We start from the raw sequence: 139251 nt of genomic DNA, 5'->3' as shown, positions 1-139251 counted from the left end.
GATGGGGGATAATATTCTGAGGATGTTTTTGGTTCACGTGAAATATATTGCCTATGCTCTAGCTTTTTTCCTGGCTTAGGCAAAAGAGAAAATGTTGCACCTACATACATACAGGATCTTGAAGGCAATTGCTATACATTTAATTGCAGATTGGAGAGCAGTGGGGTGTAATAATCCACTTTAAAGTTTTGTGTTTGTCATGAATGACATATCAAAGATCGTGACTGGAGGGGATGCCCCTTAATGGGTTTGACTCAGTCGTTTCCTCGAGATAGGAGTTGGGGTGATTGCCATCATTGGCCCCTCTGCACGCTCACTGAACGTTCTGATGATCCACTGCTGGTACAGTAATGAATGCCACCCTCCACAAACTTCCTTGCCCTAGACAACTGCCTAGTTTGCCTATATTGTATAGTTGACCCTGGCTACATTATATTGGCCAAAAGTTTTGATAATGATATAAGTATTGGTTTTCACAACGTTTGCTGCTTCAGTGTTTTTAGATCTTTTTGTCACATGTTTCTGTGGTATACTGAAATATAATTACAAGCATTTCATAAATTTCAAAGGCTTTTATTGACAATTACTTTAAGTTTATGCAAAGAGTCAATATTTGCAGTGCTGGCCCTTCATTTTCAAGACCTCTGCAATTCACCACGGCAATGCTGTCAATCAACTCCTGGGCCAAATCCTGACTGATGGGAGCCCATTTTTGCATAATCAATGCTTGGAGTTTGTCAGAATTTGTAGGTTTTAGTTTGTCCACCCACATCTTGTGGATTGTCCACAAGTTCTCAATGGGATTAAAATCTGGGGAGTTTCCTGGCCATGGACTCAAAATGTTGATGTTTTGTTCCCCGAGCCACTTAGTTATCACATTTGCCTTATGGCATGGTGCTCCATTATCCTGGAAAAGGCATTGTTCGTCACCAAACTGCTCTTGGATGGTTGAGAGAAGTTGCTCTTGGATGATTTTTTGGTATCACTCTTTATTCATGGCTGTGTTCTTAGGCAAAACTGTGAGTGAGTCCACTCCCTTGGCTGAGAACACAGGACTGATAGTAGCGCTCACCTTTTCTTCTGCAGACAATCTTTTTTACCGGTTGCCCCAAACAATCGGAAAGGGGATTCTTCAGAGAAAATTACTTTACCCCAGTCCTCAGCAGTCCACTCCCTGTACCCTTTGCAGAATATCAGTCTGTCTCTGATGTTTTTCTTGGAGAGAAGTGGCTTCTTTGCTGTCCGTCTTGACACCAGACCATCCACAAATTTTTGGTCATATGGTATATATGGTGTAAATCAGGGGTATCCAACTCCGATCCTGCAGGGCCTTAGTGGATGCAAGCTTTCATGCTGACCATTTTCTTAATTAGTGAATAGTTTCTGCTGCTAATTAACTTCTTTTGCCTTATTTGTAATTGAATTACTATTTAAGATGCAGACACCCCTGTTTCTTTTTTCCTTAATTAGCAGTCAAACAATAGTGAGACACAAAGTAAGCCAATACATGACCTGTGTCCATCATTCAATAACTGAAAGTAAAGACAGATGAAGGTCTCAGTAATGCTGATCTGCTCAGGTTCATAAAACATTTTGATGGTTCTCTTAGAAAAAAGAAAATCGTCTATTTTGGAAATGTCTACTGTGGCATATGAGAGCACCAGCAAGTGATGGAGGTAAATAATGGGGTTTAGTTAATAACAAGAATTGTCTTCTTATTAAGTAACTGGTTGTAGAGAAATAGGTTGGAGTTAGCTGGTCATCTGTTGGCTCACATCAAATCTCATTTTTGATTTGTTGCCATTTAAGGAAAAAAAATCAATTCAGAGGACAAAGTCTTTAAACACTCAGCAATTAAAACAAAATGGATATAAGTATATTAACTGCAGAAACTGCTCCCTGATGAAGAAAGTGCCAGGAAGGAAAACCACCAGCCACTGTGGCCTTCTGGATTTGCATTTGGACACCCCGGGTGTAAATTATATGCATGGAGGGTACAGTTGTAAGAACTTATTTTTTCTGTTATAATTTTTATTCTATTGTGTAGTGGGTCATGTTATTTTGTGATTTGTATTTAATGTCAGTGTTGAAGTGTTTGAAGTTTTGTAAAAGCATCATTTACTGTAGGTCAGCCCTGGGGAGCTGCATCGGACTGCAGGTTTTGTTCCAACCCATTTGCTTAATTAGGAAGCCAATCCTTGTTTGTAAAAGAACTTATTTAATTGTATGGCTTGTTAGTGTTTTCATTCTACCACGCTAGGTGAGTCTAGTATTACAGATTTTCCCTTTCCAAGGATATCATACAAATGATGTGTGGCCTGAAAGTGATTAATACTTCTCGGTCCTTCATGTTTTTCTCTTCCACTACTTTACAAATATTTTATTATTACTGATACTTCACAATGAGCACATTCAGATGTCAATGGGAATAAGTTATGAGAGAGTGAAGTGATGGTTTCTAGCTGATTAAAAAAACAAGAAGCAATTAAAACGGTGAATGCAGCTATTCTACACTGGAAGAAGCAATTAAGGGTTAGAAATCTTAATAAGCAGGTTTACTAAAGTGAAGCTCCAAAATATTGCTTGTGCAATAATTGGTTTGAGTGGCAATATGTGATATTTATATATTATATATTGTATATAATATATTTATATTTTTTAATATATTTTTGAAACAAAAACTTGTAGCCACTGCTGCCTCTCTAGGACTGAACATGAGCACCCCTGGTACAGTGCATAAAACAATGTGCATCAGAAGTATTTAAATTCAGTCAACATACGGCTGCATTTTGCATGCAATATATTTGCAGGACAGTTGAGAGTTATGTTTATATATAGAGAGAAATTATTTATTTATACAACAATTTCCTTTTTCGTATCAAGAAATTTTCACAATCTGTTGTACATTTAATTTAATGAGTCAATATTCCCCCCTGTAGCTAGTCCTGTGGTGAGAATATTTTCAGCCTAGAAATGAACTGTAATTCACTGACTTTTCAACAGCTCAGTCACACAGCAGGAGTGTGGCATAAGTAACTTTCTAACTTCTTGAAAAATATTTTCTTTCTTTTTTTCTTATGTCCATTAAGTGTTTCATGATTTTTATTTAATGTTATTTTATTGCTTTGATGGAGCATTCCCTCGTTCAGGACTATTTCTTGACTTGTATGAGTAAAGTTCATAGTGGGTGAATAATTTGCTCTTACAGATTCTTTTACAGTCAGCCATGTTTTAATCTAAATAATAATTAGATTTGAGTAGTGTTGCTATCCAACTGTATATTTATAGCAGCTATCTTCATTATTTGTATGGGTTTTCTTTTCTTCACCTTTCTATTTGTTATCAGCAACTGGATATGCAGGTTGGTTTTACACTGCATCAGAAATAATAATGGTGTTAATGCCTCTTTGGGATGGAGCAATTGTTAATTCAACAGTAAATTACAATATTAATTTAGGGAATGTTGTGTAATGATGTTAAGCATTAGCTGCACTGAGAATTTAACGTAATAAGGTTCAAATATGTAGAGTAGAGTTTCATATACCAACGTTAAGACTGAGAAGTGGAACCTAAGCAAGTCAGATGCTCTCAGTAATGACATGTCTGAGGAAGTGGATCCAGAGTGTAGCATGTAAATTAAGATTAAGCATGTCGTGGATGTAAACACTGAGGCAGGACTACAACAAGTGAAGAAATACTGCAGGAAAAGACTATGACACAAAGATTAGGAAAGTGGAATAAAGAGAAAATGAAGTTAAGTAAACTTTTCAAAAGACAAAGAGCAAGTGAAATGGCTAACTTTTTAATTAGGCTGTAGGTTTGTTTAGGTAAAAAGAATAACAGTATAGTGTTACAGTGGCCAACATTTTTTGTCAATAGGACAAAAGAGTTGTTAACTGAGGCAATAAACAGTTAGAAACATGAAAATAAATTGGGAGGGAATAGAAAGAGGCAGCTTAGAAGCATTTATAAATTTTTGGTGGAGGGAATACATTTTTGGCGGCATGATGGCGCAGTGGTAGCACTGCTGCCTCGCAGTTAAGATACCCAGGTTCGCTTCCTGGGTCCTCCCTGCGTGGAGTTTGCATGTTCTCCCCATGTCTGCGTGAGTTTCCTCCGGGTGCTCCAGTTTCCTCTCACAGTCCAAAGACATGCAGGTTAGGTGCATTGGCGATCCTAAATTGTCCCTAGTGTGTGCTTGGTGTGTGTGTGTGCCCTGCGGTGGGCTGGCGCCCTGCCCGGGGTTTGTTTCCAGCCTTGCGCCCTGTTTTGGCTGGGATTGGCTCCAGCAGACCCCCGTGACCCTGTAGTTAGGATATAGCAGGTTGGATGATGGATGGATGGATGGAATACATTTTTAGGTCACAAGACAAATGAATATATTCTGCAAAAAACAGACAGGGCTAAAACATGTCTGAAGGTTATTGTACAAAATGATTTGGACAAATTAGGGCAAAATGATTAGGACCAAACAGAGGTAGGTCTGTTGAAAACTTCAGGATAACCATGACACTTTACAGTGCTTTGCCAGCAGTTTCATTCCAGGCTGGCTGTATAGAGTACGTAAGTTCCTATGGTCATATCTTAGGAGTGTTGTTTCCTCACACAGATATAGAGAAGCTAATTTATTGACTTCATTACACTGACTGCTGTGTGCATGGAACATAGCTTTTCATCTAGGTATGGTTCCTGGCTTGCACCTACTGCAAAAATGGATCAGAACGTTGAAGCATAATATATTTTAAAATCACTTGTATTGCACAGTTTTTGTTCAACAGTTTCATGTAAAATGTGAAATTAAACCAAGTGAGAAACACTTGCAGAGCCTAATGGCACATTATTAAACTTTGTGAGTGTGAAGAAAATTGACAATTAACTTGTCTTCTTTAACAGTTTCTTTTTGTATGTGTTCTAAAAGATCTCATTTGTTTGTTTGTAATGGTGAAAATTTTACCTTTGCCTTGTTTAATATCAGTCTGTTCATTTTTTTTATTTTAAAACGGAAGACTTCCTGTCCACATTAACCTGTTCATATTAAATCTTTTTTTTTCTTAATTTTTGAACTATCATTTTACATTTCCTAATTTTCTTAATTGTGTATTGTGCAGATGACTGGAACAATATTGTTCCTCCATATTTACTTTTTCATGATTTTTTTTTCATTTTTTAGATACTATGTGGCAGAGAGTTTTTTTTCAAGCTGGGGACATTAGTGTAAAAACTATCTTCTGTAACCCAATCATGATAAAACGGTACCTTGTAACTAAGTGTCCGTGTTCATGTCAGTTCATGTGGATTTTTCACATTTTGTCTACACGAGGCACCTGGTGATTACACTTCACATACACAATCTAACATTACATGGAAAGGGTGTTATTTGATACCTTTTATTATGTTATTGCACCACTGATTTTTGAGCTCTTTCAGTGATGTGGTACTGTACTTAAAAGATGGACTTACTCTTCTCTTTCCCATACCATGATTGCCTTTGTACTGATAATGATTTAAAGGCTTTCTAGTATTTATAAGAGCAGTGACATTGGGTCTTTTTCAAGTGCTTTTCTTAGAAGCTGTAAACAGTTTTTCTTTACTTAGTGAAACCTCACATTTAAGAATTCCTTTTTTTGAATGGTTCTAAAGTCCTACTTTGAGCTGCCAGTCTACGCTGTACTTATGACAAGATAAATAACTCTTAAAACTATCTTCCACATGAAGCACAATTATATCATCCATAGCATTTTTTCATGGGCAATAGCAACTAGGTTTCATGTATTCATTTAATTAGTGTGCAGTAATTTGAAGAGACTGTTCATTGTATAACTGTATATGGCTTAAAAAATCTACAATACTGTATAAATTTATATAGTATAAACATATATATAATAACCTTATTGCACTGTACTATATGCATACTGTGTATATATAATATATATCTGTTTTTATATCTATATCTATATCTATATCTATATATATATATATATATATATATAATATACACATTCTGTGTCGTGCAAAATTAATCATTCCCTTTGAAAGTCATTATAATTGTCTTCATGACAAAAGGAAGAAGAAAAACTCAAAAGTTAGTGTATGCTTAAGTATTTAAACCTCTGTGCTTTGGATGCTCCCGGTTTACACAAATGACAAGTTAATCACAAACGACACGAAGGTGACAGTCTTTTGACCATAATTAAACATAATTAGGTACTACTTGTGAGTGCTTTATGTCTCTCTGGACATAAAAAGCACCTTTTGTAAGGGCCATAGTCTTTGTTGAACAGTAACTGCAAAAATGAAGGCAAAGGAGCATTCTACTGACTTGAGAAGCAAAGTCATTGAAATACAGTAGGCAGGAAATGGCTACAAAAATATTAAAGAGTTTGAATGTCCCATTAAGCACTGTTGGGTACATCATAAGAAAGTAATCACAGCACCCAGACTCTTACTAGAACAGGCCATCCCACAAAACTTAACATCATAGAAAGATGTTGACTGGTGAGAGAGGCTGCTAAAAATATAGCCATCACTCTCAGAAGTCTGCAGTGCTCTTTGGATGAAACTGAAGTGAAGGTGCATCGGTCTACAATTTCACAAGCTCTCCATAAAACATACCTCAATGGAAAGGTGGCAAGAAAGAAGCCATTCCACACAAAGGCAAATGTATTCAATTTGCTACAATGTATGAGGAAGTCCCAGTTAAGATGTGGGAGAAGTTTTTATGGTCAGATGAAACCAAAATTGAATTTTTTGGCAAGGCTTCAAAGATGTATGTTTGGAGTATATAACTAACACTGCCCATGCATCAAGTAACACCATACCTATGGTGAAATATGGTGGTGGAAGCATCATGATATAGAGAAGCATCATGCTATGCACATTCTTTTCTTGTGCTCTGACTGGGAATCCTATAAGAGTTGAAGAGACAATGAATGGACACATATACTGTACAATATTGCAGATTCATCTTTCAGCATAACTATGACCTTAAGCATAAGGCCATTGTGACACTGGAATGGCTCAGAAACAGAAAGGTGAATGTTTTGGACACAGTTGCACACACCTTTCCCCATTTCCCACCTGTACAGCACAGTTTACAGCACACCAAACACAATCCAGCACAAAACCCTTTTTTTCTTCTTTCTTTCTCTGTCTGCCTCCATTCCTTCTGCCAAGCTTCGTCCTCTTCCATCCGACTCTGGCTGTCGAAGTAATGGTGGTTGGCTCCTTTTATAGGACATCCGGAAGTGCTCCAGGTGTCCAATGACCTTCTTCTGGCAACACTTCCGGGAGTGGCAGAAGTGCTGCCAAACAGGGCTCAGCAGTTCCTGCAGCACCCCCTGGCGGCGACTACAGAACCCAGCAGGCCTACTCCAAGGTCCAATTCCCAAGGAGGCCTATGGGAGTTCGAGGCACCGCTGCAACTCAAGTGGGACTGCCACCTAGTGCTCTGGGGGTGGTAATGCCCTGAATAAGCTTTCTCCTCCAGTCCTTCCATTGTCGAGGCGTCCCAGCTGGGTAAAGGCTCCGGCCGTCCACCACTATATATATCATGGTTGGACAGGCAACCTGACCTAGGATGGTGAATGTAAACTTTCCCAGCCAGGATTCCGATGCAATGGCCGGTGGAAGACTGCCTGTTGGAGATTAATGCTCATCTCCTATGCTGGGTGGCAGCAGTCCTCTGTTGCTTCTCCAGCCTGGATTCCTGCAGGGCTGCATGGGAATTTTAGTTGAAGCATGCAGGATCAATGGGGGAACTCCAACACCCCACAGAATATGTTAGGGTAATGCAGAGAACTTTGAGATGAAGCACAACACATAAAAAACATTCACACAGGCAATTCCTTACACTAGTTGCACATAGTAATGTCATTTGTATGTGTTTATTTTTCCTTTTCTGCTAGAAATGGTACTTTAAATACTACATTATAATACAATTTTGGGATTGTGCATTCTCTGTATTCTTCATTTGGCTCTGAATGTGTAAGAGTGTGTGTTTTCCAGCTTATATTTTTTCCCTGTCCGTATGGCAGGATACCAGACATGACAAAAATGCTTATACAGTGATCCCTCGCTATATCGCGCTTCACTCCATCGCGGATTTTATATGTAAGCATATTTAAATATATATCGCGGATTTTTCGCTGCTTCGCGGGTTTCTGCGGACAATGGGTCTTTTAATTTCTGGTACATGCTTCCTCAGTTGGTTTGCCCAGTTGATTTCATACAAGGGACGCTATTGGCAGATGGCTGAGAAGCTACCCGGCTTACTTTCTCTCTCTCTCTCTCTCTCTCTCTTGCGCTGACGTAGGGGGGTGTGAGCAGGGGGGCTGTGTGCAGCTGCTTCCTGAAGGACATGCTGTACGGTGCTTCGCATACTTAAAAGCTCAAAGGGCACGTATTGATTTTTGACTTTGTTTTTCTGTGGCTCTCTCTCTCTCTCTCTTCCTGCTCCTGACAGAGGGGGTGTGAGCTGCCGCCTTCAACAGCTTTGTACCGGCGGTGCTTCGCATACTTAAAAGCCAAAAAGTCCTATTGATTTTTTTTGACTTCTTGCTTTGTTCTCTCTCTCCTGACGCGCACTCCTTTGAAAAGGAAGATATGTTTGCATTCTTTTAATTGTGAGACAGAACTGTCATCTCTGTCTTGTCATGGAGCACAGTTTAAACTTTTGAAAAAGAGACAAATGTTTGTTTGCAGTGTTTGAATAACGTTCCTGTCTCTCTACAACCTCCTGTGTTTCTGCGCAAATCTGTGACCCAAGCATGACATTCTAAAAATAACCATATAAACATATGGTTTCTACTTCGCGGATTTTCTTATTTCGCGGGTGGCTCTGGAACGCAACCCCCGCGATGGAGGAGGGATTACTGTACAAGGAATATTTTGGAAATTGAGAAGCACAATTGTTATCCCTGCTGCCTCACAGATCCAGCATCTATAGTTTAAATCAACACTCCGGGTCATTTTCCTTGTACAGTCTTGCACAATTTCCACATGTGTGCAAAGGTTTTCCTCCTACATTTTCAAAGACTTGCCCCTGTGTAACTGTGAGTTTGGGCATGAGAGTGGACCCCTGTGGTGGACTGAGTCCGTGTTCAGGACTGTTTTCTGACATGTGTCCAATGTGGCCAGGATAGGCTCTTGTCCTTAGATGAGTTAGAATAATAGGTTTTGCAAAAGTCATGTGGTATATACCAAGTAAGAAGCATTCCCCATAGTGCTATTTTTGATTTTTAAATTTTAACTCTGACTCTTAGAGCTTAATTGTAGATTCAGTTAAAGTAGAACTGTGTCAGTGACTGTTGGCATTAGTGTGTTAGCATACAAGTGGTAAATATGCCCAGAAATCTAACAGAGCTTTTGATCATTGTAACGTGGCACTTGACTTAAGAGGGTTCAGAAAGCAGACAATTGAGAAAAAACTCATTTGCAGTGTTGTTAAAATTATTCCTAATTGTTACAACAGCATCTCAATTAAGTACAGAAAAATAAAATGGTGTGTTTGTCCATGATATCAATAGCATAGGGCACAAAGTAAGAAACATCCCCAAATAGAGCTTAAATCTACCATAGGATAATGTAGTTAGCTGAAACCTGCATTCTCATGGTTTCTTTGAAACAATGGAAATTCAAAGGCATATTCTCCTTTCAAGGGATTATGGGGTGAGCAGGAGTGAGAGAGAGAACAGGCATTTGGAAGAAGTGGACTGATAAGTGTGTGTGACTGGCTTGTGAATAACAGCTAAAGGGTATTTGAAAGTTTGATTTATTTTAAGTTAGCATGTATGCCTATCTTCATTTCTTTGATGTTTGATATAGGTTCTGTAGTTGCTAGTCATAAAAGTGTGTTAAGTTATTTTTACCTACATCTGAATTGAATACAACCCACCTAGGAGTACTCCCACACATTCTAGATATATTCATCCATTCATCCATTTTCTTAACCTGCTTATCCAGGGGTGGGTCGCATGGTAGCGGGAGCATATTCAATCAGTCATCGGGTACAAGACATAAACAACACCTAGAGAGGGTACTGGTCCATCACAAGGTGAACACACACACACACACACACACACACACACCCACCCACACACACCCTCAGGCCAAAATAACCACCAATTCCGCTAACCATGCCTCTTGATTGTGAGTATAAACTGTAGCATCCTGAGGAAACTCATATGGATACAGACAGAGACAACATGCAAACTCCATGGAGGGAGCACTTGGGACACACACTCTGGTCTCCTTATTGCAAGGTAGTGGGGATTCCTGTGCACCACCTTCTAGTCATATTTATAGGCCTATTATGCATTTTTCTTACATAGCACATACTGGGCCATCTTGTGATTTAAATACATTAAAACATAGCTATTACATACCTTTCTGCACTCATTTCTACTGTCACCTCCTCACACATCAGCAGTGACTGCACAATCATAGAAGACACTTTTTCCAATGGAGGATTAACCAATGACATCGTAGTAATGAAGGAATCCTTTCACTCTTGGAATCTCTTCAACAAGTAAAATGTTGAATTCCACCTTGTCACCACTTTCTTTAATTGTATTTCAGGCAGACCCATCTGTTTCTTAGTGGTTTGGAGACGATCAGCAGCTATGATGCTTCTGTGTAAAAACTCTACAATTGCCTTCACTTTTTAGACTGTTGGCTTTATGGATTTCAAGCTTTCCCTGACCGCGATATTTATTGTGTGAGCAAAACATGGATGATGGTTCCAACCATTACGCCTTACAGCAGCTGTGATATTTGCAATATTATAACTAAAGAATGCAAAAGCTTTGTTTTGAAGGCCCCCACTCTTTTAGCAGTTTCTTAGTTTTTTAGCACCTCTGCCAGGATGTCAGCATATGTCTTTCTGTAAATTCAAAGCAATCCAGGACATTTGAAGTGAGCTTGCAATCAATTATGAAGAAACATGTAACAGTCATGTAACTTCTTGTTGTGGTAGGGGCCCAGCGGTCTGTAATAATACTGGATAGCGTTCATGTCTCGCAACCATATAGCAAGACAGGAAGCATCAGGACTCTAAAGACTTGGACCTTCGTCCTTTTGCATAAATATTGGGAGCTCCACACACCCCTTTTCAACGACCTCATGACCCCCCATGCTTTCCCAATCCTTATATTGACTTCATAGGAAGAGTCACCAGAAACATGAATGTCACTACCAAGGTAAGTAACCCTCTCGACAAGGTCGACACTCTCTCCGCAGACAGATACACTGCTGATGGCTGTGCCCAAGAGGTCATTAAAGGCCTGGATCTTGGTTTTTATCCAGGACACTCGTAAGCCCAGACACTCAGACTCCTCGCTCAGTCTCTTGAGCGCCCTGATCAGAGCCTCAATTGACTCCGCGAAGATCACAGTATCATCAGCAAAGTCAAGATCTGTGAATCTTTCTTCACCAACAGATGCCCCACAACCGCTGGACCCCATGACTTTGCCCAACACCCAGTCCATACAAGCATTGAACAGAGCAGGAGCATGAACACACCCTTGATGAACCCCAGAATCAACTGGGAAAAACACAGAGGTTCTGCCACCACTCTGCACAACACTCACAGTATCAGTGCATAGGCCGGCCATGATATCCAGCAACCTCGAGGGGATCCCACGAGACCTCAGGATGTCCCACAGGGTAGCTTGATCAATTGAGTCGAAAGCTTTACGAAAATCGACAAAGGCTGCATTGAAACTCTGCCAATATTCGCGTTTGCGATCCATGAGAACCCTCAGTGCTAGGATGTGGTCGATGGTAAACTTCTTAGGTGTAAAACCAGACTGTTCCTGTCACTGGTAGGTGAGCAAGTGATCACGGATCCTATTAAGGGCGACCCTAGCAAGGACCTTACCCGGCACTGAGAGCAGTGTTATCCCCCTGTAGTTGCTGCAATCCAGGCAATCACCCTTCCCTTTCTAGATAGGGACAACAAGTCCTGTTTTCCAGTCAGTTGGGATGATGCCAGTCTCCCAAATGGAACCAAAGATTGCTTGCAATGCCACGAGGACAGCCTTACCACCAGCCTGGAGAAGTTCACCCCGGATACCACAGATCCCTGCAGCCTTTCCTCCCCTCGGCTGGTTCACCACCTGTGCAATCTCAGTGAGATTGGGTTGCTCACAGCTAATTGGAGGGTCAGCCCCAAGAACCGTGGACCCCGAAATATCCAACGTCCTAGCCGGAGGCTCAGCTTTGAACAACTGCTCAAAGTAGCCAGCCCAGCGGGTCACAACTGCAGTGTCATCCGTAAGGACTGCTCCATCAGTCACCCTGACTGCGATTCTCTGAGGTACAGATTCAGATGTGCAGAATGCTTCGATTCCTCTGTAAGCAGGACGTGGGTCTCTAGACCACAGATGGTGTGTCACTTCACAGATTCCTCTAACAAACGCCTCTTTATCTACCTCAGAACCCTCGCAGTCGTCCTTCTCAGTTCCTGGTACAGACAAGAGTTACCACTGAGCTGTGCGCTGCGACTCCTCTCGATGATGTCCAGGGTGTCCTGCGAGATGAAACACCTCCTTCTGGGAACACCGGTAACAGTGTCCAGTGTGCCTCACGGTAAAACTAACAATGTGCTTCTGTCTATAAACGTCTTACTACATGTACCGGATCATCAGAGGTTTCTGTTTCTGATGTGGTAGGTCCAGAGTTTTTAGCTACATTTGCATCTGTAATACTTGCCTCCATTTGCTGCTCTGGTCTTCTCACATTATGCTGCTGGAGATGTTTCGTTTTAGGTGCCTGCGCAAATTAGCTGTGGAGCCATCCTTAACAGATAGCACATTTGGCAGACTCAAGTGAAATTTTTGAAAAAGTAATCCAAATTGAATTCCGTCATCAGTCACCCATCTTGTTCTCAAAAACTGAACGGATTAGACTCTTGCTGTTTTAGCGACACAGAGGATCCAGTCCACACCACCCCCCCCCCCCCCCCCCAAGCACACACACCAACAATCGAAATCGTTGTTTGCGAGTGTGAACTTACCACTGCAAAGTATCAAATTTTGCTAATAGCACATTTGCAAAAATAAAGACAAAATATAGCAAGTAACAAGTATACAAGTAAAGCTTTAATAAATGTATTAAAATTAAGTTTTTGCACATTTTCTATGCACAAGGGAGAAGTGTCTTGTGTTGAATTTTAATCTGGTTATTGTAGCCTACTAGCCTATAGCCTAATCAAATAAGCAAATATTTTTATATATATTTTATAGCCTAGATGTTGGAAGAAACACAAGGTGTGAGTGCTTGCATCTTTTATGACAAAATAAAATAGATTTCAGTTTTGGATTAAGCTAGCCTATAACCTACATAAATAGAATAGGATAGGTACCTGTAGTATACTGTTAGCGTATGCTGCAGGTAAAATACAGGCTAACAAAGTTGTATTGTACATATTGTAATTGTATATCTATAAAGTAGCTCTGTAAAAATATTAGCAGTTTCTAGTAGATGGCCCTCTAATGCGACCTCTAGTTAGTCAGTGAACTGAAATTCAATGTACTGTGTAACATGTGTCTGCAGTTTGTTCCAGTGTTCGATACACAAACTGAATCAGTGCTGAACTAAAGTGAGCACAAGTCTTTTGTCTGCAGTTCGTGAACAAACTTGCAATGGTATTCCAGATCAGTAGGGACATGCTGGTTCATTCAGTCAGTCAGTGTACTGAGACAGTAATAGTCACTCAGTCAGAGTGAACTTTACAATGGAAGGTGCTTGGTGTCATCCACCAAGTCAGTCATTGGCTAGTTGTCATCACTATTTTGCTGAAACAGTTTACTGATAGGCTGTTTCCCAAAGACACCATTTAAGTGAAGTTAAGGTGATAGCTCTGGACTGTAATATAAAATGCAGCGTGCACTGTTCATGCCTCGAAAAGATTTGTTTATTAATGTCATTGTACCAGTAAGTTTGTTCAGAGACCAAGCCATGTACAAACGAACTTGTTTGTTTGTTCATTGCACATCAATACCTGTTATACAGTACATTGTTATAGGTTTTGTTATTATCTGATGCTGATGAAGTCATAATAGCAAATATTTCTCTCATCCTTTCATTGATCCTTTCTTCTGTTTTTCCAGAACTCTTAATGCTTCCTTTAGAAACCGTTAAATACAATCTGAACTGGGTTAAAAGAATAGAAAATAAATAGATGTAATGTGTATAATATAAGTGTACTATAGTTACACTAATATATTTTTCAACATCTGCTTAATATCATATCATTCAATCAAGCATGATTCACAAGCAAGGGAATGGTAGTGCTAATGGTACTGGAGGGCATTGCACCTAAAACATATAATTAGTATTGTTAAAAAATGCTACTAAAGCGCTAAGATTACTGATATCCACCTTGCTCACAGTTTCCCCCACTGCGAGGGATGAACCTCTGAACACCTTAGCAAAGTCCAAGAGCCTGTCCCTGCCAGTATCACGAAAACAGAACAAGTACGGCAAGTTCATATTATTGATCCTTTTAACTTTTAAGACCTAGGTTACATTGGCAGTTTCAGAACACAACAAGTCAGTTTCAGTGAGCTGATACCCAAACATTATTTAGATCTAAACTTGAATTGATTTTCAGACAAACCATGTATATGCCTAAATGTTAAATAAAATGACAGATCAAAAAATACAACCTGAATAATTCAAATCAGAGTTACACGGCTGGCTTTGCATCAGGTGGCTAATTAACTTTGGGTTTCTACAGTATTTGTCTGCTTGCCCTCCTCCTCTTGTGATGAGTCTCGCAATGCTAGTTGTGATATCTCATGATAATACGTTTTAATTGTTTTACTCAATAGGCCCATAGATAGGCTTGTTGGCTGATAGCAATAGTTTCATTAATCGAAATCGAACAACTAATATTGCGGAAAAAATCTTCCTCCATCTTTAAAGAAGGCAGTCAAGGAGTCCAGATGAGAATGCAGAATGTTTACTTATTTACCAAGCATAAATGTCACAGTCCATGGAGTGAGCAATCAATTAAACAATTTTCTTTTATACTTTTCTCTTATCATTACCTCAACCAATGCATCACGTCACATAACTCTTAATATGCATGATATACAGAACTTTATTATTCCATCCAATCAACTAGTGCCACCAGTATTTTCTGACTTATTGTGACTCCCCCATTTACCTGAACACTGCCTCACTAATAGGGAAGTTTTGTGGATTGTCCTATTGATCTTACCTCTGCTTCAAAGAAGGGGTGTTTGGGCTTCCCCATTAGTTTATCTTCACTTTCTAGACCAGTGTTTGCTATTCATTTACCTCATTCTAACCTTGGAAATTCAAGTTGCTGGTTTCTCTAAGGTGAGGCAGACCTCAAAAGCACAAGCTTTAAGTTAGGTTTAGTTAACCCTTAAGTTATCTTCAATCATCTTCCTTGTGTTTTAATAATTTATTGTTAAGTATATACTGTAATAATTTGTGAATGATTATATTGCCTCCCTTTGGGACTTCTTAAATTGCTGTTGGGAGCATGTGTTGTTGAATCCGCCACACGACAAACCACTTGGATTGGGACCCAAGTGCAGCAGGTGACACCTCAGCACTACACTGGAACAGTGCAAGTTTTTGTATGGTGGCTGGGGTGCCAATCCTGCCACCAACCCCAAGTTTTTCCTGTAAGTTGCTTGCATGGCTGGATGAACATTAATGTCATACCCAGAATGGAGCAATTGCAGGTTAAGGACCTTGGTTAAGTGCCCAGTAGAGTGGAGTCACTTCTAGCGTTTATGGGATTTGAACCAGCAGCCCTCCAATTGCTGGCACAAATCCCTAGCCTCAGAGCCACTGCTCCCCCCATAAAGTCCCACTTAAACTGTAGGGTCTAGTTTCCTGCTTTAACTCTTTTTCTAATCTGTATAAAACGTGTGTATTCTAAATACCATTTGAGGCTAAGAAGAAGTTAAAGATCCCCAGTTAGCTGAATTTGGGGAATAACAGAATCAGTGTAAATCATTAATATCTAAGATAATCACATAAATCAATAAAATATAATAAAATCAATTAAAGTGAACATGTAAAATCAAAGTCAAAGAATAACATATATCCTTTTTATCTGACTATATTGACATTACATGCTTTCTTGTATAAATCTCAGATTTGTGTCCCATAACCTCATAACTTCTAAGTATGATGATAAAACATTGTCAGCAACTACTTGACCAAAGTCATATTTTCCTGTGTGTTAAATAACAATTGGACATGGACTGCACAAGTATTTACTTCAAAAACTCCAGAGTTACTAGTTTATGGTGCCAATGATATATACAACAATGAACAGAGATAGAGTCCTTAATACACACCTTGCTCACATTTCCATTCTCAACATCCACAAAGTCACCCTGTTCTGCATCCAGCTGTGGTCTATACTAAGCTGTTCCACTAAAAGCAATCGGTTAACTTGCTGAAAGTAGGTGTCATTCCTCCCTTCGGAAGACGTCTGCACTATTCTCATTAGTCCAAGCCACTGGCCCATTTGTTTAAATTGCAAGAGCTGCACCCAGGCTTCTTTACCGATGTTAAAATCTTCCGCAACCAACTGGGATCTTCAACTTGTATCTTGGCTTTTCAATTCAATTATTATTCCATTTGGCTATCTTCTGTATTACTTTAGGCCCAAGAAGCCACAATATTATTTGTCCTGTATTGCCACCAACTATTTCTGTTTCTATGGCACTAAGTATCCCAGTTCCTAAAAACACTGTTAGCACTATCCTGCAAACTTCATTTCTTTTATACCTTATTCTACAAACTTTAAAACGTTTGTACTATAGTTGTATCTAGTCCTAATGCAAAAATACTAATACATTAATTTTAACGTTTGTTCCATCTTTTTGTATCAACTACTGTTACACACATAAAATTCACACCCACATCCATTATGAAAACAATAATTATCAAACAAATTGTACATTTTGGCTTGTGTCAAGAGTTTTCAGTTTAGACTATATTTTAAGCTTATACTAATGGCATTTAGACATTTTTGTCCTGAGTGTCCCTATTCCTAAACAACTTGTTATTAATATAAACCATCCCATAAACTATACTATTATTCCTCTCAATTAACAAATTTCCCTTATGGTTAAGTTTTAATATCAGTAACCCATGATTGCTTAAATTGGACTGGCTTTAACTGGTAATATTATGACGGCTAGTCATGTATTAGATTCTGATTAACTCGAAATTATATACAGTGGTGCCTCGCATAAAGAACGCCTCGCACAGCGAACGCTGCACACAACGAACTTCATTTCATGATTCATACAACGAACTTCGTTTCACACAACGAAGTCGCCCGAGCTTCCACGACCGCTTTGCCCGAGCTTCCACGACTGCTTCGCCCGAGCTTGCACGATCGCTGCCGATGTATTGCATCCTTCCGCGCAGGCAGTCGTTAGTCACTGCGCTTAACTTAAGCACGTATCGCGGCAATCTTTCTTCATTACGAATTAAATCACGCACGTATCACGGCAGTCGTCCTTTTAAGTTAAACTCAATATTTTTTTTATATCATGGCTTCTAAAAAAAGCAGGAAGGTGATTTCTGTTGAAATGAAACAGGAAATAATTAGAAGGAGTGAATGTGGGGTAAAACAGTGTGACCTCGTCAAAGAGTTTGGCCTCAGCAAGACCACCATTTTCACCATTTTGACAAATAAGGATGCAATCAAATCAGCCAAAGTAGCCAAAGGAGTATCAAAACTATTTCATGAAAAACATAGGTCTTCAATCCACGAGGAAATGGAGAGGCTATTAGCGATTTGGATTAAGGACAGGCAGGTGAAAGGTGACATAACAACCCAAGATATTATCTGTCACAAAGCCAAGAGAATTTATGATGATCTAAAGAAAAACGTCCCTGGAAGTAGCAGCAATCAAGATAATGAAGAAGAATTCAAAGCCAGCAGGGGGTGGTTTTTTAGATTTAAGAAAAGGTGTGGAATCCACAGCGTTACTATGCATGGTGAGGCTGGCAGTGCTGACAAGAAAGAAGCAGAAAAGTTCTCTATTAACTTTCAAAAATGTATTAAGGATGAAGGATACTGCCCACAACAAGTGTTCAATGCCGATGAAACGGGTCTTTTCTGGAAAAGAATGCCGAGCAGAACCTTCATTACAAAAGAGGAGAAGAAATTGCCAGGACACAAAGCCATGAAGGACAGACTTTCCCTTATGTTTTCGTCTAATGCCAGCGGAGACCTCAAGATCAAACCTCTATTGGTTTATCACTCTGAAAATCCCAGAATTTTCAAGAAAAATAACGTTATTAAGTCCAAACTGCCCGTCCATTGGAAGTCCAATCAAAAAGCCTGGGTGACCCAAGTTATCTTCAACGAATGGATTCTGGAAACCTTTGCTCCTGCCGTGAAGAAATTCTTGCTGGAAAAAGAACTGCCGCTCAAAGCCCTTCTGATACTTGACAATGCCCCTTCTCACTCAAAAGACCTAGAGGAAATATTGCAGGAAAATTATCCTTTTATCAAGGTGCAGTATTTGCCACCAAACACCACATCCATTCTTCAGCCAATGGATCAGCAAGTTATTGCGAACTTTAAAAAACTCTACACTAGAGCCCTCTTTAATAAGGTGTTTGAAGAATGCGAGTTTGGTGGAGACAATATGACTGTCCGAAAGTTTTGGAAGGAGAAATTTGATGTCCTTATGGCAATACAACTTATACAGAAGGCCTGGGAAGAAGTGTCACAAAGGACCCTCATTTCTGCTTGGAAGATGCTTGTGCCTTTGTGGACCCAGGAAGAAGCAGTAGTTGATGACACAGAAGTGGTGAAGGACATCATCACAGTGGCCCAAAGGTTGGAATTAGAGGTAGAGGAAGAGGATGTAGAGGAGCTTATTGAGGAACACGAAGAAGAGCTGACAACTGAAGAGCTCCAAGCACTTCTGGTCCAGCAACAGGACAATGCTCAAAGGGAAGCGTCATCTGATAACGAGGAGCAACAATCAAACAATCAACCAATCCCAACTGCTGACATCAAGAACATCCTGGTCAAATGGAAAGCAGTTCAGGAGTTTACCAATGCCCACTATCCGGATTCAGCTGAAGCAAACAGGATCAACGATCTTTACTCCGATACTCTTGTCCGTTATTTCCGGCAGATGTTGAAGAAAAGAGAAAAACAAACGACTTTGGACAGGTTTTTCATGAAACCATCGGCCAAAAAGCAGAAAATGGATGAAGATGTGCAAGATTCGGTAGACTCTACTTAGTCTGTCTTAAAATTAAAAAAATGTGTGTTTTTTTAAAAAAAAATTATGTTTTTAGATGTATCTAAATAAAAATAATAACAAAAAATTTATCTTTTTTTATGTCATCTTAGCATATTTTATGCTACAGAACGAATTATTTTTTTTAACATGTATTGTTATGGGAAAACGCGTTTCACATAACGAACTTTTCGCATAACAAACTTGCTCCTGGAATGAATTAAGTTCGTTGTGTGAGGCACCACTGTACCAACATTTATCACTAAAGACAACTTGTCTTGTCTCACCAAGTATCAATAGATTAAAAAAAAAATCCAAAATATTTACTGTTACATATTGCTTTTATATAATGCTAATCACATTTTATAAAATGTTCAAATATATTATTTCAGTTGCTATATAGGTTAAACCCAAAATTATTTAAATTCATAATAATCTTGCAGTATTTCCATTAGTAAAACATTAGTTACAAATATTCAGTAAATACATGTTGCTTGTGAAAAGAGTTCATTTGCCTCTTCATGTATCAGCGATCACTCCACGGTTCAAATCCTCTTTTAAAAATGTTGCTGCAGAAAGCAGATATTAGCTTGTGACAAAATTCCTTTTATAATGGGAATATATATCATCTATATGCTACACCGATCCCTCTCCCACTTGGAAAGAGGCAGTGGTGCTGTAAGAATTATGTTTCTAGACTTCTCTAGTGCCTTCAACACAATCCAACCTCTGCTCCTTAGGGACAAGCTGACAGAGATGGGGGTAGATTCATACCTGGTGGCATGGATCGTGGACTATCTTAAAGACAGACCTCAGTATGTGTGTCTTGGGAACTGCACGTCTGACATTGTGGTCAGCAACACAGGAGCGCCACAGGGGACTGTACTTTCTCCGGTCCTGTTCAGCCTATATACATCGGACTTCCAATACAACTCAGAGTCCTGCCACGTGCAAAAAGTTCGCTGACGACACTGCTATCGTCGGCTGCATCAGGAGTGGGCAGGAGGAGTATAGGGACCTAATCAATGACTTTGTTAAATGATGCAACTCAAACCACCTACACCTGAACACCAGCAAAACCAAGGAGCTGGTGGTGGATTTTAGGAGGCCCAGACCCCTCATGGACCCTGCGATCAGCAGAGGTGACTGTGTGCAGAGGGTACAGACCTATAAATACCTGGGAGTGCAGCTGGATGATAAATTAGACTGGACTGCCAATACTGATGCTCTGTGTAAGAAAGGACAGAGCCGGTTATACTTCCTTAGAAGGCTCGCGTCCTTCAACATCTGCAATAAGATGCTGCAGATGTTCTATCAGACGGTTGTGGCGAGTGCCCTCTTCTACGCGGTGGTGTGCTGGGGAGGCAGCATTAAGAAGAAAGACGCCTCACGCCTGGACAAACTGGTGAGGAAGGCAGGCTGTATTGTTGGCATGGAGCTGGACAGTTTAACATCTGTGGCAGAGCAAGGGGCGCTAAGCAGGCTCCTATCAATTATGGAGAATCCACTGCATCCACTAAACAGTGTCATCTCCAGACAGAAGAGCAGCTTCAGCGACAGACTGCTGTCACTGTCCTGCTCCACTGACAGACTGAGAAGATCGTTCCTCCCCCAAACTATGCGACTCTTCAATTCCACCCAGGGGGGTAAACGTTAACATTATGAAGAGTTATTCTCTGTTTTTACCTGTATTATTATCAATCTTTATTTTAATATTGTTTTTTTGTATCAGTATGCTGCTGCTGGAGAATGTGAATTTCCCCTTGGGATTAATAAAGTATCTATCTATCTATCTATCTATCTATCTATCTATCTATCTATCTATCTATCTATCTATCTATCTATCTATCTATCTATCTATCTATCTATCTATCTATCTATCTATCTATCTATCTATCTATCTATCTATCTATCTATCTATCTATCTATCTATCTATCTATCTATCTATTAAATTGTGAATTTTCCCTTGGGATTAAAAAAGTTCATGTAATCTAACCTTATCAGGTTTTAAGGTCCAATACCCCAAAGCAAAGGATATTAATATCTGGAAGTCTGTCTATGATTCAGAAGCCACAATGATCTTTCGGTGTCAACAGTTACCTGCACAGCTGAGTTGTTGGCAGCATGGACCCATGATCCTTTTAACCAGAATTTGAGTATGTTGTCCAGTAGTTAATTGGTCAATGGTCAGGTCAATCCCCCTTGATCCCCTCTCTGGTATGGTTTGCTTCTCCTTGGAGTCAGATGATTCGTTTGTCTGCAGACCTTCATCACAGCCCAGTCTCCAGGTTCAAATTCAAGTGCTGTTATTTCTGATGTGCCACGAAAAGCACCTTTTACCTTTAGATGTAAAGAGTTTTGCCCAATGTTAGTCAGTGTTGCAATACTTCATCTGTAATTACTAAAAGTTAGTTATGGATCCCAAAAATAATGTCTCATGAGGTGTTAGGCTGGGTGTACCCCTTATCAACAATAATGCTAGCAGTAAAACAGATGGTCATCCTTAAATGAAAAATTTTCCTTTATAGTTGTATCCAGTTTGGCTGTTGTTGTAAATTCCAAAATCAAGTCAATCTTAATATACCAAGGGAAAAAAACATTCAGTTATCTCACAATATTCAAACTATTGGGACATACCCTTTGTTGCTATGAAAATAGCTTCAAAAACTAAAATGAATTTGCTGTAATCACAAATTCAACCCCCCCTTAATTGACACCTGCGTCAGTTTTGCTATATACAGTATGTACATTTTAGAGGGACTGTTGTGCGAGAGGATATCGGTCTGTGAAAAATACTGAGACCACTGGAAACAACAACAAAAGAGAAGAGAAGGCATGATTGTGTGGGGGTTATTAGTTAAACAGCCATATTCTATGGTGGTTCCTGTAGAAAAAATAAGAACATTCCAGTTGATTATTCTAAACTACACATTTATTTGTCTCTATTTTCATCTGTACCATTCCCCTAAATGGATGGCAATATAACACCAGTGTCCTCCATTGAACATCTCTCAGTCAACATAGCAGGCAAAAATCAAGAAAGAATTCCACACTCTGGACTGGTAAATTCATTATTATTTTAGAAATGAGTTCAAAATAAATTAGAACAGTTAGGCTCCACATTCCCTGACCAGGGTTGGTTCCTACTTACATCCAGTGCTGCTGGCATAGGCTCTAGTTCCCCTGAATTAAAGTAAACAGATGTGTGTTATATTTAACAGAATGAAAACACCTGTCAAAAGTGAACATGTTCCAGTTCACACATTTTCAGTTGAGATAATTTATAAAAAAAAAAAGTTTAAATGATTAATTGTCAAACAAAACAATTCATTTTAAGTGTAGTGTGGTACACAGCACTGCATATACTGTGCTGTAGCTTGTAAATACATGACATTTTTAGATAAAATTTTGCAGCAAACAAACTGACAAACAATACTTTTGTATCCTTTGCATTTATTTTGACAGATGCAGTTTTCTTCATTTGCCTAGGGATGTTATTCTTATGTAAATTTAAGTAATTTTTCGTTTTCCATTCACCTCGAAGCAGGGGAAAATAAGATGATCATAAATACATTTAATATTCATGCCTTAATAAATTAATAACACATTGATCATAAAAATATGCTGGGGTGAGAACATTTCTAATGTATTTTTTTGTGCTTTTAGCAAACAGAAACACTATACTGTACCTTGAATGTAATGTAAACTTTTAATTTTTATAAGTAACTTTTTTCAGTTCCAACCAAGATTGCTGATTGTTTCTTCTATATTCTATCAGTGCAAGTGTGAAGTAAGCTTTATTTATATAGCATTTTTCAGAGTATAACATATTGCATCACTTACTTTATGCTCTCAAGATGATTGAAAGGTGTCTTTGTATCTTTATCATTAGTTATTAAAAAAACTTTGACAACTTGAATGTTTTGCATTTCCAACCGTGTAAGAAAAGTACATTTCAGATTTTGAACATATTTTACAGAGATTTGAAAGAATTTAACTGGCACGCTAAGGCTACTTTATAAGAATAGAGATCCTTGCTGCCAGTCACACTTGACAAGCTTTGATGTGAAAGGATATGTAGTTATACCCCATGCAGTTTCCACCGAGTCTGAAATGCAGACACATGGATGGAAGAATTAAATTCAAGCTGTGAACAGACATACAGTCAGTAAAGGTGCTGTATCACATGATCATAATCCATTGTTTACTTCTTTCAAGTACACATTTTGTTTTAATTATTTTGAGAGCAACTCAAAAATGTAAAAAGGACAACTGAATATAAATCATTAAAACTCCAATTTATCACAATGTTCCATTTTTCTAGTGATTGTGATCTTTCAAGGACGTGTGGATATTTAATACGTGTGAAGCAGCTTTGAAAAATACATTTTGACAGCAATAAGGAAGCATAAGGGGGCCAGATTCAATGTTCAGTTGACTAAATTGGTTATGCAATGAATTAGTGACGATTTCATTGGTGTTTCAAGGCCAAAAATGCAGAATATGGGAATTTCTTTCTGTACAGCAAAATAAAACATTTTCCTGTTCTAAGCAGTTCCCACTTTTATTTATTATTTCTATTCATATGCAGCATACTAATATAAAATGATGAATGTGCAATCGGGCATTGCCAATGAAGCTGTATTGCATGTTTTATTTAAAAGACAAACAAATGCAAATACTAATACCTTAATACTGTCAATATTCATTTAATAACAAGAGCAATGAGATCATCCATTATCAACCTTTTTTTTTTAATTGTGATAACAAAATTAATTTTGCATGTTACTTATATAGGTTTTTCAGAAAATTACATATTTTTGGCCATTCTGATCATTTTGTAATTAATATACAATTCAAGTTACCACTTCACCTAAGGTCTTTTGCTTCTAGTGATTATGATGGTGGTAGCAACCAGAGACATGCATGATGGATTGTTGTGGGAACTCCTGTACACTGCTGATCTTGTATTGTTGGTAAAAAGTGAAGTGGAAATGAAGGAAAAGAAACTGAAATGGAAAACTAGTTTGTAAGCAAAACACCAAGATGTATATGTAGGAAAATTGATGCAAAAGTAAATATATTAGGGGGAAGCAGGTGCAACCATGTTTTGTAGAAAGTGTGTAAGAAAAGGGTTGAATACTGATAGTAAGTGTATATTAAGTTATTGGTAATGGAGTTCTTCTGGAGAATGTACAAAAGTTCTACTACTTAGGTGACCTGCTGAGTTCAGATGGAAGTGTGGCCATAGCAGTGAGAGCCAGGGTGAGAGGTGCATAGAAGAAACCTTGTGAGTGGTCATCTGTTCCAGCTTCTAAAGGAATGGGTCTAGCATTTAGGATAAAGTTTATGAAAGCTACATGAGGAGAAGAATTCTCTATGTGAGTGAGACATGGTAGAAAAAATCATAACATGAATCAAAGCTTTAATGAACAGAGAGGAGAATGATCAGATGGATTTGTGGATTTTTACAGAGTGAGAGGAAGGTGAAGGCTGAGTTATGAGAAGTGCTTGGTATGAAGGTGTTGTACTAAGGGAAAACAGACCATGGTTGCCTGGATATTGGCATGAAAGTCAGTGGATGATTTGGTGCACTAAGATGGAGGTGACTGTTAAATGTGATGATGATGATGATAAGGAGTTAAAGCTTTTGAAACTCTGAAGATGGGAAGGCTGACTGGTAGATACAAGTACACACACACTTCAACAATTTGGGCAACAATATAATTAATGAGCTGGTTAGGGTTTGCAGATGATTCCAATCTAGGTGGTTAGGGCAGACAATGTAGAAGCATGTAAATTGTTACAGAGAGACTTGGGAAGAGTACAGATTTGGTCAGATTATGGATGATGAAATTGAATGTAATTAAATGTAAGGTATTATATGCAGGAAAAGCAAATGTTTGGTTTGTATACACAATGGGTGGTGTGAAACTTGAAAGTACACTGTAAGGACTTCAGAGTCATAGTGGACTCATCACTATCTATATCCAGACAGTGTACAGAAGCGATCCTAGCTGGATGTTAGGTTATATAGCACAATGTGTGAAGTACAAGTCAATGGAAGTTATGCTTAAGCTATATAACACATTAGTGAGGCCTCATCTGGAGTACTCTGTACAGTTTTGGTCTCCATTTACAAAAAAGACATAGTGACACCCAAGAAAGTCCAGAGGAGAGCAACTAGACTGATTCCGGAACTAAGAGGTATGCACTATGAGGAGAAATTGAAGGAGTTGAACCTTTTAAGTTTAAGCAAACAGACTTTAAGAGGTAGTTTTGAAAATTATGAAAGAAATTATTACCGTGGGTCCCAGCTATTACCTAAAAAACAATTCTGTGAAAAAGGACACATTTAGAAACTTGTTTAGGGCAGATTTTGCAGAAATGTTAGAAAGTTTTCTTCAAGCAAAGAACCCATAGACACATGGAGTAAATTACCAAGTAGTGTGGTGGAGATGTTAAGTGTCCTTTTTTGGACAACCTTGTTGAATATGATGAATTAGTTTATTGGGCTCAATGGCCCGTTCTCATCACAATTGTTCTAATGTTCTCATTTTTAAATGCACTGTGAATAGAGAGTTCATATTCTCAAAAATGGTCTGAAAAATATTTTCATTAGATTATCAAAATTTACTGTACTAAAATAGTGCAAATCTATACGATTTAAAGCCTTTTTTTGAGTCTCTTTCTTAGTATAATTTCCTGGACATTCAGTAGTACTAGGGTGTTGTACCGTGTTAGCCATTATGAATGTAGAGAAAAGCCAAGCAAAATGACACCTTTTATTGGCTAACTAGAAAGATTACAATATGCAAACTTTCGAGGCAACTCAGGCCCCTTCTTCAGGCAAGATGTTGCCTGAGTTGCCTCGAAAGCTTGCATATTGTAATCTTTCTAGTTAGCCAATAAAAGGTGTCATTTTGCTTGGCTTTTCTCTGGACATTCAGTAAATATTGTGTTGTATGGCCCTTGGTTCATGCAATTAAAAAAAGCACTCTGTGTATATTTTATCAGTTATATAGGATTTAGGAGAGCATCTGCATTCCAAGGTTCATTAAAAATAATTCAAGCACAGTGGTTAGGCAGAGATTGACCTAGTTAAGAAACTGTTCTGGACAACATAATTTACAGGTTTAAAACAACATCCTGACACACTTTGTGTCTTTAATTAAGTGACCTTACTTGACAGATGTTATATTATAAAAATATCCATTGGTCGATTTGTAAACTCACTTCAGTCAGTATCAAAGTATCACAGGGACCAAAGCATGTGCCAATAGCATAGGGCACAAGAAAGGACCCAGTCTTAAACAGGGCACTACGATTACATAAACATGTACTTAAAAATGTAATATTTTCTGGACGCTAAGTCCTCTGAGGTGGTCATTATTTTATTTTAAAATGTTTTTTCTACCCTCCACTTATTGCTACCATGACCCCACAAAAGTAAAGAAAAGGATGATTTAAGGTTTACTTTCAAAACAAACTCTTACTTATCACACCAGTGTTTTTATTACTTATTTTTTTATTATGACTGATTAGGAGTAGGCTTTAATAAGGCTTAGGTAATGATATGGGGTTATCATATTTAGTATCTCCAGGCTATTATGCATCATTAGTGATAATAAAGTTTAATCCACAATGAAGTAAGTCTAAAAATGTAATACTTTGTCTCTTTCTCTTATACTAGACTTGTTGAACTGGTTGAACAGATCAATGTCTTAAGAATTTTCAGGTGAATCACACAAAAACTAACTAGTTAGTATTTTGATATGAAGGCAAGTGGTACAATCACGCATAAGCTTTGCATTTTTAGTTATTCATTTTATTTGTTAAACCGGCAGATATTTATAATTCACTGTTTAGTTTGCAATTAAGTGAACCATTTTTTGCATTTTGTTTCTGTTAGCTACATTTAATTTTTTGACGGTTATTGATAGTGTATATATATTGTCTAACTACAAAAATAGTCCAAGAAACATGTTAATAAGTCAGATGCCAGGCCCACTGGCATATTCATAAAGCAAATTCAAATAGAAACTTGACAGATGCCTACTTTGCCATTTACTGAATGCTGTCCTTGGGTATATTTTGGCACTAAATGTAGACACTGAACAATTATGAGTAGGAAAATGAAAACAAAGTGACATTTCATTACAAAAGAAATCACATGCCAATCACGTTAGCCCACTTTCACTTCACGTAATGTATGCAAATAAATCAAGCTGCTGCATAATGAGTCTCGTTGTTTCCAATTAATATTCCATTGTATCTGTGTACGTTAACCACAAAATACACTGACAAAACGGTACTTTTAGAAAAAAGTAACACTACTGTGTAAATAGCATATAAGTCTAATGTGTCAAGTCTTTATCTCTTTTGGGTTTGACACAGAACTCTGTATATCACTTTAAGTTGTATTGTGTTAAGTAAGTAGCCTTGAATGCTTTTAATCTCATACATGTCTTTAATTTTTAAAGTTAATTTTAAAAATAAGTTGGAATATCATTCCTTTGACATACACCATCACCCAGTAGCATAACAATTTAGTGTTATTCATTTTTAATGACCTTACTCACTCACTTACCAAATGTGAATCCAATTGAGCTTTTCTGTTGATTCTTGACGAAATCCATAACAACTCATGACTATTCTTTGGAAGAATGGCTTTGCATCCCTCTTACATAATTCCACATGATGTTTCATTATATTTCACCACAGCACATACTGTATAAGCTGTTCAAGTCACATGTAATACTATTTTGCTGAATTAACTGTACTTATGGAGACTGTCTCTGTATGGATGTGTGTATTTCTAAGCATATATGCATACACAGGCACATTTATGTACGGTGCAGAAGTATTCATATCCATTTAAATTAGTGGTAGAACTACATAGGTAATTACACTTGTTGTTCCAGTCAACCAATTATTGGAAATTGCTATGGATAAGAAGAAACCTTTAAAAGACAGCAAATATCTTAAAGGCAAAAACAAAAAACCCAATAACTTAATATTTAGTTAAGTTATCTTTTGGAGTAATAACAGCTTTAAATGTTTGGAAAGGATATCTGCCATTAGTTAAAAGTGATACTGCCCATTCTCTAGCTTGCTCAAGTTTCTAACATAGCCATTTTCAAATTATGACACATACAGTATTCTTAGTGATCTTTAGTCAGGTCTTTGAGTGGACTTTCACTGTCAAGCTATCAGAATGTTGCTTGACTCTTCTGCACGGTATCATTTCTTTCTGAATGTTGAATCTATTGTATATCCAAGCTTCAGTTTTTTTTTTCAGAGTGAGATTGACTCCTCGCTACATTTTCAGATATTATACCAATATGCTACATCCATGTCAACACTGGTAGTATAGAAAAAATATTTTGTGAATTATTGTATTTGCTAAAAGTTGCCTTGTTCTAATCATTTTCCCAAGTACATCTTTCATTTTGGCTACTTTATACTGCTGTTCTCTGGATTAACTTTCTTCTGTTTCTATACTGTGAATTCTTTCCCTCTTCTCGGATTTCATAACATTCTCACTTTCTTGCTTTAACTCTCACTAGTTAAACCTTCTTTGATTCATTCTTTGATTACAAGTATAAGTCCAACTGTTGTCAACTAGTGCAAAAACTTGAACAAATCATAATTGCATTGCTAAGGTGTAGGCGTTTACCACAAAATGAAAACACTAAAAGCAAAACAGAAGTAGTTTGAAGAACAGCTCTCTAGTCTCATTTCAGACTTTTGTGACTTGCTGTTTGACCAAATAATAGAATTAGTTGTAGATATTTGGGAGCTTGAGAAAAAGAATTATAATAAGAAAATATCTCAGAAATGAGTCACTAAGGGGTTTACGTTTGTTGGACCAGATATACAGTATATCAGTCAGATTATTTGACTATGGCAAAGGTGGCGTTCAACATAGAAGCTCACTCCAAAATTTCAATGACAGTTCCAATGATTGTGATTTGTTGTTTATTATTGGCATTAATTGACTCAGAACTAACTGACAACATTGTGAGTACTGCTGAATGCTTTAGAAATCCGCCTACCCAATTAAACATAATGTCTTGTGCATTGTAGATTGATGGTAATCAAATCGGTGATGCAGTTTTGGAATTTATTACTTAGTCGTTAGATGTATAGAGTGGGGCATTACATTAAGAAAACGTGTTTTTTGTAATTACTTCACCCATTCAATGGAAATTTTAGGGTTCCCCTGGCTGCAACATGCAAATGTCACAGTGGAGCCCATATTATATCCAATATTGTTTAAAAATCAAACCACCAATATTACAATGCACCAGCATTCCCATGATTATCATATTTTCCAGGATGTTTTTAGCAAACAGAAATATTTAATACTGCCTCCTCACAGAAAATAAGATTTTCCTATTGATTTATTACCTGGTGATTCCGAAAGGCAAGGTTTATACCTTATTTAGACCTGAGAGTGAGGTAATGGACGAGTTAGAAAATGGGATTATAGTTCCCTCTAATATGTGATTATTTTTTGTCATGAAGAAAGAAAAGGGTCCACATCTTTGTGTTGATTACAGAGAATTAAATAAAATAATAATAAAGAATAACTGTCAAATTCCCCTTATTCCTGCATTACTCCATCAGGTTATGATATCAAATACATTTACAAACTTGAATTTGCAGTTTGCTCTGCATTGCAGAGGGGGATGAATGGAAAATTCCAATAAAACATATTTTTTTGAGTATCTTTAAGGGCGACAACCAAGGTTGCTCGAGTTTCCTTCGCTTATATCTTCAGTACCGAGTGTATCAGAATATTCACAAAGTTTAAAAATGACCTGGGAGCTAATACTAGAGAAATTTAAGATGGTGGATATATTGTACTTTGGCAAGATTTAGAAAAGAGTTGGCCCAGTGATACAATTATGCTCTTATGGCCCATTTTAGAATTCAACCCAAATTTCATGTATCCTGGTTGAAACCAGTTTATAGTAGTACTTATTAAAGACCTTGACATGCTCCTTCTCCAGTTCAAGTGGAGCAGAGTAAAGAGTCTAAACTTCAAAAGATAGTTGATTCTCAATGATTTGGTACCCATGTGGAATATTTAATACATAGAAGAGGTTATGGTCCCAAGGTCTGGGTTGGAGTGTGGGTTCTGTCATGATCTGGCTTTTGTTTTTATATTTTATGGTTCTTTTTTGACCTCTACAAATAACAAACTTCGTTTTTTGGGTCTTGGAATCAAGAAATCCAGTTGTCACATTTTTTGTTAAATTAGATGTGCTTTTGGCAATGTTGAAAACAAATTGCCTTCACCGGTGGCACCATTTTGTTTTTGCTATGGGTTGCTACCATTTTGTGTCCTGTGTTAGCTTGGTTGCCATGCACTTGTTAAGCAGGGTGACACAGAGTGTTGGATGTGTGACATCGTTACTGCAACAGTACAAAAGTTAGTGTCATGAACTTCCTACTTGTTCAAGTTTGTAGACACAGCCTAAAAAAAAAGTGAATTATTGCGTGGGATAAAAGTCTTCTTGTTATGACCCTTTTCTGTCCCTGATCCCAAATTATTTTTTCTTGTTTGCTCCTGTATACTGTTCTTTTCTGTCTTGACCATACTCCATTTCTGTATTACAAATCCTGTCTCGCTTCTCTGATTTAATAATGTGAGCGCTGAAGTCGGAAAACGACGAGATAAACACCAATTTAAAATTAAAAGCAATTTCTTTATTCATTATTCTTGGTGAGACCAGTCCCAAAGCCCCCCTAACTCGGCTAACTGATTTGAGTTCTGGGCAGACTGGAAAAAGAAAAAACTGTTCACCCTTTTATCACCTAGCTTGTTCATTAGCCAAAGAGAGAACAGAAAAAAACATAACAGTTCATTTTGAGGTCATACATAGATTAGGGTTACATCTTAATTTATGACATAGGAGTACAGAAAAACAAAGCAGTACCAGGCGCCTACATTATCTAAAGACTGACCTTCTCAGTACACACACAAACCCATTTTAAGCAGTTTTCTTAAAGTCCATTGCATTAGTTATAAAGAGATTACATTCATATAACTTTAATATCTTCATTAGATTATATTTGTTTGATTAGATTAATAATCCTTATTTATTAATTCATAAATGACAATTTTGTCTTCTATTTTTAAGCAAGAGTGAAGAAAATAATCACATTGATTTATAATATCACAGGGTGTTCTGTCAATATCAAGAGCTTAGCACTTTCACATAGAAGAATTAAATCAGTCTCATATTCTGTGCATAAACATAATTCCTTTCCTACCTAAATGCAGATCAAATCATATAGAAGTATACAATCATATAGTTCTCTGCAGCATGATTAATACAAAATACAGGCATTGGTATTTTCTGAGTTAAATACTTATACTCATCTGCGGTGGGCTAGCCCCTGCCTAGGGTCTGCTTCCTGCCTTGCGCCCTGTGTTGGCTGGGATTGGCTCCAGCAGACCCCCGCAACCCTGCAGTTAGGATATAGCAGGTTGGATAATGGATGGATAGAATGATACTTATAATCATTACAGTTAATAATGTTTTTTTTCTGCTTTTTCAATAACAATCTCACTGTCTAGTTTTGACTTTTTCTAGCTAACCCTTTCTTCACTCTCTTAGGATTTCAAGTACAGTATAATTTCAAACTGTAATCACCTAGTGCCGTCATTACATCTATAAGCTATAAGTGTTTCTTTGGTCCTAGGCAGTATTAGATCCAGACCAGATTCAGTTTGCTTTAATCTTTTATAAAAAGTGCAGTCTTGGTCTTATCTGAACGCAAGGACCTTCCCCAAAAGTTCACTGATTTTCTCATCATTTATAGCAAGTTTCTAGGTGATGTTTAAGGTGATTTCTTTAGTAACATTTTTTTGCAAGTCTCCTAACAAACCAGTGTTATTCAAGGTTCTTTATTCCTAGTCACTGACTTCTTTAGGTCTTTCAAAGTAATTATTGCCAATGGATTTACACACAAGTTTACCATGAGGTAAAGCTCCCTCTTCTCACTTTATTCAGTGTATTTTTCAATAGCCCTTATTATTAAAATTATACTGTTTCTTTTTTTTTTTGTAACAGATGGAGGTCCAGACTTCTGTCACTACACTAAATGTTGTTAACGAGTTTAAAAAGCAAATTTATCCTGAACTGTCATCTGAGAGAAATAAACATAAGAATGAAGCTGTTAACAAAGGGCCACCAATAAAAAATATTTCTACACAGTTGATGAATAGAAAAGCAGAGGTAAATGACTCCATTATTATCTTACAGATTTATCTTATTTACTGTATGTGTTATTTTAGTTTTTTGCATGTTACATTCAAGAATTCTAAAATATGTTGATGGTATATTTTGTGCTGTGGTTTTATAATTTTTAATCACTATAAATTATCATTATTGATGTAGTTCATCCAACTCATAAATACTTATTTATAGTGTCTTAAATGGCCCTGTTAAAATGTAGAATTAATATAGATATACAGGTGCTGGTCATAAAATTAGAATATCATGACAAAGTTGATTTATTTCAGTAATTCCATTCAAAAAGTGAAACTTGTATATTAGATTCATTCATTACACACAGACTGATGTTTAATCAAATGTTTATTTCTTTTAATTTTGATGATTATAACTGACAACTAATGAAAGTCCCAAATTCAGTATCTCGGAAAATTAGAATATCAATTAAGACCAATGCAAAAAAAGGATTTTTAGAAATGTTGGCCAACTGAAAGGTATGAACATGAAAAGTATGAGCATGTACAGCACTCAATATTTAGTGCTCAAAAAATTAAAGGAACACTTTGAAAACATATCAGATCTCAATGGGAAAGAAAATCATGCTGGATATCTATACTGATATAGATAGATAGATAGATAGATAGATAGATAGATAGATAGATAGATAGATAGATAGATAGATAGATAGATAGATAGATAGATAGATAGATAGATAGATAGATAGATAGATAGATAGATAGATAGATAGATAGATAGATAGATAGATAGATAGATAGATAGATAGATACTTTATTAATCCCAATGGGAAATTCACAATGGACTGGGTAATGTGTTAGGAACGAGAGGATGCCACATCGTTTGATGGAAATGAAAATTATCGACCTACAGAGGGCTGAATTCAAAGACACTCCGAAAATCAAAGTGAAAAAATGATGCGGTGAGCTAGTCCATTTTACCGAAATTTCATTGCAGCAACTCAAAATTGTACTCCATAGTTTGTATTGCCCCCACATGCTTGTATGCATGCCTGATAATGTTGGGGCATGCTCCTAATGAGACGATGGATGGTGTCATGGGAGGATCTCCTCTCAGATCTGGACCAGGGCATCACTGAGCTCCTAGACAGTCTGAGGTGCAACCTGGTGGTGTCGGATGGACCGAAACAATGTCGCAGAGGTGTTCTATTGGATTTAGGTCAGGCGAGAGTGAGAGACAGTCAATGGAACTGCCAGGCAATGGCAGTCAGGAACTGCCTGCATACTCTCGCACATTGTCGAGCACCAGGAGGAACCCAGGACCCACTGCACCAGCATAGGGTCTGCCAGTGGGTCCAAGGATTTCATCCCAATACCTAATGGCAGTCAAGGTGCCGTTGTCTAGCCTGTAGAAGTCTGTGCGTCCCTGTATGGATATGCCTCCCCTGACCATCACTGACCCACAACCAAACCGGTCACGCTGAACAGTGTTACAGGCAGCTTAACATTCTCCACAGCTTCTCCAGACCCTTTCTCATCTGTCACATATAATCAGGGTGAACCTGCTCTCATCTGTGAAAAGCACAGGGCACCAGTGGTGGACCTGACAAATCTGGTATTCTATGGCAAATGCCAGTCAAGCTCCACGGTGCCGGGTAGTGAGCACAGGGACCACTAGAGGATGTCTGGCCCTCAGGCCACCCTCATGAAGTCTGTTTCTGATTGTTTGGTCAGAGACATTCACACCAGTGGCCTGCTGGAGGTCATTTTGTAGGGCTCTGGCAGTGCTCATCCTGTTCCTCCTTGCCCAAAGGAACAGATACACTGGTCCTGCTGATGGGTTAAGGACCTTCTATGGCTCTGTCCAACTCTCCTAGTGTAACTGCCTGTCTCCTGGAATCTCCTCCATGCCCTTCAGACTGTGCTGGGGAAACACAGCAAGCCTTCTGGCAATGACACGTATTTATGTGCCTTCCTGGAGAAGTTGGACTACCTGTGCAACCTCTGTAGGGTCCAGGTATCGCCTCATGCTACTAGTAGTGACACTGATTAACAACCCCTCTGCTACTTAACTGACCAGATCAATATCCCAGAAGTTTCATTGACTTGATGCTATACTCTGATTACATTGTGTTCCTTTAATTTTCAGTATATTTTTTTGATTCATAACTGGTAAAATTATACAGACGAATTTGTAAGATACTTACTTAAAAATCATAACAGACTAAAAGTTGCTTGTATCAGTGCAAAGACTCCAAGGCCAGGAACCTTGGTCACCTGCATCAGGGGCAAAACAAGAACCAGCACTGGGCAAGACAGCAGTCCATTACAGGACCCACTTATGCACATACTCATACCCCCACTGGGCCATTTTGGAATCATTCAGCCTACACCTGATGTTTTTTAGATTTGGAATCACAGCAACATGCCTGGATCATATTTTGTATTTGTGCTTTTAGAAATATGCATGTTTCTGACTATCAGCTGATTACACTAGGAAATGTAGCAAAACCTGCACTGCTCTGCAGTTTCAATAGTGAGAAGTACTTTTAAATGAGGAGTGACAGAAAAGATGTAATGGCATTCATGAGAGCTGAAGTCAGATAGGCAATAAAAAAGGTAGCAGCTGGTGTAAATGCCAGTACACTGTTATTGTAAAAGCACCTGGCCAAAGTCATCTGACGACCAGTCACATAATTATTTAATTTGTAATTTCCACAAGAAAGACTTTTTTTGATCCACAAATAGGCTGTTACTGATGGGGCATATATTATTTTATTTAAATTAAGTATGCAGAAAAGCTAAACAAAGATATCAAATCATTTCTGAATATTATTATTGTCACTTCAACATTGGAATTTTATTAAATTTGACAAGGGTTGAATTACCTTAGTCAAAAATGGCAATAGATTTCTTGACTGCCTTGACAGGATGGTTTTGCACTGATTACAGTTACTGACTCACAGGTTTAATTTCTGCCCTGATTACAATCCATATGAGGTTTGCATGTTCTCCACATTTATGTAAGGGTATTTTACTGGGTAGTCATCATGATTGTGTGTGAGAGAGAGAGAAAGAGTGTGGCCTAGAATGTGCTAGTATCTTTTCCCATGTTGACTTCTCCCGGACTGACTCCAGCTCACTGTGAACGTCTTCACAATTGGATTACGTGCATTCAATAAATTACCATTTTTTACCTGATTATCGTGGTCTTTCAGTATTGTCTCATAGTATGTCGGTTTGATTTCTGGCCTAAATGCTGCAGATGGATTTTCTTGTGGTATTCCTGTTGTCATCTATCTCTAAATTTGCTTAGCGTAAATAAGTTTGAATTACCCTGTGTTGAAGTGACACCCTATCCAGAGTCTTTTTAAAGCCTTTGTTCATCAACTCTGTAGTCTCTGCCTACTCTTGAAATTTGTAATGGAGAAGGTAGTTTCTGAAGGTGGATGGATTTTATTTTAGCCCTGGAATGAAATACCTCATTATTTTTACACTGATCAAATGAGGCTACATCTTTTATACACAAGTAAAAGTCGATAACTGGTAAAAAAGGCAGATTTTAATAGTAACATTTGTATTAAATTGTAGCCATGTGCCTTACATGGAATTGTGTTTTTCATATGCTATCTATGCTAATTTGAAAATAAAAGTAAACATATAAATATGAAAATAGAAAGGAAAATTGAATGTAACAGGATACATTACTCAAAGAAACTTGTATGGAATGAAAAAAATAGTAGGTAAGTAAGTGTGCTTGTTACAGGATATAAAATGTTTTACTTAAAAATGTATATTTTTTCTTATGCCTTATTTTGATTTATAACACCACAGAAGTTCAGATTTTATTTTTTAAAAATCTGCCCTTACTTTTAAATGAAAAACAATAGTGTAAAGGTCCCAAGTGTCCACAAACTGAAAAAAGAATGAATAAATACACATCTGCCAGAATACAGATGTATAGCAGAATACTGCATACTTGTAAAATTTTATCTTAAGCCTATACTGTACCTTTAGTGGAATTACAAATTTTTGGACTCTTGTATCTGAAAATAATGTGTTGCCTTCTTCTAGCAGCACAACTAAAACTGTGTGTTAGGTGAAGTTAAAGCACATGGTTGAGTCCTGTAGTCAAAGTAAATGTTCATTTGGCACATGTGACTTATGCCCTGTTCTTTCTGGTCCTCTGAATTTTGTCAGTCACAGTTTCTAAAAATGTATGCCTTAGCTGGACCTAAGCTATCATCAAATTTTAAGCCTATCAGGTTGCAGGCCTGTAATCAATGGGTATGTAGAGTTGAAGTCACATACACTTATGGTGTTCTTTAAAACTCAATTTATAACTCCTCCACAGATTTTATACTAACAAACTCTAAATTTGGCGTATCATTTTTAAGACATCTGCTTTGTGCGGGGCAAAAGTATTCTTTTACCAACAATGTTCACAGACAGATTCTTTCACTTTTTATTGACTATATCATAATTCCAGTGGGATACACGTTTACGTGCATTATGTTAACTATGCATTTAAACAGCATGGAAAATTATATATATGAAGTGTATGTAAACTAACTAATGCCATTGATTTTCACTTTTTTAAATAATTCTTGACACACTATAACCTTTACCATGATATGCAATGATTTGGAAATAACCTGCTGAAGAGTCCAGATGTAAACCTTAGTTTTAAATTTCTTACCCATCTGTGTATCCTTTACTGTATAACATAATTTTCTTATTCACACACCCACACTCTAATTTACACCAAGCCATTTAGAAGCTTACATTTTCCTAATACTGTGTTTTTGGAGGAAACACAAACAAATACACTGAGCAGTTATACTCAACACAATTGTTATTTTTTATACCGCTTTTCCAGTCTTTACAGATATAAAGCACATAATAGGGTAATAAGAACCTGTGTACTGCCTGCACATGGTGGTAATTGTAGACCTGAAAATCCAATAATACAGTCCAGCCAAGAAACAGATATAGTTAGTGAGAAAATTTCACAGTTTCAGAGCTTTGTAAGTGACATTTGGCAAAGCATAACCTGGAGTTTATTCATCAAGTTAAAAGATCTTTAGCCGTTGCGTTTAGACTAGTCCTGAAATATATTTATCGTTTTTTATTTTGACCTGTTACTTCTAATTTTCAGTATTTATTTTCACCTATTATTTTACATGTTACATATACAGAGTATCCACTTGCTCATGTACTCACCTTTTTATTTTAGGTTTTAATTTTGGACCAAGAAAATATTGTAGGAGATGCACCAGTTAGTAATGCAAATGAGCAAAATCAAAGTTTGTTGTTAAATGGTAAATTTGATGAAGATGCGTCTGCCAAGTCTTTTCAGGAAGTTCTCATGGAGTGGAGAAATGGAAAAGAAACAAATGAGCCTGAATCTGAATGGAAGCCCCATGAAGCTCTTCCAGGTATTTCATATAATTAGGTGTCCTATTATAAACCTAAACTGTAGGTACTTGCCTTGATTTTTTTAAACCAAAATTAGACAGAAGCAGGGGAAATGTAACCATCATATAAGTACTGTTTGTTAGTTTGTTTGTTTTTGTTCTTCACCTGAAATCACTGGCTTTGTCACTTGACTAAATGTTAAATATCTTGACTAAATTAACGGAGAATGTTGCTTTTTCAAGGGTATACCTATACAACAACTAATTATGTGTTCAGTGTCTATCTTCATTTTATAGCCCTAGTGTTTAAAAACCAAATAGATTAATTTAAGACATGTACATAACAAAAAAAAATCAAATAAATAAGGTTCACATATGAAAACATGTGTTCTATAACTGAGCTTGCCCTTTTAATTAGCTTGTTGATTCATGGGGCCTCTCTTAAAGTGATGTTATCAGCCCAGCATGCCACAGCGTAGAACATCACGCTGGCCATCACAGAGTTTTAAAAGATGTGAAAGGTTGTTGTGTCCCAAATTAAAGGAACACATTCTTCTAAGGAAAAGAGCCTGCTCTGCCCTTTCTTATATAGTTCCTGTGTGTTCTTTGACCAGTCCAACCTGTCATTAATGTGGATCCCCAAGTACTTGTAGGAGTGGACCACCTGTACATCCACTCCTTGAATCTGACATAGAAGCTCTTTGGTATGGTGAAAGTCAATAAACAGTTTCTTGGTTTTGGTGATGTTAAGATGCAGACAGTTCTCTTTGCACCACTTTCCCTTCTGACTTCTATGATCTGTTTCATCCCCCTTATCAATAAGACATGACCTGGTGTTATATTTATAGTCTGAGGTGTACAGAGTAAAGAGAATAAAGGACAGGACTGTTCCCTGTGTTGCTCCAGTTCTGCTCACAAACTGTGGTTTGCCCGACACATAGTTCATTATCCAGGACACCACAGGCTCATCCTCCTGCATATACCTCTTAACAGGGATCACTAAATGGTATTGAAGGCACAGGAGGAATCAAAAAACATAATCCTTATAGTGCTGCCAGCTTTGTCCAGATGAGAATAAGCCCTGTGGAGCAGATAGATAGTTGCATCCTCCAGTCCAGTCTTTGTCTGATAGGCAAATTCCAGTGGGTCCAGGTTTGTCTACCTCAGGAGGGCTCATATAGTTCAGTACCAGTCACTCAAAGGATGTGAGACATAAGTGGCATTGGTCTGTAATCATTGAAAGTGTCATTGATCTGAAGTCATTATGTGAAGAGGCACCTGTCTTGTGCTGACCAGAAACAGTGCAGGGTGTTTTCCACAGCAGTGGCAATTTCTGAAGCCTTTGGGACAGACTGAAACAGGTGACAGAGGACATGAAAAAGTTGGTCAGCACAGGTCTTAGGAATTCAAGGACTGACTCCATCTGGTCCACAGTTGTCTCCTTACTTCTTTTTCAGTTATGGACAGCCCACACTTATGGTCAATGGTGGACTTGTCACTGGCTATTCCAGTTGATGTGGTAGGCACCTTTGATGTAGTAGGGATGGTGTGAGGAGACTGGTCATTGAAAGAAGGTGGCAGTGAAAGGGAAAATCAATGAAAAAATTTGTTCAAGGTGTTAACTTTGTCCATATCCTCTTTTAGCACCTGAGCCTTGGATTGCTTGAGACAGGTATATGCAAATAGGAGAAAGCACTGACATGAGATCAAAATTCTCACTTCAAGTCTTCATCTCATTTGCTCATTTTAGGAATTACTCAACACAGTCTGACAATTTTTAGAATGATATCTGTATTTGTGTGTGTGTTTGTGTATGTGTGTATGTGTTGGTATGTTTGTACAGAGTTTAGTAGCAGGGTGCGGAACAGTGTTAGCCATTATGGATGCAATGAGAAGTCCAGAAAAATGATACATTTTCTTGGCTAAATGAACAGATTACAATGTGCAAGCTTTTGAGGCAACTCTGACCCCTTATTTAGGCAGTTTGTAGTACAGAAACTGAAGTTCCCTGTGTTTACATAGTTACTAGGACAGAGACAGCATTGAAGAACCTTTAAGTGGGTCATCTTCAATGTAAAAAATTAACAGACATCACCAGCCTAAAGTTCATTAAGCTGCTAAGAGAGGAGAACAATGTATAGTCAAGATCTTTTAGTAAGATAATTGAAGATAACTTCAAGACACACAAGAGAGAAAGGATTGGGAAGTTAAACTGATGCTAAAATCTAACAAATTACAACACAGTTTAAATAGAGACAAGAGTTTCATGACCAGATGTGAGGAATGTTTACATCTCTCTGACTGACCCAGACAATTTATCAACATCTCCACATTATATGGAAAACTCATCGAAAACTTGAAAAGACTTTGTTAGACAGTTACTTTGCTCTCATTACACAGTATAGTGAAATTCATACTTGTGTCATACTTGTGTGTCTGCCCAACATAGCGGACTCTTCTGTAGACCGATCAGCAGGTGAGGCTGTGGACACTATAACTCAAAAATGAATCAGTTATTTGAATGAAATTTGGCATAATTATTACCATTGTAAAACACCGAAGGACTCTTGATAATGAACATAGTTATTTGAGTAGATTTTACTTTAAAAAGATGCTTTTTTTTTCTTATATTAGTGCCCAAACTACTACAACTCATCAATGGAGATACACATTTTTACAATAAGATACAGTATGTTCCGTTTCATTCCACAAAACAAAATGTTTGTGTGCAATATTTTACTGCTAAAGTGCAACTTTATATATGGAAAGCCATCTACAGCACACATTAGAATTTTTAACATTGGACTGCAGGCAGTAGGTTTAGGTTTCAGGTTTAGGTTTATTTGTCATACCGTATATAGGTTAACACAGGGTCAACATACAATGAAATGTGTATGACGAGAAAAACAAGTCACTCAGCCTAGATCCAATAAAGCTAAAAAAATTTAATTTAAAAAAATTACAAGTTAAAAATAGACAAGCCATATAAAATAAAATATGTATGTTTTAAAAGAAGTTATAGAGCAATATGAGTTGAATGAGCAGCAAGTACAAATGACAGTTATTGCGCAGATAATGTTTTATGAGTACAGATGCATATTCCATAAAGTGCAGATGCATGTTCTAGTCAGTATTCAGAGTGTGTGCAGGTACAGTTTGTGTGTGAGTATTGCAATGTAGATGTAATGCAATGTAGGTGTAATGTAAGTGTATGTAAGTGTTCAGGTGTTGCTGTTGAGGAGTCGAATGGCCTGGTGGTAAAAACTGTTCTTAAGTCTTGTAGTCCGAGCAGCCAGACTCCTGTATCGTCTGCCAGACGGTAACAAGGAGAACAGCTGGCGTGCTGGATGGCTGTGGTCCTTTATGATGCTGCTTGTCTTACGCAAGCACCGATGGAGGTAAATGTCTTCAATGGCAGGAAGACTCTTGCCCGTGATGTGCTCTGCTGCCTTCACCACTCTCTGTAGTGATTTCTGGCTGCTGGCAGAGCAGCTCCCATACCAGACGGTAATGCAGCCCGTCAGCAGACTCTTGACCACACTCCTGTAAAAGTTTGAGGTGATGTTGGCATTCATGCCAAACTTCCTCAGCCTCCTCAGGAAGTAGAGCCGCTGGCGAGCTTTCTTAACCACAGTGTCTATGTGAAGGGTCCAGGAGAGATCCTTGGTGATGTTTACTCCGAGGAACTTGAAGCTGTTAACCCTTTCAACTTCTACGCCGCTGATGTAGATGGCCTGGTGTTCTCTGCCTTGCTGTTTCCAATAGTCCACGATCATCTCCTTGGTTTTGCTGATGTTAAGAGACAAGTTGTTATCCAGGCACCAATTACTCAATGCCAGCACCTCCTCTCTGTAGGCCGTCTCATCGTTGTCAGTGATAAGGCCTATGATGGTTGTGTCGTCTGCAAACTTGATGATGGTGTTTGTGCCGTGTTTTGCAACACAGTCGTGGGTGAACAAGGAATACAAGAGGGGGCTAAGCACACAGCCCTGCGGCGCTCCTGTGTTTAAAATGAGTGATGAGGACGTGTGTTTGCCGACTCTCACCACCTGTGCCTGTTTGTGAGGAAAGAGAAAATCCATCTGCGGATGGTTGTCCCCAACCCAAGGTCGTCAAGCTTCAAGATGAGTTTTGTGGGGATGATGGTGTTGAATGCCGAGCTGTCATCTATGAACAGCATTCTTACATATGTATTTCCTCTTTCCAGGTGGGTGAGGGCAGTGTTTATTGTTAGCGCAATGGCATCCTCTGTAGATCTGTTTGCTCAGTAAGCAAATTGGAGAGGATCCAGCGTGTCGGGGAGGGAGGAGCAGATGTAACCTTTGACCAGTTGCTCGAAGCACTTCATAATGACCGATGTCAGTGCAACCGGGCGATAGTCATTCAAACAGGAGACCACCGGTTTCTTTGGGACAGGAATGATGGTGGATGCCTTGAAGAAAGTGGGGACCACTGACTGCCTCAGGGAGAGATTGAAGATGTTGGTGAACACACCTGCTAGCTGGTCAGCACATGCCCTGAGGGCACGGCCTGGGATGCCATCTGGTCCCGGAGCTTTGCGAGGATTGACCTTTTTGAAGGACCTTCTCACGTCAGACGTTTCAAGGATCAGAGTGACAGACTCACTGCCCCCTTGAGGATATAGCACCTGTTCTTTGTTGGCTGCATCAAAACGAGCATAGAAAGTGTTGAGCTCGTCTGCAAGACATGCAGTGGGCTGAACACTGACTGTGTTTTTCTTTTCATAGTCAGTGATGCAGCACAGTCCATTCCACAGGCGCTTGGTGTCAGAGCTGTGGTAGCTTGACTCCACTTTGTCCCTGTAGTCCCGTTTGGCCTTCTTGATGGACCTCCGGAGGTCATATCTGGCTGCTTTGTATGCACCAGAGTCCCCTGAGCCAAAGGTAGAGGTCCGCGCCTTGAGCTTAGCCCGAATCTCCCTATTTACCCAGGGTTTCTGGTTAGGATATGTGCAAATGGAGGTTTTAGTGACAACATTGTCAATGCACTTGCTGATATAACCTGTGACAGAGTCTGTGAATTAATTGATGTTGCCATCAGCTGCATCCTCAAACATCTGCCAATCAGTTGTTTCAAAGCAGTCCTGTAAGACCCCCTCAGCTTCACTGTCCCATTTGTAGATGTCCCTGTAAACCGGTTTTTCCTTTTTAAGTCTTTGTTTATATGCAGGCAGCAGCAATATAGAGCAATGGTCTGCTTTTCGAAAAGCTGGTCGAGGGAGGGATTTGTAGGAGTCCTTGAATAAGGTGTAACAATGATCCAGTGTTTGACCACCTCTTGTGGGGGAAGAGATGTGCTGATAGTATTAAGGTAGAACTTTCTTCATGTTTGCTCTGTTAAAGTCTCCCAACACAATAAATGCTGCTTCTGAGTTAGCGTTCTCTAGTCCACTGATAACATCATACAGTTCATCCATAGCCGAAGCTTTATCAGCTTGTGGGGGGATGTAAACAACTGAAAGGAGAACTGAACTGAACTCCCTCGGGAGGTAAAAGGTTCTAACTTTAATGGTCAGCAGCTCGAGAACCAGTGAGCAGTGCGTTTTTAAGACACACACATCCGTAGCTGTTTTGTCTTGGTAGAGTAATATATATTGCTCTACTTTCCCCTATTGTATTATTAATATGTAGCCTTAGAATGCCTAATCTCACAGACTTACCACTGTTTATAAGGTATTATTGTATATAACTTATCCCCACCTTCCCTTCTATATCTATTACCTTAGGCAATTAGATGTAGTAAAAAGACGAGCAGAAGTTAAGTTACACATAAAATAATGTATTATTGAGAATATTCATAAATAATAACAAAATGCAAAGTATATTTGAATATTGGCAACCATACAACCTGATTAAATGGTGATATGTAGTTCAGGTGGCACAGTCTTGTAGTTACTTAAATGTCTCTAGTTAAGGCATCATTGGTGCTCAGCTTTCAGCCACATGTCTGTTCAAAATGGCTGCTGAGCTGTGCTCTTCATTGTGTGGTCTCTTTCACAGGTTAGCAAGAGAGATGCTTCTTTCAGATGTTGGTTAGTAAGAGAGAGAGTGTGAGGTTAAACAAGTAAATATATAGATTTTCTGTCCAACTCCTACAGCCAATAGGGCGTCGTAGTACTTAAAGGCTTCTGAACCAAGCCAATTCCAAACAGCCATACTTCAGACCAATGGGGGAAATAGAACATCTTAACACCTGCCCCCAAACCATATTTTAAAGTACATCTTAGCCCATTTGCGGGGGTAGAAATGACTTTAGCAAAGAAACACTTGCCAAACTGGTTTAAAACACACATCCCCCAAATCCTGTTGTAAAATTCAAACAGACCCATTCCTAAGGGGGGGGGGAGGTATGGTAAACACTAAATTACACTGCTTTGCCCAAATTAGAAATAAAAGACATACAAAACATTTATCAAATTATATGTAAAATCTCACATCACAACACTCCGATGAATGTTTTGTACAATGTCGTTATAAACAGTCTTAATTGTTTAAAGAGTCTGTTGCATAACTTGTGCTTTGATTTGCAGTATTTGCTCTCCCAGTGTTAAAAGTTGTCCGTGACCATTTGTCCATTACATATCTTCTTTGTTTCAAAGGCAATCTGAAGAACTTGGATGCGCTTCTGATGACTTGTATCTGCTCCGGCTTGCTTCAACTGTTCCTTTAGCTTTCTGCAGTCTTCATATGTCATCAGATCTGGTGGTTCAAAATGAGACAAGTCCACACCTTCCACTAAACTAGCCCACTGCAATTTAGTCTGTTGTGTGAATTCCTAAAAGTGACCTTTGTTCTTTACTGGTTTTGTGTCTAACTGCTAATTAGACCCCTGTCCCAAACTATTCATTTAAGCATATGCAGCTGTGCAATTAACTTCAAAATTTCAAAGGTAACATGCCACAGGTGCCAGTACAACCAGTTATGCCCAAGTGAGAGCACATGTGCCACTGCATAAACTGTTCACAAACCAACCTCTGTGGCCCCTCTTTACACATTTGGGGTTGATTTAGTTGCCTCTTGTGCTTTCCTACCCATGGTGCAACTCTTGACTGCCATCAGCCTTTACCAGTATAGGCTGGCATCACCACCATGAGACATCACAGCTATGCAACTCATCATTCCCCCTTTAGGCCACCCCTAGAGTTGTTTGCTCACCATATGCGTACTCGTTGTGCTAAACACCTCAGTTCAGAATTGGCCCACTGGTCCTCTGCTTGCACCACAGCTGACAACCTCAGCAGGGCTTCCGTATTTTCCCAATTAGACTATACCTAAACATCGGAGCCCATATGACTTGCAAATGTACCAGCTGCACCTGCTTTCCTGAAAAGTTCACTAATTTTCTTAGTATACATTTTCCTTAATAATAGTATTAATTATATTAATTATCCCACTTAATTAATTAATACCCAGAATGTATACTGTATGAACCCAAAATTAATCCCTTTATTTTGGCATTCCTAACTGATTTGTTCAGTTTCCACCCCTTGGAATATAAATTTGCTGCAGTAATGAACAAACCTTTCCTTTTAAACTATAGCTATTCTGACTAGACTTATTATTGCATGGCTTGTGGACTTGTTACTCACTTAACACTAGAATTACCAGAGCCTACGAAAAAACTCGTATATCCGGCCCACCTTAAATCGCTTCTTAAATCCGTTCACACCTCTCCGCCAGCATCCTTTGTCCTCTAAATGTGCTGATAAAAGACAAGCTGCCAGCAGCCGGCTATTCCATCCCCCCACCGACTTAGAACGTGAGCGAAGTTTTCCCAGCTCACGCCTTGATTGATTTTGTGGGAGTGAAGTGGAGTTTTACAGTGGAAATAAGAGATCATTATTCTAAAGTAATCTGTGTAAACACATTGTTAAAACAGAAACTTTTTCATATTTTAGTAATAAATGTTACAAAATGTAGTAGGCATAAACTATAGAATATATAAAGCCCGAGTTCCAAAGATCAAATAAACACTTTCACAAAAGCTTCAAGAGTGATTCAACAACTTCTGTGGTGTAGCGTGTTAAGATTTGCCTCTTAGCATAGAGCAGCTTTTCCTTGCCTCACAGACCTGAGTTTGATTCCCCGCTGGGGATGAAGTGTTGCTTTTTTTTTTTTTTCTTTTCTTTTAAACCTCAAACGGACATAAAATTTATACATTGGTATGCACTGTCAGTTACTGAGATCGTTATATTTTCATGTGGGATGCTCCTTTTCAAATATTTTTTTAACAATTGAGACTGCAATTAACAGGAACAACTGTCCTTATAACTTATTTTTAAGATCCATAACACACAGACAGACAGAGCACTGCGTAATAGAGAGACAGACAGGCAGAGAAGTCACTAGATATAGAAATAAACAGGGAAGCCACGTGTACTGAAAGAAAAAAAGAACAACATGTGCGTTGTCCCTGACTCTCTAAGTAAGATCGGGGGAGGGGTGATGTTAGAGCGCCTGCGCTTATTCAGTGCAGCTGGGACAACGCACATGTTGTTCTTTTTTTCTTTCAGTACACGTGGCTTCCCTGTTTATTTCTATATCTAGTGACTTCTCTGCCTGTCTGTCTCTCTATTACGCAGTGCTCTGTCTGTCTGTGTGTTATGGATCTTAAAAATAAGTTATAAGGACAGTTGTTCCTGTTAATTGCAGTCTCAATTGTTAAAAAAATATTTGAAAAGGAGCATCCCACATGAAAATATAACGATCTCAGTAACTGACAGTGCATACCAATGTATAAATTTTATGTCCGTTTGAGGTTTAAAAGAAAAGAAAAAAAAAAGCAACACTTCATCCCCAGCGGGGAATCGAATGCAGGTCTGTAAGGCAAGGAAAAGCTGCTCAGCACAAAGAGGCAAATCTTAACACGCTACGCCACAGAAGCTGTTGAATCTTTCTTGAAGCTTTTGTGAAAGTGTTTATTTGATCTTTGGAACTCGGGCTTTATATATTCTATAGTTTATGCCTACTACATTTTGTAACATTTATTACTAAAATATGAAAAAGTTTCTGTTTTAACAATGTGTTTACACAGATTACTTTAGAATAATGATCTCTTATTTCCACTGTAAAACTCCACTTCACTCCCACATAATTAATCAAGGCGTGAGCTGGGAAAACTTCGCTCACGTTCTAAGTCGGTGGGGGGATGGAATAGCCGGCTGCTGGCAGCTTGTCTTTTATCAGCACATTTAGAGGACAAAGGATGCTGGCGGAGAGGTGTGAACGGATTTAAGAAGCGATTTAAGGTGGGCCGGATATACGAGTTTTTTCGTAGGCTCTGGTAATTCTAGTGTTAAACCCCAGTAAGTGTCTTTTTCTTGCTGTCTGTTCGGTTGTTCTTCATGTCTTTGTCTTTGTCTTTAGTCTTTGCTTGTTGTCTTTTCCTCTTTCTTTTTTTTATTCCGCTATGTAGGCAGGTCTGCAAAATGGAAGGTGACAAAGCAGTTTCTGTCCATCTCATCTTCTTGGTTGTTAACCTGGTGCCAACACTCAAACTTTGCTTCCTGGCATTCATTGGAACAGCTTCTCCACTAGTGCCACTCTGCTACAATGTGCTAATGGTAACCCAATCTCCTGCATGGATTTTACTCTGCTAATTGCCTTCACTATTTATTACCTGCACAAACCCAAGTCTGTAAAACCTCAAATAATAGAAGTTGCACTATTACAAAAGGCCAGAAAATTGAAACAGAAATAACTATTTCCCTTTCCTGTCTTCCTGCGCTACCCTTCTATTTTTTTTTCATTGCCTGTGTGTCCTTTTTTTATTTTATTGTATGGTAACTGCTACGTGAAAGTGTGGGCTATAACCTTTCCAAAATCCCAGTGCCAGATCCAGCATCTCTCCTAAAACTGACCTGTGTTCTTTACTAAAGACCAGCTCACTTTTCTCCATTTCATTACAGGGAGATTCATAGGCTGTCTTTTTAAACAACTGGTCAGTCAGGTTTCGAATTACTGAACCGAAGTGTGTGTGCTTTTTAATTACTGCTGGGCCTAGCAGAACTTTTAGGACTTTCACACCCCTGTGCATTCCTGACTTGCTGCCTGAGCTTGGAAACCTTCCTGCTGCACCATCCCTCATCCTTTGTTCTTTGGCTTGTCTTGGTTCATTCAAACCAACTCCTAAACTGGTGCACTTTTTTTCCAACTCAGCCATTCTTGCACTAGTACATACAGACCTTTCTCACACAAGCACTTGAATTTCTTTTATTTCCACTGTTCCTTGTTTAAATTCCACACTTTCTTTACTCAGTATCCTTATGCCATTATCCATTTCATGCCCTCTAGTCAACAATTGCCATTCACACTCACCAGCTTCACTGCCTTCTATCTGATTTCTTTGTCCTAAATCAAATTTCAGTGCAGCACTGGTTACCTTTCCTAACAGTGGTGAAATATCTATCGGTGTAGCATGTTCTTTAACTACTGGACAGACCTCAGAATCACCTGGGGCCTCATGTATAAACGGTGCGTACGCACAGAAATGTTGCGTACGAACGTTTCCACGCTCAAATCGCGATGTATAAAACCTAAACTTGGCGTAAAGCCACGCACATTTCCACGGTAACTCATTCCTTGGCGTACGCAATTTATCCGCCCGGTTTTGCAGACTGGCGGCACCCAGTGTCAAAGCAGTGCTACTGTTCCTGTGTGATCACTCTTTCTTTCTTAAATCCACATTCCTGGCGCGGCTTTATAAATACACTGAAATTAACTGCATATTGTTTATTAGTGTAATGCATCTGATTGTAATTAACCTGTAGCAATATAATGGTCCAGGGAATAGCCATAGTATTCCAAATACCATAACTGCTTTAGCGTTGTAACTCTCACTGCATGTTCTTTCAGCTGATCCCGTTAAGGGCTGCCACAGCAGATCATCTTTTTCCACATTACTCTCACTGCACCACTCGGAGTATTTATATTACTGTATCTGGGTGGGAAATCACAGCAGCAGCTGATTGGAAAGAGAATTATCGGTACACAGCATGAAGCAGATGCTGCCTGAGCCACAGCAAACGCTTTAGTCCCTGTACGGACTTCGCGGTTTAGAAACAGTTTCATCCCAAGAACTCTAAACACACTAAATCAGTCCATCAAGTGCTCCTTGTAGAAATATTTGGACTTATAAGTACAATTACCCCACTGTAAACTTGCACTACAGTTATAATATTGCACAACCTGCGCCACTTTATAAAGCGCGTATTTACATGTAATGACGGTATTCATTTCTAAGACGAAATGCAGCAAAACATGTTGATTATATTATACAGATAAAACTTTAACTTCATTTAAATAATCTGTATTGTTAATAATTAAACATGTGAGGACACGGTGCCGCAGCGCTAGCTAGTTCAGTAATTGTTCCTGCCTTGTGCTGTATTCTTGCTGGTGCTGACGCGACACTGGAAAGATAGACGGACAGAATAATTAAACACGTACTACTAAGATATTTCAATGTTCCTTAAAAGTTTTGAAGAATCGAAGTTCTAAGCTTACAGATGGCTTCACGTCTATTACATAGCTTATTGTGTGGCGATTGAGTTTTTGGAGAAAGAAAAGTAAGGACAGTAATTGGAGGTTAGTACGTTTGAAAGAGACAGTACTGCTGTGATAAATTATTTAACTGAAGGTTGCGCATGGCGCAGCAAGCCTCTTGCCTGAGACATGAACAAGCACTGCGCCACCGTGTTCCCATGTTTAATAACATGCTTTCATTCCTATCATCATGAAAAAGATATCACGTATACATCTCAGTATTTTAATTATTCAGAGAGCTGTAATATCAAGAATGTAATGGAGTATGTGTCCCGTCGGAGAAAGAGAAAGCCCGTTTAAAAAGCAGATAGTGATTCATACACATAGAGCACATAGAAGATCAAATACAGAACAAAGCATTTAACATGCCACTTTAGTTACAATAGGATTTGAGAAACTAGTAAATTAAACGATTTTAAGATGAAGTTTAAGATGTTCTACTTTAATGGCAAAATAAACTACGTGATTAAAGTGGAAATTTCGAGATTAAAGTTGACATTTCGTGCTTTTTTCCCCACTGTGTGCCTTTTTTTTGTCTGTACCCTAATAAGCTTTCATATGACACTCAGACGGTGGGCTACGACTCGCTTTTTCACGGTGACTTTGATATGTGATTTCTTTTTTATTTCGGGCACTGTGCGACTTTGTGAAGTTGAGCCTTCGAGTTTCTCCGACACTCTGTCACTCGATCAGCTTCCTTTTGTTGATTATCCCACTGTTTAAACCAACAAATAGTACGTTTTTTCTTTGCCTCCACTTGGTATTCGCTGAAATTCTTATATTTTCTCCCGTGCTTTTCCCATCGTCTTTTCACAGAAGGCTATTTATATTGATTTGCATATTCAAAGAGGCGTAATTCTGGGAGGAGTTGGGGCGGGACAGAAGGCGCGTGCACGTGCGTTACTTTTCACGCAAATCGGGATTTATGTAGTAGAAGAACGTGAAAGTATGCGTGCGCACAGATTCCTGCATCTGGATTTTTCTGTGCGTACGCACAATCCCGCTTTTGTGCTTACGCCATGTTATAGTGTGAGTTCTACGCACGGCGTTATACATGAGGCCCCTGGAGATTGTGGTGCAATGGAGAATAATGGAAGGTAACACCCTTGCTGTGTTCCCTTCCTTTCATCTCTCTCCTTTTCCTCACATTCACATTCCCACTCTTTATCTGACCACTCATCTGTCTCATGTAAGTCACCCACCCATGTTTTAGGGTTCCAGTCAGATCCCGTTACTATTGCCCTAACTTTCACCATGGGTGGTTTTCCCTCCTTGTTTCCCCTGCTTTCTGTGCTTTCCACTTCAGCAGTGGGTGTTCTACATGCTGGCATTTCACAATTTTCACACCAATTGTTTCGTCTTTCAAAACTTTCACACAACATTCCATTTTCACTTTCATTCACTTTGCTATTTTCTTCCTTATACTGATCTTCCTTATTACCAATAATGCAAGATAGTAAACCTCTTATAACAGCTGCTGTCTTCTTTATACCTGATTTCTGTTTTCCTGCTTTTAATCCTTCCAGCCCCCTTCCATTTTGTGGCATGCTCAGCTCAGCTTCTGCTTTCTCTACCTGCACTACAGGTTTCCTAGCTTTAGCCTGCTTGCTTCTGCCACTCCACTGGAAGATGGCTGACTTTAATTTAAATTTAGGCATTTATGAGTCTACAATTTTACTCAAATACAATTTTCCACCTTCGTTATGAGTTGGCCTACTTTTGCCCCTGTAAGCAAACATACACATACATACACAAAGATCCTAAACGAATAAGTGCTGTATGAATGATGCATGCATGTCCCATCACTCCCTAGCACTTTAACCACTTAAATGCCGTATGAATGACGCATGCAATGTTCCACCACTCTCTAGCACTTTAATTAGGGACTCACTACGACCAGCACTAACAAACATGCGGGTGTCCTCGTGACACACATGAAGTCTCTACACTTTGTTGGTTATATTCCATTCAGCAACCAAACAATGTTTTACTTACACTGCATTTGTACACTGGATGCCCTAAAATTCACATACATACACACACATATACATCAACAGTATTTGCAAACAGGTTGCAAAACACGGTTACCCCAAAATCCTGCCCGACTACGCCAATTGTTTTGTCTTGGTAGAGTAATATATATTGCTCTACTTTCCCCTATTGTATTATTAATATGTAGCCTTAGAATGCCTAATCTCACAGACTTACCACTGTTTATAAGGTACTATTGTATATAACTTATCCCCACCTTCCCTTCTGTATCTATTACCTTAGGCAATTAGATGTAGTAAAAAGACGAGCAGAAGTTAAGTTACACATAAAATGTAAGCTTGGTTCTTGTCCTGACATGTAGTGTGAATTCTGGGACCCTGTATACACATGAGTGTGCCTTTTGAAACTACTGTAAGTCCAATCAATCAAGTTTACCAGAGGTTCATGCAAACCAAGCTGTAGACACATCTCAACGATAATTAAAGTAAACAGGATCTACCTCATCACAACTGGGAGTGTCAAAACAAAAGGTCTGAAAGCTTACGTGAGAGGTGTCAGTGTTTTTTAATAATTTTGTCAAATCATTCTGAAAATATGTTTTCAGTTTGTCATTATGCGTATTTGAGTGTAGATTGTTAGGCAAAATGACAAATGAATACATTTAAAATGAAATATCCAGAACAGTAAAGTATGCGTGTATATGTGTATGTATATTTTGTGAACCCTGTTGGCTTTCAGTTAACCAAGAGACGATATTGTGCAGCAGATTTGTCTTTCCAGTGGTCAGCATTTATAATATTCCAATATAAATAACATAGTAATTTTCATGCTTCAGTTATAGCCTTGAAGAATAAAGGAAGGTTCCCTGATGTAAGCTTTAATTAATGAATGGGTTGTACTATTCTGATATCGAAACATTTATTTTCTGTTATATCTTTACAGCAAAAATACTGCAAATAAAACCAGCAATTTGTATTTTATTGCTTGCAAAACTATTGTATCAGGAGGCAATAATGTTAGGAACAGCATAAATGTGGCAACTATTAACAATGAATTACACTGACATTAATGTGCTATTCCTTTTGCTCAGAGAATTTATAATTCTCAATACATGAAAACCAGTTATCGGTAAAACAATGTAATCACTATAAAAATAAATTGTGGTCATTTTATTGCCTGCACCAAATTCCCTTTGTGTATACATTGTCCAAATGGGCACAATCTGGCTAACTCAGGAACATCTATATGTTTTGACAAGTCTGAAAACAGAAGCTTTTTCTTAATGTACTTCTGAAATGATTGTAAATGACATTTTTCATTCTTTATTACCATATTTTTTATTATTTCTAGCCAGCGTGTTTTGAATACATTTTATTAATTGCTAATGACCATTGGTTGATGAAATATGATTAGTTATCAGTACCTTATTGTAGTATACAATATTTCAGCAGTAGTCTGTAGAGTGACATATAGAAAATCTGTCTTTCCATCCATTTCCATCCCCCCATTTCCTGATCATACTTAGGTAAGCTTTGACAATTTGATATTCAGTGATATGTCATTACTGGCAATTAGAATCTGCATTATATTCTCTGTTCACACAAACACTGGCACATGCTCACCATTTCATCTTAGGAAATACCTTACAAAATATAAAATATTCACAAAATAATACTTACATGAATAACATTATTTACACCTTATTAATTAAATTATAACATATTAAATTATATATGTGTAGAAACAGTATATATTGGGCTATGTCTGTTTAGAGTCTTGTATTGTTTTTGTGTTAATATGGGCTTCCCTCAGAAGTACTAATATCCTGTAACATCTCAAAGACATGCATGTGTCAATGAAGGTGCCCTGTAATGGTCTGGTCACTATGCTAATAAAATATATAAAGTGATTTTCCAGTCACTCACAGGCTCTTTCTATTTGTTTCTCTTTTCAGTCTCTACAGGTGTTTTTAGTGCCCAGGCTGACCTTCTAAGCTCAAAAAAAACCTATTCAGATCATTTTCAGTGAAAATAGCTTAAGCTACATGGAGAAACTTTTACTGAAAAAGCACAGAAGGTATGAAAAGCAATTGTAAAAAAAAAAGTGCAGTATTTGGTACACTGTATTAATCCATTGTACAGCTGCCTTGGAACAATTTTCAGGTTAAGAGCCTTGCTCAAGTAGCACCATATTTGCCAAACAACATACTGCAGTTTGGTAGCCTGTTTTAAAATCTATTTGGAATTTAAATATTTTAACCATGTTTTTGCAAAAATAACAAAATCATATGTGCATAGATATAATATGTATATGTATTAAATGTATTGTTTTTACTGTTATAAACCTGGAGCAGCAGGGTGGTGCTATGGTTCGGTTAGTGCTACTTCCTCAACATATACAACATCCTACATTTGAATCCCATACTTAATCGAGGTGTGCGTGGAGTTTGCATGTTCTTTCCATGTCTGCTTCAGCTTTTCATTAGGTAATCCAGTTTTTGTACTGCATCCTAACTGGTATCCTATTAAAGGCTGTTTCCCCTTGCACCAGGTAGTTGGAAGTATTCTCTTTAGGCCTTGGTATCTTTGATATCAACAGCTTTGGCTTCCTGCACTTTTCAACCTTATAAATGTGTAATGAAGTATGCTTGCCACTATATGCTAATAGCATATATTTTGATACTTTTATTTCCCTCCCCATTTTTTTTAATTAAAGGTATAACTTTAAGTTACTTGTGAATGTATACTTTCTTAACCGCACATCATTCTTTGCGTAGCCTTACATTTTGGATGATTTTTAAGTTAAAAGTCATTGGGCAAATCCATCATTGTCTTTTCCTTCCATTTCAGTAAGTGTACAAAGCCAAGAGGATACACAAATGTGTTAATATTTCTGAATAATGTACTAAAAATCTGTTTTAGCATGCCTCTTATATTTGAAAGAGTGAACCCTATTCTTGGATGATGTGTACTGAACAGCATACGTTGTATCTAAGAGCATACCTTATGCCTAAATGGTTTACAATATATTTACAGACACCCTATAAGTATATAGGCATAAGAAATTTCCTTTTATTTTAAATATACTTTGTATTATGCTTTTAGGACTCCAGTGGAGCAAATTGGGCCAGCATCTCTTGTCACTTCACCTCAGCTCTCATTAATAGATTCAAGCAACTTGATGGATGAAGAAGAGTTATGTCTGACAGGTTAAAATAATTTTCTTACTTTATAAATAATACCATATAGTCAAATGATGCCTTGCCATTTTTGCACCCTGCATTAAAAGTCTCATGGGGCACACCACCATGGTGAATCTTTTATGATATGATTGAGCTTTAGTAGATGAGGCAATTTGCTTTTTTCTAGCGTTGCAAAGAATTATATAATGCCATATTTTCATTGCAGGCCTCATTTGAGATCATTTTGCTTCTTTCTAATATTTTAAGGTTCTATTTTTTAGCAGTACCTTTTTTTATTACATTAGTTAATGTTATTGTACAGGTTAAGACTAATATTTTATATTTACTGTATATAAATACAAGATGAAGAGATTTATGCAGTTTATGTAATATATGAGGCACACAAAAAGATGAACTGAACTGTGTGTTTTCTAAAATAAAGATGAATACTTTGACAATGCAAATGGTTGCAGGATTTTAGTATGAATTTTTAAATGAGTTGAATAACACTCAATTTAGCAGGTTTTTTTTTTTTTTTTTTACAAATAATACACCCTACTTCATTCAGAAGAAGGCTTTTAGTTTCAGTGTGAATCGTGCAGATTTTGCATAGTAAGTAGCATTAAAAAATGCCTAGAATCTTACCTGATGTCTTGCCATATTCAGATGATAACCTGTTCATTTTTCCCAATAGAACTTTAAAGCACATGTTCCTCCAGTACATTTTCATTTCTCCATTATATAGGCTGTATAAGGTTCAAAATGGTAACCAGTCCTGAACAAGATACCCTCACACACTTATCAGACTCACTCATGATGTGTCAATTTAAAGTGGGCAATTAAGCAATTATGTTATATTTGTGTATAAAAACTGGATTTAGCTTTTTTCAAAAAACCTAAGAAAAAAAAATGTATACATAGATAAAACATGCATAGTTTACAAACATGGAGGATCTCTACGGCTGTGAGGGTGCTGCCAATCATATACACTTGAATTCACAAAATGTTTTATTAGCATATGCAAAAAATTATAATAGTCATTGTGTTTATAGTATATACTGATTGTGATTTATGATTCACATTGGCATTGACAATCTTCTTCTAATTTATGAATTACAGTATTCTTTGCATTTTCATTGAGATCCATGGGCAGACACTGACAGGCCTCTTCTGTGTCATCTCATCTCATGCCATCTTCCAAAACTGCTTTTCCTGGTGAGGGTCACAGTGTCAGTAGGCCAAACAGGTCAGCCTAGAGTTTCCTGTCCCCAGCTACAGATTCCCAAGTCAGCTGAGAGATTTAATCCTTCCAGCTTGTCCTGGGTCTACTACAAGGTCTCTTTCTGGTGGAATGTGCCCTGATGACATGACCAAACCACCTCTACTGACTCCGCTCTCCCAAATCACAGAGCTTCTCACCCTTGTACTCATGATCTCATTTATTCCATCATTAATCACAGCTCATGACCTTATGTGAACACAGGGATGTAAAACGACTGGTAAACTGACAACTTTGTCTTTACACTCGGCAACCCCTTCAGCACCACAGATCAGTGCAGCACGTACAGACTGCTGTTGCTTCTCCAGTCTTCTTATTAATCTCACATTCCCTTCTTCCATCACTTGTGAACAAGATCCTAAGATACTTGAACTTCTCCGTGAGGGGCAGTTGCTACCTCCTCACCTGAGAGAGAACCATGACCTTAGTTTTAGATTCTTCAGATTTTGCAACAAATTGCATACTGAAGGTCACAGTCAGATGAGGCAAAATGGACAACATTATCTGTATAACGCAACAATGCTTTTCCTAGCCTTCCCAACAGGACACCCTCACATCTTCAGCTGTCCATGAAAACCACAAACAGGAGTGATGACAAGACAGCCTTGATGGACTCCAACACCAACTGTGAATGAATTTGACTTAACAGCAAGTATTTGGATACAGCTTTCACTGTGTTCATATAGGGAGCAAAAAACATGTAAGAGCGACCCTGTTACCCCATATTCCAGCTGCACCTCCCACAACACATGCTGAGGGTTATGGTGCCATCCTTTATGCAAATCTACAATGCACATGCAGACTGGATTATCATTCTCCCATGTACCCTCCAGCAAATGCACCAGGAAAAAGAGCTGGTCTACTGTTCCACAGCCAGGACAGAATCCACATTGTTTCTCCTGTTTCTTAGACTCAACAATCAGAGGGAGTCTCCCTTCCTGCACCCTCTCATACACCTTGCTTGTATTTGTAAGACACCCTCTGGTCACCTTTCTTCAACACTACATCCTGATAGGAGGATATGAACACTAGGTTTAGGAGTTCCTCAAATTGTTTCTTCCACTGCTCAACAATTTTCCCAGCACCTCTTCAAAACACTGCTTAACATAGTTTGGGCAAGATCATGCCTTTGTCTTCTGAGGTGTCAAAACAGTTTGCCAGAACAGCATCAAGGCCATCTTGTACTTTTTCTCCATGGCCTCATCAAACTCTTTCTATGCTTGAGGTTTTGCTTCCACAAACACTTTTGTAGCAGTCCTCTTCGCCTGTCAATACCTCTCAATTAAGTCAGAGGATCCCCACAGGCACGATTTCCCTGAAGGCTGCCTTCTTCAGTCTGACAGCTGTGTGTCATATAAGTTATTCATAACAGGCTCATTAAACAGTCATTAAAGACATGATTATGATGTTTTCTGGTGACATCTTGCTACCATTTAAGCAGAGATGGGTGTGTTGGCTGCAAGGTACAGATATTTGAAATTAATAATTATCCTTTTTTTTACATAAATTAATGATGTTGCAGCTGATGAAGTGGAAGAACATGAATACTGCAGTTCTCTCTTTGATGATGAACAGCCACATGCACAGCTTCATTACAATGAAACAGTCCTGAGCATTTCAGAAATTGATGATGTAAGTTGAAATGGTCATGTCTTGAGACATTATTTTCAATAGAATTAGTTGATTTCTAGATGCACCTCTTAGTATAGTAGCGTCAAGTTTGTAAGTGTTTAGATTGGACAATGGGAGACAGCTGCATCACTTGAAGAGACTGTTCTGGGTTACATCAACAAGTACATATACTGTATATACTTTAACTAATGCAGAAAATTAACAGGTTCTGCCAGGGTTTAATATGTTCTGTGTCAAATGTATTAAGTTGGTTTACCCTTTTCTGTCTTTTTTCAGACTAACTGTACATGTGTTTGTTTTATTATCTTACTCATTCTTACTGAACTTCTGCTCACTGGGTTGTACTTCAAGTGTTGCTGTCTGTCATCACCTGTTTATTGTCAGTAAATCTTTGCTTATATTGCTAGATTATCAAAACAAAGTACCTACGTTGTTGCTTTGAATTACTCCGTGCTCCTTGTATGTTGTCTGTTTTGTGTCAGTTGTTATTTTCATTAAATGATAGGATAAATTCACAAATATTAAATGTTTTATGCATTGTTTGACCTATGAAAGATTGATATATTTGAGGGACTGTATAGAGTTACCTGGATGTAAATTGTTAGATCTTGCTTCATTGACTAAAAATGTTTGTTTTATTTGGACAATATGCCTCTTACTTGTATTTTATTACTATAAACATTGATCTAAAGTTATGGTGTGTAAATTTAAAATGATGACAGTAGTAAATCACAACTAAAGTGAGGCACTTTCACCAAATTTAGATAGATAGATAGATAGATAGATAGATAGATAGATAGATAGATAGATAGATAGATAGATAGATAGATAGATAGATAGATAGATAGATAGATAGATAGATAGATAGATAGATAGATAGATAGATAGATAGATAGATAGATAGATAGATAGATAGATTTAGCTTTTTAATAACTAAATGAATATGTTTTATATTATGACAAACAACAAACCCCTCTCAAATATACACCAGAACAAAAAATAAAAAAAAGGTTCAAGAATAAAACCTGTCCTTGCACTCAAACCAAACAGGCAATCATACTACAACAGGTTTAACTTGGCTGTTACTCTGTGTAATGAAATCCGTATTTTAAAAAGGAGTTCACAGAGGGAAATGAAACATTTGCTTACAAACAATTTTGGGAAAAACAGAATAAAATTAATGGATGGGGATATGGGTTTATGCTAATTATTAGAGGAAATGAATATGTGTAAATATTTGATAATGCTGTTTGTGCTTTAAGAACTCTATCTGTATGTTAGCCTAATTATTACAATGAATCTTAACTGTATAAGCAAATTACATTAGTGTGAACATAAATAATATTCATGATAGAGCCTACTCTAAATTAATGTCATCAAAAGGTTATAACAGTTCAAATAATTTAAGTGCTTTGTTTATTTTACAGTAATTGGCTTCCTTTCTTCCCAATAAAACATGTCTTCTTTGTTTTATTTTATCCCAAAGCACATATTGTAAAGCCTTATCTGGTAAAAGACAGCTCAAGCCACCATTTCCTCATATATTCATTTTGTTTTGTTTTTTTTTTGATATAGTCTATTCCATCTTTAAAATAATCTATACAATGTTTGTTTTGGTCTGTCACAATTTTTTTGGTTCCTGAGAAGACCATCATTTAGTGTCTGTGCTGTGATGGACTTTTCACTTTTGTGCATCTAAGTTTAAAGTCTATGTGTCAATTAGTTCATTTAGGCATCATGTCACTTCTTTATTTTTCCTTTAGCTCTAAATAAAGACTAATTTGCTTGATTATAATTAATTTAATGTTACTTAAAAAAATAACTTTTTTATATTTGTATAGTTTAGAGATGTTGAATGCAAACTTGATGGAAAGAAAGTTCTGCCACATTTAGTTTAGCAAAAACCCTTTTGACTGTGATCTAAGGACTGACTGAAGGCCGTGCTTGTCAGACCCCTGACAATGCTCTCAGTATGTAAATAGCTGCTTTACACACAGGTAATGATGAATTTGAGAGAGAAATCACAAGAAATAATGAATGCATGTGGAGAGGGTTTTGCTAGGTTTAAATATTTATACTGTAGCTTTTCTGATTGACAGTGGGTTGTCTGTCCTCTTGAAAATCTCACTATGGAAACTCTATTTATAAAAATATATTGTACCCTGCTTCTTTTATTATCTCTTTTTTCTTCAGGATATTAAGCAACAGATTGAGGAGACTGACTGCTATGAAGTGGAGGAGGCAACCGAAATGTAAGGAATAAATACTGTGATGATTCTTTAATGAAATAAGTGTCTTATAATTTTGTAATCACTTAGAAAAAGACTTAAGTACAATACAACAATAATAAATTAATCTGAATTATAAAATCTTTACTTACAGTTTTTTAAATGTATGTACTGTACATTTGGTGGTCCCCACAGTGTCCTTATTTTATATTTGCTGTATTTGTAAACACTTTAGGTAATGCGTATTACAGCTTTAACAATTAATAATTATTTATAGCATTAATAACTTCTTTGTCTTCACTATTGCACGCAAGTTAAAAAAGTATCCATAATATCTCTCCATTTTCAGAGCCTAACCAGCAGTATCATGCACTAGGCGAAATCCAGTCTTGAGCTAAATGCGAGTCCAACGGCAGTTACACTAATAAACACATTGACACTTGTTCAATTTACAGTCATCAATCGAGTTTAATATTTGGAGAAGAGACTGTAATAGCATACAAAGTGATCCCTTTGGAATCACTTGGTAGAGTGAGACAGTACTAATCATTGTACCACAGTGCTGCTCAGATACTCAATAAATTAAACATAATTTAAAACAACATTCCCAAAAACTCACAAACACTTCTCTTTTCAATACAGTCTTACTGTTTTTGAAAAATATCATTCAAAATTGTGCAAAGTGTTGCATATTTGCAGAAGAAAAGTATTTTTGTTGGGTGTAAAACCACATATGCAGCTTTTGCTTCAGCTGTTTCCTTACCCAGTATTAACAAGACCAATACAGGGCAATGCTGATCTAGGTCACAACTTTTCTGTGTATGCTGGGCATACGCTGTGCAATTTTTTAAATCGTGATTATGCGACTACTTGCCCTACACAATCGAGTCACCAGTCGTGTGTGTGGTCAAATTGTACGAACACATTCAGTCCAATTGACATGCCACAACATGGGCGCTCAGTCTATATGTGTACATGGCTCCAATGGACAGTTTTACCCATTCAAAAAACATTATGGCCACAAGCTTCTCAAAATGTCAAAAAGAAAAGATCTGTGCTTCTGACTTTTGCCTTTCCGTGCTCTGAAAGTACAAATAATAGAAAAAAGTGTAATTGGACACATGGATGGTTGAGGGTGTGGACAATACAGTCTATTTTAAAAGGAGAATCTGAGTTACATAGTCTATGTAATTTATTGTTGTGTGTATTTATTTTGAGCTCTTCCAATAAAGGTTTCCTAAGATGCTTTTGTTATTGACCATTTAGTTATATGTGTTTTGCAATATGATATTTACATTTGTGAAATCAAAAATGTGAAAATGAACATGACAATGACAATACTCAATGTATAATATACTGCAGAACTTGCAATCGATACACAGTGAAGTTTGACAACGAGTTCAGAAAATCGGGTCATGAGACTGTTCACACTGTAAGACATCCGTTTGAAATTTCTTGACACGACAGAAAATTTTCCAATCATAAAACAGCCCAATTGTAAGATAAAATTGGCCATCACAAGCCCTCTCACACCGCACATGAAGGAATGGCCAATGAAGATGAAATTCCGTCCGTCTCAGAAAATCAGTCAGCAACTGCAAATTGAGCTTAACATTGTGCTAAATCTGCATAATGTGTGCCCAGCGTAAGAGACAGAGGTTTTTAAACTTTTGAGCAACAGTGAACAAAACATGGTTACATTTGAAATCATCTTTGAAAACAAATAAAATGTACATCAGAAAAATTACTCATAATTCTGAGATAGTAGACATTTTGGGAAATAGGAAATTGCCCTTGAAGTTAGGACAAATGCAAATATTTTTTCACTTTTACTCCTTTACAAAATTTACAAAGTGTAAATTTTAGGAAGTCTCATGGAAACTTGAGGTTAAATTATAACATGAGCAGAAAACTGCAAATAAATGAAATGTATACTTTATCCAAGTGTTTATAAAATAAAAAGTTAAATGAATTTCTCTTTGAAGTAAAAGCACTGATTAGTTCACCAATCAATTCATATTTTTAAAGATAATTACAACCCCCTAAGCTTGAAGAATTTTTCTAGTAATGTTAAAAAAAATATTTTTATACCTTTACCTCTTATATTATGGTACTTACTTCAGACTGAAGATATACAGTTAGGTCCATAAATATTTGGACAGAGGCAACTTTTTTCTAATTTTGGTACTGTACATTACCACAATAAATTTTAAATGAAACAACTCAGATGCAGTTGAAGTGTCGACTTTCAGCTTTAATTCAGTGGGTGAACAAAACGATTGCATAAAAATGTGAGGCAACTAAAGCATCTTTTTTAACACAATCCCTTCATTTCAGGGGCTCAAAAGTAATTGGACAATTGACTCAAAGGCTATTTCATGGGCAGGTGTGGGCAAGTCAGTCTTTATGTCATTATCAATTAAGCAGATAAAAGGCCTGGAGTTGATTTGAGGTGTGGTGCTTGCACGTGGAAGATTTTGCTGTGAACAGACAACATGCAGTCAAAGGAGCTCTCCATGCAGGTGAAAGAAGCCATCCTTAAGCTGCGAAAACAGAAAAAACCCATCCGAGAAATTGCTACAATATTACGAGTGGCAAAATCTACAGTTTGGTACATCCTGAGAAAGAAAGCAAGCACTGGTGAACTCAGCGACGCAAAAAGACCTGGACGTCCACGGAAGACAACAGTGGTGGATGATCGCAGAATCAATTCCATGGTGAAGAGAAACCCCTTCACAACAGCCAACCAAGTGAACAACACTCTCCAGGGGGTAGACGTATTGATATCCAAGTCTACCATAAAGAGAAGACTGCATAAAAGTAAATACAGAGGGTGCACTGCAAGGTGCAAGCCACTCATAAGCCTCAAGAATAGAAAGGCTAGATTGGACTTTGCTAAAGAACATCTAAAAAAGCCAGCACAGTTCTGGAAAAACATTCTTTGGACAGATGAAACCAAGATCAACCTCTACCAGAGTGATGGCAAGAAAAAAGTATGGAGAAGGCGTGGAGCAGCTCATTATCCAAAGCATACCACATCATCTGTAAAGCACAGTGGAGGCAGTGTGATGGCTTGGACGTGCATGGCTGCCAGTGGCACTGGGACACTAATGTTTATTGATGATGTGACACAGGACAGAAGCAGCCGAATGAATTCTGAGGTGTTCAGAGACATACTGTCTGCTCAAATCCAGCTAAATGCAGTCAAATTGATTGGATGGTGTTTCATGATACAGATGGTCAATGACCCAAAACATGCAGCCAAAGCAACCCAGGAGTTTATTAAAGCAAAGAAGTGGAAAATTCTTGAATGGCCAAGTCAGTCACCTGATCTTAACCCAATTGAGCATGCATTTCACTTGTTGAAGACTAAACTTCGAACAGAAAGGCCCACAAACAAACGGCAGCGGAAAGCCGCTGCAGTAAAAGGCCTGGCAGAGCATTAAAAAGGAGGAAACACAGCATCTGGTGATGTCCATGAGTTCAAGACTTCAGGCTGTCATTGCCAGAAAAGGGTTTTCAACCAAGTATTAGAAATTAACATTTTATTTCAAGTTATTTAATTTGTCCAGTTACTTTTGAGCCCCTGAAATGAAGGGATTGTGTTAAAAAAATGCTTTAGTTGCCTCACATTTTTATGCAATTGTTTTGTTCACCCCACTGAATTAAAGCTGAAAGTCTGCACTTCAACTGCATCTGAGTTATTTCATTTAAAATTCATTGTGGTAATGTACAGAACCAAAATTAGAAAAAAGTTGTCTCTATCCAAATATTTATGTATCTTATGACTGGAAAGTTGTCAATCCACATAGTGGGAACCTAAATGGATCTTAGTAAATATAGACCATGTAAAATCAATGAAACTATAATCAGAAATAAGTTAGAAGGCTACTAAATGATATGCTAAATTAGATTTTAAAAAACAGATTTTATAAAACATATAATATACTTTAATTTTCGAGAAACCTTTTGTATATCTTAGTGTTGAAAATTCAAAAATCATTAACATCAAAGGTTGCTTACAAAACTGGATGTTTAATTTGCTAACTGTTGCTAGACAGAGTACAAATACAGAAACATTTTCCTCATGGGTTACAGTCATTAGTTTAGTGACTCACTTATCTGTGCTTAAAACCATTGGCTCTTTCTAATTCACATTAATGTCACACACTCAGAGATACATAGGAATCTTGTGGAATTCCCAGATTCCCACCAAATTCCGAAGGATACAAAATTCTGATGAAGACTGCAAAAACGATTTAGAAGGAGTGGACAATCTTTCAAACAGGGTGAACAATTCTCAAGTACAATTTAATGTTAACAACCGCAAAGTATAGTAGCAGCTGATTATTGGTATCTGCTGTGTGTGTATATGTATGTGCTCATAAGGCTTTTGGGATATCTTATAGGTGGAAATTAATTACCCTCTTTATCCTGATGGCTATGATGCACATGTTGAAAAAGCTTGTGTTGTTAAATTTCTGTAGTGTGAATGTGTTTGTTATTTATGATGGTCTGTCATTTTATTTAATGCTTTTTCTGACTTGCTCCTCTTGCTGCTCGATTCCCCTGATTATTAAACACATTCTGAAAACTAACTAATCAACCAGCTAGCTAATAAATCATACAATTAAATTAAAATAATATGTGAAATGTAGTATTTAGGCATACATCTCTGAAGAATAAGGATAAATCTGTCCAAATGCTTTATAATTTTGCTAATAATTCTTTTTAAGAGTAAAAGATGAAACATCAGCATACGTGAATTCCACCTGTTCCAGCAGCCCATCTGTTGAGATATCAACGAGTCTGACAGAAGGAAGCCCAGAAGTGTCTTATGTTATACCAGAATTACATTATACAGAAGGAGTTCCATCACACAGTTTAACAACAACCAATGTCAAGAATTCTGAGGAAACACTTTCAGGTACATTTAAAAAGCTAAAGGTATCTTTTTTTTAAATTAAGTAAGATAGTAAATAAATGTTATCCTACTGGATAATATTTGCAGATATCTTATATTGCTCAGTCATTTAGTATTTCATTTGAAATATTACTTGAAAATAGCAAATGACATCTTGCTCTTGTCAGTAGTGGAACACACAAACATCCACTTTTTCTTAACTTCCTGGAACCACCAATAGTTACATCTGTATTTTACAATGAATGTTGGATTCACTATTCTTTACAATCTGTTGTCTTAAGAAGAAGACTGGAGTTGAAATATTTGTCTTTATACTTATAGATGACAATGGGTGTTTTTCTTCCCTAGGTCTAAGGTAATTAATATGACTAACTGTTGTTTATTTTCTAGAGATCTTAGTCCTTCAGGTGAACAAAGAGTAAAAAATAACTGCAAATGTAAACAAAGATTTATGACACAGGAATGGATTGGGTTATTTCAATTACCTTATCACAATGAACATCTCATTATTATAAATAAATTACCTGTATTATTTTTAGTGCATGTGTCCTTTAAAGTTAGATTATTGTTTATTTGTCCCCTAGGGGAAATAAAAATTTACAGGAATTGTATTAAGCCTTACATAATTTGCACATGCTGCCTCCCTAAGCCAGATAGTAGGAGAGGGAACAGAAGCCTTTGTCTTCAATATACTAATTATACAATGACAAACTGTATTATTCATCATCCATTTTAAAATAATCCCTGGAGACTGGCTGGAGTGCTTATTGGATTCTTTATTGTATCTGGTAGAGCCCATGATACAGACTTCCCAAACTTAAACTCATCTGAAGGATCTGTGCCTCTACTGGGGTTAGTTAGGATGGAATTCCTCCAAATACAACAATGTGAAAGGAACTCTACTGATAATAATGAGGGTGCAAGAAAAACAAGACACATATTCTATTGTTAATCTTCTAACTCTAAAATACTAATAAATAACATAATTAAGCAGATTAAATAGATGATGACATGGGGGCAGCTTAGATGTGCAGTGGTAGAACTGCTGTCTTGTAGTAAGTGGACCAGGGTTCAAGTCTGAAGTCCACCCTGCATGGAGTTTTCATGTTGTCCCCATGTCTGTGAAGGTTTCCTCCAAATGCTCCAGTTTCTTCCCACGATCCAAAGATATGCAGGTTAGGTGAATTTGGGATGCTAAATTGGTGTGTGTTTGGTGTTGCCATGCAATAGACTGGCGCCCAATCCAGGGTTTGTTCCTAGCTTGCAGTGTATGCAAGCCAGGGTAGGCTGTAGCACCACCTGTGACCCTGGCCAGGATTAAGCAGGTTAGAAAATTACATGACATAGTAACATGAAAAATTAGATGTTGAAATAATCTAGGGAAAATATACTGTACAACACAAATTTAATATAAGCAGATATAATCTTAAAATATAATTTAGGATGTCTTGTAATCTTCAATTAAAAAAAACAGACCACTCAAATCTTTTGTGTATGCGTGTGTCTGTAAGTAGTACAAATACAGAAAAATAACTGCATGTATGATATACCAGTATTTAAAATGAGTTACTTTTTTCCCAAATGAAAGCTTAGAAATGCTGATAATGACAACTTTTCTGTGTATGCTTCCAAGCTATGCAATTTACCCATAATTACTACAGTATGTGAGAAGGAGACAATCTCTTTAATATTTTAGAACTTAATATATTGCTTAATTTTTAATGAAAGCTCTGAACAGAAACTCTGAAAAAATTAAATAAAATTAAATTCTGACTTATACGTACAATGTAATAACTCATGTATTAAAAATTATTTTGGATGTACAAGATAGTTTCATGTACATATGGGGCAGAAGCTTTCTCGTACTTTTTGTCACCATGTGGATCACAGCTTCTATAATTTTTCAGGGTTCCTTTTTGTAGAAGAAGAGAATCAGACCTTATGCACAGTGAACTATTTCAAAGTTAAATAAAAAAGTTACAATGTCTGTTATGTTTTTTTAATATATGCAATAATTTCATTTTCTACATGTAGTTCTAGGTGGAAAAACATCAGGTACAAATGCTGACCTATCTTCATCTCAGAATGGTTCTACTAAAACAGAAAGAAGAACTCGAATAAGTCCTCGAGGTCCAAAACAAAGGAATAAGACTGAAAGGAAATGCAGTGCAAAATCTGAGAATACCCGTAGTGCACTTGATAATATATCATTATTGATAAGTGGTGTAAATAATTTGCCAGAAGACAAATCTTTATCTTCAGAAGATGGTGTGGAAAACAATCATCCAATTAGCACAGGCAACAATAACAACTGCATGGACATTGGTTTTACTACAAAGCCATCTATGGTAAATGAAATAATATTTTATGACCAAAGATCATATCTATAAATTTCTACAAGTTGATTAACAAACTTGCTACATGGTGTATGATGTTTGTATTTCATATAATATCATTTGGAGTAATTATGTGCCATTTGCTTAGCTTGTTAATGCAAGTGCATACCCGTAAACATTTTACATAAATGTATAATTGGCTGAATGTAAGAATTTATTCAAAACAAGTGAATCTTGTAACATTCAAAACATCAAATACTATTGTACTTTTTGCCAAATTTTACAACATATACAAATGACTAAATTGATCAAATGTATAAGTTATTTACATTTTTGTTTATTTTCTATTGTGATTTTTACTTAATGCAGATTTTTACTTAATCAATATATGAAATTGCAAGTCATAGTTCATTTTCCAAACCCAGTTATAACCTCATTATTCCAATAAAAGGTCTGTGAGAGCCTGTCATAGCAGCAAGGTAGAACTGAGTCTTGCAGAGAGTGCAGGCAGAGTGCCTGTCCATTGCAAGGCACAGTACAATAAATTAGTGATTTTACCCTTTGAACTGTTTATAGCTTAGATGGTTTCAAAGTTGATATTCTTTCTCCATGTTTTTATCTCTTTGCACTTGTATAGTCAAAAGTTTAATTGATGCATTGTTCTACTGCTCCAATATGTGTATGAGTTCTGGAGTTGTGTAGTGTGCCAATAGGAACACCTATTCTTGCCTCTCTGTCTTTGTTTGTGTTATAAACTCTGGCTCTGTGAGACCATAAGTTGGACAGGGAGGTAAATAGGTAGGTGGCATTTTATTTAAATAGGACTTTGTGCTGATATTCCATCTAAAGCAAATTTTAATATTTGCCTGTTTTTGTTTTTGCTGTTCATTGGATTTAATAGATTGGAATGTAGATAGGTCTTTTTAACATAAATTACAAACCGTCACGGATTGCTTTTTGAAGCTAAGTTTATAATGGAAAATTACTAAGTATTCCACGTCCCAAGAGCCAGGTTCTGTAGCCGAGGATCAGACCGCCAAGGTCCCCGCCTTCGGCCACCACCCAACTCACACTGCACCTGACCTCCTTGGCCCCTCCCATAGGTGGTGAGCCCATGGGAAGGGGGACCCACGTTGCCTCTTCAGGCTGTGCCCGGCCGAGCCCCATGGGTGCAAGCCCGGCCACCAGGCACTCGCCATCGAGCCCCACCTCCAGGCCTGGCTCCAGAGGGGGGCCCCGGTGACCCACGTCTGGGTGAAGGAAAACGCAGTCCAAATTTTTTATTCATCATAGAAGGTCTTTTGAACCGCACTTTGTCTCATTCCTCACCTAGGACCAGTTTGCCTTGGGTGACCCTACCAGGGGCATAAAGCTACAGACAACAGAGCTCCTAGGATCATTGGGACACGCAAACCCCTCCACCACGATAAGGTGGCGGTTCGAGGAGGGGATAAAGATAAAATAGATAGGGTAAAAGATAGGGTGAGAAGCTCAGTCATCCGGGAGGGGCTCAGAGTAGAGCCGTTGTAACTCCGTATTGAGAGGAGTCAGATGAGGTGGCTCGGGCATCTGATCAGGATGCCTCCTGGACGCCTCCCTGGTGAGGTGTTCTTGGTACGTCCAACCGGGAGGAGGCCCCAGGGAAGACCCAGGACACGCTGGAGGGACTATGTCTCACGGCTGGCCTGGGAACGCCTTGGGATTCTCCCGGAAGAGCTAGAAGAAGTAGCTGGAGAGAGGGAAGTCTGGGCATCTCTGCTCAAGCTGCTGCCCCTGCAACCCGACCTCGGATAAGCGGAAGAGGATGGATGGATGGATGGAAATTACTAAGTATATATTTTATTTTGGCCTGCTAGGCATTACAGGAGATTGCTCACATGAAAAACCCAGATGTAAAACACTATTGTGGACTTGATGGATTTTTTACAATGGGACTCGATCCAGCACAGTTGGACCCAGACACCTTCACACCATGTACAACTTACAGAGCCAAGGACACAACACTGAATTATTCAACAGGTAAGAATCCATTATTGCCATTATTGCTAAGCAACTTCTATAGTTTCTCTCTGTAGCATGTTTTGCACTTTAACCACTTGCAACCAGGGTTAAAGAAGTTTATTGTTAATTAAGCAATTTGTGACAAAATATGGACTAAATAAAACACATTATACAGATATTCCCTCTTTACAAGCTAATATTGAATAAGCTGAATAGTTTTAACTTCATTGTTTGTATACCCAAGGGCACCAGTAGGGCAACACTTTTTGTATGTGAACTAAAATTTCAATTAGTGTAAATAAAGTAAAAATAACACAGATACAGTTTTATAAGCTTTCCCTTGCTAGATCTTACAGATGACTATAACAAAATCATTTACTGCATGAGAGTACTCGCTGAACTAAATACAGCATTTCTCCTACAAGGATGTTGTGATTTTTATACTAGAGACCTGAAAGATAGAGTGCAGAAAATATCATAACAGACACATCATTTAGCAGAACTAATCTAATGCAGATAAGATAGCAAAAAACATGGAAAACAACATGTGATGGCAAGAAAGAAAAGCAAGATAAAAAATCACTAGACACCAGATTGAGACTCAGGAAGGAAGTCAACATCTTCCCATTGCAGTTTGCAAAGTTGTATTGTTTAAAGTATGATGGATTATATGGTTAGAAAGGCATGCTGGTCAAGATGTTTGGTACTTCTGTATACAGCTAACAAGCCGATACAATGGTTGTGAGACAAACTCCTGGGGCAGTGTGTTCTCTCAGGATGCTGATTGGCAACATCCCTCTGATATAACTCCCATTAGACCTGCAAGGTTGCATGGGAGTTGTAATTTCAAAGAGCATCCCTGTCGTAGCCCTTTTGTGTTACTTGAGGTGGCTGCCAGGAGTAGGCTCTCCAATTATGTGGAGGTTATGCCTGACCCAGATGTATTTCCGAAGTGCAATATTGTTGTACCAGAAGTACTGCAGAGTACAGTTTGTAAAGGAACCTCTCCACTTCACCCAAGTGAGTTGGAGTTAGGAGTGGAGGAGGACAACACTCCTCTGAAAGGAGGAGATGGAAAATTGAAGAAGTCAATCAGGGCTTCACTTGTGTAGCAAACAGCATTGGGAAGTACGTGTCTGTGGAAGAAGATAGTGTACTTAATAAACAGTCTTTTTGGGAGTAGAAACTATGTCTTGATGAGTTGTGTATTGGGTTTAGGGTGTAGGATGTCTCTTATAGGTTCTGTTGTTTTATAGCCCTGTGGTTCTGACATTGTCCATCTCTAATACAAGGACTTCACAAGCATACAAGTATTGTATGTAATTGTTTAACTTTAATACAATTTTATAAAAAAGGAATAAAAAAAAGATAATCTTGCCAAAATAAACTGGAGCACTAAATGATTATATAAACCAGTGTTTCCCAGCCTCGGTCCTGTGGCCCCCCTGCGACTGCAGGGGTTTGTTCCAACCAGCTTCTGTTTTCAATTGGACTCCTGGGCTAATTAAGTGATGTGTTATTTCCCAAGTTCTGTGTTTTGGGAACAATATAGAAATTAGAAAACTAAGTTTGGTAAAAAACATATATATATATTAAAATGTACCAAGCAGTTATATGGGAATAATGTATTTTTTTCCTTTTAACAATATTTTCATCTTGATTTTCATTCTACTTTTCTAGTTGTTTTAATTGTTTAATTAATCCATTATTTACTAATTAGTGGGTCTGATGCTAAAGTAGTTGCAGCCTTTGCTTATTCAGTGTTGTTTGCCTGGGTGTCTGCTCTGCTTATTTTTAATTGTCATTAATAAGAATAGGGGGCTTCGCCCCCTGCTCGCTTCGCTCGCCAACCCCCGTGTTTGGTTTTCCGGATACACACTTTTAAGATTTCTTTTTCTTTGAATTGTTGCTATTACATTAGTTTCACTTTTATTTCAGAACTTATGTAAAAACAATATTTGTAATCTTGCGAGTCCCAATATGCTGAATCTTTTTAATGAGGTCAGGACAGGTTTCTCTGTTTGGAATTTCAGCACAGACAAAACGATCTACATCATCAGCAGTTAATCATTTTTTTTTACAAAGTAAAAAAGTAAGTAGAGTTCTGCATTGGACTCCTGTCTGTACAGTCATGCTATTTTCCTCTCACAGTTCCAAAGGTACATGGGGTTACCAAGGTGATACCCCAGCTTTTGTCTAGGTTTTTGTACAAGGGCTAGACAGAACATTTTTGACTCCTGGGGTAAATGTAGCTTTTTAAATAAGCAGACAGATAAATATGTATACACTAACAAAGTAACCAATAAATGCATGTGCCGTAAACTCCGTTTTTGAAATTCTCAAGATTCTTTATTTGTCACATGCATAGTTATACAGGACAACACGCAGTGAAATGCATCCTGATCTGCTTATCAAAAACTGTGCAAAGTTAGAAGAATATCAGTTAAATTAACAAAAAGTCATAGATTGAAAGATAACAGTATAGTAGAACATAATAAATAAGAAACATTATGTGAATAAAGTAGAATTAAGTGTTAAGGTGCAATAGTGTAGTAATTATTGTGCAAAACCAAAGTTAGACTGGTGCATAGTTAACTGAGGCAGTTTGTTTGTTTGCGCTACTGCGATCTTTACTTTTTTTTTTTATATTATGTAATTTTCCTACTTTCATATCCTTTAACTTTCTCCACATGTGTATAGCGCTGTTTTTTTTTTTGAGCCTTTCTAATTTCACTGGTTTCATAGTCTCTAACCTGCTCTGCATGTGTTTAGCGTCAATGTTTGTAAACGTCTTTATGAAGTTCTAGTTTGTCATTTTACTCATTGTCTTTTAATTCTGAGCTGTACAGTACAATACATAGAACAGAATAAATTCTCAATATAATATAAAAATAAAAATTCTAGAAGTACGGAGTAGAATTTCACATTAGATTATATCACATAATATGATTTGGATTTGTTTTAAGACCTGGAGACCTCATTCATCAAGCTGCCTCCCCATTTTGCCATTCCACATCTGAAATAGTGTTAATCCGATGAAAGGACCCCTCATTCCCACGTCTCCATTCATCAGGGATGACTTTACCTTAGGCAGGCAATCTACAATTTAAAGAGATTGTTATTTTCTTGTGAATTGTTACATATGCATTATTTTCACTTTTACTTTAAAACCTTTTGTAAAAACAATACTTGTTTCTTTATTTCCTGCCCCACGCATGTTTACATCTCTTTCTTCCCAGACGTATAATACTGCTCGTGTTTTGAAGGGTGTTGCGGCTGAACGTACGCTAAGGATATGCCTTTGGATCATTTGCTGTCTTTTTGCTGCTTGCTAGCTGCCTCTTCTGCCTGTCGCATGTCGTTGTTTTAAGAGCTCCGAGCACATGATGCTTGCCTGCCAAAAGCAATCCAACAACTGCTAGATTAGAGGTCTGTTGACTTGTTTTAAATGATGGCTCACTGCCTGGTCTCGCGTGACTTTGTAAAAGCAACACCTGTCTTTTATTTCTGGCCCCGGGCGTGTTTGAATTCTTTCTTGCAGGATGTATAATGCTGCTCACGTTTGTTTGGGGTAGCTGCTGTCACACTACCCTTCGATCTTTTTAAAGCCTGTACAGCCGCTGTCCTTTTTGCTACGGCCCTGGGACAATCTCTTGGCACCAAGTCTCATGTTTACAGTCCCCGCGAGACGCACCGTGGCAAGTCTCCTTGGTCTCGCGGGTCTGTTAAATGTCTTTTGAGATTATCACGTATCGTAGCCTTGCATTTGCTTTCCATTCCAGGATTTCCTTTTATATATAGAGAGATACAACGAAGGGGAAAAACTGCACAGAGAAAGGGCAAAATATAATGAAATCAACAAAAGAGAGTTAAGTATTTAAATCTATAGCAAAAGCAGAAATATTTCTATATATCTTATAAATGTAAAAATCATGCTGCTGTGCTTTTCTGAATGTAGAATAAAAGAAAAATAATACCAGCTAATTAAATGAGATCAGTGCTGTCAGGTGTTGTCACTGATTAGGAATCTGGTTGGAACAAAAATCTGCAGCCACAGTGTGCCCCAGGACCGAAGTTGGGAAACACTGATATAAAGCATAGGGTACAGTCTTATAATGTTGGAAAGACTAGCATACTACAGGCATACAGCCCACTGACTGTTTTCTGGAGACTTGTAGTAATATTTTATTGCAAAAGTGCAATTTTGTTGGTTTCCAGAGACTCTAATGACTGGGAAAAAATAAAGTTCAAGTGACAAACCCTTTGTCCTGTTCTTAGCCAACGGACAAGCACATGCATGACACATGCAAGTGTGGCTACAAACCAGAATACTTGTTTCCCTCAGCAATCATTTCCAATGGTTCCCTTATGGTACAGTATGTGTGCATTTTCCTGGTATAAAGTATGTTAATTATCTGATATAGCAAGGTGAATAATCAGTCAGTCAGTCATTGTCCCACCCACTATATCCGAACACAGGGTCACGGGGGTCTGCTGGAGCCAATCCCAGCCAACACAGTGTGCAAGGCAGGAACAAATCCCAGACAGGGCGCCAGCCCACGGCAGGGCACACACACACACCAAGCACACACTAGGGACAATTTAGGATCGCCAAACCTGCATGTCTTTGGACTGTGGGAGGAAACCCGGCGCACCTGGAGGAAACCCACACAGACACAGGGAGAACATGCAAACTCCACGCATGTAGGACCCGGGAAGTGAACCCAGGTCTCCTTACTGCTAGGCAGCAGCACTACCACTGCGCCACCATGCCGCCCCAGATGAATAGTGAACACCAATAAATATAAATTAATACTAACAAAGTATTTTTGTTACGATATATTGAGTCTGTGAATATTGCAATCGAGCTCTAGCCTCACTGGGCCACATGTTTTGGGCCTGCACCAAATTAACATCATTCTGGACAAAAATCTTTGAATGCCTGTCAGACAGTTTTGGTGTCACAATCACTCCTAATCCATTAACAGCTGTGTTTGGTGTACTCCCAGATGGGCTTAAAATGGAGAAGGATAAATAGATTGTAATTATCTATACTACACTACTAGCACGTATACTTATCTTGCTCAACTGGAAGAATACTGGCCCACCTGTTATAAGTCATTGGGTAACTGATGTTTTATACTATTTGAAATTAGAAAAAAAAAAAACAAATTCTCACTTGGAGGATCTTTTCAAAACTTTTTTAAAATATGGGAAGATCTAATTAATAAAATTTTGTTGTTTTTTTTAAAGATTCGCTCTTGATGTTGGCTCGCCTCTCTTTCTCTCAGATGTCAGTTGAATTCTGGTTTGTTATGTTTGATTTGATTGTATGTAATGTTATTTTCTTAGTTATATACATTAGACGTGGTCATGTGGAAGGTTATTTTCTTCAAATAAAATCAATAAAAAAATAAAAAGCCCCAAAACAATAAAAACCATGTATCATGGGCATTTCTATGGAGGCTTATTTCTGCCACTTAACAAAAAAAATCATTGCATGATTTCACAATAGTTATTGCATTACTTAGCAAAAGTATTGCATTATTTTGTAAAGAACTTTCCTGCTGGGGTCAATAATAACATGGACGGTCCTGTTCCAGCTGCCTAGTACCAGCTGTTAAGGAAAGGGTTAAGCATGTCTGTAGCGTGCAATCAAGGGACAAGAACTGAATGAGAATTATAATCATATATTTAGTTTTAAATAGGTTAACATTCAGTAAGTTCTTTCTGTAATGCCTCTGTCAATACACTCTTAAACATAAAGGTGCTAAACTGGTTCTTAAGAGCAGTGCCAGAGGGGAACCGGTTTTTGGTTCCCAAAAGAATCATTTACATGATGGTTTCAAAAAGGACCTTCATTTATTTAGACCTGTAACAGGTTGCATAAATACTGTAACAATGAATAGATAGTAACAGATTTGCTACTGTCTGTTCTTACAAAGGGTTCTTGCTGTATACAGCAACATAGGGCTAAGTTTAAGTTTTCTTTATCTGTTAGCACCCTGCTATGCAGCTTACTAAACGTTAAAGATTTCTGTTTTATTCACATATTAGGAACCTTTTTAAAACCCAACAATCCATTTTCATATACAAAGTACCCTTTCCAGAATAAAAATGTTTTCTTGTTCCACACATCCAAGTAGTGTCATTACCAATATTTTTAAGAGTGTTGCTGTCACTAGATAACCCAAGCTTGCATCTCCCTAGTAATTATTACAAAATAATACACTATTTTTGCAAAATGTCGGGAATACGCTTCCATACATTTCAGTAAACAGATCAGAATACTGTCACATTTCTCCAGTAGTGTTCCAGGAAATGTAGAATGATATGTGTAGTTTTAGTTTACTTGTGGTGACACAGAATCTTAAAGTCAGCTTCATATATGTGTTTTTTGTGTTTTATCAGTTTCTTGTGAGCTTGTGTATGGGAGTGTTTTGCATGCTTGGATAACTTAAATTGGCCCAGTGTGAAACAGCATGGTTATGTACATGTGTGTGTCCCACAGATTGCCTTCCAACCGTCCAGTGTTATATATGTACAATTCAGGGGACAATCATGCACAAACCTGCACTAATGTTCAAAAAGAAGCTTTTATTTTGCTAAAACACAAGATAGAAAGAAACAAAACAAACACAAAGGAAAAGTGACAAAACTATCCATGCTGTCAGTCCAGGACTTTCTAGACAGGTGTTTAAATTGCTCTCTAACAAGTGAGATGGCTCACCCACTCTGACACCTCCCAAAGTGCCATAAAACATTCACTTCTTTATTTTCTGTTTGTTTTTCTATCATTTTCTCACTTTACCTGAGGAGGGGTAGGAGGGTAGGGACCATTAGAATCCCATATAGGAAAATGCTAAGAGAACGCTTTGGTCTTATTTACTATTCTGCAATCCACTGGATGGATTGATGATGGTACCAGTCTCCTTACATTTGCTCATTTCATTTCTACTTCAGAGCACACAGTCACCATGAACAGATGCAAGTATAAAGATGCTTATGTGACCAGAAGCTTAAGTATCATGGCAAGAGTGTCTGAAGGACACTGCAGCTGTGTTTTCCTGAAAAAATACAGATGAAATGTATTGTTGCTCAGTAAAAAAGACAGCAAATGTTATCTCAAAGATATCTGGGCATTACAACTGCAAAAATGTTACTCTTAGAGTATAAGAAGTATTAACTGTTTTTGAATTTCAGTTTTTATATTTTAGTTTTCTTTGACAAGAGATGGCATTATGATCCAGAACTTATTAATTTCTTGTTCACTATTTTTAAAAATGCAGCATTTTTTTGTAATTGAGTAGATTTTCCTGAGTTGCTTGTTTGTCAAATATATTCCAAAGCTGATCGATTTAAATGCAGAGCTTACTTGTCCTTGGATATATTCTGCTATGTATTATGCTTCATACATTCTATGCCATAGCATACTGTAAGTACTTTCTAATTCTCTTTTGACTGTTTAGCAAACCAGTATTAATCAACTATTTATAAGAACTTTAATGTTACTCAGCAGTTCCATAAACAATTATTATAAAATTTTGGATGATATCTAATCATTTGGACAGTATGGTGACATAGTGGTTAGCACTGCTGCTTCACGAATCCAGCATTCTTTTTTCAAATCCCATTGGGCTCTAAAGAATCTGATGTAATATCTTGTACATATAACTTACAGATATTATTATCATAACCAAGGATGGTCCTAGCCTGTTTGGTGCCCTAAAGAATCTGATGTAATATCTTGTACATATAACTTACAGATATTATTATCATAACCAAGGATGGTCCTAGCCTGTTTGGTGCCCTGGACAAACACCCCCCCTGGCGCCCCCCCTACACACACACACACACACACACACACACACACACACATACATATTAAGGATTGTACATTAACATATTTTATTGTTAAAACTGTTGTCAGAACCATACTGAATTTAACCAGATAAACATATATATATGTATACATAAACAAACATAATAACTTACATATAAATTGGAAGAAATAGAACTTTAAATATAAAACAAGCACACACAGAAGTCAAAATAAGACATACATATAACAATTATTATATTAAATAAGTATAAAAGGCAGATACAATTAAAATAAGGCATTCCTAAATTGCACAATTAACATGATTGCACTTCGCACAACACGCACTGATATGAAATAATTGTCATCTAAATCAGGACCTTTCTTGCCTTCCTTGATGCAAAGTCATCAATAATGTCATCATATGAAATCTGGTCAGCAATTGCATGATTGATGCTGATGATGGCAAGCCAGTGAGGCGTTCCTGAGACATAGTGGACCTCAGATATGTCTTCACAAGTTTCAGCTTTGAAAAGCTCCTCTTTGCTGAAGCCACAGTTACAGGTAGAGTAACTGCAATTCTCAGAGCAGTCCACAAATTTGGGTATATTTCTGAGAGTTCACTGTCATGCACAAAGTTCAGCAGTTCAAGAGAGGTCATAGATTTTGATGGTAAGTCAGGCAAATTCTTAATCTCTTGTGCAAGCTCTCTGGCATCCAAGTCTGATTGGTCCTGAAAAAGCAAAGTAACACTGAGGGCCTTACACTGTTCAGTGAGGTCAACATTTGAGAGATTTGGAAAATGTGTCAGTACTCCAAATTTCTCTCCCACATTTTCCAATGTGGTGAATCTCTCTTGGATGGAAGACACTGCAGCATCAACAACAACATTAAAAAAGGTCACCTCCAGCTTCTTTAGGGCATCACTCAATGGCTCATCAAATGATTCGTAAGAGAAGTGCCGCTTTGTAGATCTCAGTCTTTTCTGTTGCAGAACAGCCTCTACGTTCATGTCCTCACACATATCCTTGGCTGACATTTGTGCAAATGCAAAGCCTGTTGCCCTGTAGTTGCGGAGACCTCTCTCTGTCTTTTTGAGGAGATTGACCACTACATCCACATGCATGTTAGGAGACTGCATGAGCTTGCTCACATGGTGGGTTTGGTTCAGGATGTCATACCACACCACTGTACAAATGCTGCATCTGTATGATCCCACCTCCTCAGACAAAGACTGGGCCTCAATCTTTATGACTGAGTCTTTGGTGTGGTCTCTCACCTCAATCAAAGCCTCTCTCACTGCAGATGCTTGGTACCTCAGGGGCTCAACGCTGTTGATTTTACTTTCCCACCTTGTTTCAGACCACATCTTCAGCGTAATGTTAGCATGTTTTTTCAGGATGGCCCATCTCTGAGTGGAGGCTGAAAACAAATTGTGAAGTTTTTGCAAAATCCCAAAGTAACTTGTGGCATCAATAAATCCCTTTGCAGCATCAGCCACAACCAAATTCAGTATATGAGCTCCACAGGGAACAAAGAGAGCTCTAGGATTCAGTTCCAGGAGCCTGGCTTGAACGCCCTTATTTTTTCCCCTCATGTTGGCCCCATTGTCGTATGACTGACCTCTGCAGTCCTCAAAGGGAATTTTCAGCTCTTCCAGCCTGTTTAAAATCATGGATGCGAAATGTTTCCCTGTGGATTCGTCAGCTTCCAAAAAACTCATAAAATACTCCTTAATATGGGGCTTCTCTTGTAATGACACAATCTGAATCACAACTGACAGCTTTTCAGTGTGGCTAATATCTGGACTGCAATCTAGAATTATGGAGAAAAACTTTGCGAGCTTGATATCATCAACCATTGTTGAAGTGATCTTGCTACTCAACAAATCATTGAATTCATTTTGTACATGGTGACCGAGATAGCTGGTGTGACTGCAAGTGCCTTTCTGGAAACGGTTAGTGTGCTCTTGCATTATGGGATCAAACCTTGCCATGAGTTCAACTTCTTTTAGAAAATTTTCTCCATTTGATGGAGAAAACAATGTTTCTGTGTGTCCCCTTAGTGCTAAATTTCTGATTGCGAGAAACTGAATGATAGAAATGAGACGAGTCAGCACCGCTCTCCATCTTATTTTCTCAGCCTGCAGAAGTTGCATCTCTTGTTTGTCAATTGTTTCACCTTTTTTAATCCTCACTACCAGTTCTTTCCATGCTTTCATGGAGTTATGGTGTTCAGGACTATTGTCATGTGAGGTGAGAAGAGAACTGGCATGCTTCCAATCTGTCAGTCCAGAACTTGTTAAATTGATGTGTCTTTTAGAAAACAGCTTGCAGCAGAAGCAAAAAAGGCTGTTGTTTTTCTCAGAATATACTAGCCAGCTTCTAGGCATTTTTTCACCGCTAACTAGTGTTTTCTTAAAATACTGGTGGTGGTGGCAACATCTTCCATCACCCTCATTTCTAGGGAAAACAAAGTCAGGTGCTAACTTACTTGGTCCTTTGCAAACCAGCTGTATTCGAATGCTGTCAGTGATACCTGAAGGCCAGTTTGCAGGGTCCGTAAGCAGGGGCTCATCCTCAGGGGGTTCAGCTCCAGGCATTTCTATGAGCATACATTTGCGTTAGTATACACAAGTTATTTGAAATACACAGCATTCATAGTGGCGGAACAGTCTTTGCAAAATATTATGCAACACACACACACACTCAGGCTACACACAATCATACCTGAAGCGGCTGCAATTGGGTCTTCATCCTCAGGATCAGACATTTGTGGAAACACATATGTGGCTGAGGAGGTGGACGGCTCCTCATCTTGGGCAGTGGCAGTGACAGAGGGTGCTCCAAAATATTTCAGAAGTTCCCCTGAATAGAAACCCAATATAAAACTCTGATACATGCATGCATCATTTTCATAATTAAAACAAATATATAATTTTGCCCAATTTATCAAATATTCAGAATTATATGTATAACAAGCATTTTATTGAATAGGCTATCACAACATCAGTGTTTGGAAGTAATGCATTACTCTGTAATAACAGTAAGATAATTTTCCTAAATAATGTAGCCTAACAGTGTAAGGGATATTTTTTTTGCTAAGTCAGCTAGACTACAACAGAATACTATCGTCTGGTTTTAGCGTAGTATAGTATGCAAATGGCTAACAAACAGCCATTATAATTTGTCATACATTGAGAATAGGAGACAAATCAACAATACACCTCTTCCAATTAATGGCTAATTAACATCATGCTGAACACGGTCCAAAAGATTCAATAAGCCACATCAGTGTTTACTGTCTGTGTACTGTTTACTATCATAGCCAAGTGGCTAACAAACGTAAACAGAAGTTTTCCCTATCCCTACTAATTAATGTTATCTTGTTTCAGGATACATGTCATGCATAATACCTGCCATTATCCAAGGACACATCTGCTTACCTTTATCTTTTGCTCGTTTCTCCTCCACTTCTTTTCTCTTTTTTCTAAACTGAGCACCTGATGGCTTTGACCTTTTCTTGTCCATCTTCCATCGATGTTAATTTTGCACTCCAGTATCAACACCCATCCTCCAACCCGAGAATCACCACAACGTAAACTAATAGACCTACACCTTAGTGTGCAGATTCGGTTTGTATAGTGTTTTTTTTCTGCGATTTCGCACAACCCAGGAAAAATTAATTGTGACATAATGGGCTTGGATTGACAATATTATGAATGAAATGTGCTTTATTTGGAAGCACCCCGCCCCCCTCCCCTTTTGACATGTTGTGTGTGAGACTGCAGCACAGCAGCAGCAGCAAGCAGGCGCAACGAGGGCCTTCACGCTCACTTCCCGCATATATGGGTGTGATAGAATTTAGAAAACACATCGGTGCAAATTATAAGTCTATATAATAATGTCTGGTGCTTTTGTGTTTGTTTGTTTGTTTTTATTTTGTTTTATTTTGCGAGCTGGTTATTAGATTCTGCTCCAGCCAGCCAGAGAATCCCCGCCGCCCCACCCCTCTCCTCCCTGTATGGCAAGCAGCAGGCGCACCTCGCAAATGGAGGGCACCCTTGCTCCCCGCAAATGGGCAATGGAAAACCGACTGGTGCCCATGCAATCCCAAAAATGCGCTGGCATGATGTCGGGGCAGCATGGGCACGCGCAAAAAAAAAAAAAATTATTTTTTTTTGCTGATGCCCATGATACCGCCCATATCAAAAACCGCCACTGATCTTAACTTATTTTCTCAAGATATTATTTGAACCCATACAGTCTTGTTTGTACAAGATTAAATAGACTGGGCTTTTTTAGAATTCAGGGGTTCCATCCAAAATGGCTTAAGAAGAGGAAAAAATCTTTAACATGCTTCCTTAAATTTGAAGGCATATTCTTAAAAGCAGAGATTTCTTTCTTTAGGTGCTGTTTTCAAATACAACTATGGGGAAACTGCACATTCAGTTTCTAAGTTTTAACAGTAAGCAGGAAGCACGGAAATGACCTACAAAATGAGCAGTGGAAGTTGTGCTATTGCATTTTTATTTTTGAATGATATGCTGTACTGCATTATATTTCTGTGACAGACCAATGGCAAACTATAACATATGTTGACAACACACATGATATCTCTCATTTATGAATTTATAATAGTTTGATCTTTGTAACGAGTTATGAGAACTTGCTGGAAAATGTAATGAAGTGAAAAGTATGCTATTTGACCCAAAAATGTAGTGGGGCAAAAGTAAAAGCATCCCTAAATGAAATTTATTCAAGCAGAGTACAAATAGCTGAAAAATGTACTTAAGTAAAGTAACGAAGTAGTCTTACTTCATTATTTTACACCTCTGACTCCAACTTCTAGTTGTCGTGGTACTTACATGGATCCAGTACCAGAAGAGGCCGGAATTCTGGAGGCCTCCAGAGGAGTCCCCAGTGCTCCCTGTAGGAATTCATTGTCGAGCTGAAAAAGGAAGAGCAATTAGTACATGCACTGTCTCATAACCCATTGTTTGCTACTGTATGTCATCATTCTTGGTGACCCAGCACATGGTTGTAGATATTCTAGGGGATATTGTACGTTGATGTTCTCATCTTCCGCACCATCACCACCAACTGTTTCAGCATAGTCTACAACATAGATACACATTTAACCAATTTGCCGTGTAACCAATCGACAATTTTCACGTGAATCCATCGTTTGTCTGTGCTAGATTGCCTATGTACTCATTTCTTCTGTTGATAACCCTTTGAGATGAAATTCTTCAATAAGACTTCGACATTATAAGTCTTCTTTTATTGGGAACTTAAAGTGAGGAAAACGTAAAAATTTATAAGAGCTGAGAGTGCAGGAACTGTGTCTGGCAAAAGCATTCACACAATTGAGAGGTCAGAGGACCAATGGCATGGGCCGTTAACTGAAAATGGTTGAGAGGAAGGTGGGACTCTTGGCAATACAGTGAACCCTCGTTTATCACGGTTAATCTGTTCCAGACTCATCCGTGATAAATGAATTTTCGCGAAGTAGGATTCTTTATTTATAAATAGAATATTTTCGCAGTTAGAGTATAGAAAACCTGTTTATGACCTTCTAAATACGTTTTTTTAACATTATTAGAGCCTCTAGACATGAAATAACACCCTTTAGTCACCATTACACTCGTATTACCCAAAGTATTAGACAAAATAAGAGAAAATAAGACATATTAGACATTACAAATACCATATTATTATTATTGTACTGTACATTTAATTACACACACACACAGTTCTGACACACAACCACTAACCTATGAAGGCACGACCGCAGTAGGAGAATCTTCAGATGATGCAGTATCTTCAGCAGGTCCGTCGTTGTCTTCTTCCGCTGAAGGAGTACTAGGAGTAGGCAGTGGGTGTCTGGGTGCGCGGCTGAAGAACATCTTGATAGGCAGTTGCTGGCGCTGTCTTTTCATATGCGTGAGGAAGCTTTTGTAGGGTATTGCCATCTTTGATCATATCCAAGAGTTTTGCCTTCTCCTGGATGGTAAGCATCTTCCTCCGGCGCTTAGTTTCATTGTCAGAAGGCTTTGAAAAAGCAGCATGTTTAGGAGCCATCGTGGGGCTTAGACAAAAGTTCTCAGAAAGCGCATGTGTAGTGACGCAAGGGTGTATGAGAAAAAATCGCGATAGAGTGAAGCTGTGGAAGTCGAAGCGTGATATAGCGAGGGATCACTGTAGTCTCATCTCAAGATTGTCTTTTATAATAGAGAGATATACTGTATTTGTGTGTGTGTGTGTGTGTGTGTGTGTGTGTGTGTGTGTGTGTGTGTGTGTGCGTGCAGTATATTATATTTCCCCCTCATTCTACCTGCATATAGATTTCTTACGTACAGTTAATAGTGTAAGAGAACGTCACTTTTTTTCTTAGTCCTTATGCTCTAATTTTTGTCTCTGGTCTGGACACTCTACCAACCCAAGCAGAGTTTCTCGGTTACTGTCATGAAACAGCTTTAGCAAAGCCACAGTTGGAATGAGGAGCTGAATCAAAACCACTCCAACCACCAAGAGGACATTCTATCACAAATATACCACACATTTCAAGTTAATATGTTTAGAAGCAGACACTCCCAAACAATTAATTGAACTCTGCATTGCTCCATATTGTACAAATCTTTTGTACTTTCATCCTTGAAGTCTAGTGTTTGGTATGTTACGAGTAGAAAAGGGTAGCAGTTCACCAGGAAATACTGAATGTAGACATATCATACAGGACACCATTGGGTGGTGTTCCTTTTCATTACTGGCAAAAATAAAGGCTGACTGCTCATTATCCAAAAGCTACACACACCTGCCATATTCTGTCAGAAGTTCTTTTTTTCTGGTAATGACCGCCTATAATAACAAAGTAGATTATGTCATATTTATACAGATTTCATTTTAATTCTTCTTTTCTCTTTATATTATTCTTATTTAAGTTCTTCTGCTTTGTAGAATTTTCTTTATATATGAGTTTACAGTAACTACCTGCAAAGCTCTTTTTTTCTTTTTATACTATCACTTGATTTTTTTTCTTGTCAGGTGAAACTATTAAAGACTCTGTGTAAAGGTGGGTTCATAGTTTAACTGATACAAGTTCTTAAACAAAAGAAAGCAGTTTTTGAAACAAGTAGGGCAAATGCTTTTGTCCTTGCTGTTTTACAGCAGACTGTTTCAACCACAAAATATTCAAAGCCTTACCTTATAGGTAATCTAAAATATACTAACACAGTAAAGCCAGCAGTAATCCATTGAAGGGAGACACACATTGAATACAAAGGGCATACCTTGCATCCTCAGATGGTGCCTTTGTCTTACTATAACAGTGTCATGCTTGACTAATATCCTTCTTTTAGTTATCCTTGTTCATCAGTGATATGTGAATGAGTAGCATTGTCTGACATTTAACTTAAAGCTAAATTCAATTCAACTGTAAGTCCACTGCAATAATTATAAACACAAATTACATAAAATTAAAACTCCAAATAAAATACTGAAATAACACCAGAAAACTAATAAAAAGGAGTTATGTATGCTTTGTATAAATTGTTCGATTAGACTGGAAAATATGTGGTTTTGTTTTCTGCTTGTAAGACCATATTATAACTTTGACAGTTCTGGCCTATATAGCTGATAAATTTGTGCAGAATATAATATAAACTGCATCTGTCCTTTCTTTTTTTCTCAATAGGAAGTGCAGACTGGAGACCTGGTAGCAGTTTAAGTGAATATGCTGACAAATTATTGGTTAGTAATGTCATTACCAGTTCTCAGCGTAGACCATCAAGTAGTCTTTCACACAAAATCATCCCTAAAAGGTTAACATCACCTAGATATTATCAAACTTCTGCTGGTAAGGATGCATAAATTAATGATTACTCATAATTATTATTGCCTCTGTTGTAAGACATAGTGAAGACTTAATTTACCCTACTTTCAAGCATTTTTTAATTTCTTGCAATGATTGAGAATTTTAACTTTTTAATTTCTTTTAATGATTGAGAATATTTAAATTAAAGTAAATATACAGTGGTTAAAGAATACAATTAGCTAATGGACTAATGTGAATGTAATTTTACATTTATGTAAAATTTTACTTATATATTATACTTTAATTTATGTCATTAAAACCTAACAGCGCTTGGTTCCTTGTGCAGTTCCAAAATGTGATGTTTTCTGTGTTGCCATTAACAATCCAAAATGTAATATTAAAAAAACTGATACCTGTGAACTGATGTGGTTATAGTCACTTGTGCTGCGTAAAAGTATATCTATAAATGAACTGGTGTCCTGGGCTATCTTCTGTGTTGAGCTGATAAGGAAGACCCAGGACCCATACAATCCTCTACTACAGGGGTCCCCAACCCCCGGTCCGCGGCCCACTACCAGTCCGCAGCCGTCTGACAGCCGGGCCGCGAGGGAACTGCCGGCAACGGCGACTCACTCAGACTTTTCAGAACGCTTGGCGGGCGGGGCTTTGCAGCGGCGCAGAGATAGGAGAGAGACCGAGGTGAGAAAGTATTACAACAAAGTATTTTTATGGTCCCGACAGTTTCCCCATATGACGCGAGTCTATAGAAATCACGTTACTACGAAGTACATTCAACAGATGCTTTCATTACAACAAAGTGACCTTGAAATGCTTGAACGAATCATCCACAGAGCAGTTAGATCTGTGCTCACAGCTCAGTTGTGTACGTTTGCACAACGATCCCCAAACAGAAACATTGTAAAATAATCTCTTTCTTCGAACTTTCCTCGTACTGTTTTTTTTTTTTTTTTTTTGCTGTTTTTGTTGTCTGTGGTTTTCATTGATTCCTTTTGCTTATTGCTTGTCAACATCTGAAAAACATCCATTGGAATTTAACTCATTGTCACCTCCTATAGAAACGGCAGACACGAAAAAAAGATTGCAGTGTTAATGGTTGTGATGTGCAATCTGTTGGATTGGCAAATGTAAAGCATATGTCTTTGTTATATGCAAAAAAAGAAGAACAATCTCAGATTGCAAACGTATGCGAACTGCTTAATAACTTTAATAATAATAGAAATGTTATGTAAATTGTGTATAAAACTGCCCCCCCGACCGGTCCGTGGAAAAATTTGCATCTAATAAAGTGGTCCTTGCTGTCAAAAAGGTTGGGGACCACTGCTCTACTATATTAAAGTGGCTTTAAAAATCAATGGATACACTTTTTCTAGGCACTCTTGCATCCATGATGTTCTCAGCAACACGAATGTTGAACCTTATTTTGGAATTTTGTGTTCTTGCTTGTTGAACCTGAACTTTTTTGTTTATTAATGCTAGCGTGTGGATGCAACTGAGGAATGATTAACTACTAAAAATCCAGAATTTATTTGTCACAATTGTCACATGAACTGGAGACAAAGTTCATCTTGAACCAGGCACACTTTGACCATAAACTATTTTAGCCACAGCTATCAAGAGTTTTGCGGAGGTTGTGGCACTTAAAGAATTCATCAAAGGAGTTTTTCATGCAGAAGGTGCTGAATGAGGAGAATGAGTGGGATAATGATGTTCACAATGAGAAATAAAAGGACTGAACTATATACTTTCAAAAAAGAGGATGTAAAAGTGTTACAAAAGATGGGGATGGTTATAGCAGCAAGCCCAACTGGGGTTTTGTCATAAATACTGAAGGCAGAAGAAGGTCTTGAAGTTAAATGACTGATAGGAATGTGCAACAAAGAAGTGTGCTCATTCAAGTATTCAGTGGAAAGTCTGACCTATTGAAATATGGGTTGCATGGAATGGTGAAGATATTGGAGCAGGTAATGAAGGTGGTTTAGAAAGCTCTAGAGGAAAGGATCAGGGATCCAGGGAAATTAGTGAAATGCAGTTTGGGTTAATGCCCAGGAACGGAACAACAGATGTGATCTTTTTTGTTAGCTAAATGTAGAAAAATTATCAAGATGACAGGAAAGAATCTGCAATATGTATTTGATGATCTTGAAATTCTCAATAATCCAAATTTAGTGGCATTTCATTTCCAATAACCTCTCCATTACTACCTCAATAGTGTTTTTTTCTATGTATTGATTGTTAACTGATGTTCGAACATGTAAGTGTTTTTGTTAGAGATTAGAGGTTGCACATATCATGGATATCATTAAAATATAATATCTCTAGCTATTGTATGTATTCTGACATGTTAGGAATACTTTCTTTTACTGCAACTTGAATTGGTTTGAAAAGTGATTTGTGATAAAGTAAGCATGAATTGTGTAGTTATCTATTTATTTGTTTGTTTTTCCTTTCATGATTTAAGGTAATACACCTGTGTCTCCCAGACCAGTCTCAGCATCCAGGTTAACTCAGTCAGCATTGGCTCCAAAACCAAACTATACTGAAGCAAGACCAATGTCAAGAGCCGCTCTGGAAATTTCTGAAATTCAATCTATCGATTGCACTGGTAAAGAGGATCCGGACCTGGAAAATCAGGCAGATCTGAGTGCATTGAAATGTCTGGAGGATGAGTTTAAAATGCTGAGAAATAATAAAGGTAATGAAAAATTTCTTTTTTTTTCATAAAAAACGAAATAAATACGTTTCATACATTTCAATTTGGCGCATAGTAACGCACAAATATCACATAAAGCCCCAGTATATATATATATATATATATATAGAGAGAGAGAAAGAATGCAATTATTGCCACTGACTTATTATTTCTAAGATCCCAATATTACAACGGATCTATACTGCAGAACGTTTTGTTTGAGAGATTACTCATATTGAAGTTTGAGGTGACATAGTGAAAAAGAATAAACTGCATATTGCCTTTGCCAGATGAAAGTTCAATTTGATTTTTCTTTTATAGTTTTTTATTACTAGCTACATTACCTGTCAAAGATAGGTAATAGAATAAATTTAAAAATATTTGATATTTGTGGACCCCTACGTGTATCTGCAGCATTCCTCCTGCACATAGTCACATAGTGCTACATACAAGGCAGTTTATGGTATAATATGGAAATAATTAAGTGCTTTAGCGTCAAAGACATTATTAAGCAATATTGGGCATGTGTTTTTATCAAGGAAAGGCTTTTGTGACATCTCTCCCTAAAAGATATGTCTTCTCTTACTTGAAGAGAATCAATTTTAAAGTGGACCTAAAGTTTATTGTCTAATTTTCTTTTACCCTGACAACTGACAGCTCTTAGGATGTACTGTACAGCCCTTAGTTTATTCCATATCATTCTGCTGTATCCATTCTGTACAGTCTGCACTTTATTCTATATTGTACTACCATAGTAATTCTATACAGCCCACACTTTATTCTGTTTATTATACCACTGTATTGAAATCATTAAGTGCCCTGTCCCTCACCTGCTGACCTATCTAAAGCACTTAGTCCCTTGTGTTAGAGTTCATTGAAATGCTATCCATAGAAGCAGGCAATTAATTAAATTTAACATTATAATGTTTAAAATATGAATATTAAACAATCTTCTATGTCAAAATGAAAGCAAATTAAACAATCCACACCATACAACCTAATTTTGCGAGATGTTCAGTTTCTCAGATGACACTGTTCTTGTGTTGCTATTCAGTGTCTTGAGCACTTCTACACCACACATATAACTCAATCATGATGGTGGAAGACTCTTGATCATCTCTTTTTCAAGATTCAAGATTTTATTTGTCACACACACACAATTATATAGGTACAATATGCAGTGAAATGAAAAAGCTAGCCTACTCCAAGATTGTGCAAAACAAAAACAAACACACACTAGAATAAATAATAAAATTAAGAAAAAGATAAAATTTAACAATATGAACTAAAATTAATTAAATTAATTTAAATTAAATTAATATCTGAAATCTGAAACAGTAAAAACAGTGAAAAGTATAACGTGGCTGTGAAATAGGTTAAAGTGAGGCAGTGCTGACCTTAAAATGCGCTCTGCTGCACTCACCACTCTCTGCGGAGCTTTGTGATCTTGGACTAAGCAAATCCCAAACCATGATGTGCAGCTCTGTGTTAGAATGTTCTCTGTGGCACCGGTATAAAACTGTTTTCAAAATGATTGGCAAGACCTTGAATTTCTTCAGCTGCTTCAGGAGATAAAGACATTATCTTGCCTTCCTGACCTGAGTTTGTGTGTGCTGGGTCCATGTCAGGTCCTCAGTGTTATATACACCCAGGTACTTGAAGCCACTCACCCTCTCAACAGGAACTCCATTTATGCTGATGGGGCAGTAGATCTGCTGCTGCTTCTGCCTGATGTCCACCTCTAGCTCTTTGGTCTTGCTGGGATTCAGTTAGAGGTTATGAGCTTAGCACCATACTGCCAGGTTCTCTACCTTGCCAAGGGGCGCATCCTCATTGTTGTTGTTAAAAATGAAGCCTAAGACCACTGTGTCATTAGCAAACTTAACAATGGTGTTGGAGCTGTGCTTGCCCACAAAATCTATGTGTAAAGAGAGTACAGCAGGGGATTCAGTACACGGCCTTGTGGAACTCATGTGTTGAAAGTGACAGTGTTGGAGTAGCAGTTGCCTGCTCTCACCACTTGAGGCCTGCCTGTTAGAAAATTTAGCACCCAGTCACATTTGGGGGTTTTCAGTCTTAGGTCTTTAGCACTAGATTTACCAAAGCCTACGAAAAAACTCATAATCCCAGCCTACCTTAAATCATTTCGCACCTCTCCGTCAGCGTCTTTTGTCTTGTAAATATGTCGATCAACACAAGCAGCCTACTATCCCATTACTAACCCATTGCCGCAGCTCAATTCACATAGAAGGCTCTCAGTGCTCAGTGTTTATGTTGGAGTGAATTGCTGGAGTTGAAGGGGGTAAATAATATTCTGTCATTTGGAATTCATAAATTTCCTATGTGTCCCAATCTATGTAAACACATCGTTAAAACAGAAACATTTTTCATGATTTAGTAATAAATGACAAAATGTGGACAAGAATTGTGTGAAGCCTGAAGTCCAAATATAAAATAAACACTTTCACAAAAGGTATAAGGATAATATAACCGCTTCCGTGGTGCAGAGGTAAGAACTGCTGAGTTGTAATCAAGCGGTCACCAGTTCAGTTCTGGGTGCTACGCAAATTTACCGTTTTGAGTAGTGAGCTGATCTTATTGTTAGTGTTATACAATAAAAACATACATTTGATTTGTCTGTAACAGCCAGTGTAAATTTATAGTACTTGTAAAAGTTAGTGTTTTGTTTTTTTTTTTCACTTTTATTCTCTCAGTCATGATCACGATACAACCCTCCACCACCCCAGATCTGACGCTGTTAGTTTTTATTTGAAACTGGGAATAACTGTAGATGTGAGTGTTGTTTTGAGACAATGGAACTGGAAATTCTCTAATCTGGATGGTTAAAAGCTGACACACAAACGCTGGTGAATCTGCCTTCTTAGTATCTCATTGTCAATTGAATTTTCTTTATTCAGTTTTATTGAGTGTTCCTGCTCACGCTGAATTAGTATGCACCTTATGATCCACGATGTCAAAGCAGCACTGACAAAAAAACAGAGACATAGGTATATATGATATTTGGAATAATTCATTTTATGACCTGTATAGTACATTTTGGAAAACATTGTGGCACTGATGCAACATTATTCATATTATTCATATTCATTCGCATACGTTCTTGCGGTCGTAATCAGTGACTGGTTTTTGTTTTTTTTTTTCCCCGATCTTGCCCAATCTGTACATTTTGGTGTGTGGTGGTGTTTCTTTTGTACTAACCGGACATGCAGAGGAAAAAATAGTACAGAGAGGTCAGTTCTGCGCTATATACAATCATCAAGTTCAAATGTTCACAGTTCCCACATACTCAAAGACTGTCCTTCCTACATTTACGACGTGTGTACCTGTTGCAATGTACACACTTCTCTCTATGCTGTTGGTTCCTATTACATTGAAGGGGCACCTGACACTGACTGAGTTTGCTTTCCTAGGGGAAGCATTGGTCTTGGAACAGAGGCCTATCAATGTTGCATCCTCTTTTTCTTTTTCCACCACCTTTTCTTGTAAGAAGCAATGACAAAGTTCATCTGCAAGGTGAGCCAAGAACACTCTTCTTTTGTCAGTGGACCCCGTGCATGCCTTGCACAGTACATGTGCAATCATCGTTGCCAGGTCAAGCATCTTGTAGCACACAGCAACTGGCCACCTGCATGTTCCTGCTCGCACTGAATAAGCTCCCGCCTTCTGATCCTTGATGTCAACACAGCACCAGGCAAAAAAAGAAGGAGACAAATATATGTGACATTTTGAAGAAATCATTTTATGACCTGAATAGTACCAATCAGAAAACATCATTGCACTAATGCAATATTATTTGTCAGATGTGTCAGATTAGGTGTGAATTTATGATGACGCTGTTAGTTAGGGTCAGATCAGGAGGGGGGAGGGAGAGCGTGAACGTGACTGAGAGAATAAAATGAAAATAAAATGAAAAAAAAGCTAACTTTTACAAGTACAATAAATTGTGACCACATTGTCACAAGAAGAAAATGCAAGCTCCATATAAAAAGCAACACAGAATTCCAATCCAAGGACTCTTCCACCTTGGTGCCTTCAATTGTTTGTAAATGTAACTGGAAGCAAACATATGTGCACCACCAATTTTCAGGGATCATCACCAGGAGCAGAACAAGAACCAATTGACAGGGCACTCTCATAAAACACCCTCAAACCAATCCAACATACAGTTGCCAATCAACCTAACACACATTTCTGTGAGAAGAAAACTGGAAATACCCACACAAACATATGGAGAACATACCATCTCCTTAAACACAATGACCATGCCAAAATTCATATTCAGTCAGGTTATACTGCCTGAATATTCATTTATGTTTCTGTTTTACTAAAAGCAGTGCTGCAGCATTTACTATTTAAAGTAGGGCAGTAAGAAAACAATCTTAATAGCCTGATAGCAAATCTTTACAAAGAATTATGGAACTAACTTTTCTTTGTAGAAAACATTAATTTTACTATGTTTCTAAACTGACTTTATTTATGATATTTGCTGACAAAAAACTAAACTTGTCATTAAAATTGTTAAATATTGTTTCTGACATTTTTCTTCTTGCGTATGTTGGTTTACAGTGTAAACAATGATTTAAACAAGATTAGATGTATCCTTTGTAATCCACCAGTCATTTGAAAACATGAATATTTTTGGAAAGCATTGCAGAAAGGAACACAAAAGGAACATTACAATTCTATGAGAATAAATTGGAAATAATGCCATATTACAATGACCAGGAGAATACATTCTTAGAGAATGACAAGAATAGGAAGCCATTTTTTGCCTGATTTTTTTTATCGAATGCTGATATTCAGCTGCTAGGCTGAGCTTTTAGCAGATATATTGAGGATTAAAAGTATACTAGCCTTTCCTGGTATTTTGAATTCAGTAACATTTGACTAACACTACACACAGTAAGTCAATTGACGCAAAAGCACAAAACATTTGTGCCCTTTAAATTTTAAAGCAATATACATAGCTGTTTGTGAAATATCTTTTATGCAAGTATCTGTGAATGATTCTTCGCTGACACTTTTCCCAAGGTGTGAAATTTTAAGACAGGTGAACGAGAAACATTACAGTTTGTGTTTTTATTATTTTGCTGATTACAGTTAACAGTAAACGATTGCCCTGCAGCCTTAAGTGTGCCGACATTATTTTAAAAAATTTCACATGTGGAAACATAATTCATACAGAATCAAGCAAATGAAAGTTGGATCCGGGTTACTTATGAATAAACAAGGTCACAAAGTATTGGAAAGAAGACATTTCTCTCCTGCTTGGCAGCATAAGTTCTAGACATGGGTGGAGACTCTTTAATACAATGGCCATTCTGGAGCTACTGTTTAGACCCAAGTACTTTAAGAGCTGTAGAGGGCTCAGGGGTAGGGACACAATATTGTACATGTGAAAATTCACATTGGCGTACATTACATACAAATACCTAATATACCACTTACACTGGCTTACATAACACAAATCTATTTTATTCACTGATTATTGTATTTTTCTCCTTAAGTGATCTATCACTGCTTTACTTCGTATTGTGCACTGTACATTTGCCCAAAATAGCTAACAATAAATTTTTCTGTAGTTTTATGATATATGTAAGTTTGATCTAGTGGCTAAGGCATTATGCTTTAAAGCACAATGTTGCTAAATTCAGACCTTACTTCTGACTCTTCATGACATGTTGGGCATGTCACATAACATGCCTATGCCACTACTATATAAAAGTAGTTTATCTCTATACTTGTAAAGCACCTTAGACAGGTCCATTTAAAAAGACACTATGTAAAGTCTTGTGTTTGCTGTCTTTGACTAGGCTATAATTAGTAAGCATCAGAATTGATCATTACTGTGGAATGAGCTTCGGCAGATGTTTAAGGTAAACCTTGTCTTGCTTACATTAGGTAAATAACAATATGGCACTACTTTGGCTAAGGAAAGGTGTATAATCATGAGTATGTTGTCCACTGCCTTGTATACAAGTCAAAGTAGTTCTCTGTTAGTTACCATTGCTGGTTAAAGTCAAAAATACATATCTTAAAAACACAATACATATGTACAGTAACATTGAACCCATGAATTGTGTGTATACATAGGAAAACACAATTTTCTATTAAATACATACTTGTGTATTGTGGTGGGAGAGAGTGGTGACTATGTTGGTCAGACATGCAAAAAAGAATTTCACTGTACTACTATTGTACTACTGCTGCTACAACTACAATGAGCTTTCTCCTCATTTTTTGTGGCAGAATTAATATTTTGTTCGTACTATGTAATTTGTGATGTAACATTTTCTGTATAATTTGTAATTGATATTGGATGTTTCAAGATATAAAAATAAGATAAATTTTTTTAGATGAAGAAATGTATGCCCTGAAGATCAAAGAATATGCATTCAAAAAAGAAGATGGTTTAGAACTGAGGAAAACAGCTATTCCTTCCAGGTGAGTAGCTCGGAAAATTGTCTGACTAAAGCTGCATTAGCACTTAAATACAAAGTCTTATTATCCTCCATTTAATTATTGTATGTAATCTTTCCTGGATATATGATTGCATTGGATCTTACAATAGTATAACAAGGAATATAAGGAAGATTTTTATAGCCCCTTCTCTCTTGGATGATGAACAGCATAAATGCCGACAACCTTCTTGACACCAGCATCCAAGGAGAATGTTGTTTTAGAGGTGATGGAGACGTTTGTGAAGGGGTTAGCTCAAAGAATGTTCAAAAGTTAGTTTACAAATGAGTAGGAGCTTGAAGTTTAATTGAATAACTGGGGGAGTGTGTGACTGGAATAGTAATGTGTTCTGCTTGAAATGTCTTTTAAAAGAAATAATTGATATTCTAACCATAAATTAGTGAATATTTTTCAGTCCCAAAGATGACATCAAATGTGTTCATTTACTTTGTGTTATAGTCAGAAACCGATCCTTGTGTTATAGATTAAGTACCGGTAATTCATATGGTTTAAGATACAACAATGACATTGTTTTCCATTACAGTTTGGTGTTCATGTACCTTTATTATTCTTATCAGTTAAAACTCTTGAGCAACCGATCTGTAGCTATGACTCTTGAAATTGTTAGATTAACGTTGTAGAGTGTCATATTAACATTTTGCACAATTTATCAGTTTTTTATTTTTAAATTAATTACTCACCTATTTCTAAAACCCAATCCATGGTCACAAAGAGGCCGCTTTTTTCTCTACAACAAGGGTCACAAACCAGGAGATGCAACACATATTTCTCTACTACATGTACAAGCCCATTATATTTTTACCTCCTCCACATCCCTCCCCTATTATTATGGTAGATTCAAAAGACTACCCAGTGACTCCTTCATCTTGACAAAGTTTCAAGTGGAATCACATGACAAAGCCCTCCTTCTACTTTCTGTAGAAATGCAGTGTAAGGTCTGAAGAAAGAGGGAGATAAAACAATTTTTGAAATGCCTACCATCTCCGACACACAGTCCTGAAGACTCTCTGAGTTACATGAGAAATCAAACAATTGTCTTGTTTTGCCGAGGTGAAAGTAGGCTTTTTGGAGCAAGTGGATGAGAGTATTGTGTGCTGCTACATATGCCTGGTAGGTATATTGCATGGGATCAAGGTATGGCTCAGATGCATCATTGTTGAGATTTAAGGAACCTGTCTTGTCATTTTAATTTTCAAAATGTAATTTTATATACTACTTTGAATTTTATTTTTTTGAAAACGTATTTAATTATTTTTTATTTCTAACTGCATCATGTTGAAAGCTGCCGCAAGCAGTTAATGAGTTCCTGTGGGACCTTGCCTTTTTCCTCCCAGTAATAAGTTAAATTATAATGCAGTGGTGTCAGCGGCTTTGTCCGAGATACTGGTTCAAACAGTGAACTAATACGTATGAAAAGGTCAGTGTTCGGTTATTGACTGGTTTTGACTATTGGTTCTTTATCTCAACTTGTTTTTTGTTTTAGTCTTGTCTGTGGTTATTAAATAAGATTTTCGTGGTGAATGACTTTTGAAATTCCATTCTGGGTGTGATCACTTTTAAGCCCTTCAGTTAAAAAAAGCAGTTTTTGTGCTCTGAAAATGTTTTTAAGTTTATTTCTCAATCTTCGAGAAAAGGAAATCTTTATTTCTCCTCGGAAGTAAACCTGTATTTTCTGGTCAGCTTCATAAAACAATTTGCCAGTTTGAAATTTGAGGCAGTCTGTATGGGAAAGAAGACATGCAGTTGGTTTGGTAAAGCAGACAGCCATTGGTCATCTGTATTGCAGGTTTTTAGAACATTTCATTTTTGTTCTACCTGGTGTAACAATGATTCTGTGGTGACAGCTACTGCTCTGTAGTCCTTATAAGCACCCTGCTGTCCATTTTTAGGCCCTGCAACTGTGTTGTCATCCAGGTTCAGACTGGTAGTAAATAGGTACTGAAAGGCCACAAAGAGGTGTCTGGCACATGCCTTGACCACCCTCAGACTGGTGCCACTTGGTCCAGATACCTTGTCTAAGATGTTTCTCAAGTTCTCTTGACAGAAAATAAAATAATGAGTTATTTAGTGAGTGTTCTAATGCATAGCAATAAATTGAAGAAACTGATTTTTTTCAAAAGGCTATGAAACACCATTCTGCAATTTAATTGAAGACATGTTTTTGCATCACAATATCTTCCAGTAATTTATTCCGACCTGTTTACCACAAAAAACACTCACATGTTAGCTAGAATTTGCTAAAGTCAAGTTATTGGGGAGCATGCTTGGTTTTTTAAGGGTTTCATTAATTTGCTCTTTTTAATGGTTACTTTTTGTAGAGTTTCAGACCTATAAATTTTAGATTTTGTATTTATTTATTTTACTCAGTACTAGGCTCTTAGAATTATTTATTTACTCGATTCACTACATTTACCCGTTAATATTTCCCATTTGAACCTAAAGTAAATGTTTAATTGACATTTTGTAGCACTAATGCATGTATTTTATTCTTTACATCAATTCAGACAGTTTCTGTCACCAAGGTTTAGTTCATTTAGATTTGGTACAAAGATACCTGTCACTTGAGCTTCATCACAAATGAACCTTAAGTTTTCCATTGCAGATTGTGAGCTCAAATGATAGTTCCATGCAGTATCTTTAGATTGAGCCAAACATAACTACAGGGTCGCTGAGTCACTATGTTATGATAGTGAACATCAACCGTAGGCCTGTTTATTCAGGAGTCGGTACCACACACTTTGTTCTGGGTCTGGTCCCTCATTTTAGTGATTTTAATTTTGTTCCCCTGCTTTTACTGTATATGACTCTGATCACAGAAATGCACTGGAACATTGTTTAGTTGAGTATGACATACTTATGACGAGAATCAGCTTCTTAAAACCTAAGATCATATCACTTCCCCAGAAAAGAGTGGTTTACTTTTGCAATTAAGAGTACAGCAGCTACCCTAAGTGAAGAAGTGAGTATCTCATAGAACAAAGGTTATAGTGAGATAGATAAAAGAATAAGTACAGTCGGTGCAGTACTATGGGCAATGGACCATGGTGTCAAAGGTTTTGCAGTGGCTCATTCTACCACCCATTTTGTCTTATACTGGTATTTCAAGAATCCTTTATTCAACACTATCCAACTTCTGAAATTACTCCATGAGTTAGATTTTAAACACATTGTGGCAGACATGAGCTGGGTAAACATACATACCTACATAATTGCGTAGCTGGCCATGCTGATCTACTTGGTTGATATTCACACAGATTAGATAACTGTTTCTAAGTGTATATTTACAGATTTAAAGTAAGGCAGAGTTGGATGAAATAAAATGGCAAAAGTTATCTTTTCATTATTAGGACATGTTCTTGAAAGCATAAGGTCAGGAAATGCTGAGTCAGACTGAAGTGACAAAAGCAATAATTTATACAGGCAAGCAAACACTGACAGCTATTTTTTTCACACAAAAGGTAAAAATGGCTTGTTGAGAGTCTCTCCTTGACTTGCCGACCCTATCAAGTAGCAACAAAAGAATGTTCAAGGTTACAAGCCTCTGATTAACCATGATAGCCATCTATATTATTGTGGAAGTTTCTGTGTTTATTATTTTGATTAATCTGTGCTACATAATTATAGCTAATTATAGTGTGTGAATGAACACTGAATATATCAACTTTATAGTGCCCTATGTGAATAGCGTCATCTGCACATGGTCAGCTGCATTAAGTAAAATGAGACTTCTGTCTAACTACCTTATACCACCCTACATGTAGGGGCTTACCTGCATGTGGACAGCTGCCTCAGTGCTTTATAGCACTCCAAGAGTGCAGCTTAATTTTCATGTGACCAGTTGCCTCAAGCAAATAGACATACTAGCCTCGTATAAGCAGACCAAATGTCTGTCTGTAGACCTGAGCATCACTGAAATCCTGTGTCACTCAAAGCTAACTACGCAGTTATCAATTGAAGGCATCCCTTCTTAGCCACTTTCCCATGTGGAAATGCAGCAGTCACCCACACTAGGTGCTCTTAACACTGTGTCTTGGTCCAATCATACAATATAAAGTTGCAATTTCAATATAGCAATAAAGCAAAATTCATAAAACATTGTAAAACCAATAGCAAATGTAGTAGTAAATGTATTTAAAAAGAGTCTCATTGAAAGATACTTTTATACGAATACAGATGATGATGATGAGTCCTTCTAAGTCTGGGTGCATAGCTTCTTAAAATGTTTCTTCAGTCCTTCTAAACATCTAAAATAGCAGTTAAAATTTGAGCAAACAATCTTTGGTATTTCTTATTTGGAAAAAAAAAACATCAGTGTAGCTTATCTTTATTACACCCAGTTGATCAATTCATAATTGAAAAGTGTTTTCAAAGTTTGTAGCAGCTTACTTATCAGTCTTAACTTAAGGTTCTTATCTTCAGTGACACTTTAGTTTAGGTTCTGCAAAAATGTTCTCTAAAACACAGTTACTATTATGTAACAAAACCTTAACACGGGCTTCTTTTGGTCTCCATAGTACTTCTAAAACATTGGTAGATAGGTTATTCATCTCTGTGCAGTGTAGCATATTGACATGATGGTAAAATGACTTGCTAATATAGAGGATTCACAGGCCTTATACTAAACTTGTAATATCAAGAGAAATGTGTCCCAGTTAAGCCACCTCAGACCAATTCAAAGTGATGTTTTGTTAGTTAGGTCACATTGCAGAGCTGAGTAACCTATCTACTGATGTATTAAAAGTGTTATGAAGACCAACAGAAGCATTTGTTAAGGTCTTATTACATAATCTCTCTATATATAAAAGAAAATCCTGGAATGGAAAGCAAATGCAAGGCTACGATACGTGATAATCTCAAAAGACATTTTAAAGACCCGCGAGACCAAGGAGACTTGCCACGGTGCGTCTCGCGGGGACCGTAAACATGAGACTTGGTGCCAAGAGATTGTCCCAGGGCCATAGCAAAAAGGACAGCGGCTGTACAGGCTTTAAAAATATCGAAGGGCAACGCGACAGCAGCTACCCCAACCGAACGCGAGCAGCGTTATACATCCTGCAAGAAAGAATTCAGCCACGCCCGCGTCCAGAAATAAAAGACAGGTATTGCTTTTACAACGTCACACGAGACCAGGCAGTGAGCCATCATTTAAAACAAGTCAACAGACCTCTAAGCTAGCAGTTGTTGGATTGCTTTTGGCAGGCAAGCATCATGTGCTCTGAGCTCTTAAAACAACGACATGCAACAGGCAGAAGAAGCAGCTAGCAAGCAGCAAAAAGACAGCAAATGATCCAAAGGCATATCTTTAGCATACGTTCAGCCACAACACCCTTCACAACACGAGCAGTATTATACGTTTGGGAAGAAAGAGATGTAACCACGCGCTGGGCAGGAAATAAAGAATTGTTTTTATAAAAGTTTTTAAAGCAAAAGTAAAAATAATGCATATGTAACAATTCACAAGAAAATAACAATCTCTTTAAATTGTAGATTGCCTGCCTAAGGTAAAGTCATCCCTGATGAATGGGCACGTGGGAATGAGGGGTCCTTTCATCGGATTAGCGCTATTTCAGATGTGGAATGGCAAAATGGGGGAGGCAGCTTGATGAATGAGGTCTCCTGGACTTAAAACATAACCAAATCATATTATGTGATATTATCTAATGTGAAATTCTACTCCGTACTTCTAGAATTTTTATTTTTATACTGTATTGAGGATTTATTCTGTTCTATGTATTGTACTGTATTGTATTGACCCTCTTCTTTTTGACACCCACTGCATGACCAACCTACCTGGAAAGAGGTCTCTTTTTGAACTGCCTTTCTATAGGTTTCTTCCATTTTTTCCCTACAAGGGTTTTTTTTTTGGGAGTTTTTTCTGGTCTTCTTAGAGGGTCAAGGCTGGGGGGCTGTCAAAAGGCTGTTAAAGCCCATTGCGGCACTTCTTGTGTGATTTTGGGCTAAACAAAAAATAAATTGTATTGTATTGTATATCCGGTAAACCAAACACAGGGGTTGGCGAGCAAAGCAAGCAAGCAGGGGGCAGAGCCCCGTAGTAATAGTAAAAGAATAAACATCCACTCTTACTCATATCATATACAGGGTGGTCCAGATCTAACTATGCAATTATTGCATTGCATTGCATTAAAAGTTGCATAGTTAGATCTGGACCACCCTGTATTTATTTTTGGTATCCAGAAAAAATGTTACATTTTATTATCTTCCCTCCTTAAAGAGGGAATAATAATAGCTTAAAGAGTTAAAAAAGGAGTAAAAAGTATAGAAAAATTATTTATAACAGCACACAAGTTTAATGTCTAGCTTAATTAAAACTATGCTTAGATGGCTACGAAGGACAGGAAAATTACAACCCCAGTTGGAAGAGTGTTGAGAAAAATAAATCTTTGGGATTCCGAAGGCCAAAGACCACCCTGAGCATTCTACAGTCCATGAATTTATCATCATTAACAGGATACTCTTGTAGAGCTCTCTTAATATTCTCAACATCCCAGATAGTTACAGCATACTTAGGTCAGGAGGCAGTGGCCACCACAGAGTATTGGAAATAAAAAATGTGATTAGTGACCTGCCTATAAAACAGCAAATAGAGCTGCAAAAATCAATTTCCCCCACCCCCCTCAGTATAAAGCAATGTTAGTGATGCTAATATTTACTTAAGTGACCAATATATCTGTAGTACTAGGGTGTTGTACCGTGTTAGTCATTATGAATGTAGAGAAAAGCCAAGCAAAATGACACCTTTTATTGGCTAACTAAAAAGATTACAATATGCAAGCTTTCGAGGCAACTCAGGCCCCTTCTTCAGGCAAGATGAAGGGGAGCCAATACCAGCCAAAACAGGGCGCAAGGCAGGAACAAACCCCGGGCAGGGTGCAAGCCCACCGCAGGGCACACACACCCACACACCAAGCACACACTAGGGACAATTTAGAATTGCCAATGCACCTAACCTGCATGTCTTCGGACTGTGGGAGAAAACCAGAGGAAACCCACGCAGACATGCGGAAAACATGCAAACTCCACGCAAGGTGACCCGAGAAGCGAACCCAGGTCTCCTTACAGCAGCGCTACACCATGCTGCCCCCTCACCAGTTATTTTATGCTTTACTCTTGGAAGCAAGACAGTGTTAGAGGATCTAAGATCATGATTAGGACTGTAAAGGAACAAGCAGTCCAATTTATAAGATGATAGATTTACAGCCTTACATATACAATTGAAAGTATTCTAAAATCAATCCTGAAGTACACAGACAGCTAATACAAAGATGCTAAGACTGGTGAGTTGCCTCGAAAGCTTGCATACTGTTGTATTTTTAGTTTGCCAATAAAAGGTGTCATTTTGCTTGACTTCTCACTACATTTTTAGCTAAAATTCTTGCGGCTGCATTATGGAATAATTGCTGCCAACATATATTTTTTTGGTAGGAGTTGCAAAAATCTAGATGACTAAGGACAAAAACATGTATTAACATTTCAGCATCATGCAGTGATGTAGAAGATGTAAGTTGTGCAATGTTTCTTAAGTAAAACCAGTGCAATCTGTATATATAACAAGTGCAATTTGTATATTTTGTAAAGTACTTTTATTACTATTCGGTTTGTTGTTATTTTCTCTCTTCTTGTCTTTTTAACTCTTATGCCTCACACTGAGTCGACTGCACCTTCAATTTTGTTGATCCGTTGTAAAAGTGACAATGACAATAAAGATCTATCTATCTATCTATCTATCTATCTATCTATCTATCTATCTATCTATCTATCTATCTATCTATCTATCTATCTATCTATCTATCTATCTATCTATCTATCTATCTATCTATCTATCTATCTATCTATCTATCTATCTATCTATCTATCTAAAATAGTACAATCTTAGTAATATACTCAGTTTGGAATTAAAAGTTTAGCTAAACTAAAAATTATATTGAGATTTTTTTTACTTTTGGCCTTATTTGTAAAGCCAGGGGACCTAGTTTATTTATAATGTCCTCTCTTTTTTGTTTGGTGCCAGCAATCAAAATTTCTGTGTTTTCCTTTTTAACTTTTATGAAAGTAATACTCATCCATTCAATAGGGGCATAGGGTTTAGAGGCTCAGGGTTATCTAGTGCTATTGACAAATAAGCCAGTATACTGTCACATAACTGTGATAATTTGGTTTGTTTTGGAATGTTCAGGCATAATGGGAGCATGTAGTACAGTAAACATGATATAAGAAAAAACTAAATAGAAGTTATGTTCAAGTTAGAGGCTACTGAAGAGTACATGCACAACATCATGCAGTGAAATGAAACTCATCTGATATAGTATGTCTACTATCGAAATGAAACTGAAATACATCACTATATGCCATCGGCAGTGTTTGGTGCTTTCTGAAGAATAAAACAAAGTAACTTATCACCTCTTGTTTCTGCACAAAGCAAACAGACTATGAATGCAAAAGAGATGGAACACTGACATCGGCCATCTTGTTTATTTTAAAAAAAATTAAAATACTGCAAAATATTTACAGTATGAAAACCATAGCGGCTTAGGATATGTCATCTCACTTGAGCATTATACAAGTAAAGCATCCTCTTCATTAACTCTTGAGCCCAGAGTTCAGCACTTCCCTGCTCCTCTTGATGATGATACAAATGAACTAACCTGATGCCCTCTACACAGTACATCTCTAAAGAGCATCATCTCAACATAACCTTATACTAACTGACACATACAGTATATATAATATATATATATTATCAGTGATCCCTCGCTATATCGCGCTTCCCCTTTCGCGGCTTCACTCTATCGCGGATTTTATATGTAAGCATATTTAAATATATATCGCGGATTTTTTGCTGGTTCGCGGATTTCTGTGGACAATGGGTCTTTTAATTTTCTGGTACATGCTTCCTCAGTTGGTTTGCCTAGTTGATTTCATACAAGGGACGCTATTGGCAGATGGCTGAGAAGCTACCCAACGTACTTTTCTGTCTCTCTCTCTTGCGCTGACTTTTTCTGATCCTGACGTAGGGGGATTGAGCAGGGGGGCTGTTCGCACACCTAGACGATACGGACGCTCGTCTAAAAATGCTGAAAGATTATCTTCACGTTGGCTACCTTCTGTGCAGCTGCTTCGTGAAGCGACATGCTGCACAGTGCTTCACATACTTAAAAGCATGAAGGGCACGTATTGATTTTTTTATCTGTCTCTCTCTCTCTGCTCCTGACAGAGGGGGTGTGAGCTGCCACCTTCAACAGCTTTGTGACGTGGTGCTTCGCATACTTAAAAGCAAACAGCCCTATTGATTTGTTTGCTCCTTTGAAGAGGAAGATATGTTTGCATTCTTTTAATTGTGAGACTGAACTGTCATCTCTGTCTTGTCATGGAGCACAGTTTAAACTTTTGAAAAAGAGACAAATGTTTGTTTGCAGTGTTTGAATAACGTCCCTGTCTCTCTACAACCTCCTGTGTTTCTGCGAAAATCTGTGACCCAAGCATGACAATATAAAAATAACCATATAAACATATGGTTTCTACTTTGCGGATTTTCTTATTTCGCGGGTGGCTCTGGAACGCAACCCCCGCGATGGAGGAGGGATTACTGTATACACACACACAGGGGTGATCAAAAGTAAGTTTACAAGATTGTACCTCAGTACATTGTGCTATTGTGACATTCTTCTGAGTTAATAAAGCTATTATAACAATCATATTCTACATGTCTTTTTCCATACGAGCAACTGTAAACGTACTTTTGCCCATCCTTGTCTGTATATAATATAATCCTTGTGTGTATATAATATATATACTATATATATATTGTGAGAGGTAGCCCAAACACCATCAGACAGACACCGGCACTATTATAAAACACACGTTTATTTTACAAAAGTCCCCAACACAGTCCCGCACAGCACACAGTGCTTCCGCACCATTCACCCTCACATGGGCCTTCAAACGTCATTGGGCGCCTTTCTTCCTCTCGCTGGAGCTTCGTCCTCCTCCAGCACCCGACTCTCACTCCCCGACTGTAGGAAGGCGGCCTCTTTTATAATCACCTGGATGTGCTCCAGGTGCTCGCTGATGTCCTTCCGACAGCACTTCCTGGTTTGGCGGAAGTGCCGCATGAGCACCCGGAAGCACTCCGGGCGTCCCTGGAAGGTTCTCCATACACCTTCCCAGATGTGGCGGAAGTGCTTGGGGCGCCTCCACGCTCCGTCCCCGTGGTCCCCACACTATTCCAGGGCGGTTGCCCCCTCGTGGCCCAGGCGATGTACAATCTGCCGCCCGGTCCTTCCAGGCGTCCCGGCTGGATCTGGCCCCCAGCCTCCTGCCACACTATATATATATATATATATATATATATATATATATATATATATATAAGAGAGAGAGGGAGGGAGAGTGATATAATATATAGTGTATATAATATATCACTATATATATAGTGACGATGGCAGGGTCTTTTACCCGGCCGGGATGCCTCCGTGATGGAAGGACTGGGGGAGAGAGCTTACACAGGGCAGCATATCCCCTGGGACGACAGAGGGCAGTCCCTCTTGCTTTTTATGGTGCCATAGGCTTTAAGCATGGAAGCTCAACCCTGCTGGGGCCTGTGGTGACCGGCAGGGGGCACTAGTGGAATGGCTGAGCCCTCCTCTGCAGGATTGTAGCCACACCTCAAAGTACACCCAGAAGGTGATCACAGGATACCTGAGATACTTCTGGGTGCTGTATAAAAGGAGCTGCCTCGCTCAATTCGAGAAGCCAGAGTCAGGAGGAGGAAGACGATGAAGCCTCCCAGAGGAGAAGTGGAGGTGGAAGGAGTGACAGAAAGAAAGAAGAAAAGAAAGTGCTGTGCTTTGTTGTACTGTGCATTGTGCTTACGCTCACTGAGAAGCCATTTCTGTAAGCATTTCCCACAGTTGAATAAATGTGTGTGTTGCAACACTTGTGCCTAGTGTCTGGCGTTTGGGGAGCTGTACGGCCCTGGTAGTCACAAAAAAAAAAAATATATATAAATATATATATATATATATATATATATATATATATATATATATATATATATATATATATATATATATATATATACACAGAGAGTATATACAATATCTTACATTGATTTATTTTTTTAATTGTTCATGTGTCTGCTGGGACACATATAGGGTCTTGTTTCCTGTGAAGAATCATTATGTTTTTCATGCTTATTTCCCACAAATAAATTAACTATACATCATTTTGCCAGTTCAGACATGGTGCATCATGATGAAAGAGGTACTTGAGTGTATGTAATAAATGTAATTAATTTACTTTTCACTTCACAAATTAAGCACTAATTGCAACTTAATGATCAATGAGAAAAAAGTGTCAGAATAAATATAACTCCTTTAAGACAATCTTGGAAAAAGAAGAAAAAAAAACTAAACTAAAAAGAAGAAAGCAACAATATATAACGAGCATTGTACATCTAATTTAATTTCTGTCTTTAAACCTCATATATATGCATTTGTATTATCTATTTTAAATTATTAATGCTCATACTGAAATTATAATTAACAGCTTTTTATATTTTTCAAGAAAAACTTATCAATACAGTGACAACCAGAAGTCAGTCTAGTGTAATTTAGTTGATTTGATACTGTCATATAAACATTTCAGTGTCGTAGACCATATTTTTGGACAGAGTAATGGTTTTTGCCCATATATTTCATTTACACATTCCAATGCAGGGTTCACCCACATACCCACACTTTTTTCTTACCATGCCAGTTTAGCGACACCAATGAAATGAACCACTGTGGCTTTGGGATGTGAAATGTAGAATAAACCCATCCATGCAATGAGAGAACATGCAAACTTCATATAGTATGTCCAAATCAGGAATGTCCTCCAAAAGTCTGGCGCTCTGGTGTAGTAGAGCTAAACACTACACCACCAAGCCAGCCCTTATTTTTTCATTTTTGTGTTTAATTCAGCTCTGATTAATTGTGCAATTATTATGTGTGTGTGTGCATATATTGTAATAAGGCGCTATATATCGCCCGACCCGGCACAGACTGACGCAGAGGCACATGTAAAAACATGCAGGCTTTTTATTTTTCTTCACCTGTGGGACACATCTTCCCCGTGAACCCCACAGGCAATACACAGTTCCAAAAGCACTCACAGTAATCAAAAAACCCTTCTTTTGGCACCACCACTCCTCCCAGGCAACCTTGTCCTCTTTCTCCCGATTCTGGCCGTCGAGTGGTTGTGGCTTGCCCCTTTTATAGCCCACCCGGAAGTGTTCAGGTGTTTGACCACCTGGTTCTAATTGCACTTCCGGGTGGGGCTGAAGACTCATCCAGCCGGGCTGTTGACTCCAGGCAGCACCCCCTAGTGGCCACCCTAGCTCCCAACCAGGCTGTGGGGGAAACCGTCAGCCAGGGGGGCTGCCACCAAGCGTTCCGGGGGAGGTATTGAGCTGCCCATGGTTGCTCCCCTGGAACATATGCAGCAGGGGCGTCCCAGCCGGGCAAGGGACCCGGCCACCCATCACAATATATATAGCGAGAGACACTTTAACTTGTGACAAGCAAAACACGCAGCTCGCCAGCAGCAGAAACCCAGCAGATGATCCGACCGCTCCTTGTGTACGTTCAGCCACCCTAACACCCCCCCCCCCCCCTTTATAACATGAGCAGTGTTACACGTCCTGCGTGATAGAGATGTAACCATGCCCGAGGCCAAAAATAAAGGACAAGTATTGTTTTTACAAAAGTTTTAAAGTAAAAATGAAAATAATGCATATTTAACAATTCCCATGAAAATAACAATCTCTTTAAATTGTATATCTGGTAAACCAAACCTGGGGGTGGGCGAGTGAAGCGAGCAGGGGGCAGGGCCCCCTAATATATATATATATATATATATATATATATATATATATATATATATATATATATATCTATATCTATATCTATATATATAATTCACTAAGGCAAGACAACCATGGAAAGCACGCAGGAAGGGGGCGTGGATTCACTAAGCTGCCGACAAGTAAGACACCCATGGCGCACGCAGGAAGGAGCCACGCCCACCAACTCTAAGCCCATTGGATACGATGACAACTCACAGAGCCACGCCCACCAAGTCGGACGCGACGCCTCCGAAAACATGCCGTCATTTCTGTTTGTCTGTGCCACAGTGTACATACAGCTCTGACCCATGTTGACTTTTCATTAGTCAACCTCAGTGGAACCTTGGTTCACACAGAGGCAGCACCAGAGAGAGACAGAGGCACACACAGGCAGCCCGAGATAGAGCCACGCACATACAGGCAGCGCGACAGAGAGAGCCGCGCAATCTTTTAAAACTGAGGTTAAAACACAATGAAGCAGTCTTTAAAAACCAATAAACCCTGTGCCTCTTTTTCATTAGCGTCTCACCTGCTTCACCGCCCTGCAACAGTCGAGACGCTCTCTCTGCAGCTGACCTTCTCTGTGCCTGACTCCACTACTGTCAGTCGCCTGATTAAAAATGGTGAACTCCTGCAATGTTACTATCTTGCTTGGCTTTTAAATAAAGTTTTAAAGATTTGTTGAAATGTTCCTTTTTTCCCCCCTGAGAGACAGAGAGGGGGGGGGGGGGGCTGGGGAGGCTTCCGTGCTGCTGAGAGAGAGCGAGGGAGAGAGGGAGGGGCTGGGGAGGCTCGCGTGCTCCTGAGAGAGTGGGGGGCTGGGGAGGCTCGCGTGCTGCTGAGAGAGAGAGAGAGATGTGAGAGAGAGAGAGAGAGAGAGAGGAGGGGGGGCTGGGGAGGCTCACGTGCTGCTGAGAGAGAGAGGGAGAGGGGCGGCTGGGGAAGCTCGGGTGCTGCTGAGAGAGAGAGAGAGGGAGAGAGGTGGGAGCTGGGGAGGCTCGCGTGCTGCTCAAAGAGAGAGAGAGGGGGGGCTGGGGAGGCTCAGGTGCTGCTGAGAGGGGGGGGCTGGGGAGGCTCGCGTGCTGCTGAGAGAGGGAGGGGGGGGCTGGGGAGGCTCGTGTGCTGCTGAGAGAGGGGGGGCTGGGGAGACCCGCGTGCTGCTGAGAGAGGGGGGGCTGGGGAGGCTCGCGTGCTGCTGAGAGAGGGGGGGGCTGGGGAGGCTCACGTGCTGCTGAGAGAGGGGGGGCTGGGGAGACCCGCGTGCTGCTGAGAGAGGGGGGGGCTGGGGAGGCTCGCGTGTTGCTGAGAGAGAGACTATGTTGCTCTCTCCAGAGGTCCATCTTTTCATTCACTCACACTGGTATCCACAAACCCACCCCATTTGGACAACTGTGTCGTTCAGCAAGTGTTCACCCATCAATACATAATTATGCGGCGTATGTTACGCCGCGGGTTGGCTAGTATATATATATATATATATATATATATAGAGAGAGAGAGAGAGAGAGAGTTTCCTCCACATCTGTAAATATTCAAATATATAAAATGTTTAAGTTGTTTAGAGATTTTAGGAGATTTAAGGACAGATGAACACTGAGTTGATAGAAGTAAACTTGCCTAAATCAGCTTTTGATTTGAATATTGGCAGATGACATGATAATTACCAGTAAAGTAATGTACAGAGTTGTTCATTGAAAGAAGTAACAAAGATAATGATGGAAATGAAAATTAAAAGAGATGTAGAGGCTTGAACTTTTTTAGCCTCAGGTCAGAACCTTAACAATATGCATGTGCTGCACTGTGGAATTCATTCCAGGAAACAGACATTAAATAATGTATTTTCTAAACCAATCTCGTTTTTTATCTTGCAGAAGCTGGGATGCTGAAGGTCACACAGATGAAGAAGAAGAGATACTAAGAGACAAACAGAATGTAATGTCACTGCCCTGACAAGAGGAAGATCTGTTTTAATGTTGCAGAATCCTTTTATGAGTTTGTCTTTAGGCATGATTTAGATAAGTCCTTAATTTATTGATTTTTTTATGCAAATACCATATTAATCCTTTAAGCTGGTACAGTTCATCATAGGCACAATTAGGTATTTTAATCATTTGCAATGATAGTTTCCAAGAATGTAACATGAGTATGTTTAGATGATATTGCTCTATTTATTTTTATTATTTGCAGATTAAATTTGTTTTCAATCTTAAATGTATTCCAATTTTCTCATTGCTGTGCCATTTGTTAAAGAATTCAGGAACGTTCATCTCTTTTATAAATAATAACTACAAAAACATCCTGAACAACGGCATCCTTTACTGATTTGGTTATTGTTTATTGAAAGAATAAATAAAGAAAACACATGAAATGCTAAAGGGTGATAGTCTGGATTATGCCACGTCTATGACCTCTCACACATACTGTATGTCAGCTCCACACAACTCGAAGGAGGCCATGCATTGCCACTCAGATCATATAATCTGCATTACTGGTAAACTGTAAACAAAGCATTACAGACGTCAAACCACCAAAGAAAATAAAAACCTCTTGTATTGCAAATCACTACCATACATTCTAAACTTTTACAGTTTTTTTTACAGAGTGACTACTGCACAGTAACTTTAAAAGATGAATTTATTAATGTTCCTTCATAGCTTGGGAGATGAAGGTCTCAAATGCTTGTCCTCTGTCTCGAGGCTGTATATTTATCTTGAATTTGATTTTTACCAATTACATACAGTATTTTCCTGGTTAGCTACAAAGAAACACCGTCGTGAGCTTCGGAATAAGAACATTGATCAGATGTTGTTTGTATTTAGGTTAAACTGATGGCTACTGGTAATTAAATGTAGTTCATCGCACAGCCTACTATAGCAAAGTCCTTCATGCAAAATGCAAGATCTGCACAAGTTATTAAATATGCGACATATAAAGATTTTTTTTTATGAATAAGTCAGAACAACTAAATTGAGGATCTGACATTTAGGGCTGTCCCAGGATATATGACACATCTGGCCTTAACCGATACTGTAATGCCTTAACTGATATTATAAGCATGTTTTATGTCAAATTGCTTCCAAATCTTGTACCCTTTGGAGACCACCTTAGTTTCTTTGGAAATAAGACATACTGCCTTTCTTTTCACCTCTATAAAAATATGTTTACCCTCATTTTTCTTTAAATGGACACTTTCCAGTGTTTTGACCCCTTCTTTCCTGCTCAATTTCTGTATTTGCCACCTGTGTCAGGAGAGTCCCTTTATGTATAGTCTGAGATGCACATAACAAATGTTGCCTTAGATTACTGTCAAGAAAACTGTTTACATTCACTACTATTTCACACTTTAGTTCTACAGGCAAGACAGGAGCAATTCTTTTGATAGAGCTTTATTTGTGTATATACTCCATATTGAATATAAAGAGATTCTGAAAATATTTAGATCCCTTTGCTTCATTTTAAATGGATACATTTGCCATTTTTCTCCATCAATCTACACTCAGTAACCCATAAAGTGAAAATGTTTTCAGCAAAGTTTGCAAATTTATTAAACAATCAAAAACAGAAATCTGTCATTAATTCTTAATTAAGAATTAAATAATCCTTAATTCTTTGCTTTCTAGAAGCACCTTTTGCAGCCATTGCAACTTTTGGTCTTCTTGGGTAAGTCTTTAGAAGCTTTGCACACTTTGATTTGGGCAGTTTATCCCATTCATCCTGGTAGATCCTCTCACATTCTATTAGATTGGATGGGAAGTGTCTGTAAACTGACATCTGTTCACACATGTTCTATAGTGTTTAAGTCTGGGCTTTAGCTGAGCAACTCAGGGACAGTCAGAGACTTGTCCCAAAGCCACTCCAGTATTGTCTTGGCTGTATGTTTCTGTTATGCTGAAAGGCGAGCTGTTGCTTATGCAATCTGGAGCAGATTTTCTTAAGGTACCTTTCAGTATTTGGCTGCATTCATCCTTACCTCAATTCTGACCAGTCTCCCTGCCCTTGCTGTTCAGAAACTCCCCCATAGCATGATGTTGACTGTAGAGATGAAATTAGGCAGGTGATGAGCAGTGCCTGGTTTTCAACAGATGCACTGCGTGACGTTCCACCAAAACAGTGAATGTTTTGTCTAATCAGACCAAAGATTATTTGCCTCCTGTTTTCATAGTTAAATGTAATTTGGCACGCTCCAAGCCTTTTATTCAAGAGTGGCTTCCATCTAGCCATTCTACCCTAAACTTCTGATTGATGGAATGTTGCTAAGATGGCAGTCCTTCTGACAGTTTCTATGATCTCAGCAGAGGACTTCTGAAACTCTGCAAGAGTAATTATGGGATTCTTGGTCACCATCCTGTCCAAGGTTCTTGGTTACTCAGTCTGGCTGGTCAGCCAACTTTAAGAAAAGTCCCAGTGGTTCCAAACTTTTTTCAATTCACAATTACTGAGGCCACTGTGCTCCTAGAAACAGTGAAAGCTTTACAAACTTTTTTATACCTTTGCCGCGGCCTATGCCTCACCACAATTTGGTTGCAGTGGTCTACAGAGAGTTCCTTGGAATTAATGGCTTGGTTTTTGTCCTCCATGTCACAGTACAACTTGGACTATCAAATGTATCTTGTAAACAACTAATACCTGTTGGTATGAATTATCCAAAATATCAAACTATGGAGACACCGCCAATCAAAAGATGACTCTACGACAGGATGGCACAATGTTTTCTATACCTTGTCAACGAGTCGTCCTTGCTTTGGTTGGTGGTGTCTACATAGTTTGACGTTCTGGATAATTTATATCAAGAGGTATTAGTTGCAGTCTCTCCATTTCAACTATTATTCTTCCCTGCTCCCGACTTAAATCCTTAGTGATGAAAGCCTGGAGAGCCCATCATTGGTAAAGGCAATTAATGAATATAATCTAGCCCATGATTCACACCACTTTCATTGCATGGATGTTGGCAGTCTGTTTGCCATTACACTGTATTCAAGGCCAAGGAGTAATTGTGTGTTACAACTAAAATCTAAAACTAACATCTAGCAACATCAGATTTAAATATTAGTATTTTCACAAAATTGCATTTAGCAATTGTACCACAGAATTTATGTTAAGATGTGAGTACTGGCAAAAAGTAGTCCAGCCTTATCTTTGACCGTAGTAAATGGTGCTCAGTGCAAACCATATTGAAAACTATGACTAGTCTAAAAAGAAAAAGCTTTGAGCAACCAGTACATCAGGATGTAAAGTGTAAGCAATATGGACAACACTAGGGGATGCTACCAATAAAGAGAATAAAGCCGGGGGGAGTTGAAATAAGGCCACAATACCTTGAGCCAACCGATGGTAACATGAGGTCTTTACAGTAACTGGCAAAGTTGGGACCACTTTAAGGGGGAACTGTAGATGACTGGCAGGAGGGCAGTACCTTCCCTTAATGTTATTAGGCAGGAGAAAATGGTCTCTGACTGGAATGGAGTTTTAAAATCTATGGTTAACCAGAGAAGTATGATTCTGGAGTTCAGAAGTTAGTTTTCAAGAGGAAGAGAAGGCTAAAGAGAGAGAAAGGAGGTAACAAGAAGGTGAGCCACCCTGCCAGACAGCTTTCTGGGAAGACTCTGAAGGCATGCATGCTTTTTTTGTTGTTTTCTTGTTTGCTTTTATAGTGTGAGATGTTCATCTGTTTATTTGAAAAAATACACCTACTGTTTTTCAGATGTTAGTGAAGGGCTATGTCAGTATGTCTGTAAAAGGGAAAAAGGTAAAGGTTATTCTCATGCTAAAAGAAAAGAAAACAGAAGAGAGATGCAACATTTTAGCTGTATAGCCTAAATAGAAAACAAGGTTTGGAGGCTTTACAGCTGAAACATTCTGTTTCTAACCTTACCTTCTATTTTTCAGCAAAATGCTGACCTCTACTTATTTATCCAATTTGTGTATCTTGCCATTTTTGAGATGTGGAGAGATGGAGTAGCCAATCTCACATTTGCAATATATTGTCCCTTCTTGAAAATCAAGTCTGATTGCTGTGGGTGAGTAAAAAGGTTCAAGTGAGGTTCATTCAAGCTGAAAGAAACTCTTTTACAGATGAGTGAACCTGTCTTTATTTTAGATTGTGTTGAATCTACAACAGTTTGCACTGCATGCAAAACCATTCCCCAAGTGGATGTTTCCACCTCATTCAGAGGCTTGCCTCTGGAATGTATATATGTATGTGACACTGTCACCTCCACATCAGCACAAGGGCGTGATGCAAGGACAATGCTATATTGCAGTTTGCCTGTCTATATTAATTACATTTTAATTGAAACTCTGGTACTAGGCCTCAACCTGAGAAAGCATTATGGAATGACATTTTCCATTCTGGTAGTTGCTGGTGCAACACAAGGACCAATATTTGATGGGACACCATTCTATCACAGGTCACACACATACCAACACTTATACTCATTTGCACTGTGAGTCGATTTGGACATGCCAGTTAACCTAAAATGAGCATTTTAAGGATGGATGTAGTGAGAACAGAGCCGGCCCATCAATTTAGGTGAAGTAGGCGATTACCTATAGTGGCATCTCAGCAATGGCAGCCGATGTACCAACTACCCCTTGCTGCAGGATGCAGTCGGACCTCCATCTCATGTCCTTTTCCAAATAGACTACACTATTAGGAACTTGACGACACAGCATGACATGTACCAAGCTCTCATCTACTATGTCAGATTGCTAAGAAATGTGCTCAGGTTACCCACCCCTGAATCTGTCACTGGTGACAATTTGGCTGAGGTGGAAATCAGATAGCTTGAATCAAGTCGGTCTCAGACTTAATTTTTCTGATCTGTAACTTGCTTAACAACATTTTTTTTTTAATTATTGGACTTAAGGCAAATGGTGTACAGAGTCTCACAATATACTGCCACAATTATAATTTTTCAAATAGCATTCCTTATATTCAAATTCCCTTAATATACAGTACTCAAAGCACTCCATGCCTACAGGACTAATCAGCGTGTTAGAGGACAACAGAAATAGAGGGATCAGCACCAGAGTTTATTAATTTTGAATATTTTCAATTTACCGCAGACTACACTGCAAAGCATGGAATGTCCATCTGCAAGATCCAGCAGTCATAAATCTCCGACATGACAATAAATCTTAAGTTTGCCTTTTCAACATTCTTGAAAACAGTTAACGCTTACTGGAAAGTTGGTCCCAAATACTGTGATTGATGTGTCATTATACCGACTAATGTACTACTTCACCCACATATCCTAATTTCACATTGTCCCCCTCTAACCCGGACCCACAATTGCCCACATCAATTTGATTCACCCACTGTACATGCGAGTACAGCGCATAGTCCACTTCCCATCTCTGTAAACCACCAATGTTAGTGGGGATCTGGGGGTTGCTGCCGAGAAGTGCGTCACAAGTTCTTTACCGTATACAGCTGGTGATGTCCTGCACAAGGCTGTTGTTATGGCCAATGTCAAAGTCCCTTCTGTAGATTTGTTAGAAGGGCTGACACGTTACACAATGTGCTACCTGAGTTGCATGAATTAGATAATGTAAACACATAACATAAACTAAGGGATATTAGAGTTAAGATTACTTTAGCTCTTTAATTCATTAGCTACATGCCAGCAACCCTTGTGTTGTTTCATTATAATGTGGTAACTTTGATTTGTTTCATGGGAGATGAGAACATATTGCCTACTCAAAACAGACATGCGTGGAGTTTGCATGTTCTCCCTGTCTCTGCGTGGGTTTCCTCCGGGTACTCTGGTTTCCTCCCACAGTCCAAAGACATGCAGGTTAGGTGCATTGGCGATTCTAAATTGTCCCTAGTGTGTGGGTGTGTGTGTGCGTGTGTGCCCTGCAGTGGGCTGGCACCCTGCCCGAGGTTTGTTTCCTGCCTTGGGCCCTGTGTTGGCTGGGATTGGCTCCAGCAGACCCCCGTGACCCTGTGGTTAGGATATAGCGGGTTGGATAATGGATGGATGGAAAACAGAAATAGTTAAACATTGCCAAAGGTGCACAGTAAAATCTGCAACTGGCATGTCATTTCATTTTTGCAGCTGGCATGTCATTTCATTTTTAACATCATTTATCTTTTATAACTTACTTTAGTAATTTCTATATTTTTTGCTTGCTAGCGATGACTGTGGTTAAATGAAGAACACGACCCAAGAGAGTGAAGTTGTGAATCAGAGCTATATGCACGATAGCATAAAGAGCAAAAAATAAAGCTGAAAGTTGCAGTGCTTTGCTTCATTTGAACAACCACTAAATGGATTATCTGTGATGCTCACACAAGTCTTAACGGACTCATTGTTCGAAGTGCCAGTGAGAGCGCTCATAGTGTCTTTGTCCAGTTACCTTGTTTAGCAGGTCTTTAGTCATGAAGGGGTAATAATGCGGCCATGCTGTCCACAAAATAAGTGGTAAACATTCATTTTCTGGAAGGCAGTGGATTCTAAATGATGGGGGGGGGGGGGGGGGGGGGGCTGCTGTAATATTTAGTTATTTAATTAATATGCAATATTACATAAAGACATTTTTAAATGAGTGTTTATTATGTAACCGCACTCTGAAGTGGGTGACTGGGTGGTGCAGTGGTAGTGCTGCTGCCTGGTAGTAGAGAGACCAGGGTTCACATTCCAGATGTTCTCCGCATGAGTTTCCTCCAGCAGTCCAAAGACATGCAGGTTGGGTGGATACATACGATATAGCAAGGGCTATTTCTGTTTGAATTCTAAAGTGGTTTATCTATCAGGAGGGCAGAATTACATTTTTTTTCTGGACAATCTTACTGACACAATTAGGTTAAAGTGAAGCACGACAGCCACTGCCGTTAGTGTTTGTGATTCACTGCTGACTCTGTGCCATTTTCTGACAAAAACAAAGTCAGCAGTGCCATTACATGTACACTGGTTTGCATTCATCCTTTTGATTTCTTTTCAGAATTTCAAGCATTCGCAGCTACTCAGTCCATGGCTTCACAATGTGGGGCTTTTGTGTTGCAGAGTTTCCTATTTATTGTAGCAGGCAGCGGCATTCCTTTGTAAAAATAAAAACAAAAATGAGGCACTTTCACCACTAAAAGAGGAGGATTCCCCTTTTTCTCTCCTGACACCTTTTAACATCTATTTTTTGCAGCGTGGGTTTTGATGCAACTGGCATGACAGGTTTTTGCAATATAAACCCCCCCACCAAAAAAAAACTAAATCAACACAGAATTCAAACTCGAGCAACTCTGCCACAAGCTTTAGTTGCTATGACAACTCTTTCACATTAATAATGCTTGTCTTTAGATATTTATATCCAAATGTTATTAAAGAGTTGGCTAGTGCAAAAATCACATGGCATGCCAGTGTCAAATGCAGAAATAATAAGAAATCCTCTTTGCTTTTCTTAATGTCATGTAATTTGGTTTTATCATAATGCACATTCAGTTACTGCACTTCCAATTGCTGTGATTGCTTCTCTTACCTTAACTAGTATAAAATCTTAACACCATATCAGACCCTTCAAGATAATTAAATCTTACCTTAAAGTTCATTCTTCCTTGTATCCGCACAATTATTCTAATAACAGATCTAGTGGAACTGGAATCTATCCAATCTGAGACAGGGTGCCAGGCTATTCCAGGGCACACTAAATACCCACACCCACATTCACTCATGCTGGTCCAAATGAGAATCACTAGTCAGGCTAACTGGCATCTCTTTGGCACATGGTAGGAAAACCAAACAGCTGTGTAGTAGACCTCACTGACACAAGGAGAACATGCAGACTTCAAAAAGAGAGTAGCCAGGCCAGGAATTCAAACTAAGCTATTTGAGTTTGTTATGCTGACCCTGTCAAATGTCATGTGTGTGACTGCTTCAAAATAATCTGGAGAAGAAGTCACAGGTTATTCATTCATGCCACCTATTAGCAACAGCTTAAAAAGTATGAAAGTCAGCCACATGTTTAAATAAAATAGAAAAAGTATACAATACCAGGCTTTATAGGGATGTGCCTTGGGTGCTTCTGGGGAAAAGCTTGACAAGACAATGCAACATGTTTTTGTATAATTCTGTACTCCTCTTCAGCATAGGTTCAGCATTACACCTAAAGAAGAATTAAAAGCAGCAAACACATGTTCTGGAAGTATGATAATTTGGAAGCAGAACTATTTATGCAACCAACCACAAAAACTAAGGAAATATCACTACAAAGTGACTGGTAAATAGAAGGGGCTTTTGTGTTATATGCTCAGTGGCTCAGAGTCATTTTGGATGTTTTCAAATCATATCAATGAGAAGAAAAATGAGGCCAGTTCAGGAGTATCCATATAGCTCTAATTGTTGCCATGCAAAATGTGCGAGGTTGCTATGCAAGCACCACCTACGTCAACCCAAATGCCGCAGTCAGCTCTGTCCCAGTGGCTTAACTTCTGTTTGGATTATTTCCTTGTTTTTATTAATGTTTTGCTATTAAAGTTATTATTTGCCCATCACAACTTTTATTTATGACATTGTGAAACCTAATAAAGATTTAAAGTAGACTTGTGCAAGAACATAGAGGAATATGGCAGAGAAAAATGCTATAGATCTTGTTTGGACATACTATAAAAGCCCCTGCAAGTTAAAAACATTTAGAATGTTGCTTAAGTGTTTTAAATGAAATGGCATAACAGTGCCAGACAGAGTAGCCGATATTCTAGATGCAGATTTCTAACCTAGTATAGAAAAATGCTTTTGAAAAACAAGTTAATTACTAGGAACCTTCAATAAATGGATGTATAGTGGCCTGCAGGTGCCACTCCAGCTCCCCAAACCTGATGCAGACAGACACAAGTCCAGCACAACACACAATCTTTTTTCTGTTGTGGGAAACACTTCCCTGTTGTTTCCCACCAAAAAAGCACAGTGCAAGTAAGCACAATAACAAAGCCCACAGCACTTTGTCTTCTTTCTCCTTCTGTCTTTGTCCTCTCTTTCTCTCTCTCTCTTTCTCTCCAGCTCCACTCTTCCAGCATGCATTGTCCTCCACCTCCCAACTCTGGCTCCCAGAATGAAGACAGTAGGCTTCTTTTATGCTGCACCTGGCAGTTCTTTCGGTGGCCTGTTATCATGGTCCAGAAACACTTCTGGGTGAGGCAGAAGCACAACAAAGTCTATAGTCCCCACAGCACCCCCTGGTGGCATCCATAGAGCTCGAAAGGGCTGAGTTGCAGAAAACCATATCCCATGGTGCCCTGTGGGAATCCAAGTCACCACTGTAACCCGGGGTGGTGCCATCTAGCAATCTGGGGAATATAGTGGCCAGTGCACACACTCTCCCCTACCCCCAGTCCTTCCACTCCAAACACATGCTGGCCGGGTAAGGGCATATATATATATATATATATATATATATATATATTGTGGAAAGACGCCTGGAACACAGACAGACGGACTCAAAATGTCCACAGCACACACGTTTATTATGTTCTGCTCCTTCTTTACAGTACAACACAGCCACAATAAACTCACTAGGCTCTTTTACTTCACTGCCCCCTCCACTCCTCTCTCGCAAGCTCCGTCCTCTGCCACCCAACTCCGGCTCCAGGTGCACCCTGATGATTTTCCTGCAGCACTTCCTGGTGTTGTGAAAGTGCTGCATGGGAACCCGGAAGCACTTCAGGTGCGCCCGGATTCTCCACCGGCAGCACTTCCTGGTGTGGCGGAAATGCTGCAGTCCAAGGCTCAGAGATTGTCCAAGCGCCCCCTGGAGATGGCCATGGTCCCCAACAGGATTTAGCTTCCAAGCTCCAGTCCTGTGGCCCTGATGCAAATCAGGGGGGCTGCCCTCTCATGTCCCGGGGAAGGTATTGCCTCTCTCCCGGTCCTTCCGCTCTCCAGGCGTCCAGGTGGGTCAAGGTCCCCGGTCGTATATATATATATATATATATATATATATATATACAGTCATATGAAAAAGTTTGGGAACCCCTCTCAACCTGCATAATAATTTACTTTCAACAAAAAAGATAACATTGGTATGTCTTTCATTTCCTAGGAACATCTGAGTACTGCGGTGTTTTCCGAACAAAGATTTTTAGTGAAGCAGTATTTAGTTGTATGAAATTAAATCAAATGTGAAAAACTGGCTGTGCAAAAATTTGGGTCCCCTTGTAATTTTGCTGATTTGAATGCATGTAACTGCTCAATACTGATTACTTGCAGCACCAAATTGGTTGGATTAGCTCGTTAAGCCTTGAACTTCATAGACAGGTGTGTCCAATCATGAGAAAAGGTATTTAAGGTGGTCAATCGCAAGTTGTGCTTCCCTTTGACTCTCCTCTGAAGAGTGACAGCATGGGATCTTCAAAGCAACTCTCAAAAGATCTGAAAACAAAGATTGTTCAGTCTCATGGTTTAGGGGAAGGCTACAAAAAGTTATCTCAGAGGTTTAAACTGTCAGTTTCAACTGTAAGGAATGTAATCACGAAATGGAAGGCCACAGGCACAGTTGCTGTTAAACCCAGCAGGTGTGGCAGGCCAAGAAAAATACAGGAGCGGCATATGCGCAGGATTGTGAGAATAGTTACAGACAACCCACAGATCACCTCCAAAGACCTGCAAGAACATCTTGCTGCAGATGGTGTATCTGTACATTGTTCTACAATTCAGCGCAATTTGCACAAAGAACATCTGTATGGCAGGGTGATGAGAAAGAAGCCCTTTCTGTACTCACGCCACAAACATAGTCACATGTTGTATGCAAATGCTCATTTAGACAAGACAGATTCATTTTGGAACAAAGTGCTTTGGACTGATGACACAAAAATTGAGTTATTTGGTCATAAAAAATGCACTTTGCATGGCAGAAGAAGAACACTGCATTCCAAGAAAAACACCTGCTACCTACCGTCAAATTTGGTGGATGTTCCATCATGCTGTGGGGCTGCTTGGCTAGTTCAGGGACTGGGGCCCTTGTTAAAGTCGAGGGTCAGATGAATTCAACCCAATATCAACAAATTCTTCAGGATAATGTTCAAGCATCAGTCACAAAGTTGAAGTTACGCAGGGGTTGGATATTCCAACAAGACAATGACCCAAAACACAGTTCAAAGTCTACAAAGGCATTCATGCAGAAGGAGAAGTACAATGTTCTGGAATGGTCGTCACAGTCCCCTGACTTGAATATCAACTAAAATCTATGGGATGATTTGAAGTAGGTTGTCCATGCTCGGCAGCCATCAAATTTAACTGAATTGGAGAAATTTTGTATGGAAGAATGGTCAAAAATACCTCCATCCAGAATCCAGACACTCATCAAAGGCTATTGGAGGCGTCTAGAGGCTGTTATATTTGCAAAAGGAGGCTCAACCAAGTATTGATGTAATATCTTTGTTGGGGTGCCCAAATTTATGCACCTGTCTAATTCTGTGATGATGCATATTGCATATTTTCTGTTAATCCAATAAACATAATGTCACTGCTGAAATACTACTGTTTCCATAAGACATGTCATATATTAAAAGGAAGTTGCTACTTTGAAAGCTCAGCTAATGATAAACAAAACTCCAAAGAATTAAGAGGGGTTCCCAAACTTTTTCATATGACTGTATATATATATATATATATATATATATTAATTGCCCTGGGGTGCAAAAGTGCAAAAGAAGGATAAATTGCTTTATAAGGACAATTGCTTTTGTTTGGAGACTGGACCTGATACCTCCTTCATGACCTGCTCCTTTACACCACACAGGCCTTCTGCAACTTCTCACACTTCGAGCTGCTTTGTCCCTATCCCGTCCCTTATCTGTATATTGTTTTCAAACAAAAAGAACAAAGAAAAAGATGTGGTGTCCCAGATTCCCCATTTAATGTCCCAGTTGAGAAAAATAAGTAAAAAAAAAAGGAAATAAGTTTTGAAAATGATGAATAGTGATAAGTTATACCTCCTCAAACTGTTAAAAGTTGCTGTCTTCAAGAAAAGTTGTGTCTTCTTCAGAAGCAGGTCCAATTATGAACAGATACTTCATATATGGCCAGTGTATATATAGTGGTGGAAATGGAAGGGGCGTGGCTAATGTGGGGCAAAAAGGAAGTGATGTCATTAATCCTCTGGGGTGTCTTCCATTCGAAGGGAAACAAAAGAGTGCTTCGTGGCAGTGTCATATCCAAACCGTTCCCTGTTTTTTTTGGTACGGATATGACCCTGAGACACTCCTGATGCTTGCATGCTTGACAATATACTGTATATACAATAGGAAGCTAATACTTATCCTCACTTTGTGATTTTTATGTTTGGGTTGGCTGTACAGCTTTCCTGGTGCACATGTGGAATTATTTTTTGTCTGTGGTCCTAGAAGTAAAGTTGCAGCACTGTTGAATCAATTGCTCTTGTTGTTTTCTAGGAGTAAACATGACTGCTCGGCTCCCTGTTTATACTAAAAAAGAGCAGTGAGCAGTGACTTCTTTTTATAGATTAAAGAAGTACCAGGACTGAAATCAGCAGAAGTTTTTCTACCCATCATGGTGACAGTACTTTACCATGGCGGAGTGTTTATGAATGAATTGAGAAGTTCAAAAATGGTTGAGAAGATGTTAGACAAGATAAAGGGGCAGGATGGCCTTCCACATCCAGTACCAAAGTCAACACTGAGCAATTCCGCACCTTGATTCTGACAACACAATGAGGATTTCAGTCCCTGGTATTTTTTTATCTGTGTGTGTTTGTCATGTTGGTATTTAATTATTGTTGCTGTTGTGAGGAGTCATGCAAGTAAGACCTTCCCCTATTCTATTCACACAGGACAATGAACTTGAACTGGCAGAAGTGGGCACAACTCAAGAACTCATCTTAGTGGGAGCATAGATTGTCCTGAGTGTACACACACATTTTCCATCCATCCATTATCCAACCCGCTATATCCTAACTACAGGGTCACAGGGGTCTGCTAGAGCCAACCCCAGCCAACACAGGGTGCAAGGCAGGAAATAAACCCCGGGCATGGCTCCAACCCACCGCAGGGCACACACACCCACCCACTAGGGACAATTTAGAATCGCCAATGCACCTAACCTGCATGTCTTTGGACTGTGGGAGGAAACCCACACAGACACGGGGAGAACATGCAAACTCCACACAGGGAGGACCCAGGAAGTGAACCCGGGTCTCCTAACTGCGAGGTAGCAGCGCTAACACACATATTCACACTTACTAAACCAATATATACCTGCCAAGTAAACTTAAAGACTGTTTTGAATTGAAGAAATATACCTCTGGTCTGGGACAAAACACAAACTGACATAGGAAGATCTTATAAACTCACCGACAGTGCAGTCACTGTGCCCCTGTGTATCCCAGTCCTCCTTCCCTAAAATGTTCGAAAGCAAAGAAATGTAATGCAGTTAGCAATCTATAAACACAAATTGCATTCTCTGACTAAAGCCTTTCCAATTTCTCAGTATACCAGCTTTCCTATCTTGCTTTTTTTTGCTCACTAAGGCGTTTTCCTAAGCATATTAAAGAAATACACACTCACTCATACATAAAGAAATGGTCTTGTAGCCAGTCCTAGAAAAAGCTCCTAAAATGCCAAACTGAAAATTACTTACCATGACTTTCACCCTCATATATTACAATTCGATGACAACTATGCATATTCTTGCAAAAAAAAAAATTTAGAACATTAAAACATTCTAGATGAAAACAGCCCATCAAACCTTGCTTTTCCTATCCACTGAATTCTTCTAAAATAACATCAAGTCCAGTTTTGAAACTCCCTAAATATGTATGGGCTTTATAGTGAGGTTTCAATTCTAAATAAGAGCCTGAATTCAGATGTACATTTTTAAAAATAAATGCTGCACTGAAAACATCTGATCAATAATATTGCATATTCAATGTCTTTTCAACATTCCCTTCATCACTTTTTGGGTTCTGAGGTGCTGAAAGTCAGCTGGACCAAAGTTAGCATAATAAAGCAGTCAGTTTCATGCCAACTTTGTTGGATCGATATCTATACCAGATAACACAGGTAATTTTGTTACAATATATAACTTAATCATTTGCATTGATTTGCATTTCTTTTGCATACTAATTATATAAATACACTCCCACAAGGCCCCTTATGTGCAGGGTAAATTAAACTGGCATTTAGTCGTGCCATTGATACTTGGCTTTCAACCTGGTGTCTCGTCCTGCTTTGTCCCTACACAGTCAAAGCTTGTTTTAGATCTCTTGAGGAGGCACCTGTTTTTAGCTGGTGAGGTTTCTTTTTGTTTAATCCAAGCCTGGAGCTTCAATATTATAATTAATGCCATACAGGCAACAACTAGGGACTAGAATTTTCTTAAGAGTGCAAGTACATGGTGTTCCTTTTTATGGGTTTCCAAAAAATAGGTTTATACTTCTGAAATATGATTTCATTTTTTTTTTTTTTTTGAGAAAGTTGATTTTAAATATCCCTGTTAAATCTATTCATTTTTGAATGTCAGATTATGTCTTCATTGTTATTTCGGTACATTTGAATATCTAAATGTTTACTTTTCGTTTTGTTAAGTCGGGATCAATTTTGCTTTAAAATATCAGGTGTTTTATACTCATTGCTCCGAATTTCTGTGAACCTTAAATAGACTTTTGAACATTTATTTTGTCACATGAAGAATGGAAAGGTGCTCTTACTATATTATGTTTATCTGAACTCATGCTGATATTTCTAACAGTTCCAATGCTCCAAAAATACAAAGACATTCTGCTCAATGGAGATAACAGATTACTGTTTGAATCTAACAGAAGCAGGCTGATGTCTGAATCGGATCCAACAGTGTCATGTTAGCGCTTTAATTGCTGTGAGCTCACACACAAACACTGCTTATCATGCTGTGAAGGGGCTATTGTTTTACACCTGGGGAAAAAAGGACCATTTCTTCCTATTATTTTTAATTAAAAAGTGACTTGAGCTGCTTTCAAAATATGATTATTTTAATATTAAAAAGGTGGTGCTGAGAAAATTAGTCAATATTTTAACATTACATTGTTATTATTTATTGGTGACAAACATCAGAAGTAATACATCCAACTGCAATTGCAAGCCAACATTATGGTTATTGTTTTTTAATTATGTCATTAATGTATTGGCTATTAATCATTTTAAACATGTGATAACTTTATAGAAAACATTAAAATCATATTCTGCCATTTGATTCCATTAGATTTTCAATTATTTTTCTTTCAATCAGTACATTTATCTAATACATCACATCACTCCAATCTTTAGTCAAATCAGACTGCAGCAAAATCTAACACTTTAAAAATACACTTCATTGTTTTATCATTTTAACTGAATAAATGACTCTGTGTTATCACCTAATGAGATCCAGCTCACACTTGTCAAAGCAGCCACATGAGTCCTTAATGTTGAAGTGTTTAAAATGTGTTTGCATTTCAAGCAATGGGAATGTCTGTGGAAAGAAGTTGTACTAGCAATCTCATTTTAAACTTATAGCTGTAATATCACAATTTATATATATTTCTAACAACTGAATTACAGACAGGTAAGGTGACTTGCTCACGGTCATACAATAAGTCCACGACAAGGACAGGGCCTTCAGTCTTGTGACTGATAGTCCAATTGCTTGTCTTCTGGGCCACCCCGTCTGTCTGCCTGCCTGCCCTTAAAGGACCCAGACTACCTGTGTTTTGCGTAAGAGCAGCCTGTCACTGATTCATCCAAAAGTCAAGGCAAAGCAGAGCCCCATGGTCAGGAGTAAACAGGTAGGAAGGTCCATAGACTGGATTTCCAGCCCTAAATCAGCAGCATATGTTAGCTCTCTAAATAATGTAGTACTGTGTTCAGTTTTGGTCTTGACATTACAAAAAAAGACATAGCAGCTCCTGAGAAAGTGCAGAGGGAGAGCAATTCGAATGATTCCAGGGCTAAAAGGTGAGTTATGAGGAAAAAGTGAAGGAACTGAACCTTTTCAAGTTAAGCAAACAGAGATTAAGAGGTTCCATGATCAAAATGTTTAAAATTATGAAAGGAATTAATACAGTGGATCCCAGCTTTACCTTAAAGTAAATTCTTCAATAAAAATATGCGGGCACAGTTGTAAACTTGTTGAGGGAAAATTTTGCCCAAATGTTAGCAAGTTTTTCTTCTCAAAAAGAATCACTGACACGTGAAATAAATTACCAAGTAGTGTGGACTTTAGGGACCAACAGAACTTGACTTGATGTTATTTTGGACGTTTTACACTGTTAAAAGTATATTTACAGAAAATGCATAATCAGATTGTACAGTATACTCATGTTATTCCAAATATCCAATATCTTCTTGTATAAAAACAGAATTGAACTGCAATTCAACATTTTCTTTGTTATTTCAACATTTTGTTCGTCACTTGTTATTGTTACAACAATATCCTCCTTTTTAAAGAAGGTCATATTGATTTTACATCTGTAAATTTAGTTTAACTTGGAAATTCATGTAGTATTACAGAAAAAAACTATTCAGAATAAACACAAAAATTATATACTGTAAAAAAAAACAAGTAAAAATATGGTAAAAACTACAACAGCGATAGATGCCAACCAAAACCGTTAAAATGACAATCATTTGCTATATTTAAAAAATATAGAATACCCTTAAAACCACAGAAATTTCTATGACATCATTAATTGAAAAAAGACTGATATGGTTTATATTCACAAGCTAAATGTCTGTGAAAAACATGTTTTACACATATTGAAAGGTTTGAAATAAAAATGAGTACTGAAACCCTACAATAATGCAGCTGTCTCATAAAACTATAACACTTTTGCCAGATCATAGTGAGTATAAAAGAGTCTTTTTTTTTACTGTTAACTGAATTTTCAGATTAAGTTTCAGGTTTGTCTTCACCTCAGTTAATTCTCAGCCAGTTCTACATAATTCCAAATCAATGATTAGAATGCATTTCAAAAGCTCTACCAGTAGGAAGCATAAGACTGTAATTAAAAAAAAATGCTCTTTTAAATGAACATGTATCAATTTTGGACTTGGAAAAGGCATTCGACCGTGTCCCTCGGGGAATCCTGTGGGGGGTACTCCGGGAGTATGGGGTACCGGACCCCCTGATAAGGGCTGTTCGGTCCCTGTACGATCGTTGCCAGAGCCTGGTCCGCATTGCCGGCAGTAAGTCGAACCCGTTTCCAGTGAGAGTTGGACTCCGCCAGGGCTGCCCTTTGTCACCGATTCTGTTCATAACTTTTATGGACAGAATTTCTAGGCGCAGCCAGGGCGTTGAGGGGGTCCGGTTTGGTGGGCTCAGGATTGGGTCACTGCTTTTTGCAGATGATGTTGTCCTGTTTGCTTCATCAGGCTGTGATCTTCAGCTCTCTCTGGATCGGTTCGCAGCCGAGTGTGAAGCGGCTGGGATGAGAATCAGCACCTCCAAATCCGAGACCATGGTCCTCAGCCAGAAAAGGATGGAGTACCCTCTCAGGGTTGGTAGCGAGTTCCTGCCCCAAGTGGAGGAGTTCAAGTATCTCGGGGTCTTGTTCACGAGTGAGGGAAGAATGGAGCGTGAGATCAACAGGCGGATCGGTGCGGCATCCGCAGTAATGCGGGCGTTGCATCGGTCTGTCGTGGTGAAAAAGGAGCTGAGCCGCAAGGCGAAGCTCTCAATTTACCAGTCGATCTATGTTCCTACCCTCACCTATGGTCATGAGCTATGGGTAGTGACCGAAAGAACGAGATCGCGAATACAAGTGGCTGAAATGAGTTTCCTCCGCAGGGTGTCTGGGCTCTCCCTTAAAGATAGGGTGAGAAGCTCAGTCATCCGGGAGGGGCTCAGAGTAGAGCCATTGCTCCTCCGCATCGAGAGGAGTCAGATGAGGTGGCTCGGGCATCTGATCAGGATGCCTCCTGGACGCCTCCCTGGTGAGGTGTTCCGGACACGTCTAACTGGGAGGAGGCCCCGGGGAAGACCCAGGACACGTTGGAGGGACTATGTCTCTCGACTGGCCTGGGAACGCCTTGGGATTCTTCCGGAAGAGCTAGAAGAAGTGGCCGGGGAGAGGGAAGTCTGGGCATCTCTGCTCAAGCTGCTGCCCCCGCGACCCGACCTCGGATAAGCGGGAGACAATGGATGGATGGATGGATGGATGGATGGATGGATGTATCAATTTCAATGATTTGTATCTTAATTTTTTTTTCCGAAAACATGGTCCAGTACAACAAGTGAAGATAATGAAGAAAATGAATTGAGAGAAATGTCCTGAAAGTTTACTCCTACTGTGTTCCAGTTCTCTGACGAAATTGCATGAACCAGCAGACACAGGACACACACATAAACCCAGGATGAAACTGTAGTCCGGAGGTGGGGTAAGAAGCACTGAAGCAAATAAACACAAATGATCGTGAAACTCCCAGCGTGTGTTTGGCTCCTTCTTAAAGATGCTGTTCCTTCTTCCCAGCAACCCCTGTATGTTCAGAATCTGCCCAATGGTGTAATACTACCGGGATTGCTGGGAGTTGTAGGCAATTTAAGTAGCTCTGCTACAAAGTGGTAAAGCACTCTGAGTTACATCCTTTGTATAAAAATGTGCTATAGAAATAAATGTTGTAAAATGATGAATGGGTTCTGCAAATATACAGTAAATGTATATTTTTAAATAGATGCATTATACATTTATATTAACAGATAGATTTTGTAATATTTTTATGAAAGATCTGCATTCGTTTAGGATTTCAGTATTATTTTGACATGTAAAACTTTTTTTATGTGTAAAACATGTTTTTAATAGATATTTCTCTTGTGAATACAAGGGGAATCTGTGAATTAACAGTCTTTTGTCACTTAATAGAAATTATTGTGATTTCAGGGGTGTCTTATTTATTATTTTTTTTATTTGAATACGGCAAATGATTGTCATTTTATGGTTTTGGTTGACACCCATTGCTGCCTTACTTTTTACCGTATTTTTATTTTTAGACTTTAAAGGTGAATAGCATGGATGAATTAACTTGTTGGGCTGAATGGATAGTCCCATCACATTTATTCTAATGTTTTACTAACGTCAAGGTTACAGAGACTTCCAATTGACTGCACTGCAAGGTTTTACCACTAAAGGAATTATAATTCTTTAGCATTGAGCAAAGAGAACTGTACAGGGATCATATCCTGGTCTTTAATATGTAAAATGCATTGAGAAAGTTGATTCAGAAACATTAGTTCAATAAAAAAACTGAATCTTGTTTGTGAGGAGACTGGTGGAAATTAAGTGAAAATAAATCTAAAACAGAAGACAGGAAGCACTTTTATTCACAGCAACAGGTTCCGAGGATATGGAACAAAGTATCTGGTCATGTACTGCAGATGAAATTAAACAACATTTTAATGACAACATTTAATAATTTATCTGGATAATATCCCAGGACTACGTAGCTATTAGCTATCAAAACAAGCCTTCTAGAATGATAGATTGGCTTCCTTTTGCTTCTTATGTTTATATCTGTGCATATACTGGTTGTGACAGATGTAGGGTCCCCGTGACCCCTTGAACCCTCAGACCACACATCAGACACCAGGTAAAAGTCCAAATATTATATTTATTTAGACAAAACGTGCACAAAGCACCCTCTTCTCCACAATATTCAAATAAATACACAATAAACAATCACTAATCAATAATAACAATAATCCTCCTCACTCCCAGATGCATTGCCACCCTTCTACCCAGCTCAGCTCAGCGTCTGGGATTTCCCATCGTCCTTTTATATTCCCTGACCCGGAAGTGGTTCCAACCCTACAGTCCATGTGATTCCTCATCACTTCCGGGTCAGATAAAAAGTCCTTTTCTTCATCCCGGAAGCGCATCATTTCCTTTGTCGCCTTGCCTACGACGTACGTCCGGGCTATAGGGCACAAACAACTCTCTGGGCCTCCCTGCAGTTTCATCTGTTGGCCCCTGTGGTATCCAGCAGGGCTGTAAAGGAAAACTCCATCGTCCATGATTCCCTGCTGGTATTCGGGGCACTTCCATGCCGCAGGGAGAGTTCCATCTGGCAGCCTGGGGGTGTTGGCCGGGATGACAGGCCGGCCGTATCCCACATGGTTTATAATGGAGAATGAGTTGTTCATAAAGTAGATTTCTGCCAAATAAGAGAAATTTCAGAAACTTTGTGAGTTAATTTCAAAAAAGCATTGCAACTGATATAAAATATTTCAGCAAAGAAGACCTGAAGACTGTGCTAAGATTTTTTTTACCCATTTTTGCCAAGTGTAGCCATTTTCAATTTAACTTAAGTCATTTAATTCTCATGAAAGTTGTATCTGATTATTTATGGAAATTGTTTATAATTTTCCAGATATTTATATACCCCCATAAAACAATCATAGTCCTTATATAAATGAATGCAAAACATGTCAGAATGGAAGATATTTTAACAAAGGTAACTTGCTAAAGAGACCAGAAGGAGATATTGTCCTCAACTAAACTCGTTATGAAAACATGTCAGTGTTGGTGGGAAAGGATTAATAAGCAAATCTGGCTGTCTTCTTTTTCTTTCCTCTAATCTAAAATACCTTCAGGAAGTTGTGTTACTCTTCATAAAACAATTCAAAGAAGACTGATGCAGACATTTTTTTTTCTAGGAGCAGCACACATCAAAATGCAGAAATAAAAATCTGGTAACAAAGTAACTGAGTCAGCTTGAGATGTTAATTTGTATTTACACACAATCTGAGAATATTAAAGCAATGGAGAAAACAAATACTGCAATAGCATGAGATTTCAATTGTAAGATTTATGAAAGATCTGAAAAAAATCTATAAAACATATCAAAACTTACTAAAAGATTACAACCTGCAAGATACAGCTCCCAAAAGAAATGGATGAAATAAAAAGCTACACCTAGCAAAGTGCAGGAAGTAAGCATTATTCAGGAAATAATTACATATATAGTTACCAGCCACAAATACAAGAATAAAGACATACACAATATTTCACATTCTCTTCAGATGTTATAATGAGCAATGTATTTGCCAAGGCAGTAGGGCAAGATAGCATGAACATTTATATTTCAAAAATGGTGTAGGAATTTAAATACATGAAATAAAAAAATAAACTGAAAAAAGAAGAAAGCAAGTAAAGAAAAACAAAAGATAAGGATATGTATTAGACATCTTTATCAACAATAGAAATAGCAGGTATAAAATGAACATTTATCAATCTACTTATCAGTTTTAATGGTGTTCATTCCAGCAGCAGGAATCAAGCATGGCCACAGTATCAGTTCATCACAGGGTTGTAATGCACACACTCACAAGCACTCACACCTCCAATTGAAGGCATACTCCACCAAAAAATAGTCGTTTTTATGTTGCTTACCCCACTTGGTTTGTAGTCATGGACAAGAAATATTTTACTCTCAGGTTTTCATAGAGAATGAAGATAACAAAGTCAATGTTGACCAATGCTGGACAGCAGCAAACTATACTAACACGTCCATGAAAATAAAAATGAATTCTAAAGCTTTGTTTTTTCCCAACCGCACATTGGCCTCAATAATTGGTAAATCGAAGAAGTCTAGAACGACCAGACCTCTTCCTAGAGTTGGCCTGACTAAACTAAGTAACTGGGCAAGAACGGCCTTCGTCTTTGAGTTTACCAAGAACTCAATGGTTACTCGAACAGAGTTTTAGAAGTTGTCTTCAGAGATGCAAGAACCTCTCAGAAGCCCAACTGTCCCAGCAGAACTCCATCAATCAGGCTTTTATGGTGAAGTGACTAGACAGAAGCCACTCTTTAGTAAATGGCATACGACAGTCTGCTTGTTTTTCCGCCACACACGGATGTGCTGCCAGAAGAAGGTCATTGGACACCTGGAGTCCTTTTGGGGTGTCCTATAAAAGGAGCCAGGGTCGGGAGGAGGTAGATGAAGCTTGCTGCCAGGAGGAGTGGAGACGGAGAGAGAGAAGAGAAAGAGAAGAAGAGAAAAGGGTGCTGTATTGTATTGTGCTTGTGAACAGTGGTACTGTGGGGAATGAGACAAAAGTGTTTCCCACAGCTGAATAAATGTGTCTTATGTGCTGAACTTGGGATCTATGTCTGTTGTGTCCGGGGTTTGGGGAGATGTATGCCCCTTGGTGTCCACACTGTAGTATCTGTTACATAACAGCAACAACAAATAATGGCAGGCTTTCAGTCTCCACCTGCAATGCTGTGCTCTGATTTAAAGATTACTGTACACAGAGAATAAGCACCAAAAAAAGGCAGGGAATAATGTATGTAGGTCTGGTGGTGACAATGCTTTATAACAAGGTGGTGCCAACAGAGCATCACAGCCTATGTTTCCACTAAGCAGCACTGCACAGCACTTTTGAATCTTGCCACTAACCCCCCGACACCCAAGCAGCAATTTGGAAGAATCGCGTAGCTCTTATGACGCCTTTCAGTCTTGTGTAATTCACAAATCTCCGCTGGCTCTGGCATCTCACCCACTACCCCCTGAGCTTATTGTTCATGTGCTGGTGGACCAGCAGCTCCTGAATCTCCAATGGAGCTCAATACTTCACAGAGGAGCCCCCATTGCTCATACAGTGGTGCACTTTTTAAGTAAATGTCAGAATTCACAAAGAAAAAGTGACATTTTAATGGAACATATTTTTTTTCATACAAAGAGCATTGCAATTACTGCAACACTGATCATTTTACACACTGCCAATGAACTGTAAAAACTTAAAAAAAACTACTGGAACAATATGTACAAAGTGCACCTGACGCCATGGATGAAATTCAGTAAATCACAGAGCTAACTGCAATTGAACTGGCTGCACCCAAGCACACAGAGGTAAGCGCTGATGCTTGCAGGCTAGTCTAGTGCAGCGGCTCAATCCCAGGGACAGTGAGGCTGCAGTGCTGCAGGGGGTAGCAGTGGTCATGAGCCAGCTGCTCAACGAATGTACACCACTGACTGATCAGCTTCAGCGTGCTGGCAAATTGCAGTGGGAAGTGACTATAGCCAGTTACGGAGTTCAATGAATGTATGTCGCCAAATATACTCGGCTCTGGCATGCTGGAAAATTGCACTGGGAACCGACTTTAGCCAGTTGCAGCATTCAACGAATGTACGTTGCTGAATATGCTCGGCTCCAGCGTGCTGGCGAATTGCATTAGGGTTAATTCAATAATATATTAATGGTGTGAATGAAAATGAACCTACTTATTGTGTACATCTAGACATCACACAGTACACGTATCCTATGATCAGTGCCGGTGCTAGGTTATTATGTGCACTAAGCCAAACTTATTACAATACAATACAATGCAATAGTTTATTTTTGTATAGCCCAAAATCACACAGGAAGTGCCGCAATGGGCTTTAACAGGCCCTGCCTCTTGACAGCCCCCCAGCCTTGACTCTCTAAGAAGACAAGGAAAAACTCCCAAAAAAAACCTTGTAGGTAAAAAAATGGAAGAAACCTTGGGAAAGGCAGTTCAAAGAGAGACCCCTTTCCAGGTAGGTTGGGCGTGCAGTGGGTGTCAAAAGAAGGGGGTCAATACAATACAATGCAGTACACAGAACAGAACAATTTCTCAATATAGTAAGAAATAAAAAATATAAATTTTAGAAGTACAGAGCAGAATTTAACAGTAGATGATATATCCCATAATAAGATTTGGATTTGTGTAGAGTCCTGGAGACCTCATCCTTCAAGCTGCCTCCCCCATTTGGCCATTCCACGGCTGAAACAGTGCTGGGCCAGCCATCAGATGAAAGGACCCCTCTACCCCATGATTCCTGTGATCCTCCATCAGGGATGACTTTTCCTTAGGCAGGCAAAACAACTTGGCAGGTGGGCCATGGCACCAAGTGCCACATTTGAGTACCGAGAAGAAAAACAGAATAAGTGAGGGTTATTATACAATTCTAACTGTCATGTTACTTATGTTTAAGTGCTAATGACTAACAACAGAGATGCAGTCTGTACAGTTAATCAGCAGCTCTAGTCAGGATATGCTAAACTGAAGTAGTGAGTCTTCAGCCGGGATTTAAAAGCTGTGACCGAAGGGGCATCTCTTATAGTAGCAGGCAGACCATTCCACAGTTTAGGGGCCCTGTAACTAAAAGCTCGACCTCCCACTGTTATTTTATTAAACCTTGGAATCATAAGCAGACCAGCATCTTGAGATCTTAATGTGCACATTAAGATCTTAATGTGTGCTTATTAGTGCACCAACTGACTGTTCAGTAGCTAACCCATGTGGCTTGGTCCCCCCCTTATGATCTGTGCCCTAGGTGAATGCCCAATTCACCTTAATGGTAGTACTGGCCCTGCCTGTGATGAAATATGCACAATTGAGAATTGAAAACCAATCTAGACCTGTCTGATGGAAATCCATTACTGAAGCTGGTGTTTGGAGCTGGGATGAAGATTGTGCTGCAATTTAAGGATCCATGTGACCAAGCTCGCTAATGAACAAGATTCATTCATTTATCTATTTTTCCAACCAACGCTTCCAATTAAATATTGTCAGGAGTTGGTGTCCATCCAAGCAGCACCGGGTATAAGGCAGGAAGCAACTGTGCAAAGGCTGCCAGTCCACCACAGAGCATGCTGACTCACTCTTACTGGGCCAATCTTTGGGATATGGGAGGAAAATTGGAGCACCTGGAGGAAATCCACACATGCAAACTGAGAAAGTGTGCAGACCCTACACAGGCAGTGCCCAGGCCAAGGATTCAGACCCAGGATTCTGGAGCTGTGTGGCAGCAATGCTAAGCACTTTACTGTTAAGCTACCTACTTTTGAATGCACACTCAAAATTGTCAGACCAATTGATTAGGTGATTGTAAACATTAATGTATGAACAAAATGCAAGGATTGTGATATCAGCTGTAGACTGATATCCCCCCCCCCCCGACATTCACAAAACACCAAGATTTAATTATCATTTGAGAAAAGACCTGTTAGAAACAATATCTTTTTTTCAGGTATATCATGCCGATTGCCGACAGGCTGTAAAAGCTGCAGTTCTTGCCTGGGAAAAATGTATTAATCATTGTTTGTGAGTGTATAAAGTCTAAAAGTTCTCAGGGGAAAAACTAGTTAACAGTTGGCCCTCAATCTTGCATGATAAAGTGTGGACCAAATGAAAACAAACTGTTACACTAAAATAAGTGACTGTGGGTATTATTAGATGGGCAGGGGCACTGGAAACATGACAGAGCTCCAAAAGGGGAGATGATGTCAGTGGGTTGCAATAACCAGAATTTTGCAAATTACCCCATGTTCAGGGTGCATATTTGAGTCTGTTAGTGCTTAGGAGGTGGGCTGAATCATCGATAGTTGGCTGCCATCACAGAAAGAACAGGGAGTGACTATGTCAATACTACAGAAGTCTGCAGTTTATAATATATAACAGGAAAGTCTTCCAAATTATTTAGACCCACTAAATAAACTTTATTGTTCTTCGCTTCCCGGGTCCTCCCTGAATGGAGTTTCCATGTTCTCCCCTTGTCTGCGTGGGTTTCCTCCGGGTACTCCGGTTTCCTCCCACAGTCCAAAAACATGCAGGTTAGGTGCATTGGCAATCCTAAATTATCCCTAGTGTGTGCTTGGTGAGTGGGTGTGTGTGTCATGCGGTGGGCGGGCACCCTGCCTGGGGTTTGTTCCTGCCTTCCGCCCTGTGCTGGCTGAGATTGGCTCCAGCAGACCCCTGTGACCCTGTGTTAGGATATAGCAGGTTGGAAAATGACTGATTGACTGTTCATTGAGATTGTAGGGACTTATAAAACGGCTCAGAAGTGTCCAGAGGCAGGAGACATTCTCCATGGAGGTCTGTAGGCCAAAAATCACCAAGAAGGCAGAAAAGCTCAACCCCATTGGTTACTATCTACCAGTCTGCAACCAAAGCCACTGTCTATCTGTTTAGCTGCCTACCCAGGTCATATGGCTCATTTCCATTCATGATGACAATTGTAACAAGCTCATTTGGTAAAATAGCTCCGGTGGACATTAGGCCACTAGATAGATAGATAGATAGATAGATAGATAGATAGATAGATAGATAGATAGATAGATAGATAGATAGATAGATAGATAGATAGATAGATAGATAGATAGATAGATAGATAGATAGATAGATAGATAGATAGATAGATAGATAGATAGATAGATACTTTATTAATCCCAATGGGAAATTCACATTCTTCAGCTGCAGCACACTAGTATCATTATGTTTAGTCTATATGCTCAAAGTAGTATGTTAGCACCCTAGCACACCCTCACATGTGTTGTGATCACGTTTTTGTTTAATTTTGTTTAGTTCCTTGTTTCCAACTTTCAGATTATTATATCTAGACCTATTTATGTGTTTGTTGATACTGAGAATCGTTTGGCATTCCATCTGCAATAGTTTTTTTTATCATGTCTTATGGGACCCTATGTTGTTTTGGCAATAGATGTCACCATTTTATTTCAATTGCTTCAGCATTGCTTTGATGCCACATGGACAAATAGAAGGACTGGGAGATAAGGATTTGAAACAAAGCAAAGATCGTAACCAGGACAAGAGAGCAAAGTGACAAACCTCTAAACAGAAGACAAACTTATAACACAAACGTATAGTCAAAAACCAAAGAAAGACAGAGATCAGAGAAACAAGAAATCACTTTTGTTTTTGTTAGTGAAATCTGCATATTCAGACAATTAGGAAGGAAGCAAACTATAGGTATATACCACGTGATCCATAACATCACTCTGTTCCTGACCTCTGACGTAGCTGCTAGAAAACTGCACGGCAGCTAGAAAATGAACTACACAAAATAGCAATTCCCTTGTAAAAACAAAATGGTGTTGAAGGAAGACATAAATAAATAACAAATAGCTTTAAACAACGCTAAACCAGAAAACAAACATCAAGAAATTCTTCATTGACATTAAAATCCATAAAAGAATAAAATCCTGACAAAAAAGAGCTTTTGTGTTTGTGTGCTGTGCAAGACATCAGATAAACTGACCACTCCCTTCATCATCTGACCCTGCAAATCCCCTACTCATCCAGAAAATGCGTTTCTAATTTTAATCTTGTCAACTATTATTTGCTGATCAACTTCTCAACTAAAGAATTTTTTTCTCCTTTCTGTCATTCCCAATCAAGACATGACATTTTAATTTTCAAATCATGTGCTTCCTTGACTGCTAATGCTTCCCTTGCTACTAGTTTTTTTTTTGTGGACATGATAGAATTAATCTGAATGATGCAGAATGTCCTGGAGTGAAAAATCTTCATTTTTTGAACTGCAGACTGTTTATATTAAGTTTTTAATTATTTTGCTCAAACAAACCAAGATGAACTGAATTTACAAGACTTAAATTGCAGGCACTTCAAGCATTCTTACTGTATTGTATCAGTAAATTATACATTTGTTCCAGTCAGTTTCTTTTTTAAATAGGTTATGACATGGAATTGGGAAATAAGAGCAACTGCCATAGATCCTGTTTTAATTCATTTATAATCTGGGAACAGATGGACATCACAGAAATGAGTTTATAGCTTGAGAAAGGAAGAAGTAAAGAGGTACTTAAAAGATCAAACACTTTGACCAGGGTAATTCGTCATCAGGACAAGATAATCAATCAAATATGTGCAATGCCACATGTCCCAAAACCCGATATGTACATTTTCGCCTAAATATGGCTTGTACGAGAAACCAGAAAAATATCAGACAGGTAACAGAGGAAGCAATGTCAGAGATAGAGACGTGTTTGACCATTTTATCTGGATATCAGAAATTCTAACTATCAAAAATGCTGATCACTAAATCAACGAGACAACTTCTCTCTTTGACATTTCTGCTTTTCAGTAAGCTTTTCTAAGACTGTTTTATATCCAGAATTTCCTATAGTACAGTATATATTTTATTTACTTTTATATTTTCTTCTATTTAGTATTGTTCTACATTTATAAAAACACATTGCTTCCATATCTTTTATACTTTGTTTTTTATCTAGAGTGATTGAAATAATAAGGGCACCAAGAAGTGTGAGTTACACCGCTACTTTCTCATTCACAGTGTTTATCAAGGCTTTTGAGATCACTCAATATTAAGATATAGTTTGGTTAGTAAATGGAAACAAGCTGCACTTTTATGTGTGTTGTGAGGGCGCCTGCAGGTTTGTTAGTGCTGGTGAGTCCCTATGTAGACAATGTATGCAGAATGTTGTTAAGTGACTGGCAGTTGGCACCACTCAAGACTTTTTCTGGATAGAATCTGTCTGGCTATGTGTATGTGTGTGTATCGGTGTTTGTTTTAATCTTCAATGGCGGGAGTAGATGAACCCACTAAACATTCCTGGTAAGTCTCACAAACTTCATGATAATACACAATGATGTACGGAGTACATGGACAGGCATCCCGGCTGGATGGATGGAGCAAGGTTCCTTACCTGGACATTGGGCTAGCCCTTCAATAGTACAAGAAACAGGGAGAAGTTAGTCATGCCTCAGCCAGAAGACAGGCAGAAGATGCACTGACATCCTGATAGGATTGGGCCAAGGAACAATACACGCCCAGGAGGCCAATGTAGTGGAAGGTCAGGGAGAGACAACCTGGCAGGATTACATGCTCTCCCGACACACTAGAGTAGCAGCCTCCCTGGGCGATGCTACCTGTACGGACACCTGAAAGGCAGGCTGGGAACTGTAGTCCCATAGTGTAGCCTTGTTGGGTTCTGTGGGTTCTTCTAGGGGGCACTGCAGGGATTTATCATCCCTCCACTCAGTAGTATTTCCATCAGGCTATACCCTAGCACTGGTAGTGCTCCTGGGTCCAACATAAAAGAAGCTGCTCAACTTCATCCAAGTGAGTTGAAGCTGGGTGTGAGAAGGACAACGCTTGTCTGGAGGAGTGGAAGGAGAAAGAAAAAAAAGAGAAGAAGAATTGTGTTGTGTTTATGCCACTGTTGAAGCCTTTTAGAAACAGACTTGTCCTAATAAACCTTTTATATAAACTGGGACTTTGGTCTGTGAGGTTGTATCTGGGGTTTGGGGTGCTGCAATGCCCCCTAGTGGTCACAACACAGACTGAACTTTCTGAGAAAGCGAAAGTCTTTTAATGTGTGCAGGAAGTGTCTAACTACTAGTTTGTAGTGGCTAGTGTCTTGTTAGCATATACCTACGTCTTTTGTTTTTTGAGCCAAAATGGTGCAGCTGTTGGCACTGCTGCCTTAAAGCTCAGGCTACGGTAACCTGTCCAGTATAGTCGTCAGACACTTCTGCAGCTTTCAGACACATTAAATACCATTATGCCATTATAATCCACCCAAAACGAATCCAGTTACTCTTTCTCCATTGACTTCAATGCATTTCGCTGAGTTTGGCGAAGTTCCTGAACATTTTCCTCGATTTCACAACTGCAGACTCACTTGGGTACACAGCTTTACCCTGAGTCAGTCAAGTGTCATAATATAATCATAATCCAAAATAATAAAACACAAGCCATCACAAAAAGCATTTTTTCTAATATATCTTGATTTTAAGTTTAAATTTAACAAAGAAAACCTATCGAATTTCAAAAAATTCAACGGACAAGTTAGAAAAAAGAGGAACAGTGAATACAGCGAGCCTGACCATTAATAGATGTGCAAATAAAGGCTGTAGGTGTACTGTATGTGATTAAGCAACATTTCCAGCTGACCCATCACCTTACAAATTAATTATAGAACAATTACAACTGATTGCCAAAGCATTTAGACTTCAATTGACTAGCTTCAAGCAAACCTTCCTATTTAGATCAATTACAATGCAAAGACAAATATCACAGAGTTATCAGGATAGATAGATAGATAGATAGATAGATAGATAGATAGATAGATAGATAGATAGATAGATAGATAGATAGATAGATAGATAAAAGGTTCATCTTTGAAATGTACTTCCAGCTGTCTCATTCTGCACAACACAAGATAAATGTAATGTAGGACTCTGCAGTGTTTTTGGTGGGTCGTTTGGCCCACATCTGATTTGTGACTGCGTGGGTGACAATAAAATGCAAAACTGCTGCTGGGATATTCAAAGTAAAGATCATTTGCAGAAGTTCTCAGCAATACGTTTCTTAATTTAATTGTTTTATTTAAGAATTAAGTTTGTTTATCCTGTCATGTAGTATCATTTAAAAAGGCATTGTGTCTGCCAATTTGCCTGCAGGAGCTAACAAACAGTTTGATTTTTCTTTGTTGTCATCACAATTTGTATCTTAATTAGTTCTGGGCATCTCATAGATCTCACATTGAGAGAAACAAATTTTTCTGTAGGTGATAAATTATGTTTATGTGCAAAAATACAAGGCAGCAGCTCTTGGCAAGAGATTGATAAAGCAATGTAGCTGTTTACTGGTTTTTCCAGGGCTGTTTGCTTTGCGCTTACTACACAAACACAATTCATCATCCCTCAGACAAGCCACAAGCCTTGTCAGTGTGCGACCAGAATGGCTTTTTA

At 38.4% G+C, this 139251-nt stretch overlaps 2 protein-coding genes across 2 annotated transcripts; both read left to right on the top strand.

Moving 5' to 3' along the window:
* Positions 1–17591: 17591 nt before the first annotated feature.
* LOC127526615 (tigger transposable element-derived protein 1-like) lies at positions 17592–39575 on the top strand. Its single transcript, XM_051922514.1, has 5 exons — positions 17592–17990; positions 18072–19139; positions 32355–32519; positions 37728–37929; positions 39553–39575. Exons 1-5 carry the CDS (start codon positions 17592–17594, stop codon positions 39573–39575), a joined length of 1857 nt encoding a protein of 618 aa, XP_051778474.1.
* Positions 37795–109169, top strand: zbbx (zinc finger, B-box domain containing). Its single transcript, XM_028794478.2, has 12 exons — positions 37795–37929; positions 53419–53540; positions 54569–54672; positions 57447–57556; positions 59750–59808; positions 64521–64711; positions 66743–67056; positions 68901–69063; positions 84560–84721; positions 87159–87392; positions 93767–93854; positions 108666–109169. Exons 2-12 carry the CDS (start codon positions 53509–53511, stop codon positions 108742–108744), a joined length of 1536 nt encoding a protein of 511 aa, XP_028650311.2. The 5' UTR covers positions 37795–37929; positions 53419–53508; the 3' UTR covers positions 108745–109169.
* Positions 109170–139251: the final 30082 nt, after the last annotated feature.

The sequence above is a fragment of the Erpetoichthys calabaricus genome, chromosome 2, assembly GCF_900747795.2.
Source record: "Erpetoichthys calabaricus chromosome 2, fErpCal1.3, whole genome shotgun sequence".
Taxonomy (NCBI): Eukaryota; Metazoa; Chordata; class Cladistia; order Polypteriformes; family Polypteridae; genus Erpetoichthys; species Erpetoichthys calabaricus.
This window is presented reverse-complemented; position numbering and strand designations above follow the sequence as displayed.

Excerpts from the sequence above, each read along its gene's own strand:
- LOC127526615 (XM_051922514.1), top strand. The coding sequence starts at position 17,592 with ATGAAACAGGAAATAATTAGAAGGAGTGAATGTGGGGTAAAACAGTGT. Across the intron at positions 17,991-18,071 it reads AAAGGTGTGGAATCCACAGC|GATGAAGGATACTGCCCACA; the intron begins GTTACTATGCAT and ends AAATGTATTAAG. Across the intron at positions 32,520-37,727 it reads TGATGAATAGAAAAGCAGAG|GTTTTAATTTTGGACCAAGA; the intron begins GTAAATGACTCC and ends TTTTTATTTTAG.
- zbbx (XM_028794478.2), top strand. The coding sequence starts at position 53,509 with ATGGAGAAACTTTTACTGAAAAAGCACAGAAG. Across the intron at positions 84,722-87,158 it reads ATATTATCAAACTTCTGCTG|GTAATACACCTGTGTCTCCC; the intron begins GTAAGGATGCAT and ends TCATGATTTAAG. Across the intron at positions 93,855-108,665 it reads AAAACAGCTATTCCTTCCAG|AAGCTGGGATGCTGAAGGTC; the intron begins GTGAGTAGCTCG and ends TTTATCTTGCAG.